Raw genomic sequence first — 144,179 nt, forward strand, 5'->3', positions numbered from 1 at the left:
GGAGGGAACTCAATTTACTACTCATTTATCTGTGAACTGATGGCCTAGTCATTCCAATTGTACTATGGGAAGGAGGTTACCCCGGTGTCTGTACATTCTTTGATCCTCCAGCAAAAGAAGATATCTGTGTCATTCTAGTTTATTATGTGGACTTATCAGAGAGTAGTCTATTCTGATGAGGGTGGAAAATCACAAGGGTACAATCCTGCTTAGCTCCAAGGATGTGAGGGACTCAAGCTAGCCTGGTCCACCTATGTCGGTTATCCTGGCCTTGACAGAAAAGAAGCACCTGTGTAGTGTTCTAGGGATGGCCCTAAGTTCCAGTATGTTCAGACTCCCATGACAAACCATGAACCTTGAACTGATTGGCCGGGGAAGGGGTCCCTACACCTAGTCACCTTGGTTACCGAGAGATTTGAAATAAAGAGTAATGGGAGTGCTGCTAACAGGAGTGCTGTTGACCCCTGGTCAGGTTGCTGGAATGGCCCACCAGAACAGGTTCTGTTTTAACAGGAGTGGTCTGGTGTGCAATAGAGGCATAATGAACCAACCCTATGTATAACAGGTTAAGTCCTTAGCAATTTTCTGGAGATCCACTAGGATCTGGGTGAGCTGGATTGAAGCTCGGAGCTCAGCCCACTGGGCTACAATAGATATAAACGCCTTGGGAAAAATCCTGGATACTAAGGAGGCCAAAGTTAGGGCCCAAAACTGAAGGGCTGGTCCCAGGGATTGAACCATGAAAAAACTACTGTGGTTGCTGCAAACCGCTTTGTGTAAACAAGATATTTGAGAGGATGAGGGAGGCCAAGACTACACTAGGGCAAGATCTGTAGTGATCAAACTGCCAAGTCTCCCTGTGAAGGATTTCTGCACTATGGCACGTTGTGCAGATGGGGTCTGGTACATTATCTCATCCCCTTTGTCTTAATAACAGAGAGAAAACAGGAATAAGGCTGTGGCTAATGTGCGTCCAACTGCGCACTGTTTTGCTAACTCCATACAGAATTAAGCCAAGGGCAGCCTCCAGCATTTGCATGACCACCTGGATCAAGATATCCCGAGAAGGGCTTTCTTTTATCCCTGGTTTCTGCCAGGATGCTGTATAATTTCACCCAAACAACTTTCCCCCTTGGGAAGGATATCCCTTTAGGACAGTTTTGGGATGGGAATCCACCTGCCAGGATCTGAGCCAAAAGGCACGTCTAATGGCTGAGCCTGCTGACATGGCCCTGGAGGCAAAGGATATCCAAAGCAGAGTTAGCCAGAAGGGTGGTAGCTTTTAAGGCTTTTATTATTATTATTATTATTATTTTTAATCTCAGGAGGGATAAACTGAGAAGCTACGAGTCGACAGTATAATGGCCCTAGAAATAAGAGTGGAGGTTGCTGATGCACTGACTACAAGAGCAGAGAACTCCTGGTGTTTCTACCTGCAAGGTCAGCCTTTCTATCTATTGCGTCCCAACAAGGTCTAGGCTGAGAAGAAATCTGAGGACTGTAGTGTGGCTACCTGAGTATCCATCAGGGGGAGCTGTAGCCACTCCGAGGCTTTAGTCATCACGTTAAAAACTTTAAAAAACTTTTCCCACTCAGCCCTAAAAGGGGGTCTTGAAGAAACCAGGGAAAGCACCCCCTGAGAAGAGGTGGCATGCCTATGGCATAATTGCTTAGTCCCGTCTGGCTTTTTAAAAATTATTTTGGTGACCCATTGGGATCATCATTTAAGTCTAGAGCTGTAATGGTCAGCACACTGATAGTCTTTGCTGCTAAATAGCCTGGTGTGTTTCTTTTGTGGTTCTTCCTCATCCGAGGAAAAATTCTCCTTCTTCTCTATGTTCCTCAGTGGAGGAGTGAGGGGAAGGCTGTGCAGAATGCACTCATTAGTCTGAGGCAGGGGGCCTTCCTTGCTGCTTTAGTGGGACAACTAAAAACAGGACACAAGATTGTGGGGTGTCCCTACAATATATACAGCCCTTGCCTGGGGATCCAAGCATGCAGGCACTGGCACCAACCCCTGGGATCCTCTGATTGAGGGAGGGGAGAAGGCAGCTGCCATGAATGCAAGCCATCTAGGAGGCTCCTCTCTTAAGTAGGCCAGTTCTGCACAGAGGACTTGGAGACCACCCACCGGTTGGCTCGGGGGGGGGGGTACATTACCAGCCACAGGCAAGGTGCAAGACTCAAGCAGAGGAGGAGACATCCTTCCTGAAGTGCCTGGAGCAAGAGCCATGCTCTTGCTCCAGAGCATGCCTCCTTATGCGAGGCCTTTACCCCCGCTCTTTTTTGGCTCGGGGGACGGGAGGAAAAGGCTACATTACCAGTTGCAGGCAAGGTGCACGACTCAGGCAGAGGAGGATAAATCCTGAAGTGCCTGAAGCAAGAGCCATTTTTGATGCCTCCTTATGTGAGGCCTTTTTCCCGCTCTTTTTTGGCTCGGGGGACGGGAGGAAAAGGCTATATTACCAGTTGCAGGCAAAGGTGCATGACTCAGGCAGAGTAGGATAAATCCTTCCTGTAGTGCCTGGAGCAAGAGCCATTTTTGATGCCTTCTTATGTGATCAGAGGCCTTTTTGCTGCAGCAATACACTGGCACTTAGAGGCAATCGGCTCTTTCCCCTCTTTCAACTCCGTGAGACCACAACAGTGGCTGTTGGAGGACTGGCCCAAGGAGGGCTGATCCAAAGTGCTCGGCAATGCCAAGAGCAATCCTACGATGAGGTCTTCTGGTAAAACAAGGTGAGGTTCCGGAAAGAAAGCGAAAGTAGCAGAGCTCTGCTGAAAAGCTGCTTCCCAATGCAATGCAGGGAACAAAAAAAGAAAACTGAGGAGGAGGAGGGGCTTATTCCCTCAAGAGGAGACAGGAAGTTGAAGGTGCCCAGTAGTGCCCCTGAACTTGGTCTTGCTTTTAATGGCCTCAGTGTTCTCATCCTCACGGAGGTCGAGGGCAGCCAGGGCCTTGCATAATAGGGGTTGATAACCCTCACTAGCGGAAAAACTTGACTGATGGTCCTGATCTGGGGTCCCTTCCTCCCCCTCCTCGCTCTCTTCAGAAGATAATTCTCCCTCCTCTCTTTCTTCCCCTTCTGTGTTAAGGTTTGCATGTGTCTTAGCACTACTGAAGGGAGGGGCTTTTCTTGCAGCCTTGGTTGGCCAGGGGTTGTAAGAGTTGCTGCAGGATGCCCTGTCCATAGCATCTGAATAGGTAGAACCCCTGGAGGGAGAGGAGGCCCTGGAATTGATAGGGTCTCTACAGGAAGGATCAGCCAGATGAGCTAATTCCTCTCTAAGAGCTCTCCGCATGAGATCTAGCATGCCCCGATCAGCCAGCCCGCCCCCCTGCCGATCAAAGGGGGAGAAGGAGCCTGTACATTACCACCTCTGTCGCCTGTAGCAGAGTCTCCTCTGGAGCCGGCATTACAGGCATCCATCTCCACCGCACCCTCGTTACTCCCGGGGGCCGAACGGGGGGTGGTTGCAGCCTCTTCTGTGGCACGCGTCTTTTTGGCGCCATTTTTCGGCTTCTCCGCAGGCTGCCTTCTGTTCGGTGCCGGCGCCTCAGCGGCAAGCCGATCGTGCCACTTAGCGCAATTGGTGGCTTTTGTGGGCGCTTTTTCCTCCGCGGTGGTTTTCCGGCGAGGCAGGAGCCCCGCTACCTGCTCCTCATCTCCGGACATGAGCTCTTCCCCGGATAGCTCTCCACCCACCGCCATACTACTCAGAGTGTAAGGAAAAGGTGGGAGACAAACGCAGACAGAGGGAAAAGTTTTTTTTTTTTTACGAGGACGAAGGTTAGGAAGGGAGGTAGGATGTTAAGTGAACACACTTGGATTGTAGATGTAGGTTAAGTAGGTAAAAGTAGAAATAGAGGAGAAGGCCTAGCTGTGGAGCTCTAACGCTGCTTCTCCCTCTGAAGGCAGGAGTAGAACTGGAAGTTTGGGGGCGGTCCTAGCACAGGGACAGGAAGTAAAGGTCTGCGAATCCTGCCTCTCCCTGAGCATAGGAACAGAATACCCCGCTGATCAGATGTCCTTGCAGCTCAGAGAGAGAAGGGCCCATTCTCAGGTCACAAAGGGGAATTAGTCTCTGGGGCAGACTTATTCCGGATGCAGGGTGGTGTGGAAGATTACTGCCACTGGTGGTGGGGTAGTCAGAGAGAACTGCAAGAAGGGATATTTCCCCATACTTCTGGAAGTTCTCTGAGGAGTGAGAGAATTCAAAGTCTCTTCACTCCTGTTAGCCAGGCTGGGAACAGGGTCTGTGAAACTGAATCTGCGAAGAGTTCTGAGAAACAGAACTAAGCATGTAAATTAAGAACTGAAGAAACTTAACCTGAGAAAACATCTAAACTAAAGACAACTCGAGTAACTTTTAAGCTAAATCTAAACTACGCTCTCTCTCTCTCTGAAGGAATCTTGTGTGTCTATATGTTTTTGTGTTTTCCCTCAAATCCAGCCTTTCCCTCAAAACTCCACCTTGTGAATACTGTTTAATAAATTTCCCTGTTTTGTTTGTTATATTTAAGAAGCCTCTTGTGTCAAATTTCTCTCTGAGGTAAAATCTGGTGGGGACTGGTGGAGGAGGGAAAAAAATAATCTCCTCACAATACACTCAGGCTAATGCTTTCCCTCAGCATACACAGGCTGAGAGAGTGGGTACTAAAGAGAGTAAAAGAGGGTGCATCATAACTTGCTTTCATTTTTAGCAAAAACAGTAATTATCACATTTTGAAAATATAAATCATGTAATATTTTGGTTTGCTTTAATAATATGTATCACATTAAGAAGTGTGGGAAGCATTTCCTGTTCACACCCTGACTGATGAAGAATTCTGGAGAACTTGAGAAAGCTTGCACATTGATATTTGGTAAGTCCAAATAAAACTTTTGATTTTGAATTTTTTCTGTGGACCAAGACAGCTGCCTAAATTTTTAGTCCAGAATCAATACAACATATCTTCATAATCTATTAATAATGGTTTTAATTTATTCATTTCAACAATATATGGAATTTCAGGGAGTGGGAGAGCATTGGTAAAAGCAACATTGTTAAAATTGTCTGTAACAGAAACGGAGACCCACTGTGCTTCAAGCGGGAGGAACTGAATATCTATAGCAATCTATCCCAACCTTCCAAGGTTAGTCTAGCAGAATGCAAGAAAGAAGCTCTGCCTTTTCTCATCACTATTAACAATGGCTGAGTTATCTAAAGAATTATTCACATTATTGTTTTTTCCTGTCAAACCTATATGTGATTTAGAACTTTTAGGTAGGAACTGATGGTAAGCAAAATGTAATATTATGGAAATTTCTCCCAGAAAACAGGGTCCTTAAGTAATTCAAGGGCAGGTTCAGAAGCCAAATATAAACAAGGCTATGGTGCCTAGCTAGAAAAAAGAGTTTATTTTCAGACGATCCAATTTAGAGGATGTCATCTTGTGAAAGTTGTATGCTGAAAACACTCATTATTGATTTGGCAGTATGAATGTTTCGAATGAATGCATTTTTACAGAGATATATATAAAATAAACAATCAGTGACTCCTTAAGAACATAACTAAAATGTGAAATGAGATGCTCATTTCCTTGATCTATGTGCTCTGCACTCTAATGTTCTTCATGTCTCTTAGCAGTACTGGTCTGTACGTTAAAGCCAAGCTTTCCATGTATCTGAAGTAATCACTCACTTGAAATCCATGAAGTGCTTCTTCCTGTACATTGCACAAAGAAAACGATTATTAGCTAGGGAAAAAGAGATTTCACACATTCAAACTAATATTTTCTAGCTTTTCCCAAAGGCAGCCCGTTTCATTTTGTCCCCCACTGGCACTTGGTCTGGCATGTAACAATGGAAACAGAACGCTCCACATTGCAAGAAAAGTGAGAAACCTGGTGGCACTCTCCTTTCTAGACACCTTTTTCCAATTACACCTTTGCTAACAGAATGATGAGCATTTCAGAATGAATCTGTTTCTTAGGTCTATTAATATACATCCCTGGAAAGCTTTAAGTGAAGCTTTAAATTGTAAATGACAATTTGTCAATGGAAGTTGAAAACTACTCTTTTGCAGTCTTGACAATGTTTCGTGGTATCTCTTGCATGTCACAAAATATTTTTTGGACAAATTAATCCATCTTAAATAATGGTTAGTGTTAGCTGTTTTGACCTATCATTATTTAAATGCATTCAAAATTGGTAATTGTCTATTACATATAGCAGACAAGTTTACCAGGCTAAAAACAAAACAAACACCCCTACATGTTTGTATTCCTTCCACTGCTGGTGCAGTGCAGACTTGAATTTTGTTTTATTTTGCAAAGAAAAAGGAGGAGGATGTTCACAGTATATCCTTAGTTTGGGGAGTCCTTGACAAACGCGATGGTAAGAGTACAATTAAGTCCGTGTACAATTCCTAGAAGCTAAAAGGACTAAACTGAGGCTGTCGTATTTTGGTCACGTCATGAGACGACAAGGAAAAGACAGTCATGCTAGGAAAAGTTGAGGGCAGCAGGAAAAGAGGAAGACCCAACAAGAGATGGATTGACTCAATAAAGGAGCATATGTTATGCCAATAAAGGTTTTTAAATTGAATTGAATAAAGGAAGCCACGACCTTCAATTTGCAGGATCTGAGCAGGGCTGTCGAAGATAGGACATTTTGGAGGACTTTCATTCATAGGGTCGCCATGAGACGGAAGTGACTTGACGGCACTTCACACACACACACACACACACACACACACAATTCCATGTCTTTGTGTGCAGAATCAGTTGCTAATTTCTTTGCAAAAGAAAAACACAGAATTGTTCTACATGTAAATTTGTATCTAGCTTGTGAGAACTGGACTCATCCAGTTGTCTACTAAACCACTTTAGTCTGTATAAAATGCCAAAAAGATGGGGAATCTGTGTTATGGCTTTGATGAGAAAGAGATGTACGTGATTTGCTTACTGAGCATTATGGGAAACTGTTTTGCTGGGAAGTATGTATGCTACTTACCTAATGAAATCTAACAAAGATTACATTATTGTGAATTATTGTACTGCCTATGAAGCTATTAAAAAGTACATTATCTTCGAACAACCAGGACCCCAGTTACCTCACTAAAGAATGTACCGCTTTCTAAATTTATTAATAGGGAGTTGTAAAACTGGAGAGGAGCAGTTTGTTCTTCCTGGGAAGATGGCAGCAAGAACAGGCAAGTAAGGACATCACCATGCAGGTATTTGGATGTCGAACAGTAAGGAAAGATGAAGTAAGGGGGAGCCTAGAAGCCTAGCTCTTAGATCCAGGATATTAGATTTCAGTGTCATCAATCATTACTTAAATTATTTGATATTTTTTTTATGAAGCATAATGGCAAGAGTTAATATTCCTTTTATTTGATTGACTGGCATTCAATTGCCATGATACTGTAGAGAGATCTATATGCAGACGCAAGAATCCATGCATTAAAACAATGCAGATGTATGGTTGTATTACACCTGAGCCCATTAAACTGGCTAATGCAGAAGGGCATGCACATACATATCTGCAGCCACAAATGACCATGCAGGACTAGGGACCTCAACTTTTTAACATTTCTATTTTAATTATATATTACTAGGTATCCAGGCATTGCATAACTTCCATGTAAGGAACTGGGCCTGGTAGTAATTCTTCCTCACTGAAGGCACTTCTGACAGTGGAATGGAAATTTCCTGCTTTCCACCTCCCAGTGCAGTCTACTGACACCTCAGAAATGCTTTTTGGTAAATTGTGGGAGGGCAGGAACAACATAAGGGGGTGAACTAGGAGTCTGCAGTCAGAGAAAATTGGTGAAAATTACCTAGTGGTGGAAAATTAACCACTGGTTCCAACTCAACACTTTTCATTATAAGGCTGCAATTTACTCCAAAGGAAATCCAACAGGAATTGGAACATAAGAAAAGCTCTGCTGGATCAAAGCAGTGGTCCATCTAGACCAGCTTGTTGTGTCAAACAGTGGCTAACCAGTTACTCTAGCGGGTCAACAAGGCATAGAGGCTGAGGTCTTCCCCTGATGTTGCCTCCAGCACTGGTATTTAGGTTTACTGTCTCTGAATGCAGAAGCTCCCTTTAATCACCACGACTAGTAGCCACGGATAGACTTGTCCTCCATGAATCTGTAATTGCCTTCTGAAACCATCTTTGCCAGTGGCAATCATTACATCCTCTGGCAACAAATTCCACATTTCAATCACTTATGAGTAAAGTATTTTCTTCTGTACATTCTGAATCTACTGTCCATCAACTTCATTGAATGCTTCTGAGTTCTAGTATTTTGGGAGAAGAAGAAACATTCTCTTGGTCCACTCTCTCTACCCCCTGCATAATTTTATGACCATCTATAATTTCTCCCCTCCTTAGTCACCTCTTTTCATAACTGAAAAGTCCAAGACTCTTTAGCCTTTCCTCACAGGAGAGCTGCTACAACCCCTTAATCATCTTGGTTGCTCTTTTCTGTACTTTTTCCAGCTCTGCAATATCCTTTTTGAGATACAGTGAGCAGAACTCCACACCAAATGAGGCTGTAGCACTGATCTATACAGGAGTTTTATAATACTGGCTCTCTTAGTTTCAATTCCTTACTAATAATCCCCAGCATAGAGTTTGCCTTTATCACCACTGCAGCACACTGGGCTGACATTTTCATTGAGATATCCAGTCTTTTCTTCTCTCAGTCTCAGCAAGTTCGCACCCCATTAGCATGTACTCAAAACTGGGATTTTTTTTGTTCCAATATGCATCACCTTATACTTACCTGAATTGATCTTCATTTGCCATATTGTTGCCCACTCACTCAATTTTTGGAAATACTTTTAGAGCTCTTTAAAGTAAGCCTCAGCTTTTACCATATTGAATAATTTTGTGTCATCTGCAAACTTGGCCAGTACTCACCTTCCATTTCAATTCTGAACAAATTAAATATTGTTTCTTGGGGGACTCCACTACTCACTTCCCTCCATTGAGAGAACTGTCCCTTTATTCGTATTCCTGTCATTTAACCAAATTTTAATCCATACAAAGACCTGTCCTCTTATTCCATGACTGCTAAGCTTACTCAGTAGTCTTTGGTGAAGTACCTTGTCAGAAGCCTTTTGAAAGTCCAAGTATATCATGTCTACCAGGTCACCATTATCTACATGCTTGTTCACTTTCTCAAACTCCAAAAGTTGGTGAGGCAGAACTTACCATTGCAGAAGCTATGCATATTTTCTTTCAGCTGGCTTTGTTCTGCCATGTGCCTAATAATTCTACCTTTGATTGCAGGTTCCACTAATTTGCCTGGGACAGAATTAGGCTAACTGGCCTGTAACTTCCTGGTTCCCCTCTGGTGTAACATTTGCTACTCTCCAGTCTCTGGTACAGTGGCTGATTTTATTGACAAGTTACATTCTGGTTAGTAAATCAACCATCTCACATATGGAGTTCCCTCAGCCCCTTGGGGGTATGCCATCAGGACCCAGAGACGACTTGGTTTTTAATTTCCCCAATAGGTCTAGAATTTCATCTCTCCTCACCTCAGTTTGGTTCAGTAGGGTGTTCTGGAAGTCTGGTTATTAAACTAAGCTATTTTGACAGAGGACATCAATTAAAACTTTGCTCTTTCCTTACAAACATTTATTTTCCTCATTTGTATAATACAGTCGGTCTTACTATTCCATTTAAATTTGTTCAGTGCAATTTTAATGAGAGTTTTATCATTTTTTGACCTATTATTTGGCCTGTATGTCTTAAGAACCATTAAATTTTGATGGCCTGTCATCAGATGTTAGCATTCATTTTATTAGAAGGAAGCATAGCTCTGGTCTGTTGTCACCTACTATATAATGAGGATTACAGGTCTGTCATGATGTTTTAAAATTAATGTCAAAGATTTTATATTAATGGTATACTTGGCAACATACATTATACAAAACGGCTGTTATGGACAGACAGCAGTTAATAGCATGCTTCAACAATTAATCTGATATTTCTTGCTTTAAAATATTATACAGGTCAGTAGTTTATATTTTTAAAAATCATCTTTGATTCTAAAGTTATGGATGTCAAACAGGCCTTATCAAGTTTAATATTCAGAATGTTCCAAGTCATCCCCTTTGTCCAGGTATAGAAATCCAGTTCAGACTTTCACTCTGCACATTGTTCTAAAAGGTCAAGGACAGATAATAAATCTTACAAAAAACAGCTTTTGGAAAATAGGAGTGAGGAAAAACAGTCTAACCACCTGATTAGATGCTTCTTCGTCTACCAAAACTTCAGTTTTGAATTACCCAATATCTCCTTAGTATAGCAATAGTCTCAGAAATGAAATACGGTCTTGATTTTCCTTCTTTGAGCTGGTGTAGCAGAGTAACTGAAAGACTAAGCAGTAGCTCAAAAACCCTACCCCCACTATTTTGAATCTTGTGTCTGCCATCAGTTCATTACACATTATATGGCTTGAGGTTAGCCACTCACTCTCAGCCTCAGGACTGCATCTACAGCATGGTCATATTGATCTATGTTACTGGATTATTGTAAGGTTTAGCAGCATGAACATTCTAAGGCATTATACAGGGTTGGGGGCCTCTAAGAACAGACTGACATGTAGAGTGGAAGCCAACAGCAACAGAGAGGAAGCAGAAATCCCTTTCCCTTCTTCAAGTTATTGAGCTGTTATGGGAGAGCTCATACAGGACGGTAGGATGAAGCTGCATCCCACCCTATTACCCAAACCCCTAGAGGTTTTTTTGGGAGGTTTGGGGAAGGAGGCTCAAAAGGCAAAGAGGAGAGAACTGTTCCCAGATCTCATTTTGTTCACGATTCATTTAATCTAACCTTGTGAATTTTATAAACTGACCAAATATCTTAATAATAAAAAGCAGTTATCACTTCTGCACAGTAACATAAAACTAAAACTTTATGGTTTTATAAGACAAGTCCCACTGATTTAGATATAAGGTCCATCTACTTCAATTTTTTTGTTTCCAGTAGTGGTCAGACAGATGCCTTTGGGAATTCAGAAGCATGGCATCTTGTTTAATGTTCATCAAGGTTTGCTACTCATCAATAACTGCATGTCCAGAAGAAGCTTTTAGGGTCTATCCTGAGTTCTCAATGGAATGAAATCAGCAAGAATCTATTCTATATTACCAGTGTCCCTTTTTTCTCTAGAGGATAAAATAGTTTCATTTACCATTTGCAAAGAACACAGATGTTTATTTTTAGCTTGATTTTCTTAGTAGCATTATACATTTAAAAATTATTTGCTGCTAGCCTGTTATTGAAAATAAAGGACAGAATTTTTAAAAATTACTTTAAGAAAAACTTGGAGATCCTGGTTCTGTGTATGCTGAAGGATTTCTTGCTGTAGATGTTTGAACACAGATATACACATATATATTTGATAGTCAGGGCCAAGGAAAATGCAAATAGCAATGTAATGGCAGATCTCACTCCAGTCCATATAATTCCAGAAGCACTGCATTAACCACTGCTGGCAGATCTAGAAAAAAGTTCCAAAATATAACCCATTACTGAAGCCTCAATGATCTTTCATAACATAACTGATTTTTGAGAGTCTATTCTAAGATTCATTTTATTATCAGTCATCATCATTAGCAACAAGAAAGGACAGTCTCAACTTGGACAAAGCCCATTTAGTGAAACTACTGATTTTAAGCCTTATTTAGACAGCTCATGTTTAGCTCACTCATGTTTCTGTTACTTCCCTCACTGTTATATACCACAGTCTCCCTCTGCTGTAGGCACATGTGCTTCTATAAGCAACTTCTTGTTATTTTCTACTCCATAGTATCTTCTATCAAAGGGTTAAATAATGGTGACTAGGAAAGGGGACAGAGACTGGCTGGAGAAGCAGGGATCTGAAGGAGGATGGGAAGGAGAGAAGGGGGCCGTGGCCAAAGTGGAATCAATCTTTCATTATTAGACTGTTACATCCCAATGATGGAAAGAAAAGATGTAGCTACTCTATGGTCAAGAAGCTAAGACAGTGACTCCTGGCTATCTCATAATGCCAACCCATGCAGAAGATGTCTTCCATTCTGTGTCTAGGCGCAAGCCCCATGTTTACTCTGATTTGTACCACCAGGGAAGCATGGTTTATATCAGTGCTGTCCTGATTAGCAAAACCTCCCCTTCTGGCCCTAACAGGCATCATTATGCTCCTGTCAGAGGACAGCAATGGAATCCATAGCTATTAGCTCTGATAAAAGTCAATTGGAGAGAAAAAACTACTATGCAGGCTCAAATGTCTCTTCTTAACAGTTTCTTTTAAAAAATTACCATTTATATGTAATTAATGTGTTTTACTTTAAGAGGTGTTTTATGCCTTTGTAATAAATGGTATGTCTTTCCTGACAAAATATTTAGGTATTAAACTGATTTTTGAAAACTCCTATTTTAACAACTGTTGCTTTTGTTACTAAATCAATCTGTTTAATCTCTAGTGTAACCATATTTCATTTACCTGTGCATTATCAATTTTCTGTTAATCAGCCTGGTTAGTATTTGGATGGGAGACTACCAAGGAATACCAGGGTTGTTATGCAGAGGAAAGCACTGGCAAACCACCTCTGTTAGTCTCTTGCCATGAACCCCAAAAGGGGTCACCATAAATTGGCTGCGACTTGAAGGCACTTTACACACACAAGTATTTACAAAACTGAATCAGCCAAAAGCACTGGGTTTTTAATCTCATGGCAAAGGTAAGCTTTAGAATGGATACATTTATAAGCATTAATATTTCTTTTTTACACCAAAGGTTTCCCCCCCCCCCAAACAAATTAGTGATATATATGTGTTTGGTTATGATAACCAAACCATGACAGAGAGAGGATATTTACCTCCTTTTTCCTGCAGTCCCTGCACTCTACAAAAAAGTCACTCCCAGGGATCAGGTGGCCCTCAAGAACAGCATGAGATGTGGTGTGGGAGGCAGCACTGTAGAGAAGGGAATCAATGGAGATCCCTTTCCCCCTCAAGTAGAGCAACAGCTCATGTAAGAGCAAAGGGGATTTCTGCTCATCTCCACTTCTAACTGTAGCCCCCTCCACTGTCCCCATACAATTCCCTATAGTCCCCTGATCCTCAGCAGTTTCTTTTCATGGAGTGCAAGGGGCTGTAGAAAGAAGGGATGGCTGGCAAATATCCCTAATGAACAGTACAATGGCTAAAACAGATATATTAATAAAGACCCCAAAGAATAACATACAACAATAATAATCATGCAAAATACATATTCATTAATCATTCAGTAACAATATATATGCAGCTATGAACAAGTAAAGACAACAATAAGAAGTTTGATCACTTCGAGACCATAATAGGAAAATTTCCAAGAAGTGAACACGCTTGGCAGATGATCACTTCTGGAGTGAAGGAAGGGTGCCAAATTGGTTCTTGAAGGTTATCCGGGCTGTGTAACCGTGGTCTTGGTATTTTCTTTCCTGACGTTTCGCCAGCAGCTGTGGCAGGCATCTTCAGAGGAGTAACACTGAAGGACAGGGTCTCTCAGTGTCAAGTGTGTAGGAAGAGTAATATATAGTCAGAAAGGAGTTGGGTTTGAGCTGAATCATGTTCTGCAAAAAGTAACAAAGGTAATGTGCTAACCATTGTCCTGTAATTATCAAGATAATGTGCTAATGAGGGTGTGGTATGTTAATATGGAACCATTGTATCCTGAAGTGATCTGTTAATGTGTGAAATCCAAAGCTAAACTGCATGGCTATTGTTGACTGTAGTCTTTGTTAGTCTGGAGGTTTTCAAGACAGGAAGCCAAGCCTTATTCATTATTCATTCTTAAACTCTCTAGAGAGTTGACTGTAGTCTTTGTTAGTCTGGAGGTTGACTGTAGTCTTTGTTAGACTGTAGTCTATTGTTGACTGTAGTCTTTGTTAGTCTGGAGGTTTTCAAGACAAGAAGCCAAGCCTTATTCATTCTTAAACTCTCTAGAGAGTTTAAGAATGAATAAGGCTTGGCTTCCTGTCTTGAAAACCTCCAGACTAACAAAGGCTACAGTCAACAATAGCCATGCAGATTAGCTTTGGATTTCACACATTATCAGATCATTTCAGGATACAATGCTTCCATATTAACATACCACACTCTCATTAGTACATTATCTTGATACTTACAGGACAATGATTAGCACATTACTTCTGCAGGACAGAACTCAGCTCAAACCCACCCCTCTCTGACTCTTCCTACACACTTGACACTGAGAGACACTGTCCTTCAGTGTTACTCCTCTGAAGATGCCTGCCACAGCTGCTGGCGAAACGTCAGGAAAGAAAATTCCAAGACCACGGTTACACAGCCCGGATAACCTACAAGAACCAATGAACTCTGACCGTGAAAGCCTTCGACAATATTAAGGGTGCCAAAGTTCAAAATACAGATTAATAAGCAACTGTGATGTAGAACAAGCAGCTTAAAAGCTGTTATTATACACTTATCTTTATGAAAGGAAGATTGTTTATGCACATATCTCCTCACTGCAACAGTATATACTATTCAGGCTAATGATGTCTACTACACAAAACGGCAGAAGAATCCAGACTTCTGTTCCATTCCAACTACTTTCATTCTTCTGTTGCTTGTTTTATATCACTGTTGCTTATCAAAACTCGTTATATTTTAGTAATTTTTAAAAAACTTGAATTTTGTTAAAAGTGTTTTTACAGAAAAGAAAAAAAACACACGCAAACACATACACATAATAAATTAGTACGGAAAGCCATCATAAAAGGAATGCTACAAAGAAGAAATCACCTGTGATGGAGCGAGGCCAGACATATGGAAAGCGGAAAAGACAAGGGGCAACTCAGCCTTCAGCAGCCTCTCGACGTAGTGTGCACTGCAAAAATAGACTGGATGGATGCCAGATGCTGCTGTGTCAACAGGCAAGTGAATCTGACCAAATGAAGCAATAACATGAAGAATATGATGCCTTCTCAGTCTAAATTCAAATACAGAACAACACTGTGCCCTGATTTGTGGAAGCCATGCAGTTATGTAATGCTTATGTACGTTCCCCTTTCCCGTATTTTCCCTATCCTTTCCCTTTATAATAAAAAAAGAAAAAAGTACACACATAATAAACTAGAGGTAAATTAGTGAATATTAGTTAAGGTCCAAAGTTTGGTTTGTGTGAGTAGCAAGCACATCAACAGACTCCTCCTTGCCAGCTGTAGCCCTCCCCCAACCAAATCCCCCACCGTTCCTGAAGGTGACCCTCATGACTGGCTTTTCAGGAGGGGCCACAGGGAGCTACAAATGGAGGTGAGAAAATCCTGTTTTGTGAGTAGAACTCAATTTGTATCCCGGCACATTATTTGGTGCCAACTGTACTTATTTGGGAAAAGACAGTAGAGAAATAAGCTATGCAGAGGAAGAAAATGGCAAACCACCTCTGCCCCCCCCCCCTCTTGCCTAGTACACCGCATGGATGGGATTGGCATGAGTCAGTTGTGACTTGATGGCATGTACTTCTTATTTCAGTGCTGAGTAAATCCTAGATCAGGAGTGAGTTTTTATTATGCATTTATTTGGAATATTTATATGTTGCTTGTCTACTGGTACCCAAGGCCTTTGCAAAGGAGAGAGTTTAAAAACACCCCCCTCCTTTAAATCTGTTAAAATTTTAATGGCAAAAAATTGGGCTGGAACCCCTTTTCATCTCTGAGACATGAATGGAGGATTGGGAAGATGTAACATGGAAAAAAATCTTAACCTCAGTGCTCAGATGGTAACTCACACCACTGAAGTCTTGGTATGCTGACATGTCACAAGTGGGAAATTATACTGGCTCTGTTGTTGATATGTGTAAGTAAACTTTTGTGACACCATTTTCTAATATATAATCAAGTGTAGCTTTGACAAAAGGATGTGATAGGATCTTAAAAATAATTCACACATGAACATTTGTGTCAAATGAATCTTCTTATAGCTAAGGAAGCAACTTGAAATGCTAAACTATTCAGGCCACAGCTAGCACTACAAACCAATTTAATATTTTTTTCTGTACAACATTGCTATTTTGTGCCTTTTAATGATTTTATAATAAAACAAAGCTAATAATATAAAGAATGAGCTAAAACTGAGCCATAATAATAAAAAGGCCATTCAATGGTTCTATCTACACGCAGAATTTAACACTACTAATAAAGTGTGTTTTATTGCTCAATTTAAAATTCAATAATATTACCACTGCCTTCCGTCTGTTTCCACCCCCACCCCCTGCTATCAGATAGCTATTTGAGCAGATGTCAAACCTATATTTTTCCTGAAAGAACTTTTACAGGGCAAATATTCTTGCTCCTGTATTCACACAAATTAATGCATCAGGAGCCATTCCAAAATCTTGGAGACATACTATTATCATCCCAATCTTTAAAAAGGGTCATCGCTCTGACCCAAACTGTTATCGCCCAATCAGCCTTTTGTCTTGCTTAGGCAAATTGTATTCCTCCTACTTGTTAAAGAGGCTGTTGGACTGGGTTGAGAGTAATGACATCCTTGGCTGGGAACAGATTGGCTTTAGAAGGGGTTGGTCTGTCACGGACCACTGTTTAGTGCTCTCCCATCTAGCCGAGAAATATTCCTCCCCCCGAAATGGCACCCTTTATGCGGGTTTTATGGATCTTAAGGGAGCTTTTGATACCATCCCGAAGGAGAGGCTATGGTTAAAACTATCACATTCTACTATGGATAGGAGGTTACTATGGCTTATACAGCAATTTCATACTGACCTCACAGCTCAGGTTCGCTGTGGCAACCAAGGAGAACTAACCGAGCCCTTTGAACTGGTCAAGGGAGTTAGACAAGGTTGCCTCCTTGCTCCTCTCTTGTTTAATCTATACCTGAATGATACGGCAACCAATTTCTCAGAGTTTTGCCACCCCCAAAAGCTTGTAAGTCATCCCACCTCAATTCTACTCTATGCTGATGATGCAGTTCTCCTGTCCCGCACAAGAATTGGTTTGAAAAGGTCTTTGCAAACTTTTTCTGAGTACTGCTCTAGGGAAGATCTTAAAATAAACCATCATAAATCTAAGATTATGATCTTCACTAAGAGGAGAAAAATGCCTCTTTTTCGCTGGGTATTAGATGGCTTTGAGGTTGACCAAGTCAAGGAGTTTGTTTACCTTGGCATTCTGTTTTCCCATAACCTAAATTGGAATGCCCATCAAAGAGCAGTGTCCAACAAAATCAAACCTGGGGTTGGTGCTATTGTCAATTTTTTTCACACCAAAGGTGGCAAATATATTCCAGGGGCTATTCAGGTTTTTAACCTCAAAATTACCCCAATTATCCTCTTTGGCATTGCCATCTGGATTACAGTCATCAATGAATCTATAGATCGTCCACTGCTTCAGTTCTTACGAAAACTCCTAAATGCCCCTCAATGTGTTGCTGGCGTTACTCTTCGTTCCGAGTTTGGCCAAATGTCACTTGAAGCTAGGGCGTGGTTGGCCGCCTTTAAACTACACCTTAAACTGTGCTTTAGCACTGAGGGGTTCCTAGCTTCTCTGAAGCATGACCCTTTTAAATCCTCATGGCAAAAAAATCTTAGATGAGAAATTGGAGTTGTTGGGCTTCTCGCAGGATATGTTATTAGATCTTGGGAAAACTGAAGCTTTTACCAAAATTAAAAAGCGCATTAAAGAGCTCGATTATAACAGCACTACTTTTTGTGCTCGTCGCGTCTGTTCATCCCAGTTCTTCGGAATAACCTCCACTTGGTCTGCCTGCCTATACATATTATCTGACAACTCCTCGTCTCTGTAGAGCTTTTTGCTTGGCTAGATTGAATGCTAACCCTTCTATGGTAATGCAGGGCAGAATTCTGAATATACCATACTCAGACAGGATCTGCCCTTGCTCTTCTGGCTCTATTGACTCATTAGCCCATGCCCTTTTGGAATGCCGCTTTTATGAGGAACTTCGATCGCACTATATTTCTCCCCTTTTAATATACAAATCCAATGCCTCTGTGACTGACATAATGCCTTTTTACTAAGCGATAGGGACCCCAAGGCTACATTGTCAGTGGCAAGATTTGTTTCAATCCTTATATCCCTCCAAAACTAGATATATGCTGCTCAAGATCAATTGATCAAGGAGCTTCTAAGGGATAAAAGGAAAGGAAAGAACTTTTACAGGGCAAATATTCAGTTTAAAAACATTTAAGCGAATGATTATTTTAAGAAAAGGAAAGCTTCTGTATTAACAAAATTAATTTAAAATGTTCAAAGTAATCTTGTGAAGATGAAACATCTTTTGAAGTCTTACAGAACTATGTAGTCGTGGCATCCAAAGGAATGCAGAGACAAGAAGATTGGAGAACTGTTGAAGAAATGTTAATGTTTTCTCTTTGTTTCCCATCATTATTAGAAAGACAGAAGATGCAAACCAGTCATAGCTTACATATCCTCCCTGAAGACTGCCTGTACAAACAAGTTAAGGAAATCCGACGTTTCTCCTTTATTGGTGACTAAAGAAAAGAATGGAAGTCAAAAAGTCAGAGTGTGCAATAAAAATCACCATCTCAATCCAGAAACCCTTTTTTGATATTTAAACACTAGCCTGAAGCAGAGTTTTTGGGAGCTCTCTACTAGTTTGAATGATGTTTTGGGACTGTGTTGATGGACTTTATTTATGCTGGATTTCTGTAGCGGTTTTTATTTTTGTAGCTTAGAACTATGGATTTTAGCTTACTATTTGTTGGTAACCTTGGTGAATGCTTCAGTCATACATGGGATTATGAATATTTTAATAGATATAATAAGTATGTGAAAACATACAGGTTCCCCTATTCATTCCATTGGTGAAAGCAAATGTTTTGTGCAGATTATTCATCTCCTTTCTACACTGGGAAGAAGTCATTGTAGGTGGGAAAGTTCCACATAACTATCTGGACTGGGTATAACAGCTTTAGAGAAATCAATCTTTACAGTAAATAATATGTTATGCTATTCCCACATTCATATCACAAATATGTCCCTTTCTAGTTAATATGCATAGAAACTCTAAGTTCAAGAAAACAAATAGTTATTGACAGTTGCAGTGGCTAAATACCTGGTCAAGAAAAGGATACGTAGTGATGACTTTACAGGTGTTTGTTGTTGCTTCAAAAATTTATCACAATGCATTAATACTTGGCATAGATCATTTTCAGCATTCTCTCTCAGCAGGGTCAAACGTTTGCCATAACTAAAAAAAACCCAACAACTTTAAAGAGAAATAAAATATGGTTTCATTAAAAAAAATCAATTCAGATGTTCACAATCCAGTGGTTTATAATCCAACCGAAAAGCCATTTATGAATCTTTAATCCACACTATATTTAAAGTCAACATATGCTTGGTAATGCATCTGAAGCAATTTCTTTCTAAATTTGCTAACTTTTTCAGGCAAAGTAATACTATTGTTTTATATAAAACAGTGGCCTGATTCCAAAGAGCTACTCTGGCTCATGCTAGAAATTTGCATTAGCCCGAAGGGCTTTTTTTTTTTTTTTTTTACGTTTTTCTTTGAATAGCTTGGAAATCCATGTCACAAATTGCTTTAAAAACTCTCCTCAATTGTCAAATTAGTTTGCCATGTTGCCTGGAGATGCTGCTGTTTTAAGAGAAACAAGTCAAAAGGCCCATTGGAGTCATGGAACTAGCTTCACAGTTCTTTGGATCCTAGACTCTATTTACAAGTCTGAATACAAAATTTTAACAGAACAGTACTGTGCATTTATTTATCTGTATTCGCTGACACTCAAGACAGATTACACAGTGAAAGCCAATACAATGAACAGGATGGGATATAAATTGCTTCTTTGAATAGGATTACTATTGCAGAAATCTGAAACCAAGCAAAAATCTGAGACAAATCATTAGTATTAACATGACACATTAAACAATGCAGAAATAATATAGTACGATATAATACAGTAACAGATAGTACATACTATACACAGTGGTATAATCCACAGTCACTTTCTGTCCTTAAAGCATATTTAGAAAACATTCCTTTATAGTATAGTTCTGTTACCTGTATAAAAATGCCCACCTACATAATTCAGGTTTGCATAGTCTGCAGAATGCAGGACAGGGGCATCTGACTGAGACCTATAGTAGTTACTATAAAAGGTAAAGGTCCCCTGTGCAAGCACCAGGTCATTCCTGACCCATGGGGTGACGTCACATCTCGACGTTTTCTAGGCAGACTTTGTTTACGGTGTGGTTTGCCAGAGCCTTCCCCAGTCATCTTCCATTTACCCACAGCAAGCTGTGTACTCATTTTACTGACCTCAGAAGGATGGAAGGCTGAGTCAACCTTGAGCCAGCTACCTGAAACCAACTTCTGTTGGCATCAGTTTGTACCACTACTTTTTCAGGGAGATTTCTTCCAAGGAAACAACATGAATAGAAGTTTGGAAAAACAATGATATCCAAGATATGCCATAACCTTCCTTGGATATCCAATAGCTTTTTGCATTATCCTCATGCTAAGTGGAAATAAATGGACACATTTTACAAATCCCTACAGCCCACAAGAAACTACAACAGGAATAATAATTCAAGTCACTCAAGCTGTTACTAAAATCAGCTGATAGCACAGGTACATGGTACCACAAAGAAGAAATTAACTCTAAAGCCCAATGCTGAAGTACAATGAAAGGCTAACTTGTTTTCTTTTCAGTAAGAAGTATCTCCTATTTAAAACAATGAACTACAACATTTGGGGATGGAATCCGTTTTATTCTTTCTTCAAGTCACCTCCCTGTGCATGTCTAACTATACAAAGGAAACCCAAGTATCACTCTTAAACCATAAAGAGAACAGACTTTAAGCTCTCCAAGGTGTAAGAGTGATACAGTTCATTACTACAGAAAGTATTTTAAAATGTTACCAAACAGTTTGAGTATGGTTCTTCTAAAGTTGGCTTTTATATGCCGACTTTCTCTACCACTTAAGAAAGAATCAAACTGGCTTCCCTTCCCCTCCCCATAACAGACACCCTGTGAGGTGGGTGAAATGATTCACTGTATTGAACTGATGGACTAAAATAACTGAAGTCATTCTAATAAAATAAAATATATTTTAGACACATACAAGGGAAACATATTGACAGCTCCAACGAAAAAAACATAATTGTTGGAAACAAGGAAGATTACTAGTCCTCCGTACAATTAACGTGAGCTTGTATTGGTAACAGATGCTTTAATCATTTTTTTAATAATTTTTAATTTTCTAAAACATATAAACACACATATCAACAATAATAAAAGTCATCAAGTTAAAAAATTAAAAAGTAAAAATAATTAATTATTGTTAAAATTACAAATATATTAAATATAAAAAATATGACTTCCCCTTCATCTCTGTCTATCTTTATAAATTTGCGTACTCTTTTGACAACAGTTCTAATCCTTATATTACTAAATAACTATGAATATGTAATTATATTTAAAGCAATCATAGAAATTTTATAAAAATATATAATTCATAAGTATCTATAATCTATCATATAATCCATTATCCCAGTGAGTATATATTCAATTATAGAAACATTCTTAAAAATAGTATAAAATGGATTAGATCAGAGAATAACCCTCAGATTTCCCCATTTGCAATTCATTTTCACAATACATTCTCCAAGCCTCCCACTCTCCCATAAATTGTATATTATCTTTTTGGTTAATCAGTGCTGTAAGTTTAGCCATTTCCACCAATTCTAACATTTTTTGTATCCAATCTGTTTTGTCTGGAATATTCGATGATTTCCACTTAGCTGCATAAACCAGTCTTGCAGCCATGGTGGCATACATTAAAAATGTTCTTTGAGTCAAAATAGAGTTCGGTATCATACTAAGCAACATAATCTCTGGTGTTTTAGGTATATTGTTCTGTATTATCAGTCTTATTTCATTGTAGATCACGTCCCAAATTTTTTTTGCTTTGTCGCAGGTTCACCACATATGGTGAAATGAACCTGTTTCTACATTACACTTCCAACATTTTGGAGACATTGTATTGTAAATTGTCGCCATCTTTTTGGGTGTTAAATACCATCTATAAATCATTTTATAAATGTTTTCTCGTAAAGATTGCGCAAGCATCATTTTCATATCTTGAGACCAAAGTCTTTCTCATTTGTCCAGTAATATATCATGGCCCAAAGTTTGGCCCAGATAATCATGGAGGGTTTGATCCGGTCTTGTTCACAATGAATTTCCAATAATAATTTATACATCTTGGAGATTAGATGATCGTTTGTGTCCAATAATGCTTTTTGGGTGATTTATTTTTAGAAAATCCTGTTTTCAAATCTTGTAAATAAACAGAATTAATCCGGTGAAAATGAAACCAGGTCAATAAGTCTTTTACTTCCTCATAATCTTTCAATAAACATTTGTTACCCTCCCATTTCAAAGTTCCTGATACGTAACAAACTGTGCAGGCCTAAGTGGACATAGAGTCAACATTTCTTGTGATGATCTTGTAACTGTATCCTCTTGAGAATGTATGGCATCAAGTTGTCTTTCACGTCCTTCCATCTTCTTCACTTCTTTTTGTTCTTCCATCACTTTTTTAACTGAAGCATCCATTGTCTTCATATCTTCTTTCATTGTTGTAACTTGGACCTTCATATCCTTGATGTCTTCTGTCACAGCATCAAGTTTCTGGTTCATAGCTTGTGTAGATTGGCTTAGAGTAGTAATCATGGAGGTCAGTTGTGCCATTTGAGAGGACATTTGTTCATGTTGTTTTGCAAATGTCTCAGATTGTTTGGCTAACATTTCTTGTATCTTCTTTTCCATGGTTGTATCTTGTAGGGTTTCTTTAAGTTTGGAAAATGCAGGACTATGCAGAGAACCAGATCTCTGACGGGCTCCAGACATTTACAGCATTTACAGGCTCCAGACATTTACAGGCGCGGAGCGCGCAGATGTTTTTATCGGCTCCCTGTAGCTTGTTATTCAAGGTGAAAACAAAAGAGATCAAATGACTCACTTGGATTTCTGGAGATGAGATTTTCCTTTGTGATGTAGATCTTTGATGGTAATAGATAGAGGAGGATTGAGCCTAATGCCAAAGGAGCGTTCGTGGCGATGTTGTTTCCCTCAGTGCCGGCGGGACAGTCATCCAGACCTCCGGGGGACTTAAGAAAGCTCCCTCAGAGAGTTTGGGAGTCAAACCGCTCTTCTCGGCTGAGGGTTGTTCCTGCTTCCCGGATCACTATTTAGGAACCGGGTTGGGGTGCTTAACAGCACCTCAAATCAAACGCTTCTTGGATTTCCCCGGGAGAACCCAAGAAACGTGGCGCTCAGTCCAGCATCTCTACCGGAAGTGCAGATGCTTTAATCATTTTGAAAAGAATCTAAACCCCATTGTTTTGCTAGTGAATAAAAGATCAAAAAAGTAACACATGTTATTAATTTATTTTGGAGGCTCCATCTATTGCAGAATACACTGATATAATTCCTCAAAAGAATGAGTTGCTGGAACTAATGCCTCCCTGCTGCATTCCAAGCATAATTTACAGAGCTTCTCTGGACTTTAAAAGACCAAAAAGGACCTGATTTCTACGTACCAAGGAAACTACCTTTATCCCAAGAATACACTTGTGAATGAACCAAGTACCCTTCTAACTACCGCAACTAGTTTGTCTACGGTAAAAACACTGGGATGGATCCTACTCCTATGATGGTAATTATATTGAAGCAAATATTTTAACATATCTATAAATGAAATATGTCGTGTTGGCAAAAAAACCTGGTATTGTTATCTGGGAGATCATCATCATTTATCTCCAGTCCTTCATTGCAGTTTGGGATGTTTGATTTATAATGGGTCATTCTACTTTAGTGAATGCCATATCTTTAAAATAAGGGTAATGAATACTGCGCTTAATTATGAAAAGGTTGTAACAGATTGTTTAATACTATTCCTGGGTTAGAGCCAAAGGTACTTCTGCTCATTCTGGAATGATAGTCTGCAATTTTCACTTGCAGTTCTTTTGGATTCAGTCAATCATACATTTGTTGCAATCCAGGAAAAGCACTTACATGAAAAAAGATTTAGATATGAATATATAGCCGTCTCAACTGAATTTGCAAATAGCTTTATTCACTAAAGGAAGATTAAAAATATTTTGCAGAGGCAGGTATTGCAGAAGTGACAGTAGAAAAAAAGTAAGGGTACAAATGCAAAATCCCCTGTGGAATGTTGTGGTTCATGTCTATTATCCAAATAATATTTGCTAGATTTGACTAATCTACCTTTTTGATCTGAAATCACTAATAAGCAAAATGAAACATTGTAATCTTATATTCTAATAGCAAAGTTGGCCAAATCTGAGGATACTGAAATTCGGTAATTGGAGCTGTGAACAGGCAAGACAGATTTTTATACAAACCTGATAAATGCCCCAGGATTGCAGAAAAATCTGAAATCTAACCCCCCCAAAAAAATACATTGAGGGCTTTTAAAAAACCACAAATGATAAAAGAAGCACCTGTATCTTTAACAAATGATTCCCTTAGTGGTTTTTGCTAGGCAACCACAGGCTTTCAGGCTGGGTTTCATTGAGTAAAAGACGGGGGAGGGAGCAGGATCTTTTCCAGGGCTGTTTTGGACTTTGAGGGAGGACTCATTGGGGATAGGCCTAGCTAGGGTTGCCAGCTCCAGGTTTGGAAATTCCTGGAGATTTTGGAATGTAGTCTGAGGAGAGCAGTGTTTAGGGAGGGGAGGGGCCTCAGCCAGATATTAGGCCATAGAGCCCACCCTCCAAAGCAGCCATGTTCTCCAGGGGGACAAATCTTTGTGTCTAGAGGGCTGAGATATCTCCACGTCCCACCGGGAAGTTTGCAAACCTAAGCATGGCAGCAACCACTGGGTGAGCTGATACCACTTGACTTGCAGGACTGCTTGCTACTATTCAACAGCAGCCACCCTATGAAAGCCAGTGTGGTGTTAACAGTTAGAGCTTCAGAGTAGGGTCTGGGACACCTTGCTGTGGAAGCTCAATGGGTAATTTTGGACCAGTCACGTACTTCAACCCTTAAAGGGTGGTTGTGAGGATTAAAAAGGAGGAGAGGAGAATAATGTCTGCTGCTTTGGTCCCCATTGTGGTGGGGTATAAATGAACTAAATATATAATGAATATAGTTGAAGCTGGGAGGCAGATAAAGGTAGGTTGGTGAATGGTTGAGAAGGAATGAGGAAGGGAACTTGAAGCGGATACGGGGGGGTTGCCAGGAGGAGGGAAAGACAAAATAGTGCAGGGAGTGGGATATAGGGGAAAGTGATCTCCCACCACACAAGTCTTTGATTTCCCACCACACAAGTCTACCATGTGAGTGGGCCTGGCCCAGTGGCTGGCACTACACAACTGGGCCATAGTTTTTCTAGGTAGAGGCTGTGGGGGGCAAGTATAGCTGAAGACAGATGGTAGATAAAGGTAGGTTGGCTGTTGGGTGGGAAGGAGAGAAGGATGCAAGAAAAAGGGAGAGTCTATGGGGGCTTTTAGGAAAGGGAAAGAGGAAATAGTGGGAGAGGGGGAAATGAGATATCTCCCGCAAGTCCTTGCGGGTTTCCACTTATAATTTTATAATACCCGAGTAAAATATTTTGATGCTGCATACCTGATAGTCATCTTAATGCCAAGCTGCTGTACAGATGTAAGGCTTTTAGTTGTAACATTTGCATCAGCTAAAAACAAAAGAAGAGGATGAATACATTTTGTAATATAATGATGGTTTTAATTGAAACAAAAGTAATATTGTCCCATCTTTTAATCTAAATTTCTAAGCACTTGGTTGTCTTTGAAATACTATCCATCATCTCCATGAAAGAAAAATAAATCAAAAGAAGCAAACAAAGGTTAAAATAAGAGGTCAGCCTATTTTTCAAGCGAAAGCTACCCTTCAGATTGCTCCTTTAGGAACAGAGGATGTCCAGAATAGTTTCAAGGTTACTTTTTAAGGAGCTGGAATACTTTGGGATTCATGACAACCTCTTCCCCAAATGATTTAAACTACAGGACAGCTAATAAAGCTAGTATTTATTTGAATTACTAGAAACTCAACTCTTCTAGGTATGAAGGAGGTGTGAATGTGTGATTCTAATGATGCGCTAAATGTCGCTTAATTCTAGATGCATTATTTCCCACAAAATGGAAGTGAAACCTGGTTTATTAACATATCTTCAGATACAGTAGCTTTCAGGACAAAAGCATCAAAAGATCAATTTTCTGTATCAGAAATCATTTTCTCTCTAACAAAAGGCAGAGCTTCTGAATTGTCAGTCTGGTGAAGAGGTGATACAAGTACAGTAATTAAACAGAATGAATACAATATGCTATACAAAATCTCCTTAGATGCCTAATTCAGTTAGGATTTAAGCAAAGGTCAGAGAATCACGTCACACTTCAAAAAGAAATTAAAATTGCTCAGAACAAGTCTAATTCAATTTTAGAAGAAACCTTACATCGAATGTATTCTAATTTATATTTAATTGTGATTTGATGACTATCAGGATTCCAGTTATATTCTTATTGACAACTTGGGCTGAAGTAGTATGACAATAATTAACCATTAAAAATAATCTTAGTACTTAGCTCTGAGAATTTAGAGATTTAACCAGATTAATAAAGCACTGAAAAATATTCCCGGTACCGATTTTTTACCCAGTTTTTCCACCACCAAAGTGACACACATCTGCCCCCCCCCCAAAAAAAAAAGTCTGCACAAAGAGGTACATGGGAAAACAGTTGTGGAAGAAGTCTGAGGGATACTGGGACATTCCAGAAGCTTGGACATTTCAGTAGCAACATTAGCAGTGTTGCCACTTCCCCATACTGTCTCCCCAATGGCTACCACTCACCACACATACTCCCACAAACTACTTCTAACCTTCCCAAAGGCAGGAGAAGAGAATATGCATCCCTTTATGCACAGTTCAACTGCTCCATTAACTTTTAACTGTAAATCTATGTAATTTTGTGGAATATGCAAGATAATTTTGTACCCTACTAATTAATCAGAACATTGCCACAAGTTTGAACATAGTTGCCACACAGTCTTGTATTGTCTGCATTCTATACCTCTTTCCTAGCACCAGTAAATCCTATACAGTGCAAAATTCTTAAGATGATCTCACTAAACCAATTAGCCTAATTTTTTAAAAATTAGAAATACTGAGCTTGCTTCTTAGATCTTCATCAAATATAGGCTTGGCTTAATTCTTGTTTGGAGGGAACAGAGAAAACTATAGTTTATGGTTCATATATGACATAGTCAACAATGGCTTACTGTAAATCTAGAATGCAAGATACACATGAATTAAATAAATAATATATAAATCTGAAGATGGAGGGCCTGAGAAGGTGGGTGGTAAGGAGAGGATATGGAGGCTGCCAAGAAGAGGGAAAGAGGAAATAATGTGGGGAGAGGAAAAATGAAGTGCCCCTGCACATTTTCAGAGGTTAGCATTTTTGTGTGTTTTTGGTTTAAAAGTTAAGAGTATTCATAAAGGTCATGAGATCTCAAAACAGGAGGAAAAATAAAATGTAATTTCCCAGTACATAAGGTTCCAATCTGTCACTATTCTGCACATTACGAAACATGTACTTCTGTATTTGCATCTTTAGCTACTATTCAGCAGAGAACCAAAACTACACTTACTGAAAGGTTTTTATGAACAAGGGTGAAGCAATTTAAAAACACAAAAGGTCAAATTTTAAACTGCTTGCCATATTGCAAAAACATTTCAGTTTTTACTGCTACTGAAAGGGAAGTGAAAAATAATGGAAAAGATGTGTTCCACATCTAATTAAACAAGACGTGTAGTTAGAACACAGTTCAAAGTGAAGTACATACAACTACTTATTTCTAGTATGACATTAAATTTTCCATCATTTTTAAGGTAGTTTAATAATTCACACTGAAGAGACTATTAACAAATAACTCCTCAGTATTTTGCCAAAAAATTTAAAGGGAAGAAAGGGTAAAGTATGAACAAACAACAGAAGGTACTGACTTTGTTTTACAGACGTCAGTGAACATAATGTAATCTAACAGCAAGAATGCAAATAAAAACATAATAAAAACAAATTGAGAAATGTTCTTTGAATAGCCATGTCTCAAAGAGATTGCAGTATACTTTACTATGGTGTCGTTTTTGCTATGTTTTGTGATAAAATGGGACAATAAATTCAGGCTCTATTCATTCACCAGCTATGGCCCTTTAAGTTTCACATTATAGCCACTTGGCCAAACGTAAGTACAAGAAAAAGGTTCTTCTAAAAATATGGCCAATGCTACTCCAAAAAAGTAACAAGAAAACATGTAAGAATGAGGCTTTGTTCAGAAGAATGGCCCATCTAATCTAGCAACGGCCTCCATGAGTGATGGTGTGATGATCCAAAGATCATTCAGCCAAACCATCCCCCACCCCATTTTTGTATGTGCTTGTGAAACCTGAGCTGAATTTGACAATACAATTAAACAATATACTTGGTGTGGAAGCACAGCACTGTAGAGGATGTTAGCCAGAGCCTTGGAACAGACAGCTATTTACACTGATTATTACCTTCAAGAGATACACTTATAACAATTGTCCACCTCACAGCTTCAGGTGAATCACAGTATAGTTTTAAGATTTGAACAGATAATTAAAGGCAAGAGCATCTTAGTTTCCTGAAGAGCATCCCAGTTCAGACATGGGCTATGCTTTGGATCCAGCTGAAGCAAGAACTCCAGAGAGAAACTCTGAAGATCAGGTGAGAGTTAGGAACAGGGATGATGTCATAGGTAAGCTTAGGTGGTCACTTGCCGACCAATGAGAGCTGCCAGTGGGCTCACTCACAGTGGCGGTTTCTCTGAGTGAAGGAGGGCGTCTGAAGGAATCAGCTGAAGGCAGAGGAGGGATCACCTCCTTTCCATCTCCCCCCTACTCTCTCCCCAGCTTTCCCCTTGCAGTCCACTGTCTGCACACAGCATTTGCCCCCATGGGCTTGGGAGGAGTTGGTGTATTTGTTGCAGGATGTACTAAAACAAAGGACAGGATTGCCCCTTGGGAACCATGAATGGTCCTTTCTCTTCCTATCTTACATGGTACACACTGAAACTGCTAGAACTCAGCTAGAAAGTTATGACGCTACTACCACAACATCTTAAAGATTCTGCTGTGGTAGAAACAGTGCTAGAAGCACAACAAGATCTTCAGTAATACCTCTGGGACTAGCTGGCTCCAAAACTGAAATGGGAAAAGAAGATATTTTTTAAAGCATTTCCATAATAATTGTCAATTCTGAAATAGTTTCTTTGTACATAAGAATGATTCTCAGTTACACGTAGTTCAAACTATGTGTTTTGAATATGTTGTACTCACAGCTTGCCCATACGTTGTCCCATGGACAGAGGCTGGATTTCCAGTAGTCTTCCCTTGGAAGCCCTACATGTATGCGTCATCTTTGCCAACACAGGCAGGCACTAGAGTTAACAGTTGTAACTGATTATAATTAAAAACTGCAACTGCATAAATGCTGATATATTGGCTTATTATTCTCCCTCATCTTTGAAAATGAAAACCCAAAGTAATTTGATCTTTCCAGATTTGCAAATTTTATAATGGATGGAAATCCTGAGGGATTTCAGAACAGCTGGATGAATTTTGTTATTCTAATTTCAACTACCCAAGGGTTTAAAAAGCTACTGTAGTTTAAGATAATCAATTTCTCATTTCCAGAACATGATAACACTGAATATCAATGCAATGTCCTCAAACAATTTTCATATAACACATTGATGCTATTCATTAGGAAGCCAGGCTAGACTATTGTCATACTCCCTGATGATGATCAGAAACCTGGCCAAGGGGTATGCGTGTTTCAGCTGTACTGTGTAGTTTGCTGGCTCATTAAGCACAAATTCATCTCTGCTATCCTTACAAAAAAATTGGGAAATGGAACATCTTAATACTAGACTCCATGTTCCCATGTGGATATACAGTTTGTGCCATACTGTCTCACTACACAATACTTTTAAGATCCTGTAGATATTATATCTAAAGAACTAAATAAATAGCCCATTGAAAAATGTAAAGCTGCATTTCATTTTGGCTTTTAATTTAGTGTAACACACAAAGTGACCCTCTGGGGCAGGCAGGCTATTCACTCAAGTAAAATACATATATAAATAAGTACGCCACTTGTACAAAACTCAAAATCTACTATAACACAGAATATTAATATTAGTATAATTAATAAACAAAAGTAGTAAGGTGGTAGATTTTATACTGATATCCCACCTTTCTTTACAACTGAAAAACCTAAGGCGACCAACACAATATATAACAGTGGAAGAGACCTTGGTATCTTATCCCCATTCTTCGCTCTCCTGATAACTACAGAATGCACTAGCTGATAATAGAACTTAAAAAAATTGGTTGGCAGCCATCATTTATCAATTTATTAACTTAAAACAGAAGAATAATAGACAAAAATTACCTTTATATTCTTTGTCAATAAAGTAACATTCTGATGGTGTTTCAGAGAGATGAAACACAAACTTTTCAATTAATTCTCCCAAATCTGCAATAAATGATTATCACAAAAGTAACATTATACAAAATGTAGAACCACCTCATCAGACAAAATGAACATATTTGGGAACCAAAGTCATTTAAACTGCCACATGTTTATTCACACTTGCAAGGAAAAACAATTCAAAGCATACATTCTGCTTTTGTATTCATAACAACATATTTAACTTAAAGTTTAATTTTAATGGCTTCTTTAACTATTTCAGTGTAAACTGAAAGGGAATCTTCTGTTAGCCCTCAATTCTCCAAGGATTACTCCTGAATTAGTTGGACAGTTCTAATATAAAGAAAATTAGCTGTAATTAGATTGCTCTATCTGTCTACATTGCTCTATGCACACAGGCTGAAGGGAAAGTATGGCCATCAACTTGTAGTAAGGATCAATGAGATTTAGAATGTGTTGTCTCCTTTGGGGATAAAGCAGCAAACCTTCCTAGATCGATCCTATCATCCTTATTCAGAGCCCTAAATGCTCTCCATACAAGCAGCATTATTTAAATGAATAGAACAGCCCTGAAAAGGAGAATAGTTTTTGGGTTGGCTGCCATTAATATGCTGACAACATCTAGCTCTATACTTCCTTATCCAGATCTTCTGGTGATGTGTTAGAGGTCCTGAATCACTTCCTATCTTCTGGGGTTAAATGGTTAAAAATGAATAAAGTAAAACTGACAAGACAGAGGTAATGCTGGATGGGAAGATGGAGAGCCTGAAGGTCTTTGTGCTTCCCATCTTCCAAGGGGTTCATCTGACACTTGCTGACTTGGTTAAGAGCCTAGAAGTTATACTGGATCCACTATTACTGCTGGAGAAGCAAGTTAAGTGAACAAAAAACAGTTTCTTCCAAGTTAAACCTGGAAGATGCCCCCCTATCTTGACTTGAACACACATAAACACATGAAGCAGCCTTATACTGAATCAGACCCTTGGTCCATCAAAGTCAGTACTGTCTACTCAGACAGGCAGTGGCTTTCCAGGGTCTCAGGCAAGGCTCTTTCACATCACCTACCTGCCTAGTCCCTTTAACTGGAGATGCTGGGGATTGAACCTGACACCCTCTGCATGCCAAGCAGATGCTCTACCACTGAGTCACAGTCCCTCGCCACTTGGCCCACCTGGCCACCTCTACCCATCAAAGACAGACTAATGTAATGCCCTTTACATAGGTCTTCCCTCAAAGTCAACTCAGAGACTCCAACTGGTGCAGAATGCTACAGCTTGGTTATTATCAAGAGCTAGGGAAAGCATGCATCTTATTCCCATTCTGCACTCACTCCACTGGCTGTCCATCAGTTACTGAGCTCAATTTAAAGTACTGACTATCACATGCAAAGCCCTTCATATGGCTTTGGACCCTCATATCTGCAGGACTACCAATCGTCTTATGCTCTGCCACAACAACTTCACTCATCTGAGCATGGACTTCTGCAGGTGCCAATCTGCAAATGGACAGGATCAACAACTGCCTATACATGAGACTTCTCTGTTGTGGCCTCCACTTTACATAATGGTTTGCCTGATGAAGTCAGCAAGGCTCCCTCTCTCCTGGAATACTGTAAACTATGAAATCTGAATTATTCAGGAGGTCATTTTTACATAGGCTATATTGTAACAGAATGGTTCAGGAAGATCCTTTAAGAAAGGGGAAAGGCCTGTGGACTATACTACTGGGCATAGTACATTCTATCTATTGATAGCAGGACTGCCTACTATGTAATTTCTGCATCGTTTAACATGTCGTGTTAATACTTATTCTTTGTTTCAATTTTTTGTAGTCCTAATCCTATTATATTGCTTACTGAATTGACTGCATTGACTTAAACAGTGTAATACACCTTGATTCTCAGTAAGAAAAATGGACTGTAAATAATGTGAATAAATATTGATTTTTGATAATGCATCAATAGCGTCTGCATGGAGTAACCCCATCCCAAATGTCCTTTCTTATGGATACTTCCCTGTTCTTTGGTGAAAAGTCAGTAATTAAATTGGTTAAAGAAGCTGGCTCACAAATTCAGGAGATAGCACACTACCTGGGACTGGAGCATTTACCTCTGCAGAAGAAAATGCAGGAGTGGACTAAAATTTACTGACTCTTGTTGCTAGAAATAGTTTAGTAGCTGTCACCAGTTAAAGACACATACATCAATATTCCAAGAAAATTTCTCTCCTCACAAAACATTTTTCTTCTATTAATTGATCATTTCCCCCCAGCTGCAGCTCTAACAGAGGTATGCTGGCAGGTTAAAAATTATATACAGTCAACATTTCACATGAAATGATTGTTCTGAAATAAAGTTATCTCCAGACTTGCTAATATGCTTTTATGAATTTGTTGCTCAGCTTTTTCTATAGCTGCTGGTAGCAAAAGAATTTATCAAGTTTCTGACTTCAGAGTTAACAAAGTGTAAATATCACAGAATTATTTTCATATGTCACAATGGAGCTGCCAGTACAAATAATATGCCTTGCATTTGAGTAATTGATATGGCCTATTAAAAAGAACAATACATTTCTTTTTTGCCATTTACAAGTTCATTAATTTTAAACATCAGGAGTTGCAGTTTTAATATGTATATTTAAGCAAATAGTTTCTGAACAAGTGGTTACATATTTTTTGCATTCAGAATGATACACATGATTTACATTATCTAAGCTGAAGAAGTCTGGCAATACTGCTGTATTCACAAAAATTGATGGTGTGAATGCTAAACTATAACACATTTTAAAAATTGCTAGACAAACAGCAGGCATAAAAATACTACCAGGCTAAAGATACAATAAAATCTAATTTAAAAGCTGTTATGATTCAAGTTACTTATCCTGGAAGTCGTCTACACAAGATGAACAACTCTGGTTAACTTCCAGTTTCCATTTTTAATGTAATTTTTGTTGCTCCCCAAGAACCTAGGTCATCAGATGCTTCACAATTACCCTGGCACAGCATTCCTTGGGGTGGAACTATGTGTTACAAGGGAAACATGGCATTGCCAACGCTGTGCTTCCTACCTAATGCTAATATGGAGGCTGGAGAGGATTTGTAAAAGAAAACTGGCAGTTATAAGAGAAGTCAATCACACGTGCACATGTGTTCGCACATGCGTGTGCACACACACAGAGTTGGGAAGGGAAGATAATGGATAGTTCTAATCCTCCAAAAGGATTAAAGTCGTATCAACATAACTGGCAAATTGGTTTACAGGTCATGGCTTTTCCTACAATAGCCCTCAGATTTATTTAGGGAATTATCAAGATAATATGATGCTAAAGTAATTTCATTTTGGGGGAAATGTACTCACTTGTTCCACTCACAACATATGGTTTTCTTTCTATGATTTCACGAAACTGTATTTGAATATTTTCAATCCATCCAATTTGTTTATCTGGATTCTTTAGATCAGATAAAAGTTTGCTTACATCATCATCTGAAAAAAAGACAAAAAGTATTATAATGAAACTAGCTTTATTTTTGAGAAGCCAGTGTGGTACAGTGATTTGAGTTTCTGACTAGGATCAGGGAGACCAAGGTTCAAATCCCCATTCTGCTACAGAAACCGCATACTGCTACCTTGGGCTGGCCACACAGCCTAACCTACCTCACAGAGCTATCATAAGGATACAATGAAGGAGAGGAGAATGATGGAAACTGCTTTGGGTAGTGCATAAATTAAGTAAATAAATAGTTAAAGCTGGTTTGATTCTCCCTTAAGTGGCAGAGAAAGTCGGCATATAAAAACCAACTCTTCTTCTTCTATCACGTTCCTTAAAAAAAAAAAAACTAAAAAGGAGGGACATTGTGCCATACAGTTATTTTCATTAACATTCAACATAGTTCACATAAGGAGTCACAATAAGTATTGGGATGACTACGGCTGAGAAAAGTGCTGCCACACTTACAGGAACTACTTCAAATTGTATGTGTTCAAGGGGTGTATTGTTTTGCTTAGACTTATCAGAAAAGGCCCATAGATTCATCATTTGGAAACTAAACAGAACAAAGGTAGCTCTAGCTGAAACTGAAGATTGAAGAATCTGGGAATTATTTTGTTTGTTTTTGCATTTTCCACCATTTAGATCAGGGGTGGGGAACCTTTTTTCCTCCAGGGGCCATTTGGATATTTATAACATCATTCGCGGGCCATACAAAATAATCAACTTAAACATTAGCCGACTAAGCCCCAAGCAGTCAGCTGCCCCAGATGACCCCCCCTCGGGCAGGCAAGCAGGCAGGCATCCAACCGGTAGTGCACGCGCCCACCTGGTGACACAGGATGGTCTGTTGCACCAGCCTGGTGTAGCCGTCCAGCCACACGCCAGAGTTGCTTCTGCTCCCCATGGTCAGGACCGGATTCTACAGCCGGCTCCTGCTACCTCTGCCTGCAGGGGTGAAATGAGGACACACTGGCTAAGAACTCCCCCCCCCCCGTGCATTCTGGCCCTGCCCCCTTTAACCCCTTCATTGTCGCCACTTCAGCCCCCAGCCCTCTTGTAGTACAGAGGGAATATGTTTCTCCACGGCTCAGGTGGGAAAGGGTTAACACAGTTTCTTAGGCGGTCCTAGCAGCTCCATAGCTAACGACTCTTCTGCAAGGGGGAAAAAAGGTCCCTTTTCTCAGCAAAAAAACCTCACATCCGCCTTGAATATTCCTGTCCGAGGGAGGGGGCGGATCGCCAGTCTTAGATCCTTCTGAACTAGAGATCTGCCAGGACCCATGAAGGGCCAGACCAAACAATTTCGCGGGCCTTAAACGGCCCCCGGGCCTGACGTTCCCCATCCTTGATTTAGATCAAAAAGGAGTTGCATTGTGTATAGAGTCTTCTTCCAGTATAGGCTCTTAAAAATGCTTATAAAACATACTCTTCAAGAAATGCTTATCTTTCATTTACTGGTTTTGATTTACACAACAGCCTACCTTAACCAACCTGAAATGATATTTTGCAAAGAAATTTCAATTCTTACTGAATATATGGTACCTTCAATTAATGTTATTCTTACAAAAGTCTTGTGAGATGGGTTAGTTGCTGTAGCTCAGTCTAATCTAAGATCACCTGGTGAGCTTCATGATGGAAGAGAGCTCTGAACCGAGCTCACAGAATCATAGAGTTGGAAGGGACCACCAGGGTCATCTAGTCCAATCCCCTGCACAATGCAGGAAATTTACAACTACCCTCCCCCCACACCCCCAGTGACCCCCACTACATGCCCAGAAGATGACCAAGATATGTTCCCTCTCATCATCTGCTTAAGGTTATAGAATCAGCATTGCTGACAGATAACCATCTAACCTCTTCTTGTACCTGTTAAAATGAACACTCTCACCACAACGCCCCACTGGCCACCCAAAGGGAATGAACTCAAAAGTTACAAACAAGTCACTTTTTTCTAGATGAGACTGAGCAATGTACTCTATCCCCTCAATATGCAACAAAACTGAAGATTTCCTGGCTGGCATTTAGGTGTTTTAACAAATAGTGGTTTGTTTCTTACAACATCAGATTTTAAATAATTAATAATCCCGGTTTGTAGGCAAGAAACAAACTATAATTTGTTTAAAAGGCTGTGATTTGGTCATCACAACAAAATGCAGTTAGTCTGAACAGGAAGGCCATTTTTGCATGGCTGCTTCCACGCGGTCACCCCGCTGACTACTTCAGGACTTTGCTTTGATTATGCTTGCATTTTCCGACCATCAGAGGTCGCCTTGCTCTCCTCGCACGTTTCCTGGATGCTGGCTAAACACGCATCCAGAAAACGCAGGCAAAATGGTTGGGGAAAGTGAGGCGACCTCTGATGGGTAGAAAATGCAAGCATAATCAAAGCAAAGCCCCAACGTAGTTGGTGGGGTGACAGCCATGCATAAATCTTTAATGTTAGGGGAAGACTTCCTGGCTTATTTCTGTCACAAGCCAGCCATGGTTTATTTGTGAAATCTGAAAGAAGACAGTCTGTGGGGTTCTAGTGAATCAAACATATCCATGGCTCTTGGAACCCAAAATGGTTTATGTAAACCAATAAAATATTCTTCTTGTACAATCTGACAAGCACTAGAAAATAAAATATGACATACTGACACAGTACCTAGCTAACCTTTGCAAATTAGCAATTAGAAGATATTTGGACGCAAATCAACAAATTGTAGAGAGAAGAGATTTCTAAGCAAGATACATTTCTTAAAGGGTTTAAATAAATATATTTATATTTAAAAATATAAATATAACTTAAATAAATATAATTTAAACCGATTAAACAGATTTTTTTGGAGGCACATAGCAGTTGAATGATAAAATATTACAACAGAAGAAGTTAGCAGAAATTCTTTGTAGATAGGTGTCTAGAAGTGGCTTTGTATAGCTACACAGAGCTTGCAACTGAGGCTTTCTTAAATATAAATGCACTCAATACCATTTAAAGGGCCCTCTTTGAGTTTTTTGCTACCTTACTTGTAAATTTAGCAAAATTCAAAACAAGCAAAAGTTGCACAGGTAAAAATGCCGTTTCATTTCTGGAGTTAAACCTTGCATATTTGCTTCTTTGTCCCTTTAAACAGCCTGTTATTTCTGCTTCATATCAAATTTTTAATATCCCACTTAATATTTAATTTTCTAAATGAAATCATCACTTACAAATGCCGTTAGCCCTTTTTAGTAAACAGAAAATATTTGCTGTTTGGCTTGTTTCATTGCAGAACATGCATTTTAAAATAGTTAGGAGCTTAATAATTTATACCCAAATCATTTTCCTAGCATTGGAATTCATTTGACCAATCCAGGGCAATTGAAGACTGCATTTCAAAGTACAGTTATTCTAATCTATTTAGTATGCCCATTCTAATGCCAAGTAATTACAGCAAGCGACTTCTTCACTTGTCTGGCAGCACAAACCAAATTCGATTCTTTGTCTTATACTCATTTTAACTCTCCCTGGCTGTGAAAAAAAAAGCCTTTATACCAGTCAGATGATCAGCAGTGCTAGAGGGTCTCTGGCTCATCAGGTGATCATACGACTTACATTCACTGTTGCTATATTTTCTAGGCACTTCCACAGGAGAAAGTTTTCAGAACACAGGAAGTTTTGGGTTTAAAGAATCTTGTTTTCTACTGCCACCATAATGTATGTACCCCACTCTTCACTGTACCCTACTCTACAAATTGTTCACATTCAGAACACCAGCTGGCAGGGAACTTCATGCAATCTTATTATTTTTCTGTCAAGTGGTATTATATCCATCGTAAGCCATTCTGAGCTTATAGAAAAACATTCTGTAAATGTCCTAAATAAATAAATTTCCTGAAGCTCATCCATAGTAGACAGATGGAAACATTGCTGTGAACTGCCAAGCAGCTCTTCCAACATAGCACAATTGCTTTGACAAAGTAGGCTCTGGCTCAAGAAAAGCTTGTGCCAAAATAAATTAGTTAAGTATTTAAGGTGCCACAAGACTCTGCCATTTTGGATGTAGCAGATTCACACAGCTACCTCTCTGGAATTTGTCTCTCTCTATTGATTTGGAGCCGCCCCAGCCACCTTGGCTGGGGAGGGTGGAGTAGAAATTTAATTAATTAAATAACTAAATAAAATATCTAAGGCAATCATAATTCTTTGGTGCAACTGCAAACATCTTACTGTTACTCCAGTAAGCTATCTTTTTCCGAACAACAGAAAAAATTAACGGCTTGCTGCATGCAAGGGAGAGGATGATTAACCATGCAATCCTGAAGGGGGTGGTGGAGCCGCATAAGAGCCTGCGTGACTCCTACGCCGGGGTCCATGCCTCTTGTACCATCCAAAGTGGCACTGGAATAGGCCGACTTATGCCAGCTTTGGGGAGCTACACAGCAGCATGGGTCTTGGGTGGCGGCGGCAGAGTTTTACTAGTGTCCAGGGGGCATTCCTGGGGGAGGAGTTGTCTTTAGGCAGCTTCCAAAGCCCTTTCGCCATAAGAATGCGCCACTTTGCAGGCATCCAGTTACAGATGCAAAATAGATGGCGTAAAATACATTCTTAAATTTTTATTTCCAGGCCTGGAAGCCTCTCAAGAGGTGGAATAGTTGCACCATCCCCAGCCATCAACTAACTATCCCCCCTTCTTCCACTATGGCCTGATTTTTCTCAGCCACTGATGGGTGGGAAGGGATCTTCTTAATATGGAGTAAAACTAGAAAATTCTAGGCCCCCACCCTGTTCTGCTAAGATCTGACACAAGACTGATTTATCTTCCACTAGCATAGCAGGTATAGGAGTAAACCAAACAGTCATGTACCTATTTACAGTTAAGGCATATTAAGGTGCTGGTTTTGACCTTTAAAGCCTTACACGGTCTGGGACATTCGTACCTTTGGGACTGCCTCTCCTGGTACACCCCCCAAAGAGCATTGCACTCTACTGATAACAATCTACTGGTGGTCCCCAGTCCAAGAAGTGTGCAACTGTCCTCGACAAGGGCACAGGATTTTTCGGCCCTGGTTCCAGCCTGGTGGAACTCTCTTCCTAGTAACATCGGGGCCCTGAGGGACCTTAAAGAGTTCCGCAGGGCCTGCAAGACAGAGTTGTTCCACCGGGCCAAAACAGGGCAGCCACGGTTTGCTATCTGTGCTGGCCTCCCTTCCTATCTTTCTATGTTTTTGGAACTATGATTATGTGGGAGATACTGACTGCTCCGCTGGTCTTCTAGTAGCTGGTATGCTCTGAACGAGCACCATCTTGTTATATCTGTGGTATTTATTAATTTGTCAGTACTTTTGAATTTTAATGTAGATGTAATGTATTTTTATGGTTTTATTATATATACGGTCGGGGATCGGAGGGCAGGATAGAAATTGAATAAAATAAATAAATAAATAAAATAAAAGAAACCTAACATATCATTTCTGTTTTATTTTTGCAAATTTTACAATGCTTCTCAAGACTTTAAATCTACTTTACACTGTTACTACAAATGAAAACCCTTTATTCTAACAAAAAATGGAATACCTAATGTTCATGTTAGTGAGCATTCCACAGTGCTTAATATCCAGGGTGATGCATTACAGATCCCACTACACATCAAAGGAATTCTCTAAAACAAGTCTGAATTTTCTTTAATTCTCTATAAAACACTAATTTGCTCCCAAAGCTCCTTTTGCTCAGTTTGATTTTTATATAGAATATCCAATTGCTTTTATTATGGAAACCTTAAACTGCTTAGACTAAATTCAAGGAACACTCAGAAAGTTACCGTATTTTCCGGCATATAAGACGACTTTTTAACCCAGGAAAATCTTCTCCAAACTGGGGGGTCGTCTTATATGCCGGGTATCGTCTTTCCTCCCCGGCCTCCGCTTCAGCTTCCGCTGCCTGGGGAGGCTCTCTCCCCGCCTCGCCTCCAGGGAGGGAGGGGAAAGAAGACGAGGCCTTGCTCGAGGGGCAGCAGCAGCAGCCGCCAAGTGCCTGGCCGGCGATGCCGCCGCCGCAGCAGCCCGCCCGGTGAGTGCGTGCCCCCGAGACCGGCAGAGGGGGTGCTAGAGGGGTCGCCCCTCGCCCGCCGATGGGCCGGGATGGGCAGCCGTGCGGCGGGGCGCCGCAAAGGGACGGGGCGGCAGGGGGACGCACGGGCAGCCCTCGCCCCCCCTCTGCTCAACTCCAGCCGGACTTTGGCAAGTGCGCTCGGCGGGGCGCGCGCAGCTCCCACAGGAAGAGTTGGGGTCTGCCCCCCCCCCGCCCCCAAGTTCTGGGCTCCGCTCTGGAGTGCCGTCCCAGCTCCGCGGAGTTCAGGCGCGCCCGCTGACTCCCGCGTAAGCGCGCGGGCCTTGCGTGCGTATCCCCTCCTCCCTTCCCGTCCCTCCCCTCCCGTGTTTTATTTGGGGGGAGGGCTTTGCTTCCCCTCCCCTTGGGGGCCCCGACGAGCCTTTGGCTCCGGCTCGCCTGCCTCCCGAGGCACGTCATCCCTGCGCTCCGGCTCTCCGCGCCCTCTCGCGCTGTCCCCTCCGCCTGGGCTCTGCGCCCCCCCTCTCTCCCCGGCTGCCCCTCGCGCAATGAGCGCCCCCCGGCCCTGGCGCCACCACCCCTCCAAAGACCCGGAGTGGGGCGTGGCCGCCTCTTCGGGCGCTCCCGCCGCTTGCAGAAAGAGCCGAAATCCAGACTGGGCGGAGGTGACGCCAAGAGAAGCCCCCCACCCCCTCTCCGGCCAGGGGGCTGCACGTGCTGGATCAGGACTTCTCTTTCTCCAGGCAGGGCAAGGGCCAGAGGGAAGGGGCCCTTTTCCCCATGCTTTGCTGGGGGGCGGGGGGACACCTTCCTTGGGACATTCCCAAACTCTGTATTTTAATTCTAAAAATGGGGGGTCGTCTTATACGCCCAGTCGCCTTATACGCCGGAAAATACGGTATCTGTAGGTCATATAAACATAGATGGTATTAACTAAGATGTTAAGCCTAATGCTTGACTTTGACTTTAAATCATAAGCAGCAGCACAATAGGCCCAGTTATCTATAATTCTGACAGGTTTTGTACAAACAAAGATCTGTTTTGGGGACAAATATAGTCTATAGAAAGCAAGGACTACATTCAGTAAAAACTTCTTCATCTGAAGTGAAGCTCCTCAAATATTTTTATTTTATTCTCTGAGGAAGTGCCTTCAGTGTTTGAAATGCATATCATGATTGCAGTGCTTGTTTATACAACAAATATCTACTTGAGATTTTGCTTGGTGCAACATTCTGCATTTGCGGCAATACCTTATAATTCCAAAGTTACTGAAAATCAACCCATATTACAAGTCAATCTGGAAACATAAGTCAAGTCATGCAAAACAAAAGCTCAGATGAAATACTTTTTAAAAAAACCTATATTGTCAATATGCCCCCCATCAGCTGCCGAAGAATTCATTAAACCTCATATCTTCCACTCACCCAAGACTTATTTATTTACTTATTAAATCTTCTTGATGAATGCATAAAATAGAACTGGGAAGTAGAACTTTGAGTGCAGCAGCATACTATCAATGAATCCATTAGATAACAGATGAATCCCACACATTTTCTGGAATTTCCAGTTTATCACACTAGTAAACCAACATTTTATACCTTGTCTCACATCAGTTGTTCTAGGAAATCCACCAAGATAACACATCGGACAAGGATATGATGAAAACATTGGCCAGGGATATGGATCATCACCCTAATGGGTATAATCAAGAATACTATTAATACTTTACTGAGAGTTTATCCATTTCATTCAAACATCCAATTAATCTCACAATTTGAGCTTTATGAAATCTACAATGCTCTGTTACCTACATACCTAACATACTAAGCATATGCAGTATATTTTAATGCTATTATTTTCTGTAATTAAAAATAAATACAGACGATACAACACCTAGTTAGTGAAAGAGAAGATCTAACCAGCTTTCTCAGGTAACTACAGGGATACTCTTTTTCTCCACTCACAGGAAAACTATTGTTTTCAGAGGAATACTTTATTTACAATTGTGTATACTGATTTGACTACCCACACTGTAGTGACAATTTCAATTTCATTTTTGTAAGGGTGATAATCCATAGAAAGAATAGCAGGTAAGACTGGAATGCTGGTGAGATCCGAAGGTAACTAGTATTACCAATATCATTCAAATGGTATAAAAACAATAAGAACCAACTATCAACAGAATTGTTCTATAAGGAAATAAAACTAAACCATAACAAACATTTGACATAAACTAAGCACTATAGTACAATACAATTCTTTTACGTAATTCAGAAAGTAAATCCTGTAACAGGTAGCCGAAGTTTCAAAGGAGTCACTAATATAAATTTCAGAAGTTTGTTTTTAATTAAAACATTTGTATCTTGATTTATTTCCTTGGATTCAAGGCAATTCTTGATTATTAGTTCTTAATAGTATCACCACATAGAGGTTGGAAAAAATGTATTAAACATATATACAACCGTATGCACTATTCTTGAAGGCAAGATCCGTTCCGTTGGTCCTCCAAGAACATTTATTCTAACAAGGATATGGTTTCTTTCTACTGATAAGCCATCAATTATAAACTCTCTGCAATAAAATAAAATTGAATTACTTTTGAAAGTAGCTATCAGTCTAGAAGAACAGTGCTCAAGGAAATGGATAATTCATAGGGTAGTTAGCCAGTTAACAGTTATTTCTGACAATTTTATCCGTCCTGGAACCAGCACTAAATATGGAGCTGTGACCAAATGCAGAATGCAGAATCCTTTCTATGCCTCAACTGTCCATAATATAGTATCAGCTGATACCATCATGATATGCTTAGTGAACCAGACATCACTATGTTACCTGGGCAAATATACCACCACTTCTAAGAGATAGGAGATACCAAGAGTGAGTACTAATTGAAATATAGAATCACCAGAAAGATACCAAGGATATAAAAGTGCTCCTATCTCTGTTAGGCTGAAGCTTCTTTGGTGATTAAGATTAGGAAAACAACAGAGAACCCCTTCTTGTTCTCTCTATGTAACCAGGGCGTTTCATACTGAACGTGTTTAGCCATATAACGTACAATGATTTGTGATCTGTAGATTCCTTTTCTAGAAAGGCTGATGTGATGGAACACAACAGTATATTACAACATCCTCCTTTAAAGACTAGAATTCTATTCTTGATGACTGGCAGCAAGCCATCTCCTTCATATGTAGTAATCCCTAGCAAGGAAGGAGAGTTCTAGCTTACACGTTTCTCAACTCAATACACCCATTAAAGATTCACACATGCAAAAGCATGAAATTACTCTGTCCACCACATGGAACTGGGTGATTGGGGGGGAGGGGGGTACACAGAATTATGAATTGTAGCAGTAATAATATTTTGAATTGTTATTACTTACAGAGAATTATCAGAAATTGTGATGGCATTCTCTTTTTGTGCATCTAACAGCACTTCTGATATCTTAAACTGAGATTCTAAAAGCAGAAGTATATCTAGATCACAGCATAGTACATTTAATAACCTGTAGGGCACAACAGATAAAAAAATGCAGAATATTAATTGCTAATTGAAAAAAATGTAATTTGCAACAAATGAATTTGTTTCTAAATTGCTATAAAACAAAAAAAAGTGGGCAATTATTTTTGTCTTTTTGCATTTTAGCATAATCTTAAACAGATACAACTTTCAATAGATTTTTAATTCACTGGGAGAAGATGGACAAAAAAGAATGTGTGTTAGTTTTTATATAAGCTCAATTACATGGATTTATGGGGGTGGGGAACAAACATGCGTTAGAAAATCATAACCATCGTAGCTGCAGGACTGTCTCTCCTGGTATGCCCCCCCAGAGAGCATTACGCTCAGCAAATACCAACTTGCTGGTTGTCCCTGGCACGAGAAATTGTCAGAATTAGCAAGGCTGACATATTAGTATCTGAACTGACAGGTTTTAGATCTTGACCATCTAGATTGGAATGTCCCTGGAAAGTCCCTGACTGATGTCATACTGTAAACCAGCCTGAACCTGATTAAGCCAAAGCTGATGCAAGGTACTGCAAGAGGGCAGTGAGTCAGCACTAACCTGATTGGTGGCTGGTGGGAAGGAACTGTATATATGTGTATATCCCTGTAACTAGTGTGTGGGAGAATATAGTGGATTGAGTTCGTGTTGGAGATTGCTGTGAGTCTGAACACTGTAAATAAATCAAGCACTGTTTTTAGTAGCAAGGATCTCTGGTGGTTTTTCCTGGGACATCTGACTAATCCACTAGCTCCCGCGACAGAAGTGTCCGGCTGTCCTCAAACAGGGCCAGGGCTGTTTTGGCCCTGTTCTTGGCCTGGGGGAACTCTCTCTAATGAGACCAGGGCCCTGTAGGATCTAGCACAGTTCCGCAAGGCCTGTAAGACCGAGATGTTCCGCCAGGCCTATGGTTGAGGGCAGCAACAGTTTCCATTATAGCTAGCCTCCCTTCCTCTCTCTTTTCCTGCCTTCCATCTGTGCTTTAATAGGGGACCCTGACTGCTTTCTCTGGGCTAGCTGCAGCCCTGTGTAACGATAAATGAGCACCTATTTGATTTTAGCTCAGAACTGCTGGTTTTAAATTAAAATTTGATTTTTTCCTGTATATTCTTATTGTTGTTTTATGGTATTTTCATGGATTTTAGCTGCTCTGAGCCCAGCTTTAGCCAGGATAGAGGGTGGGATATAAGCGCATAAATAAATAAATAAATAAATAAATAAATAAATAAATAAATAAATCTCTTTGCATACAACTGAAATTATTTTATGATATGGTGACCTCTTGGACGTGAATGTAATGCTAATCACCAGAACAACCATCACCTAGCAGCAAACCCCCTTTTGCCTGAACACTGCATTAGTGTCCTTTGAAGTTTCTGTGACTTTCAGAGATGGTGGGTAGTTGTTCTGGAAGAAGAGATCTGAAGCCCTCATATATATATGGAACACGCAATTTGTTAACTGAGTTCAGAGACTATGCAAATTAGCCTTTTGTGTCTGGCTTCAGTATTATTGCATGAATGACACTAGTTTCACTTAAATAAATGTAAAGCTAAATACTCAACTAGAGAAGATACTGTAAGAAAAGACATCTTCCACTGAGCTTTTTCAATCAGGTTTCAGCCTTGATTATGAGACAGATGGCAATAGTTGCACTAGTGCATGGTGTAAAGACTTTCTTTCAGAGAGGAAGTCATGGAAACCTACTTGCAGTCTTCTTCAAGGTTGGGTGTTCTCAGGAGTGGCCTTTAGTATTTATATTTAATATAATTGAGACCTTTAAATGAGATCATCCAAACCTATGGAGTGGCTTGTCATGAATATACCCATGAAGTCTATAATAGAAGAGTGCAAAGCACCCAGCCACACAGCAGTTAATGAGAGCAGAGCTCCAACAACCAACAGGAGCTGAGCATTGTGTGAGACAACTTAAAACCTTTAATTCCAAATTCCTACTTAAACAACAGGAAAACACTTCAGAAACTATTAGCTGATCGGGACCCAGAAATTACAGAAAGCGTAGCGAAATTCCTGATGACAGCAATCAACCAATCCTCAGAAAGAGGATCTCAACACTAAATAATAAACTGTATTTAAACTAGCTTTTAACATTCACATTTTAATTTCACCTTTTGTATATTCCTTTAAACATATTATGCCAATATACGTATTTGTATTTGAGCATTGTGTGTATTGCTAACAGTGTAACTTGAGGACCAACAAATGTGGTTGACTGGCATGTACACTTTGTAAGTTTTAATACCTCATCTCCATGGTAAATATTATAATTACATCAGTTGGTATTGCAACAAATAAACCACATTCTTGTTCTATTTTTAAAAACCTTCCTATCTCTCTTTCAAGTTTACTTCAGCCCTCAATTATCAGCCAAAGGCTTGGGTGGGGGTTATATCCAAAACAAATTCTATCCCAGAACAACATACCTGTTAGTATCCCCAGCGCAATGGGGAAGCAGGAAAGTGACAGACCTGTGGTAGGTTTTAGTGAGGTGAAATTATAAAAGGATTCCCACCAGGAACATAACATCACCCAACTCTACATTTATTTGTCTAAGCTTCCAGATGCTGCTGACTCTTACCCTGAACTAAAATCTGTATTAGTGATAATTAGTGATAACTCTGTAATATGCCTTGAGACTCTTGAATGGACAAGAAATGAAGTAAAATTAAAATTAAATTAGATGAATAAGGGTAAACCAACTGAAATCTACATCCAGAGGTGATCTCGGTAAGGAAACCATGTGGTGTTCTTATGGAGTTGGATTCACTGTTTCTTAAATGTTTGAGCATGCTTTTTGAATGGCAGAGTTGCACGCTCCAGATCGTAACCTCCAGGTTGGATTACTATTGGATACCTCTGGACATAATCCAGAAACTGCAATTTGTGCAGAAAGCTGCAGCTCAGCTGTTAGCTGGGGCAAAGAGATTTGCCCCTATTACCCCTGCTTTACATTAAATTAGCTGCCAATTATTTTGGGGCACAATTCAAGATGCTGCTTTTAACTTTTAAAACCCTTTACGATCTGGGCCCCCACTGCTGAAGACTGCTTCTATATAGGTCCACCCACCAACTTTACTTAGCTCAACAATTCATGCTGAAGGCACCCTGCTATTAGGAGGTACAATTATTGTCTAGATCTGTGGCATTCTCAGTGAGTGCCCTCAGCTTATAGAACAGTCTGCCTGACGACATGCACAGGGCACCCTCTCTAGTTCACTTCTGCATAGGCTTGTTTCTGACAGCAAGAATAATAGAATTTATTATGGTTGTGGTTAGCTGTAATCATCTAAACTTGGTTTTGCTGGTATTCTATAGACCAGGAGTGTCAAACATGCGGCCTGCGGGCCATTTCCGGACCGTGGAGGCCTTTTCTCCGGCCCCCGAGGCAGCCAGCCCCAGTCCCCCGCCCCTTTCTGGGCTTCCTGGCGCGTTCCGACCTTGCGAGGCCAGCCAGGAATGGAAGATCATGTTGTCCCCCTGCCGGGGAGGCAACACGATCTTCCCTCCCTCCCCAGCCCAGTCCCAGGTAGAGCTTTACTGGGGGTGGGGGGAGAATGGAAGGTGGCATTGTCTCCCCGCCTCTTTCTTTCTCTCCCTTGTTCTCTTCCTTTCGGACTCTCTCTTTCTCCCTCCCTCTCTCTCTCTGTTTCTTTCTCTCCTTCTCTTTCACTCTCCATCTTTTTTCTGTCTCTCCCTTTCTTCCTCAGTCTCTTTGTTTCTTTTTCTCCCTCCCCCTCTCTCTGGTTCTCTCTTTCTTTCTCTTTCTCCCTCTCTCTCTTTAGCTTTCTTTTTCTCCCTCTCCTTCTCTCCTTTTATTTCTCTCCCTCCCTCCCTCCCTCTTTCTTTCCTGCTCCCTTTCTCTTTCTCCCACTCTGTCTCCCACTCTCTCTCTCTTTCTTCCATTCTCTCTTTCCTTTCTCTTGTAGACAGAAGTTGCTGTTTGTTCTTGCGGACTGACCCCTCCCTCAGTCCAGATCTGGGCTGGCGAGTCCGTTGTGGGCTCACCAGCCGAAGCAGCCACCCCACCCCTCCCCAGTTTAAAATTAAAAAAAATGCCAGGGATCAGAGCTACAAACTTTATAGAAGACACAGGCAAAGCCAATTAATGATTTTTTTTACTTTATTTTTTTCCCTTAAAATACAAGCATGCTTAAAACGATAACACTCTTACAGTATTTCCTTTTATTTAACAGTATTGTTTTAAACATGTTTACATTTTAAGTAAAAAACAATATCATTAATTGGCTTTGCTTATTTTGTTTTCTATAAAGTTTGTATCTACGGTACCTGGCATTAAATTTTACACATGGCCCGGCCCAGCCAAGTGACATTTATGTCATATCCAGCCCTTGCAACAAATGAGTTCGACACCCCTGCTATAGACTTTATTTTTGTTTGTAAGCAGCTTTGGTGTCAGGTCTTGGCCTGGTCCCGTTTCCCAGAGTGTTTTCCCAGAGGGTTATGCTTGTTCAGCACCTGATGCTTGTTGTGTCTTTGCCCGTGAGAACTTTATCAGAGTTGCCTGGCAACGTCAGGCGAGTATCTTGGACTATGCTTTTAAACCCTACAGCTCCCCTTGAGGGACAGTGCCAGCTTGCCCAGCCTTTGAGCTGTCATGCCTTTAGTCTGTATCTGCTAGTCTTCCCAATAATTTTACTTTAGACTTCGAGCTGTCTGAGTGAATCCTTGGGAAAGAACCAGAGATGGGCTTATGATCCTGACATTTGGATGCTCTAAATGGAGGGCTAATTTTTTTTTTTGAATAAATACGCTCATTTATCAGATCTTCCAAATGTTTTAAAAAGTAAACAGCAGCCACAGCTCTCCCTCCCACCATATCTGCACTGAGACCACAACATAGAGGAAGAATTTAACTCTTCCCCTCACAGTCAAAACCCACTTCCCAGTCTGTTGTTAACACTGGAAGATGGGAGAAGGGAAGAAAAAAACAGAAAGGCAAAGACAGATTGCTTCTCTCTCTCCCCTGTGCTAAAAACAGTCAAAGATCAGCAAAACTGCATTCCAGGGGAATCAGCCGAGCTGAATAGGCAATTCCTGGAAAAAGCCAAATAATAATTGCAAAATATTGTCGAAGGCTTTCACGGTCAGAGTTCATTGGTTCTTGTAGGTTATCCGGGCTGTGTAACCGTGGTCTTGGAATTTTCTTTCCTGACGTTTCGCCAGCAACTGTGGCAGGCATCTTCAGAGTAGTAACACTGAAGGACAGTGTCTCTCAGTGTCAAGGGTGTAGGAAGAGTAATATATAGTCAGAAAGGGGTTGGGTTTGAGCTGAGTATTGTCCTGCAAAAGTATTGTCCTGTAAGTATCAAGATAATGTGCTAATGAGGGTATGGTATGTTAATATGGAACCATTGTGAAGTGATCTGTTAATGTGTGTAATCCAAAACTAATCTGTATGGCTATTGTTGAATGTTGTCTTTGTCTGGAGGTTTTTCAGGGCAGGAAGCCAAGCCTTATTCATTCTTAAACTCTCCTCTTTTCTGTTAAAGTTGTGCTGATGTTTATGAATTTCAATGGCTTCTCTGTGCAATCTGACAAAATAGTTGGTAGAATTGTCCAGTCTTTCAGTGTCTTGGAATAAGACCCTGTGTCCTGTTTGTGTCAGTCCATGTTCAGCCACTGCTGATTTCTCAGGTTGGCCCAGTCTGCAGTATCTTTCATGTTCTTTTATCCTTGTTTGTATGCTGCGTTTTGTGGTCCCGATGTAAACTTCTCCTTGCAGCTGTGGAGAAGTTTACATCGGGACCACAAAACGCAGCATACAAACAAGGATAAAAGTACATGAAAGATACTGCAGACTTGGCCAACCTGAGAAATCAGCAGTGGCTGAACATGGACTGACACAAACAGGACACAGAGTCTTATTCCAAGACACTGAAAGACTGGACAATTCTACCAACTATTTTGTCAGATTGCACAGAGAAGCCATTGAAATTCATAAACATCAGCACAACTTTAACAGAAAAGAGGAGAGTTTAAGAATGAATAAGGCTTGGCTTCCTGCCCTGAAAAACCTCCAGACAAAGACAACATTCAACAATAGCCATACAGATTAGTTTTGGATTACACACATTAACAGATCACTTCAGGATACAATGGTTCCATATTAACATACCATACCCTCATTAGCACATTATCTTGATACTTACAGGACAATACTTTTGCAGGACAATACTCAGCTCAAACCCAACCCCTTTCTGACTATATATTACTCTTCCTACACCCTTGACACTGAGAGACACTGTCCTTCAGTGTTACTACTCTGAAGATGCCTGCCACAGTTGCTGGCGAAACGTCAGGAAAGAAAATTCCAAGACCACGGTTACACAGCCCGAATAATTGCAGAGTTTGCAATATTTCTCTATGGAGAGGGAGCGACCACTTCCAGACTCAATAAAATCAGACCCCCTTACCCAATCTTCACCAAACTTTGGGGGTCATGCAACGAGAGTCCCTTCAAGCTACGGTGTGAATTTGGGGGCTCTACCTCCAAAAATGTCCCCCAAGAGCTTAAAAAAACCCCATACATGGGCCCAAATTCTTCCAGTAAACCCGGAAATAAGCTGAATTCCCATATTTACTGGTATGGGTTTATTTTGGGTTTACCAAAAAAATCCGGCCCAATAAACCCGAAATTTACCAGATTTTTTTCCCCCCACAGCCCTAGAGTACCCACAAGCTGCCATTTCCCTGTTCCTTCTGAGAACTCTCATAGAAGAGCACAAGGAAGGAAGCCCCACTTGCAATTATCAGTCAATAATTGACTAGGTGCAATTTCCCCCTCCCCCAATAACTTCTTAAGGGAGTTGTTCAGTTATGAGCCCTGAACTGTTGTTCAGTTATGAGCCGTGACCCACTGGCAGCACATGCCAGGCCGCATCAGTTCTAACTATTAGCCAAAATGTCTTACATTGGACCAAATCCTTTTGAGATAATACAAAGAGCAATCAGAACAGTAGAACTCTCTCACCATTACAGAAGAAACTGGTCAATAATCCAGAACATTTACTGCAAACGCAAGGACAAAGGGTACTGAGAACCTCTGAATAGGAGCATTTGAAAGGTAATTCACTGTGACCTCTGTCCTTTACAAATAGGTATTAATAAAATAATCCTCTACTACTTCTTATGCCTAGACAGTCAGTGTGGCGTAGTGGTTAAGAGCATTGGACTCTAATCTGGAGAACCGGGTTTGATTCCCACTCCTCCACATGAAGCCTGCTGGGTGACCTTGGGCCAGTCACAGTTCTTTCAGAACTCTCTCAGCCCTCGCAAAGGCAGGCAACGGCAAACCACCTCTGAGTGTCTCTTGCCTTGAAAACCCTACAGGATCGCCATAAATCAGCTGTGACTTGACAATATTTTCCACCACCACCACTTCCTATGCAAGAAAATGGCTGTCACCTCCACATATCATTTTGCTGATATTAGTTAGCTACATGATGGCATCTGAGGAATTTTACCTAGTTACTTCTTGGGGGGGGGGGGGTGCTGTAGGAGCAATTTAACATAATATGGAAGTATAGACCCTATTTTACTTTTGACATGTACTCTGATAAATCTATTGCATTCAAGACTGTAATAATTATTTTTAGTCCTAACAGCTTATTAGTGAGCATTTATGTTTTATTCATAAAATTACTCTCCACAATTTAGACAAGAGCTCATTTGTCATTATATTTCAAGGAAAAACATAGAAAAATTAATAATATCAATAGTGAGAAATTTAATATGTTCACAAAGATTTATAGAACAAAAGAGAGCCTCGTATTTTTATTACTTATGATCACATCATTCTAAAACAATTTTAGTCTGAAAAGCTTACAATAAATCACTTATGAATAATCATTTTGGAAAAACAGCATTAAGGTACATTCAGACATTAGTGATATCAAAGTATTTTTTTTTCCATCTAGAAATACCCTTTTATGCATGTACATTTAGAGAAAACAAAACAATCATTGGAACCAAACATTTTAACCCATTAACCCAACCACATTTCCAATCAAATTATTCATATTTAATTACTTTGCAAAAATGGCACGAAATGAACACATTACAGAAGCTTATCATCTGCGTAATGTTAGAGATGGCCAATTGTTATATTTTATAACATATTCTGGCAGTAGAAGTCTTAAATTGCCCTTTTTTACTCACATCCACTGGCCACTACCTGCTTCCAAGAATATGTTGGCCTTCTATACTGTGTATTTTATATCAATTATTAATTTTACATTCTAATAGCAAAGTCAGCCAGATCTTTGGATACTTAAATCCAGTGACTGGAGCTGTGAACAGGCAAGATAGATCTTTCTACAAACCTGAAAAGGGCGCAGAAACATCTGAAATCTAAAAAAAAATTCATTGCGGTTTTTGTTTTTTTAACAAAAAAAACCCCAAATGATAAAAGGAACACCTATAAGCTTTAAGCAAGATTTCCACAGTGGCTGTTGCTAGGCAACCACAGCACTCCAGGCTTAATTCTCTCAGTAGAAGGGGGGGGCAGGGACCATTCCAGGCCTATTTTGGCCTTTGAGGGAGGACTCATTGGGGCCAGGCCTGACTAGGGTTGCCAGCTCCAGGTTGGGGAATTCCTGGAGATTTTGGAATGTAGTCTGAGGAGAGCAGTGTTTGGGGAGGGGAGGGGCCTCAGCCAGATATCAGGCCATAGAGCCCACCCTCCAAAGCAGCCATGTTCTCCAGGGGGACAAATCTTTGTGTCTAGAAGACTGAGATATCTCCACGTCCCACCGGGAAGTTGGCAAACCTAAGCATGGCAGCAACCACTGGGTGAGCTGATACCACTCGACTTGCAGGACTGCTTGCTACTATTCAACAGCAGTCTATCCTCCAAGGCAACCATGTTCTCCAGGGGCACAGATCTCTTTGTCTGGAGTTCAGTTGTAATTCCAGGGGATCTCCAGGTCCCACCTAGAGTTTGTCAAGTGTAGGCCTGGCAGCAATCTCTGGGTTACTTGATACCAGCTGACTTGCATGACTCAACTAGGCCTGGCTGCTTGCTACTCTTCAACGGCAGCCACCCTATGAAGGCCAGTGTGGTGAAGCAGTTAGAGCTTCAGAGTAGGGTCTGTGACACAGGTTCAAATCCCCATCTTGCTGTGGAAGCTCCCTGGGTAATTTTGGACCAGTCACATACTTTCAGCCTAACCTACCTCACACAATAGTTGTGTTGAGTTCAAAACTATAAATATCAAAATGCTTAACGGGAAATTATGATAACTATATTAGGTACTAAGACTACTGGAATAGAATAATTTTAATCCAGATAATCTGTTTTCAAAGTAGAGAATTCAATTTAAATCCCCTGTGCACTAAGAGAAAGCCTTGCAGCACCTAAGGCACAAGCTAAAATTAAACACAGATTTGTCAGTATTGTTCACAATTGTTATGGTTTATTAAAAAAATTGGGTAGACGTTTTATCAAAAAGCTCACAGCCCATGGCTATAGATTCATAAATTGAGGGATAGAAAACCAGTGTTCTGCATGGGTGCAAAGGAGCTTGTCATGAAATATATTAGGATTTGTTTAGAAATAAGACATGCACATGACTGGTTTAGAAAAATTAAGCAGATATGACAAAATGGATCAAACTGGATTTTTTTGAAGATTAACCCCAAATTGACCCAAATCATAGGCACTTAATTTTTAAAACCAGCCATGTGTATGTATGTCTTATTCAGAAGCAATTCTGAATACATTTCATGACATTCACTTCCTTGCATCCATACATAAGATTGCAGTCTTGAGAGCCAGCATGGCATAGTAGTTAAGAGCGGTGGTTTGGAGTGGTGGACTCTAATCTGGTGAACCAGGTCGGTTTCCCCACTTCTATACATGAAGCCAGCTGGGTGACCTTGGGCTAGTCACAGCTCTTTTCGAGCTCTCAGCCACACCTACCTCACAGGGTGTCTGTTGTGGGGAAGGGAAAGGAAGGTGGAAGCTGGTTTGATTCTTCCTTAAGTGGTAGTGAAAGTTGGCATATAAAAACCAACTCTTCTTCTTTTTCATCATTTTGGTTTTTTTACAGCACTCAATTTATAAATTAATCAGTTGCACTTACCTGTAACTGTTGTTCATCGAGGTTCTCATGCAGACACACATTTGGGACTGCGCCTGTGCGCAGGCCTACCACCGGACAGACTTTTAGCTTCTAGCCACCAGGAGGTGCTCTCCTCCAGAGCCGGAGACATCTTTCCCACCCAAACATCCCGTGTTCTGGGGAGGTGCCTCCCCTTTCCCTCAGTTCCTGACCACCGCCGTCCCAACCTGATTACCGGCTAGGAGCCAAGCAGGATAGGAGGGAGGGAATGTGTGTCTGCACGAAGACCTTGACGAACAACAGTTACAGGTAAGTGCAACTGATTCTTCATCTTCGGTTTCATGCAGCCCCACAATTGGGATTATAGCGAGCAGTTACCTTGTAGGAGGTGGGTGGCAACTCTACTGGAACAATGACTGCAGTTCTGCACGGCCAACCTCTGACTCCCTTCGCAACTGCAGGTCCAATGCATAATGATGGATGAAGGTGTCTCCGCTGGACCATGTCACTGCTCAACATATCTCCAACAATGGGACCCTCCTGTGGAACGCAGCTGAAGCTCCTCTGGCGCGCATCAAATGGGCTTTCACCTCTAGAGGGCAAGGTCTACCTGCTGACTTATAAGCAGACCTAATTGCCAACACCACCCACCTTGCGATTGTTTGGGGAGATGCGGCCTTACCCTTCTTGGGGCCCCCGTAACAAACAATCTCTTATCCCTTCTAAAGGGTTTTGTTCTATCAATGTAGTAAAGTAGGGCCCTCTTAACATCTAATGAGTGTAGTGCCCTCTCTGCTTCCGAAGTAGGCTCGGGGAAGAACACAGGCAATGTGACATCCTGTGCCAAGTGAAAACTAGACACTACCTTAGGTAGGAACCTCAAACAAGGGTGCAAAACCACCTTCTCCTTGAAAAACTTCAGATATGGGGAATCAGTTCTGAGGGTTGCCAACTTGCTCACCCTCCTGGTGGAAGTGACAGCCACTAGGAATGCGACCTTCTGGGAATGCGACTGCAACTCACAACTAGAGAAAGGCTCAAATGGGTTGCCCAATAGTTGGGACAAAACCAGTGACAGGGACCACTGTGGGACTAACCTGGGTTTCGGGAGGGGTTCACATTATTCAGCCCTTGAGAAAATGCTTAGTTACCAGATTGGAAAATAGGGTCGAGCCCTCTAAGGGGTCATGAAATGATGAAATAGCAGCCAATTTGACCTTGAGCGATGTCACTGCTACGCCCTCCTGGGCCAACTGAAGGAGGTAGTCCAAGACCACTGAGAGAGGACAGGAGAAGGGGGACAACCACCTGGGTTCTAGCCATCTCATAAACCTATCCCACTTGTTTCTGTAAGAATATCTGGTCGAGGGCTTCCTAGCCTGTAGGATGACTTTCTTGACCTCCTCTGACAAACCTAAATCTGTGGCCTGATGCGCCACACTGGCAGGTGCAAGCGCCCTATGTCCTGATGGAGGACACCTTCCCAAGCCCAGGTGCTTCGAAGGGCGGGTTCGAAGTAGACAGCTGGGGCTGAAGTGGGGCGCATCTGCCCGTTGGGACGAGCTGGCAAGCCTGGAAGAAGTCGATCCAGCCCTGTAGCTGTTCTGGTGCCAGATAAGACTAAGGGAACTCCGGGGGTTGTTGCCAGGGAGGGAGATCCTGCGTCTTGAACGGGCTCGGGTTGAAATTGGCAAGGTGCGACTCCAGCTCCTCCTCCGAAAAGGGAGGGGGGCCCGATCCCATGGAGGGAGTTCTGGTCAGGCTCTGAGGCCTCACGGAACCGACCAGTAGAACCGATGTCGGAACGGAAGGGTCAAGGTTCTGCTTGAGCTTCTTGGAGGGCGTGCTCTCGGAATGAGTTCTAGATTCCACCTGGCGCTTGTGGATCTTAGAGCCTGTCGAGCCCTGTGGTGTTCCCTTAGATAGGGGTACGGATTGGGCTGTGCCACGGTCCAATGAATTAGGGCCCTGAGCTGGTGCCGCTGCTGGTGCCGCAGAGGAAACCGGGGTCAGAGCAGCACCCATCGTCGATTCCTGGGGCATCGAAGCGGACAGAGCCCTCTTCCAAAGATCGACTTTAGATGGGCCTCTCTATCATCTCTGGCCTTCTTAGTGAACTTCTGGCATACTTTACAGGCTGAGATGTTGTGGACCTCCCCCAAACATAGGACACAGCTATCGTGCTTGTCCGACTGGGGCATCTTAGTCTTGCAGCCAGTGCACTTCTTAAAGAGGGGCTTTGGCATGGCGAAAGAATAGAGTAGCTGAGGTTGTGCAAGATAAACTACCCACACACTCACACAAACGAACGAAGCTCCTGAAAACACGTCTGATCATGGCAGCGGCAAAAAAGGAACTAAGGGAAAGGGGAGGCACCTCCCCAGAGCACGGGACGTTTGGGCAGGAAAGACGTATTTGGCTCTAGAGGAGAGCGCCTCCTGGTGGCTAGAAGCTAAAAGTCTGTCCGGTGGTAGGCCTGCATGCAGGTGCAGTCCCAAATTTGGGGCTGCACGAAACCGAAGATGAACCATAGTTATGTGGCTAGAGCTTTTCCATAAGCTGTCTACCCAGCTAGTTACAGACAGTAACACCATTACACTTTCAACTGAAAAACATGTCCTAGACTGTTTTCTTTAGTTTAATTTGTGTTAATAAAAATGGCAACATTTTTCCCTTTTAAAAGGACATGCACAGAGGCTAATGTCAACTACTTAAGCATATTTGCTTTGGAACATGATGGACTATTTTCTTTGGGAAATGGTATGTATTTTCAGGAGCATACACTGCTGCCTAGAACCTGAGTAATGACATTTGCACCTTCTGGCTCAATCCTGATCAAGAGTTACAGAAGAGACTCTCCAACATTTCATTTTGCCGCTACTTACTCTTCTTTGAAGTTTTATACTTGGCACGTCCAGTTAATGAATTTCAGGCATCAGGTTTTGGAAGAGATCTCTGTTTGCCTGAAAACCTGGATGGCCAATGCAAGAACACAACACTAAGCTAGATGGATCAACTGTCAGCTGTATATGTTCAGGACTGCACCCTTACCAAATAATACTGCCACCTATAAATACCTTGTAATAGAAATTAGGGAAGGGTAGAAAAAACATGTTATGTTGAGAGTTATGTCTTTAAAACTAAAGTGAGTTTGGCTACAAACAGAGATGCCTAGGGTAAGACTGAAGAACATTTTGTGGTTGAACAGGAGGATTGCCCTTTATTATGTTGTAATAACTTTCATCTGATGTGTACTGATGAACAGTAGGTATCAGATAAAACAGAATATTATACCTTAACAGAATCTTACCTCAGTCCAAACATATGTGACTGCTCATAATTGAATAATGAATGAACTTTAGCATCTGTATCCACAATAATAAGTCTGTCGACGATATCCTAGAAAAATAAGTAAATATTTATCATTTTCCTGTATTTCACTAATTTGTTACCAGCAATGTGAATATTCACTCTATTTATATACTAATTTTATATGAACATATTCAAAGCCTTTTATTATAAATTTTACAATTTAAAAGCCAAGTGACGACAACCAATATAATTTTTTTTATTTTATAGCAACAGTCATAAAATCATCAGTTAAAAACATGTTAAGAACCACCAGTTAAAGCTATTAAACGCCCCCCATCAGAATGAAAGCCCAAGTCAGAACAGAGAAAGAAGTCATAAGAACAATGAGAGAACCCTTAGAAGCCAACATCAAAAGTGTGACAGAAATAAACAATATTTGGAGAGATATACAGCATCATTACTCAACAACCTTCCTTAAGGTGGTGTTTTTTTAATTATTTATTCAATAAAATAAACAACAGCAAAATAAAAAATAAAAACCATACAGCGATCTTCATAATTTAAAATACAATATATATGTGTAAACTTAAAAAAAAAATTTTAACCGAATTTCTATATCACAGCTTATTTCAATATCCTCATTCATACTACCACACCAAATACATGGTTTAGTCATCTATAAAACAGTTAAGGTGGTGTTTTAATGTTTATGACACACCTAACCAGAAAGAGAAAGCACATTAAAGATATGGATTTGGTTATTAAATTTCCTTGCAAATAGTTATGAAACTGACAAGAAATAATATAGTAAATGGTTCTTGTGTTAAAAAAAAGCAACCCCCCCCCAAGGTTTTTTCCCATTTAACAGTCAGCTACTCTGATCCAAAGCAATTTGTTCGATGCATACAAACTTCATAAAAATAAATCATCAGCTACTTTTGTGTATTTAATACCCAGTACATTTATTTTTATGTGAGCATTTAAGTGAGGGAAAACAATACAGTGAATCAATTCTCAATAAAGCTATTCTCTTCTTAATTGGGAGTCTGCTTATTTCCTGAAACAAGAGGATTTATGTTGCTTCAGTAACGCAGGAGACTAGGGATCTGCAACGTACTAAAACACTTTACAGTTGGACTTACATCCCAATACTTTGACATCACAAAATGGCTCAAAATCAACTCTGTTTGCAAATGCTGCAGCTGTGCCAAGCTACAGGCTGGATAGCAGCATAGAGCAACACCCCCACACACACAAACACACCTTATGGGGGTGGTGGTGAATGGACAGAATCAGATCAAGAACTGATATCCTTGGAGTTTATCCTACCACCAAATTTTTACATTTTTCATATTCCATTTTAGAAGCAAATGCATTTGACATGACATAGGAGTCACTCCCTGCAAGAACCATGTTAAACGTTTGAAAGTCACAATCTTTGTGCAGTTCACTGAGTCAAAAGACATATCTCGTGGGACTCTCTTCTTTCTTTTTTTTCCTTTTAGTCTCTCACAATTTGCTAGGCAGACATGCAAACAGTGAAGGTCTATATGACTAATTCAGACATTTTCTGTTCTAACATGTGTGTGATATATCCTAACTCTACAAGAGGGAAAGAGAGAAATTGTTTTAGTAATCCTCATTACTGATCTAAATCTAGAGGTGGATGGGAAAACCACCCAGATATAAACACAATGAATTCTTCTAAGCTTTCCAGTGGCATTTAATACAATTGATAATCAAATTCATCTGGGATGTTGGTTCAATGCAGAGTGCATGCAAAAGGTCTTGGAAATGCCTGCCAGTGGCCCTGCAGAGGCATCATTAGTCAGAGCATACAACCCTGGGCTAGATGGACCAATGTTCTGATGTGGTCTAAGGCATCATTAAAACAATCCAGATCTATGTTTAACATTTATTTTTTTTGCTTATACAATAATGTATAATTATTGTTTTATTTAAAAATTAATACTGCTAACAAAATTGTACAAATTTTTCCTTCAATATTTTAAACCTGGGGATGAGGAATAGTACATGTTACATATGTAGACCCTGAACTATGAAAACTGTTTATTTCTCCCAGAGGGCGCACAATAAAATGTACCGGGGAGGGTCAGGAGAAACAGGAATTGGGTTTCTGTTACCGAAAGTCCATTTGGCCTACATGTGAAACACAGGATATGAATGCTAGACATAAAAACCTGATCAGGGGTAGGGAGAAGTGGGCTATGTACAAGTTAACTTAATTGGAAGACTTTGGGGTATCTGGATTGGAAAGAGGTGTTTACCAAAGCAGGCAGAAAGGTTTAAAAGGTGGGATCTTCCTTTGTTCTTTGTTCAAATACTTTGCCTGGATGCTGTGATCTATGGCGAGACCCAAACTCCTCTGAAAAGGGGGCGGTAGGGGAGTCTGGGATCTGTTTGCTCCATCTAACATAACTATCTTGTATTGTAACATCGCTAGACTCATGGTTTTGTATCCTGTTCCTTAGATCTGTATCCAATAGGCATGACAGCTATTTTCCATGTATGTGCTCTATTTAATCTCTAGTAATAAAGTTTCTTTCCTGTTTAAGAAAGCAGGCTGTGCTTCAAATCCTACCCACACACCGAGACCGCTCTTACATGCTAAGAACATGCATGCATGGGGCAGGGGAGAGATGACTGAAGTAATGGGAAAGCTCTACCTTTTGTACTTGCTCAGAGGCAGCCTCACTAGGGCTCCCCAAGGCACTGTTATGTGATAGACTGGGTTTTATACCTTGGGGTGATGGCACAAAGAGAAACATGCTTTTACATGCAGGCAAACACGCAACATGCATGTGAGGACACACAAACCCAGGGTGGGTTGTGACAGTACCATATAGCCCCATTTCATCAGATCTTGGAAGCTAAGCTGGGTCAGCACTTGGACGGAGGACTACAAAGAATACTCTGCAGAGGAAGGCAATGGCAAGCCTCCTCTGCTTCTCACTTGCATTGAAAGCCCCTTGCTGGGATAGCCATTAAGACAGTCAGTTGCAGCATGACAGCACATATATACATATATTTTAAATTTGGTGAAATGAAACAGGGGTAAATAGAAGCTCCTTTATCTTATTTTTACACCTAAAAAATGTAAAGGTAGTGAAAGCACTGGGTCATTACTGACCCATAGGGTGACGTCACATCACAACGTTTACTAGGCAGACTATGTTTACAGGGTGGTTTGCAAGTGCCTTCCCCAGGCATCCACACTTTACCCCCAGCAAGCTGGGTACTCATTTTACAGACCTCGAAGGGATGGAAGGCTGAGTCAACCTTGAGCCAGCTACCTGAAACCGACTTTCATTGAGATCGAACTCAGGTCGTGAGCAGAGCTTTGACTGCAGTACTGCAGTTTACAACTCAGTGCCACAGGGCTCTTTTTTAAAAAAACTCATACACACACTACTTTATTCTTATAGCAAGACAGAGGGTGTTTCCGCATGGTTTATTTGACCCGAGTTCCATGCTGCTGGGAAGTGGCTTTTTTTCCTGCATCCCCACAGCATTGTGGTACATGCAAACGCCTCCCCCCCCCCCACAAGGGTTTCTCCAGCTTCTATCCAATCTTTGCTCTGAAGTTTTGGGAAAGATTGCAGCAAAACCGGGGTGGCTGCCATGTGGATGGAAAAGTTTGGATTCTCCTGGTTCTGCCCACACAGCAGTCATTTCTTCTCCTTACTGTAGGGGTATAGATATATTGCAAACACAAAGAATGGGCTAGTAATTAATTCCTCTGATAAGCTTGCATGCAAAAATCTGATAGGAACACAGGAGTACTGGTAAGAAAGTCATGAGGGAGTCATTTTGAAAAACAAATACACTGTAAAATAAGAGTAAATATATCTTTCTTTTGTTTCCTCTGCTGTAGCTTTTCTTCTTTTGACTATCTGTTACCCAGACCAAGAGGAAAATAGAAGACTGTTCCACACATTTATTTTTTAAAAACCCAGAACTATCCTGCCAAATTTTGAATCAGTTAAGGAATATAGGATCGGACTAGTGACAAACCAGAGATGCATGCTATATGTCAGTCATAATATTTCCCTGGAACTGCAGACTTAAAGCATTAGTTATATATGTTGCCTTGATATATCATTAGTACAATGCAATTTACCTTGCTGGAAATTGTCAAAAACATCAAGATGTGTTTGTCACCACACAGTCACAAGAGAGATCAAGGAGAAGAGACTCTTTTGCCTCTTATCTTTTCTGTCTGCTATTTCTTTGAAATGTATAATATGAGGACACACAAGCAACTGATAAAGTGACTTGCAAATATCCCAGGTTCGTGGGAAGCAGGACATCTTATAACCCAGACATCAAACAAATTGTTCTACTTTAAGGATTCTCATTGTCTATTTTGTAAATAAATATGGCAATTGCTTTCCAACTCAAGTCGTGATTGTTACTCTTGCTTTCTCTGGTATATCAAACATGAAAGAAAACAAAAACACTTTACAGTTAAAGTAAAAAAAATATTTCTGTTGAAATGACTAAAACCACAATGGCTAGGAGACAGCCAATGGGCCACTTCATCTCAGTTTTTGTACCCCCAGTACCACACCTTTCATGTAATGATTCAGAATCATAGTAGTTTGCTTTTTTTCTTTTTAAAAAAAAGCAAAGTACTGAAACAAATGAAATATGATTAAGAGTAGGTTCCATTTCAAATGTGCAGAAAACCCATCCCCAACTGTCACTTTCGGGCACCAAGCTCTTAATCCAAGTCACCAGCTTTGGGTAGTGAAAGGTGGCATTTAGGCTACTTACAGCCCCCATCGTAAGAATGGTGCCAAGTTGTTAACCTAAACACAACCAGATGGCAACTGGGTCACACTGCACTAAAAAGACAGTTTGGTCAAAAGAAGAAACCACAGAAAGACCAAGCCAGGGTTTCATAGCACAATGGTTTTAGGAACCCACGGGGTCTTTAAAAAAATAACAGCTACAAAAAATATCGGTTGGATCACAGGGCCCATCTTAAGAATGCAAACAGAACTTTTGCTGGACAGAAGAGCTGAATTTACTCTGTATTTCAAATGCTAGAAATGCAAGCAACCTTCAAGAAAGAAAGGACACATTTCCAGTCGTTATATTATCTCCAGAAATGGCATAACCAAAACACACTGATTATTACTTTATCTTGAATCTAACATGGAGGCCAATAGGAGAAAAGAACCCCAATAAGAATAAAATAAAAAATGGGTGTAGTTTGGTATTGGTTATAATAAAAACATACAATATTTATACACATGCGGAAGTTCATTACAATCATATCTATTGCGTATACTTAAAATAAGAGATTTGTAAGAACACATAGGAAAGCAGTATGGGCAAATTATTTAAATTTTAAAATTTTCTTCTATGATTGCTGAAAAAAGTGTGCATATACTGCCCTCATGTTGCCTGCAATAAAAATGCTGAAAAATGTATTCAAAATGTATCACAGACTAAGAAGAAAAAAAGCAAACTACCTTGGAGCAAATTATTCATTGCAAAATCATCACTGTACAGATGAGAAGGAAAAAAAGATACTTACTATAATACCTGTGGGAACTTCACGAAGAGAATATTCTGGTTTGTTAGGAATCACTTGCTGGCCTATCAGTTCATAAGCAGCTGGGTAGGATAACAAGTTGATCAGAGCTAGAAAAAACTAAGGCAAGAAGCGGGGTGATATGCAGCAACCACAATGTCTATATGCGCTTAGTTGAAAAAGCTAAGTTACAATAAGATGTTCAAGAATGTGTCATATGCAACACACAAGGCATCTTGCTCTTACTGGCCAACATGAGTCAGTGAGACCATTTTCTTTTTTGAGTTATATGGAACAGAAAGAACGTCACAAACCTCTAACAGACCAAGGCTGATTACAAGTGTTAAAAATCATTTGTAGCATGCCTACTGCACAAAAGGAGATTTAGCACAAACATATGGGATGAAAACAGATTACAATTTATTGTTTTAGACCAATGTGGCTAACTACAACCTCTTTCAATTTACTGAAATTAACCAAAACCTAGCAAGCTTGACTATCAGAAGGCAGGGATTTGATGATAATGCATCTAGCAAGGCAGTACCCAAATTGACTGACAGATGGTAAATGAGAGAGAATGAAATCAGAAGCTACGGCCTTTAGCACCTGTCATGTTGAATACCCTCCTCCTTTTAAATCTGAAAAGCAGAGATGCGCAATTCACAATTCAAGAGCAAGAACTGCCCCATCATCCAAGTAGGGTCTTTTAGAGCTATAGCATGATCCCAATAACAACTGGTAGACCTTAGCCCTTGTTTACTCACACTGCAGTCTCTGTTATGCCAATTAGAGAAGTCTCCTTTTATTGGGGGAAATTAGCCAGGAGACTGGTAGAGCTTTGTGAGAGGTTGGTGTGGGGGTCTTTAAACCTATTTTTACGTGGATGAGCCCATCAGTGAAAAAGGTTCCCGATAAAGAAAATGTTCCTGATACAGAAACGTTTATAATTTTTAAGGGTTTTATTTAAAATGATCAAATTCGTATACACATTCACAGGAAAACACACAAATACAGAGCTAGGGAAATAAAGGTAGGAAAGGGTAGACTCAAGGATTAGAGGTTCCCATGTGAAAGTATATTTACCAATCCGGGGAGTGAGGTCCAGATAGAGGCAGCTGTGTGGAGCGAGTAATGACCAGCGCTTCTCGCAAGGAAAGCGAAGGCAGATTGTACGCGCAAGTATAGGACTCATGTTTTTTGACCCAAGGAAAAATGCTAGCAATTTGCCATGGCAAACGGTGAGATATTTATACCCCAAAGAGAAGTTGGTGGTATGGTTTCACGGCACCTGGCAATGTCTGGTAATAGCCTGTCATTGCCAGTGGACAAAAGGTCTGCTTGCTCTTGATGAATTTAGGAATTGGAGAGAGAAAAGAAGCAGAAGATGAGGTAGATCAGAAACAATGCCTAGGCTAAGTACTTCCCAGAGCAAGGTCTGGGAAAGTATCGGCCAGAGTGAGTCAGAGGGCTTGGCTAGCAACTTGATGAGTTTTTATTTGTGTCCACCCCAATTATCTGACTGGTGTTCTGTGTCTGATGAGATTACAGAGGTGTGCCTTATCTGCTGCAGGAAAGAGCTAAACAAATGCTGAAGAAGTCTGTCTTTTGTCCTTTTATTCCCAAGTTACACCAGATGTCCTCCCAAGGGGAAACAGGCAAACCACTCTGAACTTGCCCAGTTGGCTCTGTAGCTTGGCACACAAGATGGATGCCAGGGGACACCTTTTGTCTCTGGCTTTACAGCAGTGTTCCATCCCTGTACACTTGCTCCAGTGTACCTGGGTAACCTAGGGCTGTCAGGATGCCACAACATCACAGCCTGCCACACATCTAGCCATGTCACCATCTCTTGCCTTCCATCATTCTCTGCTTTAGGACAAGCAATGCCATTCACAGCATAGCCTGTTCACAGAATAAATAACCGAAGTGAACCCTCATTTCATCCTGAAGAAAGTACTTTTAAAAAACTCCTATGCGTGATGTATAGCCTAGTCCAATAAAAATCAGTGAAGAAAGTTATGACTGTAATCACATAAGGATGGAAAAAGGATTTAGAATAAAATGCAGGAAATAATGTGATGCTTCACAAAGCAATGGCAATTTTCGATATACTGCACGAGCAGCCACTTTACCATTTATTTTCCAAATATGCTCATTTAATTTCCTCCCCCCAAAAGTCTTATTTGCTAAAATAGTGATTATTTGTAAGTAACTTGGACCATGACTTTTATTTGGGTACAATTTTATTCTGGGTAATTGTCTTTATTTTAGATGTTAGTAATTGTATTCGCTGTAATGGCCCCTGGCTGAGATAATAAAACTGACTGATAGAAACATTCACTGAAGTTGAAAGTACCCTGATGTGATTACACATAACTTTTCTAGAACTGATTCAAACATTCTGCATCTTTTTGTTAATTCTACACAATTCAGCACCATGTTTTCATTTGATTTGAAGAGTCATCAGGCTTACCTGGAAAGATTTTTACCTGGGAAAAGCCCTACTACAATCTGAAGTGAATCACAGATTGGAGTCAATCTTATATAATTACCTTATAGTTTTTCTAACAGTCAACTACATTCAAACACATAAATTTAAAATGGCAAACTATACACTACTTGAACAAATAATTATCAAATACTGTTCCTTCATTTAAGTATCATGGGTTGGATTCTAAGAACCCCGAAAAAAAGAAACTCATGGAACTGCCTTGTTCATGCACTCCTTAGTAACAAGCACTTTCATAAATCCTTGCTCCCTGCAAACCATTGCACTCCACAAAATGCTGTTCCTGTAGGTTAAGATTTTTTCTAGTTTCACCTATAGTTCCCTATATCACAACTCAATCTGTTCCCTCTTACTGCGAGAGCTCCTTTCATTCTTGGATCACAGAAATTAACCTAGGAGTAACGCAACCGTGAAACATAAACTCCACAGAATCATCTCTTACCTTCTGACAGCTTCGTTCAATGGGATCTACTGGTGTTGATCTGGGATGAGTAATTCTAATATCATCTCTTCCACATTCTAGAATAGCCCATAACTCAGTAACAAATGCTTTTATAAATCCTAAGAAGATAATTTAATTTATTGAAAAAGACTCTATCATAGTCTGTGAAAAATATGCAGCATGGTATACTGGACAAAAGCTAAATTTTCTGTCACTCACTAAATGCATTTAGACATTACATACAAACACACACAAGAAACAACTTTGAAAGTTACCTCATTACTCTTTCCCCCCTTATTAAAAAAGGTATATGCCACACACACACACATACACAAAGCTTAGCACGAGACCAAAGAAAGAACAAAACAATGATCAGTAGCAGAGGACATCTAGCACAGACACAATCAAATTGTTACTAAGTTTTGTTCAAATATTGATTGCTTATAATAAGACAAACTCAAGAAGAGAAAATTACCAGAATTCTGTAGAGCTATAGCTCCTGATGCAGTCGCTGCCACTTGTGAAACAATTACCCCATAGCCAAACTTTTCACATCCACTGACCTGGCAAAAATAAATATAACCCACATTAAGTTTAAAGGTCACAAACACATGACTGCTGCAGTAGGAACATAGCTTACAGAAGAAAATAAACCTGTTAGTCTTTATATACACCCCAATTTGTTATATACAACAAACAATTAATTCTGTAATCAAATGTATCATTAGATCCTAACTAGTGTTCTGATGTTATCATATAGCTCCAGCAGAGATGGATTATGGCACCATCAATTAAGATTGTTCAGGCAAAGCAAATGGGGGGGGGGGGGGAGGATGAGCCAACATTTCAGGCGATTATATTCTAATTATTCTTTAAAATGCTTAGTAGTACCTGGAAGTTTTTTGAAAATCTGCCAAACATGAATGTCACACACTCAGTGATTGCTCCTGTGTTCTGTAGCAGCAAAAGCCCTTTTGGTGTGGCAGCAAAATTTAGCAAGTCATCTAACAAAGTCTCTTCCAATACAGCACTGAAAAATATAACCATAAAAAAGTGAAACACTCCCTCCCAAGTAAACTAAACTCTTCTTCATTCACCAAAATAATTGGTGAAAGCTGTTACTTTTTTCACAAATGGCTGTTTTGCAATACAAAAGACACGTGGTGCTTTACCAGTATATGATTTGTTATGAAAATGTTTTCACTTCAGCATTGCCTATACCACCCAATCTACCATCTGTCTGCAATTAATTCGTTTAGGAAAGCATCTGTATATATCGCGAGTTCAGCGGATTTAATCAGATGCTCCAAGAAACTTCACCAGACGGTTGCTTCTACAAAAGTGCTTGTTTATTCACAGTGCAGTTCTAAAAGCTCTATATACATTTTAGCATAGCCCCTGGCTTAGTCAGTATATCCAGCCCAACACTAAACCCTAGAGGCTGTGCTCCTTATATACATATCTCATGCCTAGTTAATTGCCTGGCCACCTGTAGGTATTGCATCATACTACCGGTTCCATCCAGTTCTCTCCAGTCCACTCTGCTGGGGCAAGTCATTACTACACCTTACATCAGCAAGATTAAGTGGATCTATTCTCTTACTGACAGCTCCTTCTCAGCTGTCCTGTCAAAATAATACAGCATGCTTGTATATTCTTGACAGTATATCTATACACTGGAGCCATCTCCCTGGAAGATCTAGAGTTCTTTTCCTGGATCTAACATGATGGGCTGTTAACTCTGCTAGGAACACTTTTTTCAAACACAGAGGCTACAAAATATCCCAAACTTTCATACTGACACAAAGGAAGTGAAGCTGATTCTTCAGAACAATATGCTTTCCCAAATACAAGAAAGGTTATAACAGCAGAGTTCTTGATTAATGCCTACAGATACTAGAACTAGGAGGGAACTCAGCAAAGCACATAGCTAACTACAACTGAGATGCAAAATCTAAGTGTCAGGTATAGGCAAATTTTGCTAAGGAAGGCAATGATTCATACACATGAACTAGTTTATCATTAGCAGCAGGAAAGCCCTAGCTGCATTCAAGAATTCAGTCCATGGATCATGCCCACTGATTAGATTTATGTTTATCATACTTATAGCCTGATGTTGCACCTTTTTACCCAGAAGTCAGTCCTAAAAATTCAAGGGAATTTGCTTCTAAGTCAGCACAGAATGTTAGCAAAGTCCTTAAAACAATGCTGGCTCCTTATAATGATGACTCTTTACAAACCTTGATCTACAAATCAGGATCCAACCTTGAAAATACAGGATCTGTCCCCCCCCACCCTCCTTCCCCTTCTCTTGTTGGCCTTAACCAGTTTCAATGTTCCATCTGATTAATGTGATTGATGCTAACCAGGTTCTCTCTCAATCAAGATCTACAAATCCACACTAAACTGTGTTGAAGATATGTACCCTAGTAAGAACTGGTTAGATCTTTTACCTTTGGGTCTTATGCTTTGTTGGCTTTTAACTGATACTGGGTTTTATTGAAATTTTGGATTTTTACAGTGAACTTTGTCATAATTATACTATATGTGATGCTTTAGCTGTGAGCCATTGAGTGCTTAATCATGGAAATGCAGCATAGAAAGTAACAATGAGCATATTAAAATAGCAAGATAAAAATATGGACAGTAAATATAATTCTAAACATTTTTTAAAAAATCAGACAACTATATTACTGTACTACAATTGTAAGCAGACGGGTTGCCAATCTGCTGGACTGGTTATGGCAACCCCTACAGATGCGTGCCACCACTGTTCCAGAAGTGTGCCAAGCCCCAAACGCAATGGGGAAGGCTCCTGCACCATCCAGTGAAACTGACGAGGAACCACGGGCAGAGAAGCCTCTCGGGGAGAACCTTAGGGAATCCATTTTCTCTGACCCAGTCTCCAGCAAGCTGTCATTTTGCGAGAGATGTCCAGGCACACACGCAGTCCTTTTCCCTCCTCCTTCATATCCTTCATATGCTCTCCCGGCTATGCAAAGTGACGCGCCCCGGATCCACCCATACGTGACTTTGTTCCAGCTCGTTAATCCCACCTGCAGATGACTCCCGGTCCTCCCGGAATTGCACAAATCAATAGGAATAGTTTGTTTCAATTGCCCTGTTGCCCCACCCCAGCAGCCGACCATTAATCTTTTTTGTCACCTTTTGTCTCACACGGAAGGGGTAATCCAATCAACCCGCCCCCAGGAAAAAGGTATAACTGGGGTCTCCTGTAATCCATACCTTACCTTAGGTCTTCCCCTTTCATACTTGCCATCACTCTGTCAGAGTAGGCAGCGATGCCTGAACACGCAGAGGACCGCCCCCCACCCCTTTTTATTCCTCTCCGCTGCATGGAACCTTGGATGTCCCCCCCTACAGGACCAGGTGCAGTATTACCCATCTTCAAAGGGCTTGCCACATTGGCAAGCTTCTCTATACTACTCTCTTTATTTCCTGGTGTGTACATGTATTGAGTGTCTGTGTACATACTATTAATAAATAAATCCTTGAAACTAAAACCATTGACTCCACTTTATTCTTTGAATCACGGTTTGGACTCCCGTAGACACAGGTTAGATCCTGCAGGTTATGCCCATTGCCGGTTATTAAATGCTAATTCCCCCATATAAATATCCATAACCGAGCATTTCGGCTAACACTATATGATTAATTCTGGTAAGCCAGTAAAGTCTAAATCTTCTACTTAGCAAAAATAAATGATTCAGTGTAGTTTAGAGCCAGATAAAGGGCAGACAACATTACAGCAACAAGATAACTAGCTAGGAGAAAACCTAACTGTATTCGATGAGATAGAAAAGTTCAAATTGGAGAAAGAGTCTTCTACCTCACTATTGTGAAGAGATATTGATCTATCATTATAACAATTGTTACCATTCTATATAGTAGCCCAGACTAGCCCTTGGAAGTTAAGTATTACTTGAATGGGAGACCACCAAGGAAGACTGGGGCTGCTATACAGAGAAAAGCAATGGCAAAACCACCTCTGCTCATCTCTTGCCTTGAAAACCCCATGAGGCAAAACTTCATGGGGTCTCTATGAGTCAGTTGTGACTTGAAAGCACACTTTACTTACTTACCATTCAGTACTGTCAAAGAAACTGATCTGCACATTCTAATGAGAAGCTGGCTTCAAATTAGCCACTTGTAAATTGAAAGGGTTTTTTTTAGTTGTTAATGTGCCACAAGTGACTCAATTAGTATGTTGCAGGCATGAAAACTGGTAAAAGGTTACATGGTCTAGTAACATGTGTAGACATTTGAAAGGTACATATACAGTGAGGGGGAAAAGTATTTGATCCCCTGCTGAATTTGCCCATTTGCCCTCTGACGAAGAAACGACCAGTCCATAATTTTAATGGTAGGTTTATTGTAGCTGTGAGAGACAGAATAACAACAGGAAAACCCCCGGAAACCCAGAAGACAAAAGTCAGAGATTGATGTGCATTATAATGAGTGAAATAAGTATTTGATCCCTTTGCAGAAGATGACTTAATACTTGGTGGCAAAACCCTTGTTGGCAATTACACAGATCAGACGTTTCTTGTAGGTGGCCACCAGGTTTGCACACATCTCAGGAGGTCTTTTGTCCCACTCCTCTTTGCAGATCCTCTCCAAGTCAGTAAGATTTCGAGGCTGATGTGTAGCTACTCGAACCTTCAGCTCCCTCCACAAATTTTCGATGGGATTAAGGTCTGGAGACTGGCTAGGCCACTCCAGGACCTTAATGTGCTTCTTCTTGAGCCACTCCTTTGTTGCCTTGGCCGTGTGTTTTGGGTCATTGTCATGCTGGAATACCCATCCTTGACCCATTTTCATTGCCCTGGCTGAGGGAAGGAGGTGCTCACCCAAGATTTGACGATACATGGTCCCGTCCATCGTCCCTTCAATGCGGTGAAGGTGTCCTGTCCCCTTAGCAGAAAAACACCCCCAAAGCATAATATGTCCCCCTCCATGTTTGACGGTGGGGATGGTGTTCTTGGGGTCGTAGGCAGCATTCCTCCTCCTCCAAACATGGCAAGTCGAGTTGATGCCAAAGAGCTCGATTTTGGTCTCATTTGACCACAACACTTTCACCCAGTTCTCCTCTGGGTCATTCAGACAAACTGCAGACGGAACTGTACATGTGCTGTCTTGAGCAAGGGGACCTTGCAGGCTCTGCAAGATCTCAGTCCTTCACGGCGTAGTGTGTTACCAACTGTTTTCATGGTGACTATGGTCCCAGCTGCCCTGAGATCATTGACAAGTTTCCCCCATGTAGTTCTGGGCTGCTTCATCACCGTTCTCATGATCATTGCAACTCCACGAGATGAGATCTTGCATGGAGCCCCAGACCGAGGGAGGTTGACAGTTAGGGTTAGGGTTGTCACCTTCTCACCAAGCTGCTTGGCAATAGTCTTGTAGCCCAGTCCAGCCTTGTGCATGTCTACAATCTTGTCCCTGACATCCTTGGACAGCTCTTTGGTCTTGGTCATAGTGGCTAGTTTGGAATCTGATGGATTGATTGCTTCTGTCGACAGCAGAACCCTAGCCCTAACCCTAACCTGGCTGGTTGATAGGGGATCAAATACTTATTTCACTCATTATAATGCACATCAATCTCTGACTTTTGTCTTCTGGGTTTCTGGGGGTTTTCCTGTTGTTATTCTGTCTCTCACAGCTACAATAAACCTACCATTAAAATTATGGACTGGTCATTTCTTCGTCAGAGGGCAAACGGGCAAATTCAGCAGGGGATCAAATACTTTTTTCCCTCACTATATACTTCTCCATTATGTTTTAATAAAATCACTCAAAATGTACCGTCTACAGGTCACAGTTTATTAAACTGTCCCTTGGCTCCATAGTACAGAGAGTAAGATTGTCTCATACTCCTACTTCCTGGTGCAGACCACTGCAATCCATCCCTGAAATTCTGCTCCCAGGGATAATGGTGGCAAAGCAGTAGGAGGGACATATCAGCAAAAATATAATATTAACCCACTGCCAACAACGGTGCCATTTTCCTAGTATAACTGCTGTTGCCATGAAAGAGCTCCTTTAGATTCTGTACCTATTTGAAAAACCTATTGCCATACAACTCTACTTTTTCTTTTGTTATTACTTCAAAGCGTATTTTTAAAGTAGCCACTGTTCTGTAGCTTGACAGTATTCATATATTCCTTCACTTCATGTTGTAAATCGTCAGTGGACACTGATAAAAACACACACAAAAACTGTTATGGAGAACATTTTTAATACCTTTGCGGGAGGGACAATACCAGTTTTATTTAATATTCATATACACTAGACATTGTGATGTACATGTTAATGTTCCAATATGTCTTGGGCAGAGCAGTGACAGCATACAAAAATTGTACTGCCTACTTATTTTAATGCCACATCGTTATTTCTGAAGAATTATGCCAGTTACCAACCCAAAAGGCCAAACCCTAGCCATGTGTTTGAAAAGAAAGGGCATGGATCTTTTGAGCAACCCAGTAACAATATTATCATTATTTACACAGCACCATCCATGTGCATAGTGCATAGTGCTTTACAGAACAAAAACAGGTCCTTGTCTAGAACAGTGTATGATGCCAGATCTTAAAGGAGACAGATAAACAGGGAAAGAATATGTGTTGATTCTAGGAGCACATACTTGGGATTAGTTTCAGTATGGAAGATGTATAAGGGGTTATGTCAGAGGCTTCAAAGAAAAGGTCAGTTTTAAAATTAATAAGTTCTTGAAATACTCCACATAACTAATAATAATCAAGACACTTCAACTAAATAAATTTTTCAATTTTAAAATATCTTCTAACTCCATGTATGTGAATTTACATACCTGAATGTAAAATAGTACTTACAAGCTCTGCAATTCTTGATTTACAGATGAAATACACACTGTCCCAGCTATAGGAGTAGAAATTCTCTCTGAAAGTAAACTATTCTGAAAAAGATGAAAGTAAATAAAAACGGAATAAAATCTAGGCTACCAAAACATTAGTATCTGACCACTAAAAATATAGCATGCTTCTGTTATTTAAGTATGTCATCAAACAGATCCCTTTCAGAGGCATGGCAAAGGGAAAAAATACTATTCTCTGAAAGTGAGTCCTGATGCAACTCAGACAACCATTTTAAACAGTGTGATCCAAATGCTCCTCTGGACATTTTATTAATCTTCATTAAAAATTAATCTTCATTAAACATCTACTTACAAAATCATGCAAAGTTCAATGTCTACTGAGGGCATATCTACATTTTCTATCAGCAAATTCACGCTAGTATTCTACAGTTTGCAAGGATTAACTTGTTCATACTGCTGGAGCCCAAGGCTAATCAAAGTTCCTTCCACTATATACAGCAGGGGTGGGGAACATCAGGCCTGGGGGCCATTTAAGGCTCGCAAAATCATTTGGTCTGGCCCTTAGTGGGTCCTGGCAGATCTCTAGCTCAGAAGGATCTAAGACTGGCCCCCTACAGCAGACAGGAATAGCCTCTATTCAAGGCAGATGTGAGTTTGTTTTGCCAAGAGAAGGAACCTTCCCCCCCCCTTGCAGAAGAGTCGTTAGCTATGGAGCTGCTAGGACCGCCCAAGAAACTGTGTTAACCCTTTCCCACCCAGGCCATGGAGAAAAGTATTCCCTCTGTAGTACAAGAGGGCTGGGGGCGGAAGGGGCAACAATGGAGGGGTTAAAGGGAATAGGGCCAGAATGCATGGGGGGAGTTCTTAGCCAGTGTGTCCTCATTTCATCCCTGCAGGCAGAGGTAACAGGAGCCGGCTGTAGAATCCGACCCCGACCATGTGGAGCAGGAGCAACTCTGGCATGCGGCTGGACGGCTACGCCCAGCTGGTGCAGCAGACCATCCTGTGCCACCAGGTGGGCGAGTGTGCCACTAGTTGGATGGCTGCCTGCTTGCCCACGCGCGGGGGGGTCATTTGGGGCAGCTGCCTGCTTGGGGCTTTGTCAGCTAATTTTTAAGTTGATAATTTTGTATGGCCCACGAATGATGTTATAAATATCCAAATGGCCCTTGGCAGAAAAAAGGTTCCCCACCCGATAGGCAGCAGAAAGGACATCTATAACTTTTACATAATGCAGGAAGATTCAGTCTTGTGTTAAAAAATGTTAGTGCATGTTTTAAGGTATCACCTTCATTATATAAAACATTACTATTTTCATGATTAAAAATGCCAATCAGGAATAAAAATACGTTTTTGTATATTTACATATTTAAGCATAAGGATATGATTACCTTTTTCCAAGTCTCTACTATAGATTCATGTAAATAGTAAGGTAGCAGCACCTCTAAACCTTCACAGGTACTATACATCTGATGGCACACAAAGATGAAAGCACCTTTGAGGACTGGCAACATCTCAGACCCAGACAAAACGGAAATATCTTCATCCAGAAGCTTCTTTGTAAATTGAACTATTGTATGTGCACCCTTCTGGCTACAAACAATGCAAAAAAATAGTTCATTGACTCAGTAAAAACTGCTATAAGATGAAACATTTTCACCTAGTCACTGTAACAGTAAATGTATCCTCCATTCATACAAGATGTCTGAAAATCATTCAGGAAAAAGACTTAGTGCCTGCAGCGTCTTCCCATGACTTTAGGAACAAATTTATCAAAAAAACCCAATTTTTTCCCCATCCAATAGCTTGTTTTATTTAACAAACCACCTGGCAAAACCATCTACAGCTTACAATGCAGCCTACCCACAGGGTGTCATTTTTAACATAAGCCACACCAGGAATATTTTGTCTGCAGAACTACAAATCAAATGTCAATGCAATGTCTCATACAAGTATTAATACAATCGTAGTAGCATGCAGGATATGATGTAATATAAGTTATAACTTTCAGTAATCAAACATGTACGTATGACTTTTTACAAGCCACAGCACTGGATTTCATTCAATAGCGTGTGTGTAAAGTGCCATGAAGTCACAGCCAACTTATGGCAACCCTGTAGGGTTTCCTAGGCAAGAAGCTTTTTGCCATTGCCAGCTTCCGTGTAGTGACCCTGGTATTCCTTGGTGGTCTCCCGTATAAATACTGAGCAGGGCCAACCCTGCTTAGCCTCCAAGATCTGACAAGATCAGGATTAGCTTGGCCCATCTAGGTCAGATTAGAGATGGGAAGACCTGGAAAAAAATGGAAAAAACCAGGGTTTTTTCCCAAAAAAAATTGAAAGCTGCATGGGAAATCATAATGGACAAGTAACCACATATTACTGCAATAGGATGTGCATCTCATGGACTAAGCTTACTTCTTAGAGACTTCATGAAACTGGACACCCTTCAAAGGATTTATAGAAGAGCTAAAGAAGTTATCAAATATGTAAAAGCTACTCATGTTGTCACCAGTCTTCAAGAAGAAGAAAAAAATGCACAGAATAAAATAGTGACACTGAAGCTCTGTAGTAAAACACGTTGGGGTTGAGTGGTGATCTCCTTTGAAAGTTTACTAAAAAACAAAGAAGCTCTTCAAGCAACAGTAATAACTGAGGATCTTAACATTCCCAGAAATATAAGGAATACTGTGCTTGATGAGGACGTGTTTTGGGTTCAGTTGCAGAACTCCCTACAGATTTTAACACCAATTTTTTCAGCAATCCGTTCATCTGAATCAGACACTGCACTTTTGTCAGAAATTCCTAACCACATGGCTATGATAAAAACATCTGCTTTTGAAAACCTAAGTGCATCTCCACTGCTTTTGAAAACCTAAGTGCATCTGCTGAAAAAAGGAAAGTGAAAGATTTTATTAAGAAACGGGAAGAATTTTGTGGCCATCCAATACATGCTGCTGCAAATCTACTGGAACCAAGATTCAAAGGCAGTTGAGAATACAGCTGCTGCATTTGACTGGATTACGAAACAAGCTGTGCACTTAGGACTTGATGTTGGAAAAGTACTTTCAAATATTGCAGAATATAGAACATCTTCAGGGATTTGGGGCAGGAATGCATTCTGGGATTCTGCAAAACATCTCCCTCCTGCAACATGGTGGCAAGGTCTCTGCACCACACAACCTCTGACACCTCTTGAATCTCGCTTACTGCAGATTCCTGCATCTTCTGCTGCATGTGAAAGAATCTGGTCTATGTTTGGTAATATTCATACCAAATCAAGAAACAAACTGACCTGTGAAAGGGTAGAAAAGCTTGTTTCAATCCGTGCAAACCTGAAGTTTTTAGAAGTCCATGACAAAAATGACAAAGAGGAAGAGGAGGAAGAAGCGGAAAATGATAGCAGTAGTTCAGAAAATGAGATAGAATAAACTGCATGTATATGTTGTGTCTTCTGTTTCTTTTTTTTTTTAAAGCGCCACTCAAAGGGTAGAGCTTCTATGGAGCTTAAATATTGAGGTGGACCCTTAACTTTATTTGCTGTTGGTGCTAAGGGGCAAATCTGATTATTTTTTGTTGATGGTTTCTTGCTTTTTTGTTGCTTTTGTGGGAAAGGGGGGTGGTTACCTGTTTTATTGCAAGCATAATACTTTTATATACACTGAGTTTCACGCAGTTTGTAAAACTACTCTACATTGAACTTTTTTTCAATTTTTATTTAAGGTTACTTCTCCTTCCCCTTTCCTTGGAGCCGCTTGCCCGTGAGTCCACAATGGGAAAAACAGTTTTTTCTCATGGCTTCAAATTTCCGGAAATCTTACAACTCTAGGTCAGATCACCCAATCATACTAATTGCTAAACAGGTAACCATTTGTAGGAGTCTGGACCAGGAACTGTCATATCTGACCTTAAAAATCTGTGACCTTCTGATCTGTCTGTCTTGAGCTGAGCTTAAAGTGGAAGTTTCTAGTGTGCTGTCAAAAAGATCTTACCTCGCAGGATGCTGAATGTGTAGCATGACAAGCACATAAGGTCTACTGCATACATAACGTAAAGAATGATTTAGATGGGCTGCTGTATGCTAACGAGGGGCTGTTCTCACAGAAGTCTTTGTTCAAAAATCAAAGTTTTTCTAAGGTTACACAGTAATAAAAGATACCATTCGGGAAAGACAGCATGAAAAAGGAATGTTTAGAAAAGATGATGGAAATCACAGGGATTGTACTTTTTTTCCCAATAGGTCCTAGAGAATTTTCACCAAGGACATGGAATCAGATATATGAGATTTAATCTGTCTCTCTCAAACAGTCCATCTTTTCATCCTTGCTCTTCACCATGTCAGGCTACTAATTTACATCCTCTGTAGTTTAGGAGAACTATGATCAGCATGAGGGTGACACCCACTACAACATTCCCATTATCTAAGCTTCCCAGAAGCAACTCTTTATGTCCTAAATCAGTGCCTGGTAGTTGTGGTCAAATAGCTAAGGGAAAACAAACTGAAATTCAACCTAGATAAGATGGATAGGCTGTACTACTGAAAGGTACTCTATGTGAAGCTGCCCTTAAAGACATCTGGGTAGCTTCATTTAGTGCAGAATGTGGTTGCCCATCTTAACACGGGTGAATCATGTTGAACACTTCACATCTGAAATAACTTCACTATTTACTTCTAAAGCCCTTCATAGCCTGAGATCCAAGTTTCTGAAGAACCACATCTTACTATATTTGTGCCCCAATTACATCCTCCAAGCAGTTCCTGCTTCTTTTTTTGTGGAACGGCCTACCAAAAGGAATTATGAGGACAGTGATATTGCCAATTTTTTAGGATGATTTGCAAGACTGTCCTGAAATGATTATAACTGATTATAACTGAAAATGTTATAATTTTAATCATGTCATTTTATTGATTGTTTACTTAAGCATGGTTACTGACTGATGGTAGGGTTTGTAAGCCAACTGTCACACTGATTCAGAGTAAGGTGAAATAAAAAAGGGTTGAATGAAATAAAGAAATAAAACAAGCCACAATCTTAAAATCACTTATTGAACATAGAGTAACCCCAGAGCTCCAGAAATACAGCCAATAAGAAAAGATTTTAAGGTATCACACCGATGACCAGTTGAAACATCGTATGGATATAGTTTTAGTCCATCTGAATAGGCAATAGCGTTCAAGCTATTTACTCATGAAGTCCAATAATGGCATCCATATACAAGATTAACTATTGCCACAGCAAACCATCATCATACCTTGCTATTTCATAAAATTGTTTTATTTATTTCAGGGTAAATTCTTACCTTCTATTGTCTGTGGCAGAGGGCATTTCACCTCCATAAAGAAGAAGTGAAAGACCATCATCTACAGCAGCAACCCTTGCCAAAATATCAGCTATATGTATTAGAGTAGTTTCTCGGCAGTTCAGATGCATCTGAAACAAGTCCAATGATCAATGTGTTACAGGATCTCTTCTACAGCTCATGTATAACTAAAGTGTAAAACAACAAAATCAGGAATTCTTACATTATAATCCAGAATATTTGAAATATCCAGAAGTTGGGATGTTTCTGTCAATGAGTTTCTTAGACAACTGTAAAAGTTCCACTAACTAAATGACCCTGATATTATTTATCAAATAGTATATTTCAGGATTAATACTACTCTCTGAGGATTTAGGCCTTTTTAAAATCACATACAAAATAAAAACAGAAAGAAGTGAGATTGACTTCAAACACAATATATTTAGGTCTGGGGTGTGACCATAAGTGTCAAATCACTGTCCTTTCTCCTCCTCACTGAAGAGAAGTCTATTCCTGTGCAAAATCATCCTTACACTCCCTCCCTCCATGTTGCTTCCCAAAATTCAGGTTTCATTTCTAATACTTGCTTTTGCAACTTGATTACAGTTTAACAATATACTTCATTCTACTCTGCAGTGTACATGTATTTTAAAATTGAATTTATTTAAAACACTGTGTTATTTAATTGTACCTGGAAATTAAAATAAAATCTTGATTATGGGAAGATGCTTGCCTGCTTATGAAAGTGATAACCCTAATTCTCAAAGGGTCTGTACACTTTTTTCCATTACAGTCAAACACCTTAACTCAAAAACAGAGATGTAGGAATGTATGCAGGCTCTTAGGTCTGGATTCTTTGCTGGAACAAGACCACATGTTTAGACCAGGTGTTGGTATAAATCCAGAAACAAGACATCCAATACAATTCTCATTTAAACAGTAGCCCTATTTATCTGGCCATGCAGAGAACTTCCTCAGCCCACTAGTCATGAGCGAGAACCTTGCTATGTGTAACTTCAGATGGATTATTCCCACACTAGCTTTATTTACATTAATTTGGAGGAGGAGCAACATACTTCTTTTTCATTCAATAAATAATGTATTGGTTGAAGAAGTGCCTCTATCACTGTATCCGTATACAGACATTCAGTTGCACACTCTTTGCGATCACAAAGAATTCTTAGCACATCAGTAATGAGGCCAGCTGGGGAATAATTGCCTGGGAAACAAAATGAGAGTTGTTTTAAAATATTTGCAAACACTTCGATTGATGCAACTAGAGAAAAGAAAACCAACTAACAAAAATTACTTTTCTTTTTATCAGCACTAATACTTTAAATTACAGCCAGACATCAACAACTAATCAACACTTATATTGCATAGTGTGCCACAATACATAAAATTAATAATGGTAAATGTTACCTGTATGAACAGTAAGAGCCTTTGGGCAATTGGGGGAACAGCAGATAAGTTGAATAAACATTATAACAAGGTCTGTAACAGACATCAGATCTACGAAAATCAGAGTAAGAGAAAAAAATGCTTACAAATTAGCCACAATGCATGAACAATATTTAGGAATAAATTCAAAGATAAACTGATGCCGCTTCCCTTAAAGTTTCTGCAACTTCACAGATTAAAGCAATTCATTCAATTACTTAACCACGGATTTAAATAATTAGGCCATTGCTGGGAGACCTGTTCCAAATATGCACTGAAAATACTTCACAAAATACTTCAATCCAAGGTTTATTGTTTTTTTTAATCATATGGCACAGAGAACAGATAAAGAACTTCCAGATAAGATGCGTATGTATCTGCATAAACAAAATCTGTATGAGTTTTGATAAGCTTGTCCTTCATCGTTGCCCAAGAAAAGTTTTTAAAAACACATCTTTTCCCCCCCTTCAAAACTAGGAACACTTCAGGGAATCTGGTTTTGATCAGCAAAACTGAATGGAACTTGAATGGTTAAATCACTGCCTATGCCCCAATCCACATCAAAGATGTATGTAAGGGCACAAGTTACTCATTACAGACTGATGGAAATCTACCATCTTCATCATGACTGCTTTGGCTCTACCATCTTCATCATGACTGCTTTGGCTCTGTCTCTCTCCCACATAGCAATCCCTTCCTTTTCCTAAAATGAGAGGCATGTACAATAACAGAATCAAGCTGGAAAAAATCTTTGGAAAACAGCCCTAATGTAAACAGTTTTCTATCTTTTGCAATCTAACCTTACCTTTTCTGTTTCTCAGTTGAACTGGAAACAGTTTCCTGCCTTGTTTATATATCAACAGTCTGCCTAAGAGGCTCACGGAATGAACAAAATGTATATACTGCAATTCTCTTCCGCTGTAGAAATTCTTCTGTTTATTACCTTAAAATCAAGACAATATATGTCAATAAAAATGCTGCCCTTGTATATTAGTGAGGAAATGTTTACTACTATAAAATGAACAGCAAAATATCAGTAAAGGAAACTCTGAGCTAATATAAAATGTGACCAATATCAAGAAAGAAAATCCACACAGTTAAAAAGATAGAGGTATTTTAATCAGAACACAGCCTTTTCCTTTCTTTGTCATAAAACAGATAGCACATTACTACACATTTTATTAAAACATGCACAGAAAAGAGTTTTCTAATAAAGTAAGTAAATATTAGCACACAGAAAAATTACTTACTAGTATGCAACTCAGAGAAAGAATGACACCTGCAAGTCCCATGAACTACTGATTCACAAGCTTCTAAGTAGTAAACACACTGCTCAATAGACGCAGCAATCTGAGGAATAAAATAACATGAAGCTCCATAGCAAATCCCAGACATTGTACAAATTCTCTTTAGGACAAGGAACTCAGCTTCACCATCCGCAGCAATCTGTATTTTACTTGGCTGCACTTCACTAGGATAAAATTTTTATGGCCTTACGTTTATATAAAGTAAAATACAAATCTCTGCAGAATGTGACATTAACAATGTGAAGGCTAACTTTCCAAAGGGCTTCAATGGTTCTCAAAAATCCAATTAGTAGCATACAATTGGGGATCCACAAGGATTTCTGGGGAGCATCTAATTTCCCTCACCCCCGCTATGTCTTCTTTCTCTTTACTGAAAGCCCCCGTAGACTCTCCCCATATTCTGCATCCTTCTCTCTTTTCCACCCACAAGCCAATGTACTTTTATCTGCCCCTCTGTCTTCAGCTCTCCCCGCTTCCTCCCTCTGGCAGCTTCTACCCAGGACAACTATGGCCGTGTTGCACACTATAAGCCACCAGGCCAGGCCCAGTTGTGCATTGTGGGCTGCTGGACCCACATGATTGGTGGACCTCTGGGAGGCACCTTATTTTATCTTGTATCACCCCCCCCCAAAAAAAAAAAAACCACACCAACCCTATTTCCTTTTCCTCTCCTTCTGGCAACCTCAGCATCCTCACCTTTCTCTGCTTCCTTCACTCCTTCTCACCAACAACCAATCTACATTTGGCTACACTGAGAATTAGATATTCTGATGATGATGATGATATTAACCTGAGCTGTTTTAGTCTCTACACCCTTTATTCCTTAATTGGCAAGGAAATCCTCAGCTCTAAACTTCATTTGCCAAAGTATCAAACTACCTCAATACTGTAGGTTATCCGGGCTGTGTGACCGTGGCCTTGGTATTTTCTTTCCTGACGTTTCGCCAGCAGCTGTGGCAGGCATCTTCAGAGGAGTAACGCTGAAGGACAGTGGCTCTCAGTGTCAAAGTGTGTTGGAAGAGTAATATATTTAGTCAGGAGGGGGTTGGGTTTGAGCTGAGTCATTGTCCTGCAAAAGTATCAAAGGTTATGTGCTGATCACCTTTGATACTTTTGCAGGACAATGACTCAGCTCAAACCCAACCCCGTCCTGACTATATATATTACTCTTCCAACACACTTTGACATTGAGAGCCACTGTCCTTCAGTGTTACTCCTCTGAAGATGCCTGCCACAGCTGCTGGCGAAAAGTCAGGAAAGAAAATACCAAGACTACGGTCACACAGCCCGGATAACCTACAAGAACTGATGAACTCTGACCGTGAAAGCCTTCGACAATACCTCAACATTGTTTCTATGTATCTCACCAAGACAGCAAGGTCAAATGATTTGACCATTAAAGAAAGACAAGAAAGACAGCACCACACTTGATCTTTTCAACAGAAACGGAAGAGGTGGGTGAAGAGCCCCAGGATAATCTCAGGAATGCAGAACTTCCATACACACTTATGTTGGTTCACACAGGAGCACCGACTACCACCCCATGGGGATACATACAGGCTGAATTGCCAGAATCAACTAAACTGTAACTCTGCCAGCTTGGGAAAAGTATAGCCAGTTGTATTAGAATTTTATTTCCTCACTTGTTTGGTTCCCTCTTACCTACCTGTGTCATCTCTTGATTGGCCACTCTCCTTTCCCCTTCAGCCCCTGTATGTGCTATTTACAATGTCCATGAAAGTATGACAAAGCTTATGTTTTTCATTACTAAGGGAAAACAGAGGCTTCTCTGGGACTCTTTCAATTAATTTTAACCATAACATTTTATTTTAACAGGAAAAGAGAGAGAACAACTAAGGTGAAAAGGGAATGCTAGTCAGCCAGATAATGCTCCCATGTTAAGCCCCTGGAAGAGTTTCTCTTCCCTCTTCCATGACAACATCCAAAACCTTTTTTTTAAAAACAAGACTTACCAAAGATTTGTATTTCTTTTCAAGTAGCTTTAACACCACTGTTCTGCTATAATAGGCGTGCTAAAATTACAACACAAATTAGGACAATTAGAACGCTTGTTTTTAACTATAAGCAAAAACAAAAATCCTCTCTATTCTTTTAAAACAAATTATATTTTAGATTACATTGAAACATGCCGTTTTCTTTGACAATGCCAAAACAGTATTTTAATGAAAATCTTATTTTAGAGGTAATCAAATAATACACTAAGAAGTTAAACTATAGTAGGAAGCCCTCACCTTAGACACTAACAGAGCATTCCTGAGGTTGGGAGCCAAAAGTGCTTAGGAGGCCCACAGGGCCTACTGCCAGCACAAGAGGCACTTACGCCGGCACAAGAGGCCTGGATGCTGGTGTAAGTGGAGTTAGGCTGGCATCGGCATCTTGTGGCCTCTCATCACGGCCATGGCAGTGGAGAGGAGAGGTATCAAGGTTCTGCATGGTTACTGTCTGGGGGAGGGACCCCCCATCTCCCTCTGAATGCCTCCCGTCTTGCAGCGAGCGACTTTCAGCAGCAGGTCCTGACCACCCCGTTATCGCCTGGAAGCCTGGCCAGCACTGATTCCCAGGGCAGCTGCAGCCCGGGCCTGAGCACTCAGGACAAGGCCACCTAGCAGACATGATCCCAGCACTGGATGCTCCCATGAAAACCTTGCAGGGCTGGCTGGGACCCCGGAGTGCAGCCCCCTGGAGAGCCAAGCCACCGCCCAGGAGGAGCTAATGGAGCTTTCCCTGGACGTCAGCTGTTCCTGCGAGTCACGCCGGGATGGGGCAGAAAGTGCAGTTGTGGGCTGAAGGCCGGGAAGGGATGAGGGGAGTCGGGCACTGGGCCACAGTGGTAGTGATGGGTCGCCTCTCTCTATAGGTGCATGACCCTCAGTGCCCCTGTCATCCAGCGTCTGAGCGACCAGCCCCCGAGGAGTGGCAAGCCGAGACCGGTACCACGGTCCAGGAGACGATGGACATCCCAGGGTCTCGTGGCCAGCCTGGCAGCCGGCGGCAAGCACCTGTGAGCTCAGGAAAGTCATCGGGAGAGGAGGAGAGTGACGGGGCCGGCCACCCCCTCCATGAGCTGCCTAATGATCCCCCATGGGTGGCCCCCACCCTGGGGGAGAAGCGGGGGAGGCGAGGCTGTCCCCCAGGCTTCACACATGCAGCCCCGGCTGGCACAACCCATCCCCCCACCTTCTCCTCCATATGGGCGGCCATTGAGAGGGAGCACCTGGAGGCCAGATGGGAGTGGTGAGAGGCAAGTGACTGGGCTAATCGGTAGATGGAGACCTTGGCTGCCTAGGGCACTGCCACTCGTCGATGATGCTGGAGCTGAGCTGCACCATTGTGGAGTGGCAGGCAGGATTACTGGGGGCCTTGGAAAACCTACCCCGAGCCATGGCCCCACCTCCTCCTTGCCCCCCCCCAGCTGCAGACGGGGCCATCCCCCAGATGCCCAGGGCAACAATAGGCACTTGAGTTCTGCCACCTGGAGGGGTGGCGCTGGCGGCCATCACACCATCCTGGCAGTGTTGTCAACGGAGGGTCTGATGCTTGGGTACAACTTGGCGGGCAGGTACCCGTGTAGGTGAGGCCTTCCGATACTTTGCCCCATTTCTCTATGACCACGGACCCTGTTTACTCACTCTCCGGGCCCCTTCTGGAGATCTCCCGACCTTTCTCTCCAGCCCTCTTCTCCCTCCCTCCCAGTTCCCGCCCTTCCCTCTGCACTCTCCCCTAAGGGACCAATCCCAACCCGCGGCCTGCCCCTCCCAACCCCAGTCCGTGCCCTGCCCCGCTGCCACAACACCCCTCCCCCGGAAGTGGCTCTGCAGCTTGTGATGGCCCTGGCTGGGCTTGGGCTGTGCCACGGTGGCCCAGCACCGCCACCATCCCACACCTCTCCCTCTCCCTTCTATTTTCCATGGCCACGCACGCTACCGCCGCGCCCCTTAGGAGGCCTCCTGGCTGTGCCATTGCTGAGCCTCTCCCCATGGTGGCACAGAGCCTGCGGCTTCAGGAATGCGCTAAAGATTAGGAAGCTTCAGACAAGTTCTAGGAACAAAGGCATGGTTAATGCCCTTTCCCAATGGCTCTTTCCCAATTAAATCAAGCGAACTTATAAGAGCTTAACTTTGAAAATATCAGTCACATAGTTTCTTAAGTTAAAAGCAAAACAACATCCTTACATTCACTTGAAAGCACAGCAAGTTCTCCAAGAGAGTTCTACAGCACTAGTTCCTGACTGTTTGATTATTTCCTATGGGAGAACTCCAGGTTTCTCAAAACTTGGTTTCACTTAAAAATAACTTTAAAAAACAACCCTCAGTAGGATTTTTAGCTTGGTCAGTACTGATACTGAAAACTTTCAGTGGGTTTTATCACTTGCTTAAGGAACATTTCGCAGGATCAAGTCTAGTGCAATAAATGTAGTTACCTACTACTTGATTTATGCCCTTGGTAACCATGCTTTAGCATGTGCATTGGAAGCTCTCTACAGCACTCACACAATGTTAGTTTCAGAAAGACAGTGTGTGGTATTGCAGGATTTTCATTTTCTTTTACTATTGGATGCATGCTTCCCAGAATGCAAAGGCAGCATTAGAACACAGCCTCATTCTCAAAACAAAACAGTGGCAGGATGGAAATCACCAACCCACGAATCCACCCAGAAAAGCTAATCTATTTTAATAATTGATTAATAATCTGGGAGTTTGTATTATATTATGATGTTTTAATTGGTATTTATATGGATGCTTGTGATTTTATTGTTGTTCCTCGCCCTGAGTCTGGTTTCAGCCGGGGAGGGCAGGCTAGAAATAATAATCACCATCATCATCTTCTCAACAGTGTATGGGACTGGACAAGGTATCTTGCTAATGTTGTGGCATCAAGAAGACAGAACTATAGCACTGAGAATAGAATCCTGGGGTTTTGTTTAACTAATAACATCATAATATGTGCTACCAGAGCATGGTAGCCCAACAAGAAATGGAGGGTATTTGTATACCCCTAACTCCATACATGAGGGATGTACACACAATCTGCAATCTTTTTCACAACTGATCAGATATTGCTACTTTCAGTTTTTATTCTAGATTGCGTTGCACTGCAGTAACAAGTTCAATATGTACCTCTTGAAAACAGAGGCTTTAAAAGAATTGTTAATTCAAGGCATTATCAGTAAGGGCCTTGAAGGGTCACCATGAATCAGCCCTAAGCATAACAAAAGTAATCAGATGCAATCAGCAAAACATTTCAGTTTTCTTACCATCCATTTTTTAAACCAAACAGCTTTGAGATCAACCAGAGCCAAGAAGTACACTGGATCCAATGATTTTAGAGAAACTGTGCAGTTTGGTTCACATGTTACTGACAGAAGTGAAAGAGTTCTCTCCATTATTTCTTCCATGTACCTAAATTGGTTTCAAATAAACAGCTATTGATTCAAAAACCAATATTTATATTGATTACATCAACATTTTACACTTGTTCATAATACCACTTATCATCCTATATCATCCAGATAAATACACTCTAAAGGAAGAATCAAATGCATTTAATTTTGTTCATGCTGAAGCAGTGTTCTAGTATGGCTTAAGAACTCCAGAAACTAAATGTGCTCTTCTTTTCTAAACGCCACTGAAATGAAGTCATCTTCAAAAGAAAATTTAGAAATTAACAATGTGCAGAATAACTTTATGAAAGAATGAAAACACGACAGTTCAATTGCCAGAAGAATTTAGACAGGTAGAATGCAATTGTTCATGCTTAAAAGTAACCAAGACCCAGTCAAAGGGGAAATGACCTAAATGACCGAACACAAGCTAGCAGAGAAATATTACATGAAGAAACCTCACTTCCAAAACCCAAGCTACAGGCAATTGCTGGCATATATTACGTGACACATAAAGGGCAGTTAGTTTAGGGAGCTAAATTAAGTATCTTAGTCTTATTACATCTACCTTACAGTGCAATCCTGGGGTGGGGATAGTTGCACCACGGCTGGGAACAGCACAGCCACAGAGCAGCTGAGCCACCTTCAGAGCAGCCAGCAAGACGAAAAGAAATGCTGCATGCAGTTCCATGGGCTGCACCACCATTTTTGCCAGCGTAAGTTCACGCCGGCAAAAGTGGACAGGAAGGGCTCAGGAACCTGACTAATGCCAGCCCTGCCCCCAGGAATGCACCCTTTGACGCTGGCACGAGCCTGTGCTGAAGGTGCGCTGCCGCTCCACTCCCCAGTGCTGACATAAGTGGCCCAGCGCTGGCGTAAATGCCCCTTACACCGAGGCAAGTGGCATTTACATAGGCACCAGGGTCATGATGCCTCCTAAGCGCTCCCCCACCCACCCACTTAGGATTGCACTGGTAGTCTTGAACAGATTGACTTCTGAGAGCCAGCACTGGAAGCAGCAGCTAAAACTGCTTAAGGCACTTAAAAGGCAGCCACCATTCTTTAATTTCCAGGGCAACCCTATGCAGAATTTCTTCAGACTGGAGTCACTTTGCAGAGGACTGTACAGTTAGTAACTTAACAAATTATTAGTATTAATAATTTATCACAAAGAAGCAGTGAATGTCAAAGGAGAATAAAGAAGATAGCAGAAAGGAAACATACTTTTCTGGTTGACGAATCCAAAATGATGGGACTTCCCTCTGGTACTCATTTAGCAAACGGATCTGTAAATAAAAATGTAATTATTTGTTTTTTAAATGGGCTTATTTAAAAAAATCATTTTGACTCAGAAAAAGAACCATGGAAAAGGTGATATGTACCTTTTTAAGTAAACGAATTATATCCGGGTTACTTATATCAACACCCATTGAAATAGAAGGAACATTATTATCTTCAGAAAGAAAGAACAGCTCTAAGTATTTTGCTGTAAAGAGAAAAATAACAACTTCAGTACCAATGCAACTGTACATTTCATTAATTTAAAGACAAATTTAATTAATGGTAAGTTTGTGTGACTTAATGAACTTGCCTAAACTTGTGTAGAGTTCTTTTGTCATATTTAGTGGACAGGAAGAAAACGTCCTGGCATAGAATTTCAACACTTTGTCCTGTAAAAGTAAAAAATAAAGCTAGATTTATGTAAATTTATTTTTAGGATATCAACCAAATTCTGTCCTCTGCAGATTTACTCCAACCTAAACCCACTGAAATCTGCATAGCACTGTTAATTATCTGTGTCAAAGGTACAGACCATTACAGATGTAGTGGCAGATCCATAAATTAACACTGGTCACTATATAGTTAGCGTCACCTTTTGTGGCCTTGCACTATATACCCCAACTTTCAGAAGTGATGTGGGTGGCAACTAGAAATGAGACACAACTACAAAGAATATCTTATTTCTTTTACTCTTGTTGCTGCTGTATTGTTGCTTCATAATTTCGGTAATTACCTAATACACATTTGTCATGGATTTTTATGTGGTTTTGCTGAAATTGTATGGTGCTTTATATAATTTATTGTATCTAATTCTGGGCTGAAAATAACCTTTAGAACTATTCACCGTGAGTGAAGGGCAAAAACTCTGTTCAATAAATAAATGCAACTGTAATTTCTAGTGTAAATTCTAGTGTTCAGTGCCTGAAGCTTATTGTGCCAACATGATAGGAAAATGTTGCATGTTTAAACGTTTCTTCACCTAGACACTGTCAAGAAGTTGAGGTCCCTCAATCTCTTGGATTGCAGGGGTTCTTTTGGTTCAGGCCTAGAGGCCTATGAATTCTGTGTTATTGAGATTTTAGACCAGCAAAATAAGTTTCCTTTTGAAAACTGCTTTTGTGGAGAGAACAAGATAGGCAACCAGCTGCTTCTCGTTAAACCTTTCTCTCCCCTTTTTGGAATGCAAGGCCGTGCATTGCCATAGTAACTAATCGTTCAGCCATCATGACGATGTCCAGGTGCAGGTAGTCCTACAAGCTTCCTCACCTGAACACATCAATTAAGTAGTCAGCATTTCTGACCAAGCGATTAATTACCAGCTAATTGCTTTCGTTTTCTCAATTGGCTTCTATGAGCTCATCCCTTTGAGAAAACGGATATAAGGACAGACCAGTCCTGAGCAAATTATGTATGCTTTGGGGTACAGCAGGAGAGCTGTGCTGGCGGCATCACAACCCATTTGATTTTGGCCCTGGAGGGGGAAACTCTGGTCAAGATGACCTGCTTGGAGAAACCTTTGGACAATCGGTTCTCGTAGGTTATCCGGGCTGTGTAACCGTGGTCTTGGTATTTTCTTTCCTGACGTTTCAGGAAAGAAACAGAGACAGTGACAGAGACACTGTCCTTCAGTGTTACTCCTCTGAAGATGCCGGCCACAGCTGCTGGCGAAACGTCAGGAAAGAAAATACCAAGACCGCGGTTACACAGCCCGGATAACCTACGAGAACCAATGAACTCTGACCGTGAAAGCCTTCGACAATACTTTGGACAATCTTTTGAAACTCTTGAATGCTGGAAGCATCTTTGGAAGTTGGTAACTATAAAAAGAAACCTTTGCCAATCCTTTTGAATCAAAAAGGCTTTTTGAATGTATTAGTTAGCTATGCTAAATGGTTATTATTTTCTTGCTTACAACTTCATGACTTTTTCTTTCCTGTAAACCAGCATAAATCTTATAAATAAATTGTTAGCCTTTGAATGGATTGTGTCTTTTGATGTTGGGATTCCAAGCCTAAATTCTAAGTGCCTTGTGTGAGTGTAAAAACCACCTACCAAAAACCTAAGACATTTTTTGCAGTGTAATCTTTTCCCCAGCAAGGCCTCTACCTTGCAGGGTAAGCGTTGCACTTAACTTTTGAAGTGAGTTGGGAGGGGATTGCCCTTATCCTTTCCCTGGAGCTCAACCTTTAGTAAAGGGCTGGTGGCAGGTACTCCTTGGACTTGGGGCGAAAGCTTGGAGTTCAAGGTTTTGTCTTTTTGGGAAACTTTTGACCAAACCAAAGCAGCCTCCAACTGGTGGAGACTGGTTGGAGCTCTTTGACAGACAAACCCTATGTTTATTTTTTGACTAGAAAAAAAAGACATGTTTATTTGCCTTCAAAAAGCACAAGCATGGCTATGATAAGTTGTACAGATCCACAGCTGAATGGCAAAACCAGAACGTCATCATATATTTGGCCCATCAGGATCTGGGTTTGCCTTGAAGGAAAAGCACATACACCCAGTAGAAGTAAGAAGGAACTTTCCTTGACAGATCAGCCTGGGGGGCAAGACCATTTGTTTGTTTGTTTGTTTGACTGATTTTTATACCACCCTTTCCTAACCAAAGTCCGGCTCAGGGAGCTAACAACATTTAAAATATTCAGTTATATAAACTCTATAGGCTAACATTAAAATCTTGACCAAATATAAATAAACACTATAGAGGGTTGTTAAGAGTGTTGTATTTCTGTCAAATGCTTTGGACATCTGAAATTTGGTGCAGAAATTGCTAAATCAATGTTACCCAATTTGAATTCTTGGAAAGGACAACTTGAACTAACTAACTAACAGCAATTCTGAGTGGGGGGTAGTTATGGTGGGCTCAGGGATGGCGCAGCCACAACCCTCCTGAGCAGCTTGCTGCCAGACGCAGCATGCCAAAAATGTTAAAGAAAACCCTGTGAGTTCCATGGGACTACGCCATCCTTTTGGCAGGTGTAACTTGGAGCCTACAAAACGGGGTGTTCCTGGCTTAGGGAGGTAACGAAATGGCTTAGGGAGGTAACTAAAGTCAGCTCCATCCCCAGGAATGCCCTTTTTGGCGCCGGCGCAAGCCCTCATGCCAGGAAAACACTGCCCTGGAGGCAGTGATGGCACTTGAGCCTTGCACTATCACGATGCTTCCCGGAGCCTGTGTAAGTTGACCTATGCGTTAATGCCCACTTAGTCGGTGCAAGTGGCCCCAATGCCGGCACTGGGATCACACCTGCTCCAAAAGCCGTTCGTGCCCTCCCCTTCAGGATTGCTCTGCCCATGAATAGTCAAATGATCTTCAACTGGTTAAAAAAAATTTCCTTCTTTAATAACATCAAGCACTTACAAAGATATGTTTTAGTAAACAGGGCTTTGCTACGAAAGCAATAGACTTGCACTGAACTAAATTATTCACAAAGTTACTTAGAAAAAATATCAGGGACTGTGTTCTATACTACTGTGTGTTGCTTGTTAAAACTAGGATCCTACTATGGGATTTGGCATCATATACAGAGTGATCCTATGAAGAGTTACTCCAGTCAAAGTTCATTAATTTCAGTGGGCTTAGACTGGCGTAAGTTTGCACAGGACTGCACTGTTAATGTGTCATGTTAACACTTATGATTTGTTTCAGTTCTGTTTTTAGAGTTCTGGTTGGTTCTACAACCCCAATTCCATTGCATTGTTTATGGAATGTCCCACCCATCGACTGTATTGACTCACCCTGTGTAATCAGCCTCAAGGCCAAGTGAGAAAGAAGAACTATCAATAACATACATACATAAACAGAATGAAACACCACTTTCTTTTATATACACATATATTTACACTGCATTAATTGAAAAGTCAATGCATATACAATCATTCACTTTAAACGGTATATCCTATCCAGTTTTTAAAAGACACAATACTGGACAGATATTTATTGTGTAAAAATTATTCTAGGTGAGTATTGTGCTGAACATGTATTTTTGACTAGAAAACAAATGAACTTGAACTTGAAAAACCTTTAATGGCATAAGTAATATTACAATTATTACAAAGGTACATAAAATATGCAGTCATTAAGATAAAAACATAGGCCAGTAAATTCCAAAAGTAGAAATTACAAACTTTGGGCTTTTTGAACTTTCATCACCTCCACTAGAAAATTGGCAACATCTAAGGTAACCTCCGGATCGGAATCATTTAATAAAAATTGACGTTTTGCTTGGGTAGATAGGTGATATTTGGAAAGAAGCCAATTTTTTAACCATTTCCCACGGGGTGTTTCATATAAGGGGCAGACCAACAGAATATGATCAATTGAGTCCAGGGAATAGGTATCACAGGGACAAGTCCTATCCTGGATTGGTATTTGTTGATACCTTCCATATAGCATCCTTGAAGGAAAGGCATTAACCCTAGCAAGAGAGAAGGCTCTGCGGAGGGGTGGGATGTCCAGCGTATGAAAATAATGGGGAATATTGTTGGTTAAATTCTTGAGGCCCAACATTGCTGGAGAGCAGACCAAGGGTTGAGTGGGGAGTAACGTCTGACGCTCCATATCCAAGAAACGCTGTTTAACAATTTTAAAAATGTGGGCCTCACTAGTTAAAGCCAGGTCTTCCACAGAGATTCCAGATGATCTTATTTTAGACAGAATTAAACAATCCCAGGAGGTATTATGAAGTTCTTTTAGCAGCAGAGACATCAGAGAACCACGCTCTGTTCTAAAAAACAGTTTAAGCCAATAACGAATGGTTAGCAGCCATGCCTTGGTTTCACACAAGCTTTGACCAAGTTCAGAGATAATAGCATAATAAGAGACACAGCGAGGGAGACCAAGCATTTTTCTAAAGTTAGCTTGAATGGATTCTAAGTCCCGATTGAACGCATTTGCCCAGATAGGTACACCGTACAGGATCTGGGGTAAGATTTTGGAGTTGAATACCTTAACTGCGGCGGGGACATACTGGTTACCCTTATAAAGAAAGAAGGACATCAGTTGGTTTGAAGAGATTCTCCCAAGTTTGGTAATCCTGGATCTATGAACAGCCCATTTAAGGTTATAATTAAAAGTAATGCCGAGATATTTAAAACTCTTCACCTGTTGGATTTTGGCCTGACCAATACGCCAGCTGGTGGGTGACCATTTTTTTGAAAAAACCACGACATTGGTCTTAGAGTAATTAATTTTAAGAAGATTTAGATGACAGTATTCCTCAAACGCACTTAAGTAGCGTTTGAGTCCGATTTTAGAGTAGGATAAAATAGCGGTGTCATCGGCATATAAAAGAATAGGAACGGCTTTGCCTCCCAATTTAGGAGGGTGTCCATTAATAGGCTCTAAAGAACAAGGCAGGTCTGACAGAAACAGATTAAAAAGAAGGGGAGCAAGTATACAACCTTGTTTCACACCCTTATTAAATGGGATCTTATCAGTAAGGCCATCATTTGAAAAATATTTTACTTGGCATGTTGTGGATGAGTGAAGTTTTTTTAAAAGGAATAAAAGGCGAGGGTCAATTCCTATACTAGACAGCTTAGACCAGAGTTTATCTCTGATAATGGAGTTGAAGGCAGATTTTAGGTCAATAAAAGCGACAAAGAGTTTCTTGCAACCCATTTTCATGTACTTTTCTGCAATTGTGGCCAGAACCAGGCAGTGGTCCAAGGTTGATTTGTTTTTGGAAAAGCCAATTTGCTCTGGGCCTATTATTGCGTTTTCCTTTACCCAGCTAAGGAGTCGCTGTTCTAGATGTTTCGCGTACAGTTTACCCAAGACTGGAAGAAGACTGATGGGACGAAAGTTATCAGGCAGAGTTGGATCACCTTTTTTAAAAATAGGAATTATTATTGAATTTAGCCAGGAGTTTGGCAATATGCCATACAGGTCAATAGATGTGAATAGTTTGGCAAGGAGTGGAGCCCACCAATCAGGAGATGCCTTAAACAATTCGGCCGGGAGACCATCAGGACCTGGGGTTTTGCCTGGCTTCAGATTACCTATTAATTCAAGAATTTCCTCGACATCTACAGCTGGCCATCTAGGGTAAGTTAAAGGCATAGATTCATCAGAACTAAACACATGGTTAGTGTGAGAATTGAAAAACTTGGAAAAATGTTCTACCCAAACATGGGGAGGGATACTGACATCGGGAAGAGAGTTGTAGGAAGCTGGGGTTGCAATAGCCTTCCAGAAGGTTTTACTGTTTCTAGACTTAAGAGATGAAAGCAAATGTGACCATCTATGTTGAAAGAAGAATTTCTTCTTTTTAGTAACTAGGTTTAAGTACAACCTTTTGTATGTAAAGCAATCTTCGTAGCTGACACAGGGATTCTTCATACTAGCTTTCCTAAACAGGGTTCTTAGGGATCTTTTATGTGCTAGGCATTCTTTGTCGAACCATGATGCAGACTTGATAGAATTAGTCTGAAGTGGTTCGGCCAATGCAAAGCAGTGCTTTTCAATTTGGGAGAAAGGACTAGAAAACAAATACAATGAAGCAAGCATGAGCCATATTATTTGAAAAGACACACATACATTCTACCACTCACAAAAAAGGAATATTTTTCACATTTTATATCTTGACAACACCCTATTGCTTGACATGAATTCAGCGGCAAGTAGAAACTTTCCAGGTTGATGTGCTGGGGGCAAAAGAAGGTCACCTGGGGAACCAGAAGATTTGTTATATCCTTATTTCAGTGCTTACACTCTTTTAAAATATATATATGAATGCACTACTTATCCACAGAGAAATGTGTTCTTGTAGAAGAAAATTAACATTCATATATAACTGTCGTTTCTTTAAAACGACATTCATAAATACTGTATGAATGTCGCTTTAAAGAAAATATACATACACACACAATACACAGGACTACTTCACCTTTTAAAAAATAAATCTGACAATTATATGAAATGTTTCATAAGATCATTAAATGTATTTTTGACTGACACAGTGTGTCAATTCAAATCAAATGATACATTAGGGAAAGCAAAATTTAAAAACTGGTATTTGGCTTACACTGAAATTGGGATCACGATCCAAGAGGGCTGCTGCAAGGTGTTTATGTAAGTTAGTCCAGCTCTCACAGTTTAATATATCAGATGGAGGTGCAGAACACAGGGTCTGCATTGCATCCTGACGCACCTGTAACATCCAAGAAGAGATGTATATAAGAAGAAGATCCTTATACTTCCTTACTTCCTAACCAGCACTCAATAAATTTACTCTTTGCTGCTTACCACATCTCTCCTCTTTCACTCATCTTCCATTTCTGTCCTTCTAACAGCAACAGCAATACCCATTTGGCAATCACTCTCTCCTTCCTGTACCATCTCTCTTTCTCTCCTGATGGATGCGTTATTCATCGCAACTCTTCACTGCCACACTCACATACAAGATTACATGCTAATCGGGCCTTCTAGCCCCCCCTTTCCTACTTCTGCCCTGAAGAACTGCTGCCTGAGGTTGGGAGACCATCTGGCATGACAGATGATGTGCAACAGGATCGTTGGTTGGAAGGGTAAACTGGAAACCTCCAGGCACATACAGGGCTGTATGGACCCCTGCATGGCAACATACAAACGCCTAATATGCACAAAGGCAATCAGGAAAACAATATTAAGTTATATAACAGGTTAAAATGCTACAATAACATCCATACTGAGTGATATTACTTATTCAGTTCTTTATTATTGCAGTCTGTGTCCAGTAGGTACATAAGGAAACATTAAATACAGAAAGAATAAAACGGATATATAAATGATCTTGATAGACACAGGGTAGACATAATAGACACCAGTTAAAAATTGCACATATCTGTCAGCAATTTAACACTTTGACATTCTCCTGATCAAATACTAGAGATTAAGTAATTGATATTACTTATTGGTAGCAAATAGAAAAAGCAGTTTATCAATTCCCACATTTATCACAAAGTAGAAGCTGAAAGATGTAAACCTCATGTAATAGGTCATAAGATTAAGATATTTGTGACATATTTACATCAATGGAGCCACTATGAAACAGCCCTCACCATGTTCAGTTCAAATGTAGCTATTTGCCTAATGCAAAGTTTTCCGAGTGTCAAACCAATATTGGCTGTGCGTCCCAGAATACTGCCATCAAGCGCTTGCACCACCACACACAAATTAGTCTAGGGGTGCCAACTCCAGGCTGGGAAATTCCTGGAGATTTTGGGGGTGGAGCCTGTGGAGAGTGTGGTGAGGTGAGGGGAGAGACCTCAGCAGGGTATAAAGCAACAGAGAAACCACTCTCCAAAACAGCCATTTTCTCTAGAGGCACTCACTGATCTCTGTCATTTGGCGATCAGTTGTACTTCCAGGAGATCTCCAGGCCCCACCCGCAGGTTGGTCACCCTAATTCAGTCCCTGGAGCAGTCCTTTTAAAAATGCCTTTTCCCCCAGTAATAACTTTATAAGCGACCAGATAAACACACAAATCTTTATGCAGCATGTTTGAAAATATAAAAAAGAATGTGGTGGTTACTTTAGAAGGCTTGAAAAAGGACTAGGCAAAGCATAGCATTTGGGTCTATCATCACATAATACGTGTTAGCTAAATGGGACCTCCTTGTTCCGAGGAGTATCTTCTCAGCACTGGATGCTGAGACAAGTCGTAGGGGACTGTTATCACCAGGCCATGCAGCTCTGCTCAATGCTCTGAGATACCAGATGGTCACTGCTGGAAACAGAATGCTGCTCTAGTTTCTGGTCTAAATCTAATTGTCACAATTCTGTCACTAGGAATTGGATTTTTTTTCTTTTCAGATTAACTTCCATCTGATGCCATATTCAAAAGGTATTCCATTTAGATCATATCCAAAAAGAAAACAGTGCCCCTACTTTTTTAAAAAAAAGATTTTTACTCCAAAAAAATAAAACAAATGGCCAAACTTTTTGTTTTGTTTTAAAGCAGCTGCATCTGGTCTATAGATCTATTTTGACTGACTCCTGCTGTATGAAATGGGAGAACAGAATCAACTATATCCAACATTTTCCTCCCCTCTTTTAGACTCACCTCTTTTGGTTGTGCAGGATCTAGCCGTTCCACAAGTAGCTGCAATTGCTCTTGATTCATGAATGTATAACTCTGTAACGCATTGTAGAATGCTCATTAAATAAAGTATTACAAACAGACACAATTAATAGTTTTAATAATTAGCCAATAATGGTATAAAATTTATTTTAAGAGGTTCTTATTATCTTACTGAAATATTAAAGGGGTATTTTTAATTAGCAAACTTAACAACCTGAGAGCAGAAAAAAACCTGCCACTCTTGATTTGATTATAAAATGCTAAATAAAAAGGACTGTCATAATATTTGGTAGATTGAAGGGGGGAAGAGTATTCTGAAAATTAAAACACATCATGGTGGTGCTATTGATAAAACATATGAAAAGATTTAAGTACATATTTAAGGAGCTAGAATATTTGCATAAGATTTAATAATTAAATATAATTTCTATCCAAAACTATGCATATAGCACACACAAGCTCTCCCACTGACTGAAATATTGGGAGTATTCCTATGTACACGATGGACATTGTGTGACTGCTACACATAAATTGTGAAATAATTGTGTGTGTTCCTTTCTATGCTTCTAAGCCGCCCTTAGAATTATATGTTTTCTGACTTCAGTGGGGAAAATACAAATCCATAGAACAGGCCTCTAGCCCTTAATGTAAATGGAATGTATTGTATTAATTGATTTTGCAATAACAACTTTTTAAAATGACCTTGATGAGCCTGGCAGTACAAGCCAGATAAGACAATTTCTCACAGGTTTCATACACTCCATGAATCTCATAATATTATGTAGGAGCTTTATAAATAACTTTTTTCCTGAGGGGAACACGAGCTGATTCCAAGCTGAACACCAGAGGCTGGCTGTGTGCGAGCAACGAACTAGATGTGACACTGGCAGCTCCGTGTATTTAAAACACAGAATTGCCTCACTTTTAAAAAGCAAAGAGTTGTGGGAGATAAGAACCATCCAGCCCTGCCCCTACCAGTTCCTCCTCCCAGGTACCTTTCTCCCAGACAGGCTTCCAGTACTGAAAGTGCTTGAGGAAAGAGGCTATACAGAGGTAACCCATGAGATGCCTTTCACCTGAATGCCCTCATTGCAGATCCTTCGCCCCCTTCTTTCTATGTGACAGAGACACTTCTGTTTAAACATGAAATTATTACTGTCCTGTAGGGTTGCCAGCTCAAAGTTGGGAAATTCCTGGAGATCTGAGGGTGGATCCTGGAGATGGCAGGATTTAGAAAGGGGAAGGACCTCAGTGGGGTATAACACTATAGAATAGGCTGCCTTTTCTTCCAGGGGAACTGATCCCTGTAATCTGGATATCTGTTTTAATATACTGCCTCCCAAACATTTATCCACTTTATACTGTTTTAATTTAATATACTGCCTCCCAAACATTTATCCACTTTATACTGTAACTATCTCCTCAATTTACACCAACTGAATGATAAGATTGCTTATTAAAAGGCAGTCAAATGTCTCCCCAGAACTATATGAGAAACACAAGTCACTTGTAAAGCAGAGAGGTGAAAGCCACCATGTTTTTCTCTTGAGCTCTCTGTCTTGTCTCTCAGCGCTGGGGTGCTGCTTTTTACACTGATAAATATTTTATATTCATAATATTCATATATTCTCTCCTTTGTCCCTACAACTTGAAAACCTTTTTGCACCCAACACCATCCGATTTTGTCTTCAGCAACACATCTTGTTTTCCATTTTTAACTGCAGATTCGAACATTGCCATCATGCCTCAGAAGAGCTTCTTTCCCCCATCCCTGCCCTTTTTGTTTTGTATTGATCATCCAGCCCGATGAAGGGTTCTTGAAAACTCAAAAGCTTGCACACTGTTGTGTGAAATCAGCTTGATCCTAATAAAAAGAGTGATGTAACTGTTGGTTTTGGGCTCTAAAAAAGAAACAGCCTGGCATACAGCTTTGGAAAGACAGAATTATGATAAAGGTGCTCAGGGCTGCTTCACCTCTTTTAGCCTTCCAGCCTTAGAGAGAGACTAGTACTAAACAGAAAACAGCCATCATTAGCTCTGCATCACAGAAACCCAGCACAATCTCAACAAAAAGGCATGTGAAGAGAAAGGGAAGTACTGCAGCAGTGGGCCACAACAGAAAGAGCTCAGGTGATTATCAGAAGACTGACAGCTGTCCCCTTGAAATGTTATGCTAAAGACTATGATGTACATACGAACAGTCACATATAAACACACATACCCAGAAAGCAGAATTTCTTGAACAGAGCCTTTAATAGTACCTGATTAAAGGAAGAATCACTATCAGAACAGTTGTCAGTATGGTAACTGCTGTGCTGCTCTGTCTTCACTTTCCTCTGCATCTCTTTAGAGCGCATTTGATCTTCTTCAAACTTATTAATCAGAGATTCAACAACAACCATCATGACATTCTTCAGAGAATGCATCATTTCTCTGTACCTTTAGAGTCAAGGGAATGTTAAAAATAAATAGTAGAGAGGTTCAGAACCCTCAATAAATCCTATTACTGGGCCTCATAAACAAATAGCACCCTCATGTGCCTAGATATTGTATGATTAGAAGGAATAATCTCTGTGCTCTCCAATAAATTAGTACATTTCATGAGAAAAACAACATCTGTGAAGTTCGCTCAAAACAGATATGCTGCTTCTAATTGTAAATAAATGGCTTATTTAAAAAAAAAAAAAACACCAGCCCATTCATTAATTTATAACAGCAATTAAGCACTGATTAAGTAATGATGTTTTCCATGACAAAATTTCTAATTTCCTTACAGAACAAAGCTGTCCACATATCACTGAAATTACTGTCAAAACATTCCTAAGATTGATCTCATCATTAGAGATTCACTGAAATTCCTACAAGGGCTCATTCTTGTCTGTGATGCTTTTGCACTCATATAGTATGCTCCATTGTCTACCCCCCTTTCAGGAATGGGTTATAACTGGGAATAGCAAACCAATTCGTTAAATTAAACCATGGTTTTGCATGATATTTCAACTGAGCCTATAAGAAACTGTTCATGAACAAATTATTAAGCAGTAAAACTAGCAGATTTATGTCAATAATCTTTTAGAACAGTGTTACCAGGAACTATAAAATCGAAATTAAGAAGGCAAGAACAGTTGAGCAAGATGACTTGGCAAATAGTCAATTTTGTAAAATGGGTTATATATATATTTACATCTACTCACTCTTTTGACTCTCGGGTCTTTTTAGTAACATGCTGCACAAGCGTATCATAGCCAGATCCTTCACCCTGATTCTGTGCAGATGTACATTTCTCCGTTTCTTCTTCTATTACAGAGCCCAGGGTGCTACTTATATATTGTCTAAGATATTTCACAAATTCATAACTGCAACAAACATTCAGAAATCAAAACGTAACTTGTTTCACACTGCTGCATTTCAAATCATCTTTATCATCAACATATAACTTCTCCCATCAAGCTACCATTATAATCTTCAATAAATTCCAGAGGCAGCGCAGATGATTACTAAAGAAGATCTGGGACAATAACTAGGTATTTATCTCCCACTGACCTTCAATAGAATTTGCTACTTATCTGTTAAAGGAAATTGGGAAATCCCTTTCCTAAAGGCAAAATAAATTAATAAAATCCACAATGTGTGCCATCTAATTGCTGTACAAAACGTACACACACACAAAAGCAAAACTAGAAGATATGCCAGATGTCTTATTTCCCTGCACAAAAGAAACCTGTATGGGCCTGAGTGGTTTCTTGTGTCATACTAAAGTAAATTGCACTTTGCTTACTGACATGGGCTGAGCAATAACTCCTTCAGACCAGTAGCTAGCCAGAACCACGCTTTATGCTGACTTATAATGTACAGGAAAGCAAAGATTAGGGGACTCCAAACATTTTTGGAAGGTGGTGATTTCTTTTAAGTTCATCTGCTGAAATGTCAAAGCTTAATTTTAATCAACTGACTCACCCTATCTATGCATATCAGCAAAATGAAGCCAAATAGCAACCAGAAAAATTACTGCCAGTCTTCAATTTTTTTAAATTTTTCCCATAATTCTACATTTTTATGAGAGTGATAAGCATAATTAATATCACTAAAACAGTGGTTGTTTCTAAATACATTCTAAATACATATATGCTCACAAATAAGCTAGCAACATACTGTTACAGTCTACCCTCCTACATATGCAGATAGCCCAATTCCTTCACTAATGACATTAAACAAAACAAACAAAAACTTACTTATGAAAGTTTTCATCAGTTTCCTCTAAATGCAGCAAAATCTCTTCTGAACACTCAACTGACGGTGCTCCTGTAATTTTCTCTCGGACACTTTGCAGTAACTGTCTGAGCATAGATTGCAAAAGAGCTTCATCTTCACTAGAAAAATGAGACATCTAGAAAGGAAGGAAGGAAGGAAGAAGAACGAAACTAATAATAATACTGGACACTTCCAAGTTCTAATTTACCTGGCTATTAAATATTCGCAAGCAGGGACCTGCAAGGAACTTCTAGGGCTGGGAGGGCAACTACATTGGGAGCCGCTCTGGGCCTGGGGGAGGGGGCGCAATGGTGGGGGCAGGGAGCAGGGCCTGGGAGGCAGCAACAATAGGAATCATGCCAGGCCTGAGTGGAGGTGGTGCCAACAGAAGTGGGGCAGGGAGCGCCAGCACTCTGCTCACCTCACCTTCTGCCTACTGTGACCATTCTTATAGTTGGGGCCTCCTCCTGGGCCAGACTCCTTGCTTATGTCTAGCTGGGGGGATGCTGTCTGGAGCACAGGGCCTGTCTACAGCAGCTGGGAGGGGGGCTTTCAGGGCCCATTTTCCCTTGCCTGCTCTCACATCAGCTCATTCCAGCTTTCTTGCCAGGGTTCCTTCTGACCCATCCACCTTGCCCCATCACAACTGGTTCCCTTGCTGGGGCCCACATCAGACTTTTGTGACCCAGAGTAGCAGTTGCTGCAGAGTGTCACCTGTTTCATCAGTGTGCCAGCCTCTTCAGACTCAGCAAGCATCATCGACAACCACAGGAGGCATCCGGCTTTGGCAGCAGCTGGAGGAGGCTGCCTGACACCAACAATGCTGCGGCTGTTGCCATGGGACACACTGAAGCATACAATGACAGGGGCGGAGGTACCTTTGCCCCCACACAGCAGCACTGCCATTGGCTCTCCGCCCACATTGCTAACATCTCAGAGGTTGGTGAAGAGTGGGAGCAATGGTGGGGCTCTGCGCAGGCACTGAGAGTCAGTTTGCAGAGGGGACTAACTCCCCCACCAATCAATTTTTGGCAAGTTTTTAGATTTTTCTGCAACCTGGGGGGTCCTTCAAGTTTGAAGAAAAACCTCCTTTCTCTCTACCTGGCCCTGATTCAAGGATTTAACTATCTGCAGATGGAGCCAAACTGATAATTAGCTATACAGATGAATCAGCACAAATAAGATCACTACAAAATTATAACCTTACTTTTAGGAGGAAACAAGAACATTAACTGTACTCTCTCAGTTCTATCTTTCTCAAAATTTATGTGAAATGTTTCACACAAAAAGTTTGCAGATTCTGGATGAAAAGACATCAGAAGTCTAGTCTGGGGAGCACCCAGTAGCAACAGAACCAGTACTGAAACTCTAAATATGATTTATTATAATTATCCAAATCAAGAACAGTGATGCTTGACTGTCATTCTGGATTATTTGTTTGAAAGCTTCCTTTATTTTCTTTATTCAGAACCTTCAGCAGTGGGGAAGAGGGAGGAAACTCCTGCATCCCTCTCCTTTCTCTAAGACAGCAATGACCATAAAATCTAAGCTGTTGCTTATACTTAACATTTATTTGTTTAGAGGGGTTAGAGGTCTGGCTGTCTGAATCAGCATCAAAGAGCCTACTGCTGTGGTTTTGCTTGATAAACTTGCCAGGGAATCAAAGATGAAGCACCAGGGCTTTAATTGTCTTTTAAAATCCTAGAATATATCTCCTGCCTTGGGAACATGGCACCAGTGAATGCAAGAGGAAGGCACTGAAAAATAGCAGCAGCTTGATTTTGAACAGAGATGATTTTTTAACTGAAGAAAGCTGGATTACAAACAGCCTGGAGATCTACACTAATGCTTTTGGGGGATCTAGTGAAGTATCAGCAGTTCTGCTGCTTGTTGCCACAATCTATTTCTTTCCACTATGCTCAGCTTGTATATAAACAAATATTACAAGTCTTCCATACTTGCTCATCCACAGAAACTAAACCATTCTGGAATCTTCTCACTAAACTAGGGAACGGATAGTGCTTCAGAGAGGTATACATTTTCTGCAGAGAAGAGGAAAACAAAAAACCCCAAAACAAACCCTCAACCTTGTGAAACCTTTCCTAACCCACTGGAGGACCCTGCAACCCACAAAATAATAGCACACACTGCTGCTATATTCAGGAGTGATGAGATTCACAGCTAGAACTTTTATTTGTACCTCATTGAACTATATAAAGCATCATCATTCAGCATGTTCTATCCACACTGAGAATTACTAGCATTACTTCTGACTTCTTGTATATTTACATATAGAAGAACAGAGAAACTTATATCGTGTACGGAGATCCCTTATAAAAATACAAAAGTTTTCATATATCTGGCAGTTCTCACAGAGTGAAAAACAAAGGGCCTTCTTAAGCCATTTAATAGGCATCTCTGTACAGGACAGAATAGAAAAAAAAGGGAAATGACTGGCAGAAAACCATACAAGGGAAACTTAATAACTAGCAGAAATTTGGGCTAATGTAGTACCAAAGGTTACATGCCTTTGTGTCAACCAGGCAAAATATTTAATCATACAGAAACCATAATGTTCCCAATAATATATAAATGCACCATTATGTGGTTTATGTTGCTGACGCTGAAAACAGAAGGGACAAGGGGCAGATACTACGCTTAATTGTTTTCAGTTTCATACCTAAGGGCATTAAGATCAACTGAATTGCATTCACATTAACCAGTTATAGTGTGATTCTTTACGCTCACATTAAATTACGTTTTAGTGAGTCCAGGGAATACAACACTGGGCACATCCATCTTCTTCTTTTTTTTTATAATAATTTTATTGGTTTTTATAATACAAATTTTCCATGATAGTAAACAACAATAAAGGCAATATGAAATTCAAAATTCTAACTCTATGTTGTTATGGTTTCTTAAATTCATAACAAACAAAAAAACAATTAAAGGAAAATTTATGACTTCCCCATCGCCTCTCTCCGCCTCTTAATAAAGTATTCATCCCATCGTAATTGGTCTGATCTTAACTATCATAAATTCATTTAACTTTCATAAAACATCTTCTATTAATATAAATGATTATAACTCTTAATATTAATTGTGTCCTCTAGATCAGATTAATAAGTATTCTTCCATTTTCCCCAGTTTTAATTCATATTCACAATATTTCATCCAATCCTCCCATTCCCCTAAAAATCGAACATTGTCTTTTTCATTTAAAATGGCTGTAAGTTTTGCCATTTCCACCAATTCAAACATTTTCCCAATCCAGTCTTTTTTCTCGGGAATTTCTGCCCTTTTCCATTTTGCTGCATAAAGCAGTCTCGCAGCTGTTGTAGCATAGATCAAAAAAGTTCTTTGTATTAGCAAATCGTCAGGTATCATACTTAATAGCATCATTTCTGGTGTTGGCACATCCATCTTCTTTTGTCTTGCTGCACTATGTTCCATCATGTTTATGTACATTAATTATAAAAGACCATTCTGAAATGAAAAGTTTAATTCCATATAGTTCTAAGGTAACATACCTCCAAAGTTGCCACTTTTTTCCCCTGATAGGATTCCTGTACTTTTTACATACAGAAATATTATACGGAGTAGAACTGTAACAAGTGAGGATCTTCCCAAACAATGGACTCACAGCTGCTGCACAACTGTCAGATGCACAGAAGCCCTGCAAGGTGGACAGAAGCGTCAGGTATAGCTGGTACTCCTAAGTGCACATGCATACATAAGCACAGTATGTCTGCAAAATAGTTTAGTAGTCCTGCATCCACATACAAAGATGCTTCAGAAGCATCCCACACCATACATACATAATGTAAAAATAAACGTACACCCAACTACACCTCTGAAGTTAAATATTCTACGAGAATGCTTTGCACCCTGGCCTCAATCATTCTCATCAAATACTAAACCCCTTGGACAGATTTTGTTTGCGAAGCTTTTAGAACTCAGCTATGGGGAGCCAGAGACAGAGTAAGCTGGATGGCAACAAGGGCGCATTGGCCATTAAGGGCACCGGGAACAGCCCCAGTCTTCCCATTCTTCACCATGGTGAGGGACAGGGCCACTAGCCTCACCTCAGTGTCTCTGGTGTCAGCCCCCTCCCCAGCCCCATCAAAGGGCAGAGCCCCCATCAATCTACTCTGGGGCTGCTACTGCAGGATCATGGCCTCCCAGCCCAACCTCACTGGGGCCAGGGAGGGCACAGGGCAACTCTGTTGGCCTCCAAAATATTGTCGAAGGCTTTCACGGTCAGAGTTCATTGGTTCTTGTAGGTTATCCGGGCTGTGTAACCGTGGTCTTGGAATTTTCTTTCCTGACGTTTCGCCAGCAACTGTGGCAGGCATCTTCAGAGTAGTAACACTGAAGGACAGTGTCTCTCAGTGTCAAGGGTGTAGGAAGAGTAATATATATATATATTAGGAAGAGTAATATATATATATTACTCTTCCTACACCCTTGACACTGAGAGACACTGTCCTTCAGTGTTACTACTCTGAAGATGCCTGCCACAGTTGCTGGCGAAACGTCAGGAAAGAAAATTCCAAGACCACGGTTACACAGCCCGGATAACCTACAAGAACCATCTGTTGGCCTCGCCTCTTCCAGCAGGGGATGGAGCAACCTTGCCATGGTGAGGGGCAGGATGGGACCACCCTGCGTAGGGTTGCCAACTCCCAGTTGTGAAAATCCTGGAGATTTGGGGATACGGCCTCAATGGGATATAACTGCATAAAGGCCACCCTCCATAGCAGCCGTTTTCTCCAGGGGAACTCATCTCTCCAGTCTGCAGATAAACTATAGTTTCAGGAGATCTCCAGGCCCTTCCTGGAGGATGGCAACCTTAGCCCTGCCTGGACTCACCTCGCCTAGCAATGGACAGGCCCACCCTGCCGGAGAAGGTGCTTTCTTTCTGGTTTGTAGGGGTAGTCCGGGGTCCTTTTCCAGAGCTGTTTCTCCCCCGCCACCCACCCCTGCAGAAAAACCAGGAGCAAGCCAACTATCCCGGCAGCCATCTCCCCCACTGTGTGCCTGATGTGCAACCAGGTTGTAGGCACGTTTACTCCGAAGTAAGTTCCACCGCGCTCAACAGGCAGTTTCACACATGCCAAATAATGCACTTTCAAGGCCACTTTTGCAACTGGATTTTACTGTGTGAAATAGCAAAATCCCCTTGCAAACTATCATTAAAGTGCATTGAAAGTGCACTGTTTGGAGGCAACAATCCATTACTTCCAATAAATAAGGGGCTAATGGCTCTTGGAAAGTTTTGTAATAAGATGCTGTGAACCCATCCGCCGCCCCCCCCCCGTTATTTGTTGAGTTTGCTTTTCCCTATTGCCTCCTTAACATGCCAAATAATGCACTTTCAATCCACTTTGCATCTGGATTTTACTGTGTGAAATAGCAAAATCCCCTTGCAAACTATCATTAAAGTGCATTGAAAGTGCGCTGTTTGGAGGCAACAATCCATTACTTCCAATAAATAAGGGGCTAATGGCTCTTGGAAAGTTTTGTAATAAGATGCTGTGAACCCATCCGCCGCCCCCCGCCCCCCCGGTTATTTGTTGAGTTTGCTTTTCCCTATTGCCTCCTTAACATGCCAAATAATGCACTTTCAATCCACTTTGCATCTGGATTTTACTGTGTGAAATAGCAAAATCCCCTTGCAAACTATCATTAAAGTGCATTGAAAGTGCGCTGTTTGGAGGCAACAATCCATTACTTCCAATAAATAAGGGGCTAATGGCTCTTGGAAAGTTTTGTAATAAGATGCTGTGAACCCATCCGCCCCCCCGGTTATTTGTTGAGTTTGCTTTTCCCTATTGCCTCCTTAACATGCCAAATAATGCACTTTCAATCCACTTTGCATCTGGATTTTACTGTGTGAAATAGCAAAATCCCCTTGCAAACTATCATTAAAGTGCATTGAAAGTGCGCTGTTTGGAGGCAACAATCCATTACTTCCAATAAATAAGGGGCTAATGGCTCTTGGAAAGTTTTGTAATAAGATGCTGTGAACCCATCCGCCCCCCCGGTTATTTGTTGAGTATGCTTTTCCCTATTGCCTCCTTAACATGCCAAATAATGCACTTTCATTTTACTGTGTGAAATAGCAAAAAAAAAACCTTGCAAGCCATCATGAAAGTGCATGGAGAGTGCAGTGTTTGGCAGGTGCGAAAGCGCCCAGAGTTTGACCCAATGAACGCAGCATGCACACTTACTCCGAAGGGAGCTCCACCGAGGTCAGCCGGCCCCGCTTCCACGCCAACCTGCAAAGGGCCTAGGTGTCCATCCCAAGCAGCTTACCTGGGGGCTTTGTGCCCGGACACACCGAAGCAAGGGGGGGTGGGGACAGGGGGGGGCGGATCAGAGCGCTTTCCAGAAGACGCTTTCGGAGCACCTCCGGCCCACGGGGAGCGCGAAAACAACCCGCGAGGGGTCCCCCAACCAGAGCCGCTTTCCAGCACCCCCCCGCCCGGCGTCCCCTTGCCCGGCCGGGCCCTTAGCAACCGACTCGCTCGCGCAGACTCCCTAGCAACCGCCGCCACGGAAGTGCGTCACGCGGCGCTCGCTGGGAAAGCGGACGGAGGCGGGCAGCCCCGGAAGGAGGAGTTCCCGGAAGCGGCGTGTGGATGTGTGATGTGGCGCGTTGGCTGTGACAAGGGGGTGGGAAAGGGCCAGAGCCCAGGAGCACCTGAAAGACTAACAAAACTATTTTCTGGCAGGGTGTGAGCTTTCGTGAGCCACAGCTCGCTTCTTCAGATATCTGTGGCTCACGAAAGCTCATCCCCTGCCAGAAAATATTTTTGTTAGTCTTTAAGGTGCTCCTGGGCTCTGGCCCTTTTTCTACAACTGCAGACAGACTAACACGGCTGCCCACTGTGGATTATTTGCAGAAACTGTACTTGTACAGCCTGCCAGTAAATATATTCACACCCTGCCAGAAAATATTCTTGTTAGTCTTTAAGGTGCTCCTGGACTCTTGCCCTTTTCTACTACTTTGTTAGTCTTTAAGGTGCTACTGGACTCTGGCTCTTTTCTACTACTTTGTTAGTCTTTAAGGTGCTACTGGACTCTGGCCCTTTTCTACTACTTTGTTAGTCTTTAAGGTGCTACTGGACTCTGGCCCTTTTCTACTACTGCAGACAGACCAACACGGCGACCCACTGTGAATTATCTTTCCTAGAGAATACATATATACTGTTTCATGAATCACATCATAAAACCTATTTGATTATTTAGTTGATACAATAGCAAGTATTAATATGATATTAATATTAACTTGAGAATTAATGTTAAATATTAAAAAAGGGCAAGAGTCCAGGAGCACCTTAAGGATGAACAAAAAAAATTTCTGGTAGGGTATGAGCTTTCGTGAGCCACAGCTCACTTCTTCAGATATCTGTGGCTCACGAAAGCTCATCCCCTGCCAGAAAATATTTTTGTTAGTCTTTAAGGGGCTACTGGGCTCTTGCCCTTTTCTACTACTGCAGACAGACTAGCACGGCTGCCCACTGGATTATCTTTCCTAGAGAATACATTTATACTGTTTCATGAATCACATCATAAAACCTATTTGATTATTTAGTTGATACAATAGCAAGTATTAATATGATATTAATATTAACTTGAGAATTAATATTAAATATTTAAAAGGGCAAGAGTCCAGGAGCACCTTAAAGACTAACAGAAATATTTTCTGGCAGGGTAGGAGCTTTTGTGAGCCGTGATATTAATATTAACTTGAGTATTAATGTTAAATATTAAAAAAGGGCCAGAGACCAGGAGCACCTTAAAGACTAACAAAAATATTTTCTGGCAGGGTATGAGCTTTCGTGAGCCACAGCTCACTTCTTCAGATATCTGTGGCTCACAAAAGCTCATCCCCTGCCAGAAAATATTTTTGTTAGTCTTTAAGGTGCTACTGGGCTCTTGCCCTATTCTACTACTGCAGACAGACTAACACGGCTACCCACTGTGGATTATCATTCCTAGAGAATACATATATACTGTTTCATGAATCGCATCATAAAACCTATTTGATTATTTAGTTGATATTTTTGTTAGTCTTTAAGGTGCTACTGGACTCTTGCCCTTTTCTACTACTGCAGACAGACCAACACGGCGACCCACTGTGAATTATCTTTCCTAGAGAATACATATATACTGGTTCATGAATCACATCATAAAACCTATTTGATTATTTAGTTGATACAATAGCAAGTATTAATATGATATTAATATTAACTTGAGTATTAATATTAAATATTAAGGGCAAGAGTCCAGTAGCCCCTTAAAGACTAACAAAAATATTTTCTGGCAGGGTATAAGCTCATCCCCTGCCAGAAAATATTTTTGTTAGTCTTTAAGGGGCTACTGGACTCTTGCCCTTTTCTACTGCTGCAGACAGACTAACACAGCTACCCACTGTGAATTATCTTCATGGAGGGTGGGAAAATAAGTGTAATTTTACTCATAGTTGGGGGAGGCTGCTTCCATTTTAAACAGGAGAATTCTTGTGAGGTTTGCTTTTTTATGAGCAGTCATAAGTTTGCACATGTATGGTGGCACTTAAAAATGTATTCGTATGATTCCGGCCAATTATGCATGGGAGGTTTTGCCTTGAATTTGCTGCTCTCTAGATGCACATTTTCCCCATCCGAATTCTCCAAACTCAACAATAAGCCCCCGAGCAGAGTTTTGAGCATTCAGATGGGGAAAATGTGCATCTAGAAAGCGGTAAATCCAAGGCAAAACCTCCCGGGCATAAATGGCCTCTGTGTGATGTACTAAAACACGAATGCCCATTGAGGAAACTGGGAGATGCCTGAAGGCCCATTAGGTATAATGGGAGGCATCAATACCAATTGATTTGCATGGGCTTCAGCGCAGAAAAGATGGAGTGAAATTGCAGAATGGATTTAGAGAAATCTGCTCTGGGCTTGGAATGAAAGGCAGATTTATTATTTACTCAGAAGTAATTCCTCTTTGTTCATGGGACTTACCGTATTTTCCGGCGTATAAGACAACTGGGCGTATAAGACGACCCCCAACTTTTCCAGTTAAAATATAGAGTTTGGGATATACTCGCCGTATAAGACTACCCCTCTTCCAACGCACTCCAAATAAAAATTAAAAATAACCTCCTGCTTTGCTTCCCCCTCCCCGGAAGGACGGGGGGTGGGAGGGGACGGGAAGGGCTCTCCCCTCACGGCTGCTTGGACCGGGATGGGGGGGAGAGGCACAAAGACAGGCGCGGCAGCCGTCATGGGGACGGAGGAGGGGGGTTCCTGCGGCGCCCATGCAGGGAGGGGGGATTCTCCTTCCTTTCCCTCCCTAGCTTCTGGAGCAGGGGTCCTCAAAGGGGTTTTTTCCAGCCCGGGAACCGAAAAAGCCAGTCCCCCCTTGCCCCCCTCCCCAGAGCTTTTCTGGGCTTCCTGGCCGCGTGTGCCCAGCCGGAAGCCTCCCTCCCGCCCCAGTCGCCCCCTTCCCTGCTCCCTCTCCAGCCCCAAACCCCCTTTTCTGGGCGAGCGAGGCATCTTGCCGCCTCGCATTCCACCCAGTCGCCTCCTTTGCCCTCTCCCTCCCACCCTCCCCAGCCAAACCCCCCTTTCCTGGGCGCACGAGACGTCTTGCCGCCTCGCTCACCGCCCAGTCGCCCCCTTTGCCCTCTCCCTCCCAGGCCCGAAATCCCCTTTCCTGGGCCCGGTCGCCCCCTTTTCTTCCGCAGCACGCCCCACCGGGAGACTTCTCCCATTGCCTAGCTTTGTGGCCTGGCTGGGCCTGGCCTCCTCGAGCTCCATGCAGAGGCGCCTGGTCCTTCGGGGCCCTCCACGATGCAGCCCAACGTGGCCCTGACGTTCCTGTTTTGGCTGCAGTCGGGCAGCGTTCTCACGGCTCGGGGCTCTCTCTCCTCCCGGGGGTATCCTTGTGGCCTGGAAGTAATTGTAAGGGCCCCTTGGGGGGGGGTGCTGGGCATATCTCCAGGGAGAAGAAAAAGACTTGTAGCCATTGATTAATGGGAGGTTTTGCCTTGGATTTGCCGCTCTCCAGATGCACATTTTCCCCATCCGAATTCTCAGAACTCAAAAGTAAGCTCCCCCCACGCCCAGGCAGAGTTTGGAGAATTTGGATGGGGAAAATGTACATCTGGAGAGCGGCAAATCCAAGGCAAAACCTCCCGTGCATAAATGGCCTTGGTTTTTACATGCCGACTTTCTCTACCACTAAAGGGAGACTCAAATTGCCTTACAATCCCCTTCCCATACCCTCCCACAACAGATGCCCTGTGAGGCAGGTGGGGCTGAGAGAGCTCTAACAGAGCTGTAACTTGCCCAAGGTCAGCCAGCTGGCTTCGTGTGTAGGGGTGGGGAAACCAACCTCCGCTTCTCACGTGGAGGAGTGGGGAATCAAACCCGGTTCTCTAGATCAGAGTCCCTGCTCCAAACCGCCACTCTTAACCACTACATTTGTAAGGCACAGGCACTTGCCGCAGACTCCAGCCTCTTTACTCCCCATTAACTCGCCTCTGTGCGTGCGTGCAGAGAGGGCAAGGGAGGCTGGGGCAGGGGCGAGGCTGCATGCTCGGGAGGAGGATGATTTTCAGGAGAGCCCCCTCGTGCCGCTTCCTCCTCCTCCTCTCCCGCACACGCGGGGAATTTGTTCATATTTTTTTCAAAATATAGTCTGGCCCCCAACAGTGTTTGAGGGACAGTGAACTGGCCCCCTGTTAACAAAGTTTGAGGACCCCTGTTCTGGAGCCTTCAGGAGAAGCGCTTCGTGGCTTAATGGCCCCTTCCCCCCCCCCACGCTCTTGGGATCTTGCACGTGGCAAATGGAGGAGAGGGAGAGAAAGCAGAACGCCCCTCTTTGCCATTCAAAGAGGCTTAGTGGCGGGGGACGGTCTGCTGATCGCCAGGCTGGAGCATGGCGCGGCTGCAGTTGCGACACCGGAGCGGGTAGGAAGGAGCCAGGAGGCGGAGAAGGACGCTGGGAGAGCAGCCGCCCCAGCCCCGGCCAGCCAGCCGCCTGCCTTGCGCTGCCGCCGGAGCGCTGCCGAGCGCTTCCCTCTGTGCGCCCCGGTGCGCCTGGCTCCGACTCCCAGCCGGGCAGCTAGCTCCCTTGCTGTGCTCGCCTCCCCTCCCTCCTCCGGCGGACATGGACATTCTCCAGTCCGGCTCGGAATTCAGCACCCGCCCTTATATACCCGGCGTATAAGACGACCCCCGACTTTTGAGGAGATTTTCCTGGGTTAAAAAGTCGTCTTATACGCCAGAAAATACGGTACGTCCAGATAAAGTTGTCTTGGGTGGCAGTGTTAAGCTACTCCTGTATACATTGTGTGGCCTTTGCTATTGAACTAGAGCAGTGTTTTTCACACTCTTTTGCTCTGGTGACCCATAGCTCTGAATTTATTTTTATAGTGACCCACTTTAAACACAGAGCATGTACACGTCAATAAAACTGCAAATACCTGGGAGCCATGTTCACAGGCTTGGCGCAAACCTTTGGTTGTGCCCCCCCCCCACTTCCTGCTGGTTGCCAGGCACAACAGGCACAGTCTAGAAGCCCCAAACCAAGTTGCATTTTAGGGAATCTGCCACAACTGTTTTGTTTTTTCACTAAGGAATATAACAAGCTTCCGAAGACACAAGGCTTTCCATATTTAAAACCATTGTTAAATATTATTATAATTTCCTCCACTGTGCCACTTCTGTGGTGTTCATCACAGGCAAGAGAAGGGAATATAGAACTTCCTGGTTATATACCCTGCTTTTCCTAAATCTGAATATGTTATGATTACAGAGCATTTTGGCATGTAAATTCCATTTGTCATAACCAGTCCCTGCTTTTCGTTTGCAAAAAAAAAGAAAAAGAAAAAATCAAGTTGCTTGCCTAAACAGATAATGTAGCCCATGTCTGTATATGCCACAACAAAAGCAGTATTTATTTAAATATTTGCTGTTGCTAATAGGGCTAAATTTAAGTAGGGGAGACTCGTGTAATCATTAGCTCCCTTCCTGTTTGATTACTTGTTAAAACAAGAGCAACATAGTTGACTATGTAGGGATAAGGATATCAATATATATATTATATATAAATAAATATGTTATATTATCAAGCTCAGTATACTTCCTAACATCTTTCTTTTTTTCTTTTTTTTTTTCTTTTTTTGCTGTCATATTTTATAAACAAAATATGAGGAGGGAGTTATTTTGCTTCTTATAGTGACCCCTGATGGGGTTTTCAAGGCAAGAAACGTTCAGAGGTAAACTTTCTCCCCAACCATTTACACATTTATTTTATTTATTTAATCCATATGTACCCCACCTTTCTCCCCAGCGGGGACCCAAAACGGCTTACACCTTTTCCTCTCCTCCATCTTACCCTCATAACAACCCTGTGAGATAGGTTTGGCTGAGAGAGTGTGACTGGTCACCCAGAAAGCTTTTATGGCACGAGTACGGACTTGAAACCAGGTTTCCCAGATACTAGTCCAACACTCTTAACCACTATACCACACTGGCTCTCATGGAAGATGCTGAGAGTACATTTTCAACTATTGGTAGCATAACGTAGGACAAAGAACCAGAAAAACAGACCTATAGCTAAAGTAACCATAACTTTCCAAATTTGGCTTTTAAATAAAATGAAAACAGACTAGTGCAGAATAAAGGAATTAAGCATATAATATAGTATGCAGTGGAGCTGCATTTGAAGACATCTCAGAAGTTTCCATTGGTACACACTGAGATGCTGAAACTCCTGCCTGGCATCAGCTGCTTGGAATATGTAACTTCAGTGCTACATCAGCTGCACTCATTACCTATTTGCTTACAGACCCAATTCATAGTGCTGCTTATTACCTTTAAAGCTCTTCACAGCCTGGAGATCTCATACTTATCAAATCACATCTCCCAGTATATTCCTATGTACCATTAAAGCTATTCAGACAGCCTCCTCCTATTGGTACCCTCTACTAGGATGGATTGTCTGTACTGCAACAGTTAGGCCATTGATTTTTCTATGGTAGGTTCATTCCTTTAGAATGGCCTACCTGTGTTTGACTTCACTTAGTAAGCCTTATTTCAGAATGCATTTTTATTCCAGAGGAAATTGCTTGCTTAAGAAGATCAATTGGGTCCTAAGATGCTCACAAAAAGACGTTAATAAATAAATGACACTTTATTACATAAGCAAATGCATTTTGTAAGCAGCACAGCTGCATTCTTGACTGCCACTATTGATTTGGAGCACCTAAAGCAAATCAGCCCATTCCTCGTGTGCCTTTCAGGAATTTTAGCTGTTCTTAGCCCTGGGGATAGGGTAGCCCATCTCCAAGGGACTTGGAGATATCTCAGAATTACAGCTGATCTCCAGACTACTGGGATGAGTGCCCCTGGAGGAAATGAGAGCTTTGGAGGGCAGACCCTATGACATTATACCCTGCTGAAGTCCCTCCCCAGGTGTACTCCCAAATCGCCACAAATTTCCCAACCTAGAGTTGGCAACCCTATCTGAAGGAGACCATTTTTTTATTATAGAGGCTAGACATTTGTAACTCCTTTAGAGTGTTGGTATAGCAATTGCCGACAAAGGCTGTACATGTGATGAGGATGTTACATCCTTTCTCTTTACTGTTTGCACAGTTATCTTTAGCCAACTGGACATCAGATATATTAAAAACAAATACAGTCATCAAGAAGGTAGATGCCTCTGATTTTAAATGTGCTATTATTTTAGTTAAGAGGCTCCTTGCCCCCTTCATGCTATGTAATTATATGCTGTTTGTGCTTCCCTTTCATTTCTTTACTACATCATGGAATAATTATATTGGTTTTGTATTTCACTCATTATTTCATGGTTTATGTATCTTAGCATGCTTTTGGATATTAGATTGCATGTAACTCAGTTATTAGATTGCACATAACCCAATTTAATATTGTCACTAATTTTGATCACTTTAACAGATGCCTGTATTGTATGTGGAGTTATAAACAAAATATGAGGGGGGAGTTATTTTGCTTCTTTAATATTTACTGAAGGAAGAACAGAACATAGAAAATATTCTGATTACAAAGAAATTTATTAACCACATGTCACAAAAGAACTAGAGATGAAGCCGTACTTGAACTACATATCCCATAGAGGGTTTCTTAAAAGTTGAATTTGAAAGAGATGATGATAATTTTATGGGTATATCATTAGTCTTGAGAGTTATAGTAGTCTTCATAAAGTTACAGAGGAATACTTTGTGAGTGTTGTGCAAAAACTGGACACGACAGAAGTTATTTTCATTGATAGGCAGATAACAAGTAGTGATGACTGAATGTTTTGTTCTTTGGTCTTTGTTGCACAGTGCATAAATGTACCACCTAAATGTGCATGTTGAATTACTTTGTATATTGCTGTATGGGATTCACAGTTGTGCATTTGTAGCTGCTTACTGTATTTTTCGCTCCATAGGATGCACCTGACCATAAGACGCACCTAGTTTTTAGAGGAGGAAAACAAGAAAAAATCTTGTTTTCCTCCTCTAAAAACTTGTCTTATGGAGTGAATGCCGGCTGGGTGTGGGTACGGCTGTCCCAACGCGCGCGCGCCCAGTTGGCTCTGTGCAGCTTAACCATTTTTTTCCCCCTATTGGACTCCAACATGGGAATTTGTTCAGGCTGGGAGAAAAATATTCAAAGGAATGCAACACAGCATGGAAGGGAGGTTTGTTCTACTTGCTTTAATGTTTTCTTTTCTTAAAAAGCCATCAGCACAATCTCCTGCCAGTGAAGATCCCATTGAAGGAAGGGAAAGGTCACTCACATGCTAATTCATACCTGTGTGTGCCCACTGTGCACATGATAATTTAAAGTTCCTATAGGAAGGGGATGTACTCTCTAACTGCTTAACATTTGGGAGAGAAGATCCCCTGGCTGCAAAGTGCAAACTCTGACAATCCCATCCCAACTGACAAAGAATTGCACCCAAAAATCTACTATGAATGATATATACTCCCACTCCAACTTTTTTCTATACACTTGTACAATTTAACTCATTCCTGCAATATGGCAATGATCTCTCTCTCTCCCCCCTCCCTCTTTTAATACTTTGTTCTAACACAACCTGCATTTCTTATCACCGTGGAACCAATCATTTCCAGTAATTATGATGCATGATAATTGATGTCAGTGACAGGAATAAGACATACCTACTGCCTGGTATTCACTTGTGCCTGTCGGTTACTTCAATTAAACCATTTCAATATTGCCCTCATTTTATTCATTCTTTCCTTTATAGCTTGCATAATGAGAAATAAAAACTTGGGAAATATAGTCATGTTGAATATTCAGAATAGTTTTCAATTTACCTTTTTAGAACCAGAGACATTTCTTACAATATTTTGTCAAAGTTATACCTATGTACAAGTCATAAATATATATTTCTGTAACCCTCCTATCATTCCATACGGTATTATAGGCCGTTTAAGCTCATTCTTGTAACCATCAGTACTTAAATCAGTACTATAATCTCAGTCTTCTGCTCATTGGTCTTGTACCTGGAAATCTGATCAATTCCTTTTATAATTGCTTCAATCACTTGCCAGCAGCAGGGCACAGAAGTTAGGGTGGGGTGGAAAGAGAAGGGGAATTCTTCTCTGGTTCTAATTTACCATTCAAGCCAGAGAAGAATTTGGCAGCTGAGGCTCCTTCACTTTGAAGACAGGCTTTCCAACCTGACGTTTATAGCCAAAGGAGTGCAGACTTCAGAAACATCTCTAGTGAGAATGGAATGTTGGTCTGGATTTGGATCCAGGTCACATCCTCTACTGGTGTTCCTTTTTGTTTTCACAGACCTTCTTACTTGCACCTTCTTACTTGCCTAGACACAGGGATGAAATATAGTAGTTTAAATTGCTGTGCGTCTAACCATTTGGGCCAGTCTGACTGAAGACCTTTAGCTGTGGGCCTGAAGAGATGATCGTTCATAAAGCAAATATTGAATGCAACTCTCACTTAGATTTTTGTGTCTCCATGACTCTAAGCCTCAGATCCTCATCCATAAAACTGGAGTCAGTAACAATGCATCTCTCAAGGTTGTTGGCAAGAAAAATGTACACATTGTAAAGTACTAAAGATGATCAGAGTACTATATAAAATATTGATAGCTAGACACCTCAGCTATGACGGTGGTTTGTTGAAAGACCTTAAGAGCAAAGTCAGCATGCTGTGGGATGAATTGTCTCTTTTATCCCAGCCATTGTCCCCTTCCTTCTACCTTTCCAAAATTTTAAATCATTTTTATTATTCTGGTGAGTACGATGATATACACAGCATCTTTCTAAAGCAGACTTCTTTATATCCTCAATAAATTTTCTGATTTTGCCATTCCCTATAGATGTCTTTGAAAGTTCACATCCCCCTTTTCCATTTTTCTTTAAATATGGTGCATGACATACCTTTAGTTGTGGTAATTTGGAGGGGAGGGGTAAACCTCAGCTAGTCTTCTAAATCAAAGGTTGCCTAGCATGATGCCTCTTTCAGATGGTAATTCAAACATCTAATAGCAAACAGTTTGACAACATCATCAATTCATTAAAGATGCTCATTGTTAATTTGCAGAACATTATTTGAAGATGGATAGTTTATGGGACCAGTTAGTGAGCTGAATAATTTCACAGAATTATCTTTCACCTGCCTCCCTGACAAAGCAAATAGGGATTATTTCTCAGTCTCTGCCTCTTTTATCTGCACTTCTGAAGTAATGCCCAATTCCTGTTTCCTTTTCTCCCTGTAGTCTCCCAGTAGTCTCAGTGGGGGTTACCGCATTATGTATTCCCAGCAATGTATTAAAACTCTTAATACATTGCTGGGAATACATAATGCGATAACCCCCCCTGTTTCATTTTGCTGCTTACAAATAGAATCCTCTCCTTTCTTGTTTGTAACATGGCTTTTGAGGAAAGCATCCAGGTATTTCCAACATCTTTGCAATGAGGCCATTTCTAACCATCATCTCTTGGACCTGCCAGTGGCACTGACCTAAGGCCACTATAAGCCCATTGGCTCCTGGCTGTCTGTTAAGTCCGCGTGGGGAGGACACACGAGGTCGGAGATGGAGTTCAAACAGCAACTGTGTTTATTGTGAACAGGAACAGAACTAAAGAATACAGTGCAAACAGCCCTGCTTATATGCCCCCCTGGCCGCCCGCGGCCACTCCCCCCTGATCCGTGATAGGGGGAAACAACCCCGGATCACCAATGGCACGTGCCGGCTTAGGGCCAATGGCACATGCCAGTTTGGCCCAATGGCACGTGCAGGGCTTAGAATCCCTCATTCAGGACTCAAGCTCCTAAGCTCCCCCTGCATATCACCTAACTATATACATACATAACACCCCTCCCCCCTAAGTCTGAACACTAAAAGAGCACACAAAGTCTTTGAGGTGGCTTGGTCGTGTTCGTACCCGTTGCGACTGGCGCGGCACAGGAACCGGCGTCACTGGCACAGGAGCTGCTGCTTGAGCGGCGGGTGGCTCGGTCGCGCTTGCGGCAGGAAAGGCGTCGTCTGGCTGTTCCTCGAAGGTGCCGGCTGGTGGTCGCTCCTTGGCCTGTTCGGTCTCCGCTGCTTCCACTGGCTCCGGAGCTCTGGAGGACGCAGGGGCTTCCGAGGCGGTGGCGAGGTCGGGTGCGTCGGCCAGGTGGCGGCGCAGCTGGTCAATGTACCGCCTTAAGACACGACCCTCTGGGGTGGCGACCTGGTATGATACTGGGCCTGTGGCTTCTTGGACCGTGGCCGGAATCCAGGCTGGTCCTGCCCCGTAATTGCAGGTGTAGACGACCATCGGGGTGGCAGTCGTGTTCCTGTGGATCAGGCACTCTGGCGCCAGGTCTGGGTGTAACCGGTCGAGTGTGGTCTTTGTCCGGCGGCCCATGAGGAGCTCGGCGGGGCTCTTGCCAGTTACAGAGTTGGGAGTGACGTGCTGTGTCAGGAGAAAGTTCGACAGCTTCGCATTCCAGTCTCCCTCGATGAGGCGGCCCAACGCGTCCTTGGTTGTGCGCACCATGCGCTCGGCCTGGCCGTTGGTGGCAGGGTGGAATGGCGTGGAGGTCACATGACGAATCAAGTTGTTCGCCATGAACTCTTGAAATTCCGCCGACGTGAATTGTGCCCCATTCTCCGAGACCACCGTGTCCTGCAACCCGTGCATTGCGAAGAGCTGCCGCAGCACCCAAACGACTACCTGGGCGGTCATGGAGGAGACGGCTACTACCTCCAGCCATTTCGAGAAGGAGTCCACTACGACTAGGAATGTCTTGCCCTGAAATGGTCCCGTGAAGTCGATGTGGATGCGGGACCAGGGCATGCACATTGACTCCCAGCGCTGGGTAGGTGCGTGTGGAATCTCAGGTTGGGACTCCTGGCAGGGTTGTCAGCGCTTGACCCATTCCTCCCTGGCGGCGTCAATGCCTGGCCACCACACGTAGCTCCTCGCCAGCGCCTTCATGCGCACGATGCCTGGGTGGCAGGAGTATAGAGCCTCCAGGACCCTTGTGCAGAGCTTGGCTGGGACTGCGACCCGGTTCCCCCACAGCAGGCAGCCCTTGTGCAGGGACAGCTCGTGTTGCCAGGTTGCCAGATGTTGCCAGATGGCGTGAACTCCCCATCCGGCCAGGTTGCCGGCCACCCCTTCTGCACCCAGTTCAGAACCCGGGCAAGGGTCCAGTCCCTGGCCGTGTGGGCAGCGACATCCGCAGCATGCAGGGGTGGTTCCGGCAGGGTCTCAATCAGGAGCACGTCGTGGGCCGGGGAGGGATTGGGGCCGGGACCCTCGAGCGGCAGGCGGCTAAGGGTGACCACGTTCGCGATGCTCTTCCCAGGTTGATGCAAGAGCCTGAAATCATAGGCGTTCAGGAAGATCGACCAGCGGAGCATGTGAGGGAAGAGGATCTGCAGAGTCTGCCGGTCCAGAACGAAGAGGCCCAGGAGCAGCTTGTGGTAGGTGACGATCTCGTAAATGTAATCGTGAAATTTCTTCACGCCAGCCACAACGGCAAGGGCCTCACGATCTATCTGGGTGTAGTTGTGCTCCGCCGCAAAGCGAGTCCGGGAGTAGAAAGTGATCGGGGCCTCCCGACTGTCCGGCATCCGGTGGTTGGGAACAGCTCCGATGCCGTAGGGAGAGGCATCGCAGGTTGACACCACCGGCAGCGCTCGTCGAAGTGGACGAGCAGGCTCAATGAGGAGAGAAGGCCCTTGGCGGCCTCAAACACCTGCTGCTGCGTCTTGCCCCAGGACCATGGGGAGGCCTTGTCAAGCAGGCGGTGAAGGAACCAAAGTGTGGAAGCAATGTACTGATCTCTGGTCTCAGTGCTGCTCCACTTGGTATTTTCTTGCCTTCTTTTGACCTGGACTGCCTTTGGATAACAACAGACTGCCTTGCCAGTGACCCTGACCTTGGACTGCCTAACTGACAACTCTGCTGCCTCGACCCTGATAAGTACCAGCCCCGGCCTGACTTCTGGAATTGTTTTATTGGACTTTGCATCCCCCACTGTCTTCACTGCTTAGTGCATCCTGCCGGCTGCAGAAGCCTCTGGCTTCAGTTTCCTCCTTGGCTTCTGGCCACCCACTCCCTCACTCCCTCTGCACCGTGCTGCAATAGCAGTCCAGCTCGCCTGCCCGGCCAGTACAGATTGCTTCCACCTTCATGGTGCTACTCTAAAGGGAGGGGCTTGTGGAAAACTCCAGCATGGAACAGGCCCTGGCAGACCTGACTGAGCAGAACCGGACCCTGCAGACCCAACTCATCCAATTGACAGGGATGGTCTCCCAATTACAGGCGCAGGTGGCAGCAGGAGCCACCCCACCACCACCCGCTAGCAAGTGCCCCCTTCATGTTCTAGAGAAGTTTGATGGGAGGCGGGAGGATTTCTCTACCTTCCTGGCCCAATGCTGCCTGTACATGAGCACCCAGGTCCAGGACTTCACAACAGACCAGCTCAAAGTGAGCTTTGTGATCAGCCTTCTGAAGGACCAAGCTGCCCGGTGGGCCAGGCCCCTCCTGTTGCAGGATTCTCCACTACTTTGGAACTACTCTCAGTTTGAGCAGCATCTGAAGACCGCCTTTACCGAGGCAGATAAGGAGGGGAACGCCAACCAACTGATTCGGAAGCTACAGCAGGGGCTACGATCCATGGTGGACTACACAGCAGACTTTCAGCTTCTGGCCCAGGACCTGCAATGGAATGATGCTTTTCTCCGTGATCAGTACCTGGAGGGGCTCAATGATGAGGTCCTGGACAAAGTGGCCTGAGTAGACAGTCCTACTACCTTGGCCACCCTGATTGACCTGTGTCTACGAATAGATGGTTGTCTGGAGGATCATCGGCAGACACGCAGGGGTACCAAGGTCAACTATGGAGGGGTTGGGAAAACCCTGGCATCAGCTCCAGCTCCAGCACCAAGGCTGCTCCCAGACATGCGGGAACCCATGCAACTCGGGGTGATGTGGCCCCACCTGACCCAGAAAGAAAAGGCATGCTGCCGGGCTGCCAGCTTATGCTTATATTGTGGTGGAACGGGTCACTATGCACGCACCTGCCCAGAGAAACCCCAGGGCCCCGGTGAACATGAGCCTCTTAGCCTGGGGAGACTCTTCCACTGAGGCTCCAACCTGCCCGGGATCCAGCACCTGCGACTAAGGGATGAGGTTTTCCGGTACCTCCAACAATGCTCCACATGTTGCCAGGCCAAGTACCTGCCAGGGAAACCAGCAGGACTCTTACAACGTCTTCCCACTCAACCCCGTCCATGGCATACGGTCTCTCTGGATTTCATAATGGACCTCCTGGAATCTCAGAAATGCACCACCATTCTGGTGGTGGTGGACTCGTTCACCAAGATGGGGCACTTCATCTCATGTGTGGGCCTCCCAACTGCTCAGGAGACAACCCGACTGTATCTCCAGCCTGTGTTCCTGCTACATGGAATCCCCGAGCACCTGATCTCCGACAGGGGAGTGCAGTTTACTTCCCGCTTCTGGAAGGCATTACATAAACACCTGGGCACCCAACTGCACTTCTCGTCCACACACCATCCACAAACCGATGGACAGACCGAGCGGGTGAATGCCATCTTAGAGCAACAACTCTGATGCTTCACCAGCTATCAGCAGGATGACTGGGTACAGTTCCTTCCCCTCATGGAATTCGCGTATAACAACACGGACCATGTCTCCACAGGCCAATCCCTGTTCCTTGCCAATTTCAGTTATCATCCCCGCTTCTGGCAGGTGGCCCCCATGGCATCCACCGTACCCGCCGCTGATGACTTGATCCAAGAACTCCAGGCTCAACACGTCTTGTTGCGGGAGACTCTTGACCAGGCCAAAGCCGCCTATAAGGTCCAGGTGGACCAACACCGACGACCTGGCGAGCCTCTTGGGTGTGGCTGTCAACTCGGCATCTTCCCAATCTCCAGCCGTCCCGCAAACTTGACTATAGGTACACCGGCCCCTATCGTATCACTCGCCAAATCAACCCCGTGGCATATCAACTAGATCTGCCTCAATCACTCAAGGTGCACCCGGTCTTCCACCGGTCCCTCCTGGTACCAGCCCATGACTCCCAACGGGCACTGCCGCCACCGCCCATACTAGTAGACGGGCAAGAGGAGTTCGAGGTAAAGCAGATCCTGGATTCAAGGTATCGGAGAGGAACTCTACAATATTTGGTGGATTGGAAGGGATACGGCCCCGAAGAACAATCCTGGGAACCAGCCGACCAGGTCCATGCCCCGGACCTTGTGCAGCACTTCCACCGCCAGTATCCCCAGAAGCCGGGTCCAGTCACCCCGATGGGGGAGGGGGCCCTTGGGTGGGATAGTGTCATGTACTCACCTGCTTCTGAGAGCTCAGATGATGAACTAGAACAAGTAGCAGTTGTGAATTTCCTGCATTGTGCAGGGGGTTGGACTTGATGGTCTCTCCAGTCCAAATCCAATATTATCCACACCAGACTTTTGGTGATTTCCATCTCATGTACTAAGGCTTTGTTCTGGGGTTTTAGTTGTCTCTGATTCAGTTCTTACAATTACCTTTTGGTCTATGTATTCTGAGAGCCAATATATGAATTGCCACATGTCTCTTGAGGCTGAAATAGGATTATAGGAATGGAGTCAGAATGTCCACCCTTAAAACACTGGTAATCCTAGGCCTTGACTGAATGCCAGATAGCACCTAGGAAATGTAATGTTTTGAAGCGTCATTACATTTGCAAGTTTGTGAGGAACTACAGTGTCATTTAAACTGATAAATTTGTAGAATCATCGTTTCTATGGTTTTCCTTCTAAAGTTTCTAAATTGACATGGAAATTCTGCAGTACATCTGCTTTTAATGGTTGGTGAGAGGAGCACATCTCTGAGGGAAACACAATGTTTCAGTTCCTCAGCTATATGCACAGTAAGAGTTTTTAACTGAGTATTGTGAAGCAGTGATTCATAGTTTTCGTGTAACATTGCCCTTCTAATTATTTGTGTTGCTGGTTATCAGGAACTTTGCTGTAATATTAAGCAGATATTTGGTCAGTGGGCTTTAAGTGTTTTGAATAGAAGAAACAGACATTAGCTGTGGTTTCAAACAGTGCATCTGAGGAGTATTTGCTATGTTCCCAATTCTTGTCGTGTTTCTGTACCAAACCATTTTAGTCAAAACTAGAACAATGTGCCTTAAAGCATTGCTTGTATTAATTAGAAAGTGCCATTCAACCACAGGAGCTCAAAACTGATTCCAGCCACCTCAAAAGCAAGCATAAGTCTAATATGGATAGTGTTGGACTTCATTTCCAAAACCCTATTAGTGGTAGAAGGAGGTGGGGATGCTTGAAGAAACAACCAATGTATTAGGGAAGAACCTAGTTCACACTGTGTAGATGCCAAGAAGTGATCCTTGCATTGTGACCAATTGCTGTCATTGAGTCTCACTCAGCTCTTCTCTACTGTTCTCTTGCAGCTCTGCAGTGGCAGCCTTTAACTTAGGGTGAATAAGTGAAATGAGAAACATGATGCTCAATATAAATTTGCATGGGAGGATGCTGTGAACTACACTAAAAATGAATGACATTTCGACTGCTTGATGGTATGCCAATAAAGGTATTGAAATTTGAATTTGAAAAGATTAAAGAATAAGTTCAGGCTTAATCATAAGACAGAAATAAGCAGGTGCAATAAAAATAACAAAACTAGTGACCTCACATACACTTACATACATGATGACAGGCAAGTTATGCCATCTTCAAATCAGCCTAAGTACCAAAGCGGCAGGTAAGAGATGCAGTAAGATGGCACCTGGCCCATTGATGTTATTGTTGGGTCATGCTTGGAAAAAGTTGTGCCAGATGGTTGTAGAATAACTTTATAGGAAACTGGACCATTGGCCCTCTGACCAGTATAAGCCAATCAGGAACATGATCTAAAAGATGATTCTTGAAGAACAGCAAGACTTCCCCTCCCATCTGACATCGCTGAGAGCAGTTAAGTCAGATTGGTTTGAAATGCAAAGGTGCAATTGCAAGCTTTTCATCTTGGCCTGGGAACAGCAGAAGGGTTGTAAGCATTTCATATGGAACTCCCCCCCCCCCGTTACTCTTTACACTTTACATCAGGAAATAGGCTATTGATTTAAATTTCTGACAGGGCCAAATGTTGATGTGTAAATGATCAGGTTGATTGATACAGAGGTGACCATCTCGTGACATTTCCCTAGTTTTTCTCAAATCTGCTTTGCTCTGAAGCATTGGGGAAGATCACAGTAAAGCCTGGATGGTTGCTGTGGGGGTGGGGACATTGGGATTTTTCAGCCCACATGGCAGCCATTTTCCCTGACACTAGGGATGTACAAAAACAAAATTGGTAAATTTTGGGTTTGGGTTTATTGGGCGCGAATTTTTTTGGTAAACCCAAAATAAGCCGAATACCCTTACCGGTGAATGGGTATTTCAGCTTTATTTCCAGGTGTCCCCAAAACATTTGGGTTCATTATAATCTATCGGGATTTTTTTCAAAGCTCCTGTGGCAGCGTTTTTGGAGGCAGAGTCACCAAATTTGCAGTATAGCTGCAGGGATTCTACTTAGGTGGACACCGAAGTTTGGTAAAGTTTGGGACAGGGGTTCAATTTTGGTGATGTTTGGGACAAGGGTCGCCCCCATCCTCCAGGCATTTGCGAGCCGCGCTGTCAATCGTTTTTCAGGTTTAGAAGGTCAGCATTGCCAAGGACTGGCAGAAAGAGCCAATTGGCAGGCTGGCACCTAATACTCTGGGAGATCCATTCATATCTGGGTCGCTTTGCATGATGTCCATGCAAGTTAGCTTCCAAACTGAGGAAAATGGCTTAAATGCAAGAAAAATAGGGCACGGAAAACATTTCTTTTGGTGGCAAATGACTTCCTGTAAACTGTCCTTTAATATAGTCATCAAAAATCTGATTTCAAGAAATGGTCACTGTGTGGGGAAACGAGGCCACTGCTCAGGGCGACCTTTAGTTTGAGAGCAGGTTTTCATGGGGGTGGGGGGTGATATCAGAGCCATCCAAAGTCATGACCAAGGTGGCTTTTCTGAAGGAGATTGCTCATCTGCACAGGTGAGGAAGTCTTCTTCAGAAGCCGGATCAGCAGCTGTTGAAGCTGTTGCTTTTTAGTTGGAGGGTACATCCCTCCAAACCAGACTGGGTGAGCCCCGTCTTTTAAAATGACCCTTCTGTCATCCAGATTAATCCACTGAAGGATGATGGATAGTTTGGTCTAACCAAGTTGGTTCCAATGATATGACTCCTACCTCAAAAGGGCCCCAACGATAGAACCCTAACAAAACCAGAAAGATAGAAAAATGGGAGAAAGCACAGAGCCACGCATCTGAGCAAAGGCAAATAGCCATGTAGGGCTGTCGATTCGGTTCGTCCTGAACTGAAAAACAGCCGAATTTCCCCTGATTCTGGGGTTTTTAGTTCGGATGGAACCGAACTCAAAAAAGGTAGGAAAACAGGGTGTTCGGTGAATAAATTCGGCAAATTCGGGGTTTGGCGCAGCAGCATAACTGTCAGTTAGTAAGCAGCATTCTCCCTCGGCCAATCGGTGGCCACGCTGCGTCTTCTTCTGGCCAGTCAGTTGCAATTGAGTGCATGAGCCCAGCTGCTGCGCGGCCTGGCTGGGGAGAGAAAGAGAGTATCTGTTTGTGTGAGAGAGAAATCCCCGTGGGGGGATGCTTGTGCACGTTCGCTCCTTTCCGTGGCTGCAGGGGGCGCATTTTTGGGGGTACAGCCCCCAAACTTTCAGCGTAGCTTCAGAGGAGCCTTCTTGCAAGAATCCCCAAGTTTTGTAAAGATTGGATCAGGGGGGCTGAGATATGGGCCCCAACAGGGGTCCCCCCTTAATGTGCATTTTTATTCCATTTACAGCACACATTTGCTCCTTTCCGTGGCTGCAGGGGGCGCATTTTTGGGGGTACAGCCCCCAAACTTTCAGCGTAGCTTCAGAGGAGCCTTCTTGCAAGAATCCCCAAGTTTTGTAAAAATTGGATCAGCGGGGGCTGAGATATGCCCCCCTTTTCCCTATTGGGATGAATGGGATCAGCCGATCCTATGTGCATCTCGACAGCGGCAAATCCAAGGCAAAACCTCCCGTGCTTAAATGGAACCGTATTGGATTACCCAGTCCTCCAAGTCTCTCCAGATGGAACAGAAGACATCCACAGTAAGACCCCTTTTGGGGCTTTAATCTATAATTTTTTCTCCTGTGTGTGTGTGGGGGGGGAAGCAGAGTCTGTGTGTGTGTGGGGAGGGAGCAGTTTCTGTGGGGGGGGAAAGCCAAAGGGGGCTTTAGCCCATTCTGTCTGGGGGGGGTGCCCCCTCGAGTCTCTCTCTACCTGGTTTGAGGGGGGGGGCTTCAGTTGTGTGTCCTCAGGTTTTCCCTCATTCATAAGATCGGTTAGGTCTATTTTGATGCTTGCTCAAAAATTGTTTTCAAATTGTGACTTAAAGAATGCATTTGCCTGATCCCGAGTCCGATGCAAAAGGAGAAATTCCACCCCCTCCTGCTCCTGATGCTTAGCTAGCATGCCTCTGTCCCTTTCCATGGTTTGCAAACTCCCAGGCGTCAGGTTTTGCTTTGCATGGTTGCAAACGTGTTGCTTTGCATGATTGTGTTGCTTTGCAATGTTTGCAAACTTCTTTTGTCCCTTTCCATGGTTTGCAAACTCCCAGGCGTCAGGTGTTGCTTTGCATGGTTGCAAACGTGATGGTTTGCATGGTTGTGTTGCTTTGCATGGTTTGCAAACTTCTTCGCACCTGCCCCGCCCTTGCTCCCCGCAGCTCAGCTGTTTGTCGGGGCTGGGAGCTTCAAGTGGGCGGCAAGCTCTGCATATTAAGGAGGGGGACCCCTTTCGGGGCCCATATCTCAGCCCCCGCTGATCCAATCTTTACAAAACCTGGGGGTTATTGCAAGAAGGGTCCTTTGAAGCTACGCTGAAAGTTTGGGACCTCTACCCCCAAAAATGCCCCCCCGGAGCCGCGGAAAGGTGCGGTTGTGATTTTAATGGCTTTATTCGGCCGAATTTTTCCTCAAACTCCGGACCTCATGCCGAATTGCACGGACCCGAAGAAGGGGAGTTCAGACTTCGGCATTTCCCGAATAAAAACGGGCTAAATTTTGCCAAATCCAAATTTTACCGATTTTTTTTTTCAACAGCCCTATGGCCATGCATCTGAGCAAAGACAAATAATCTATTCAGCTTCAGGTACATTCCCAGGTTTTGGTATTCGGTTGAAACAAAACCTGAATATTGCCCAAACAGCTAATTTCAGGTTTATTTTTAGTTCGGGTTTGTCAATATGCACAGTCCTAGCTCTCTGCAGCAGTCATTTTCTTCCCTAGTCCTGGGGAGCTTTTTATTTTTTAAAAATCAGCATTAGAATAGCAGTATATCAATATACCCTTATAACAATAGGTGTAGCAGGTTTTCTGAATTCTCAGCTTTCTTTTTTGAAGTCTCTAACCCCTTTTCTTGCATAAATATAAGAAAAAGGGCATACAATTGCAACTGAAGGAGCTAGAGACTTTTACAAAAATGAAAGCTGGAAATTCAAAGAACCTGTAACACCTATAGTTACAGTGGTATATCAATATAATATTATTCTCATGTCATTTTTTTTCATTTCAAAGCGCTGGTGGCCCAGGAGAGGGAGATAGTTGCTGCTGGGGGACTGGGACAGGGAAACTGCCATGCGGAAGTGCTGTTGCTGCTGCCCTTCATCTACAGCTGCATCAGCACTGGGGAAACCTCAAAATCCCATCCCCCATGTGGAAGACACCCAAGTCTGAGCTGGAAGTTTGTCACATCAACTACTATCTAACCCCTTAAGCCACCAGGAACTGAACCTGGGACCTTCTACATGCAAAACAGATGTTCTACCACTGAGCCCCAATCCCTCAGTGAGTGAACCATTGCCAGGTAGCCATTACTGATGCACACTCCAAATGTATTAGCTTGCTTGAATAGGCACCATTTAAATTAAATTAAATTAAATGCACCATTTAAAAGCAGGGAGTCACCAAATTTGCAGTGTATGCACAGAACACTTTTGACCCAATGTTGAAAAGTTTGCAATGTCATGCTCTGCTACCATGTTTAGGAGCAGTCACTTGTAACCACATCGATGGATGACAAAGGGCTACACAGCATGCAGTGCAGGACCCAAGAATGACTAGGTTTTGCAAGTTGTGCTAGAAGGACTATGGATTGCTCCTTGGCTTGCTAATAAACGATACTCTGTTGCTTTCTACTTGTCCAGTCTAGCTTCATCTGCAGTCGGTGCAGTTTTTAGCATATACATACTAGGAACAAGAGGTTTGGGCCTTTTCTGTAAATTGACCAGTTATACTAATCTGAAGTACAGTGGAGTCTTTGCTCCGTTTTTCACCTTATTCTTTGTTTCATATTGAAGGTGTTCTCAGTTGATATAGGTATTTAGAGCTGCGTTTTAGATGGAAAATAAATACTGTGTGCCACATCAAAGAGCACTTCCCTCCTACGTGTTCCTATAGGGTAGTTTGTGTGCAATAAAACATTGCCTAGTGATTTATTGCCACTTCCATCATAATCTCATTGTGAATTTCGATCATCAGTCAACCAACCATTTGTGTATACACTTTCAAATTAACTGGATTGATTGCTTGGTTAAAGTCGCAGTGGGAAATCATGTAAGATGCTGCTTCGGAATTCAGTTAGATGCAATTGCCTATAAAATAAACTGTTGCCCTTCAGGATCTGTCTCTGCATGTACAGAAGGACTGAGTAGTAGGTTTTCCTATAGTGTAGTAGCTACAGCTGTTTGAAAGTTTGTACTAGAGTGGCATGTGTTAGCCGAATTGCTCCTTTATATGGGGAAATTAGCTGAGCAATCGGTAACTATGTATTTTTATAGCGGTCTCGCACTCAACTATACCAGAATCCGTTTAATGAGACGTCTGAATAAAGACAGAGACTAGGATTTCCAAATTAAACAATGTTCATGTATTCAAGCATTCAAATGGTGCAGTACAAGCATACAAGAGACTAGTAAATTAAAGAGAGTAGTTCAGAGACATTTGCCAATGTGGCAGGTTATCGTTGATCCAATATTTACCGTATTCTAGATGAGGTGTTGTCCAATCTCATTTAGACTAATAACAGATTGAAAAGGAAGACCGAGATGGGGGTAGGGGTTCCCGTAGACTTGACCAGCAAGGCGGGAGGGAGCGTGGTAAGGCTTGCGAAACCAAACCAACAGAGTAACTGCAAAGGTGCCAGGAAAGACCTAAGGTGACTAGAATGGGCCAGGGGCATCCCAGTTATACTATTTTCTGGGGGCGGGAAGAGGGGTTTTACCCCTCCCAGGTTCCCAGGTGACAAAAGGTGACAAAAGGATTAAGCTGTGTCTACCGGGGCAGGGTAGTGAGAATTTGGAAATCTATTCTAATGCCAATGGCTTTCACAACCCGAGATGGTCTGGAATCTCTCTGCTGATGTGATCTGCATTCAGGAACAATGGGTGTGATCTATGCAAATGTCCTGGGGGTCGCTGCAGCTGGACAGGGGGGATGACTCTTCTTGATATCAGGATCACTGCTAACGACCCATTGAGCAACGGAGGAAGTTGGGAGGGGGAGCAGCTCGCATTGAGTACGTGGCTGTCAGCTCTCTGCAAAATGGCTGCTGCTAGAACATAGGTTTACAGGAACATGGCTCCTCTCAGGTTCACAAGAGACTGCCTTTTGCGTCAGGTTCTCAGTGGCTGGTTGCCCGGGCTGGCGTAAGCGGCTGTGTCCGCGTTCAAATGAACCGTGCTGCGACCACCCAGTAGCGTTTGGGGCAGGCACGCGGCTGGAAAGCAGTCAGTGCGCTTGCATACCGGGTTGCCAGGTCCAGTCCTGGAGATTTAGCAGGCCCGTATGCTATCACATGTATGGCTATACTAACTTGTCCACTTGTAGAACTGTAAGACAGTCAGAAGACAAATTTAAATGAACCTATAAGAGCACACTAATGCCTGCTAGGGGGGTGCATTCAGATATGCCAAAAAAAGAGAGAGAGGCACTATTTCAATGGAGCTGAAAAGGCAAATCTGAAAAAAAAAATTCCATAAGGACTGAACAGATCTGTAAGTCTCTCCATGTTTTGGAGATATCTCTGAGAATCTCTAGTATATGCAAAGACTAGAGAAATCTCTAAGAATCCTTAGTTCATGCAAGGATTGAGTCTATGAGCCTTTCCATATATTGGAGAGTCCTCTGGGAACCTTTAGTCCATGCAAGGACTAAAGAGATCTATGAGATCCCCTGGCCCAAAGGCTGGGCAGATCTGAGAGCCTCCAGCCCACGCAAGGGATGGAGAGATTTGTGTGAGACCCCCTAGCCCAAAGGCTAGGGAGATCTGTGAGAACCCCCAGGCTAGGGAGCTCTTCCTCTCCTACTTTACTGCACTCATATTTACATGTCTCCAATATTAATTAAATAATAGGATTGCAAAAAATCTTGCTACTTTTCCACCTCTGAAGCAGTCAAAATTGATCAAGGTTAAGTATTCAAAAAAGGACCAAGGTTGCTGTTATCCTTGAACCATCAGGTTGAGGTCCCTGATGCGGCTGCCGGCAGATTAAGCAGTTGGTCCAGGAAAACACCACCAGAACTCCTTGCTACTAGAAAAGCAGTGCTCGTTTATTTTACAGTGCACAGATATAATACAAATCCTTACACACTCCTCCTCCGCTTATAGCATCCCAACACATGGGCTCTAGTTTCATTCAGTTATATACACAATGCCGTCTCAGGCACCAATCACAGTAGTTTGCCTAGTCATACAGACGTTTCAATACATTGCATCAGTCTTCTGGCCATAACCAGTTCTGGCCAGCTCCCTCAGGCTCTCCAGGGAGTTTCCAGACCTGTTGCATCATTACAGATCCACTTGATCTAAATGCTGTCTGTCAAACTAATCTGACAGCCTTGCAACTCCAACAGCCCCCTGGAGCACTTCCATATAAGGACTTCCTCCTCCAGCCAAGGAAGTGTGTGGCTGACTGTGGAAGTCTGTGGCTGACTGTGGAAGTTTGTGGCTGACTTGATACCATCCACTATTAGCATTGACAATTACTATTGTCTTTAACAGTCTAGTATCAACATCAAATTATCATAAATTGTAACCTTAGTATCATATACTTATAGAGATTCTAATCTTGGGATCATTCATCTTTATACAAAATACATAGCATTTCTATAAGTATGCTTTACCATGTTTCTTCTCTTAAAACACACAATAAGAAACTTAAGAAAGGATTAAGTTACATACCTTAACATAACACTGTTCATTTACTAACTTTGTTTATGTATTGAGTTTATTTAACTATATTTAATACTTATGGTTTATGAATCTAATACCATTTCAGTATTCTCAATGAGGCATCTTTTAGACATCTTTTCACTGGACATAACCTTGAGACTAAAAAAGACATTATTTCAAGATTGGAAAATGTCACAGATGTATACTAGCTAGAGAGGCATTCCTGAATGTTAAATTCGAAGGCATTATAACACTTGGAATGTACTCAAGGTCTCTTCATGTACTCAAGGTCTCTTCATGTTTCCCTATGCTTACCATAGGGAAAGGTCTTTTTGCCTGACTATGCCTTCTCCAGCCTTACTAGAAGAAGACAAACCTCTAAATAGATTTCAATAAGAAATAGGAAAATCCAAAAAATAGGAAAATTCTACAGATTCTATACATTTCTATATGCTCTATATGGCCTATAGGTGAAAGGCCATAACATTAATTTTTAAATCACTTCCCTTGTCTCCAGCGCTTGAGCTTCCTCTTCGTGTTTGTGCGTGTGGCTCTGCCTCCCATGGCAGCCATCTTCTGGTTGGCTCTATTTACTGTGATAACCATTTTGTGGTTGTTCCTACCAGCCTGTGTCAGAATACCAAAGGTGCCTACAGTCTCAAAAAGGTTGGTGGCCCTGGAATATGGGTAACAATGGAATCAAATATGGATCAACAAAGCACTCTGTTTCCAGGTGTGCAGAGAGCTATGCAGACAGAAAGAGTGATACAGTACAGATACCAGTCTTCCCCGGCTAGCCATCTAAATAAGGGTCAAATGCATTGAAGATCTTGTGAAGTATGAGTCGGTTGCACATGGATATTTCAGGATAGAATATATTAACTTGAACCATAAAATCAGAGGCATATATTCATAAACATCAAACCATATTCTGAATTTTATGAATAGCAAGCAACTCAAGGTTGTTGGTGTTGTTGTTTTATTCTGTAGGCTGATGTGATTATAATCCTTACAACAGACTCAGCTGAACTTGAAAACAGATTGTGATGGCCTGTGGTTATAAACAATACAATTGAAAACCATGACCAAAAATACATTCACATTAAATCTTTGGAAGCCATATACCGCTGAAGTTTGTAAGAATTAGGGTGTGTGGGGGGGAATCATAGTATTGTACAGGAATACATAGTAAAATCTCTGTTGCATCGCCCTGTTGGGACATAATTGTTAATTTTAATATTTATTCATTTCTTAAAAAAAACACCCTGAAACAAAAATCACCAGCTCCTTTTGCATATTTAGATAATTGCTGATATAGACCAAATTTTCTCCAGTGTATTTTTGAAGGAAGAATTTGTTTCAGTTTTGAAGTAATGACTTGCTACAATGCTGTTAAAATGTGTTCAGAATTGATTTTAAATGGGTTTTCAACATGGAAAATAGGCTATAACATAACACTTAGTATCACTTGCTTTCTCCACACCAGGATGGAGGACAGAAGAATTACTTCCAATGTTTTGTGTTCAATATAACATTTAAAGCCTTTTTCATAGCAGGAATGTCAATAATTTTTATTCATTTCCTGAATCTATGTGATAATACCTTTGCAATTCAAGTTCAAGAACTATTTCTACAATCTTTAGTTCTAAAGAAGCAGAGAATAAAATTTTTTTAGTACTGGTATGGTGCCTTTCAAAAGCATCAAAAGCACTTTACAACAACCCTGCAATGTGTGGGTTTATTATCGTCCTGTATTGTATAGTATGTGCAGATGGGAAGGTGCTGAGGGTGAGAGACGCAGACCATCAAGTGAATTCACAAGTTTCCTGAGATGTGAGAAAGAACTTTCATCTCTGTAGAGTGCCACTACTATGTTACAGTTCAACAGAAGATATCAGAGATTGTATATCAAAAATAATAATTAGTGACAACTCAAGATGCTCTTTAGGACTTTTACTTCTGGATATAAGGAATGCAATCTGAGGATGGAGGAATGGATGGTGGTTCCTTTGTCATGGTTCCTTTGTCACATGTGTATATGTGTTTGATAATGAAGTATTTTTTTAAATGTTCAACTTGTATGAAAAAAGGCCATTGAAATAATAATTGTTTACTGAATCTGACAGGGTGCTTATTCTCCCCCCCCCCCCCCCAGTTAAATGTATGAATGAGCTGCCTGATCTAAAATTATAGCTTTGCACACTGAAAGTACTGTTATTACACTCCTTCTTGAAGTGATAAAAATAAAGTTGGCAATCCAGTTAGATCATATTCTTTAACCAAGGAAGGGATAATAATCTTAGAAGCAGTAAATGACTGTTTATAGTTGGTCTTTCTAATTTATAGCTTGGTCTAAAAATAGAAATGTATTTGAGTCTCAAGAGTATAGTATCAAGAGAGGAAATCCATGTTTGTAGTATCTGTTAAAATGTGTTACCACCCTTTCATCCTGCAAGGATCCTAAGGGTGGCTTACAAGCATAAGTATAATCAATAAAACAATAAAGTAATAATAGAATAAGAAATGATGGCAGAAATCAGCAGCATAAAAACCAGTTGCTACATTAAAGAAAATGACAGTCTGTAATACAATACACAATAAACAGAAATTCAGCCCCCCCAAAAAAACCTTCCTGAACATGGCAATTTTAGCTGTTAGCGAAACGGAACTTAGTATGGATAAAGGTGGACCCCTGTTGCCTTCCCAAAGCTACAGTATTGCTATTGAAAATCCCATCTCTCTTGTAAGTCTCCTCCATGCTTCCTGCAGTGAGGGCCCACACGGAAGGACATCTTATGATGCTCTCAGTGTCTGGAAAGGCTGATGCTCTGGATATGGATCATTTAGGACCATTTAGGTGTATGTGAGAGTGAGTGGGTGTGACTGGGGTTAATTGCTGCCCCCGCCCTGTGCTGTTGGCTGTTGAGGAGTGAGAGCTGTATATTAAGAAGGCTCCTCTCGCCAGAAGCATGAGCCAAAGGGTGAGAGCACGAGGGTTCTTACCATGGGGCTCTTAGCCTGGGGGTCTGGCCTGTGGGCCCTGTAAGCAGCTGTCAAGTTTCTACATTTTTTATGTGTTGAGTGTTTTTGCTTCTTCAGGCAGGGAGCCTTGAGAGGCAGATTGTCAGGGGAACTATCAGAGTAGTGCAGGAAAGAAACTGAACAACTTCAGCAATGGATCACAGCAGTGTGGCTAGTGAGGGAGCTGAGGCAGTAACATGAAAGGTCTGTGGCATGTTTGTATTCTTACCTGAGGGTAACAATAATTACACTTGCAGCAAGGGTAAGTTGGCAGCCCAGATGGAGGAGAAGATACAGGGACTTGTGGCACACTTGTCCACACTCCATTTTATAAAGGAAGGTGAAGAGTTCATGGACAGAACACATGAAGCACTCTTTAGGGGGCAACAGGAGGAGGAGAGAAAGGAATCTCAATGAATGGAGGTGCAACCTACACAGGAGGAGGGTACATGGAAGAATGTGACCCAAAGGAGCAGGAAAATCAGGAGTCATTCTGATCTCTGTTGCTCGGCAATTGGTTCCAGGATCTCCCCATAGATACTGATTCTGGACCACTGGAACAAGGGCTACCCCCTCCCCCAAGATTGAAAGAAATTTCTCAGGCTCCTGCAAATCGGAGGACTTGAGCTTCCACTCCCAAATTTAGGAAGAAGCATGTTCTGGTAATTGGGGATTCCCTACTGAGAGGGGTAGAGTCCAAAGTGTGCCAACCAGACTTGTCGTTTTGAGAGGTCTGCTGTCTACTAGGTGCACACATCCAGGATGTGACAGAAAGGGTAGGAACACTTATCAAGCCCACAGATTATACCCTTTCTTGCTCATTCATGTGGGAACAAATGATATTGCCCGACACAGCCCAGAACGTATTAAAAGAGTCTATGTGGCTCTGGGTAAGAAGGTGAAGGACCTGGGGGTGCAGGTTGTGTTTTCAGCAGTTCTGCCTGTCGAAGGTGGTGGCTTAGGAAGGTAAATAAAAATACTACAAATTAATGATGGATGCGTAGATGGTGATGTCAAGAAAGGTTTGGATTTCTGGACCATGGCTTACGCTTTTGAGAAGAAGCTCTTCTATCAGGAGATGGTTTGCATCTCACAAGGGTAGGAAAAAATGTGCTTGGTGAAAGCCTCGCAAACTTGATCAGGAGGACTTTAAACTAAATCCTATGGGGGAGTGAGACAAAAACTTAAAGCCTAGTATGATGACAATAACTGGAGATGAGAACAATAAAGATTTGCAGGGAGTGGCATGTATGCGAGGAAACATAAACTTGCGGGTAAATACAGAAACGAAATCTTCTGGGCACATAAACCATGGATTCCGATGTCTGTACACTAATGTGCAGAGTATGGGAAACAAGCAGGAAGAACTCGAAGCCCTAATACAGGAAGGGGATTTTGACCTAATAGGCATTGCTGAAACTTGGTGGGATGTCACTCATGATTGGAATATTAAGATTGAGGGGTACAACTTGTTTAAAAGGGATAGAAAGATAAGCAAGGGGGGAGGAAAAGCATTATATGTCAAGGATGTGTATACATGTGAAGAAATACATGAATCTGAGCATGAAAGTCCAGTCGAGAGTCTATGGGTAAAAATGAAAGGAGTAAGAATTAATCATGATATTATGGTGGGGGTCTGCTATCGACAACCAAACCAGTCAGAGGATTTAGATGAGACACTCCTAGACCAGATTACAAAGTTCTCAAAGAAATGGGACATGGTGGTCATGGGAGATTTTAATTACCTGCTGAAAGTCCAACTCTGCTAAAAATGCAAGGTCCAATAAATTCCTGACTTGTCTTGCTGACAACTTCATATTCCAGAAAATGGGCAAGGAAATAAGGGGATCTGCTATCTTAGACTAGATTCTCACCAACAGGGAAGAACTGGTTGATGAGGTTAAAGTAATAGGCACCCTGACAATGTAATCTTGGAATTTACAATCTTGGGGAAAGGGGAAACTGTACATAGACATATCGGTTGGACTTTAGGAGAACAAATTTTAACAAACTTAAACTTACGCTGGGTAGAATCCCATGGTCAGAAATACTTAAGGAGAAGGAAGTTCAAGAAGGGTGGGGGTTTCTTAAAAAAGAAATACTGAAGGCGCAATCACAAACCATTCCTATGAGAAGGAAAAATGGGAGGAGCCTAAGGAGGTCAGGGTGGCTCCATAAACAGCTTTTTAAAGAGTTGAGAAATAAAAAAGACTCATTTAGGAAGTGGAAGGAGGGCCTTATAACCAAAGAGGAATATGAACAAATAACTAGTGCTTGTAGGGGGAGTGTTAGGAAAGCTAAAGCTCAGTATGAACTTAGTTCTAGCGAGAGATGCTAAACACAACAAAATAGGGTTCTTTTCCTATATACCGAGTAAGAATAAAAACAAGGACATGATAAGCCCACTGTGGGGACTGGAAAGTGAAATTGTAACAGGAGATGAAGAGAAGGCAGAACTGCTCATTTCCTACTTTTCCTCAGTCCTTTCTTGCGAGGGAGATGGTGCTCAACATGGCATAAACAGAACACATGATGAGGGAAGGGAGTTGCAGTCTAGGATTGGGGTAGTGCTTCTAGCTTCTTTAAATAAAACAAAGTCCTCAGGGCTGGATGAATTACATCCAAGGGTACTTAAAGAACTTGCAGATGTAATTTCTGAGTCTCTGTCCATTATTTTTAAAAATTCTTGGAGAGCAGGTGAGGTGCCAGAAGATTGGAGACGGGCAAATGTTGTCCCCATCTTCAAGAAGGGGGAAAAGGAGGCTCCAGGTAGCTACTGACCCATCAGTTTGATGTCTATACTGGGAAAAGTTCTTGAACAAATCATCAAACAGTCAATCCTTGAGCATTTGGAAAGGATGGAACTGATTACTAAGAGCCAACATGGGTTTCTCAAGAACAAGTCATGTTAGACTAATCTTATCTCCTTTTTTGAGAAAGTTACTACCTTACTGGATCAGGGGAATGCAGTAGACATAGTTTATCTAGATTTCAGTAAGGCCTTTGATAAAGTTCCCCATAATATTCTTCTTGACAAATTGGGAAAATGTGATTTCAATCCTATTACTGTTACGTGGATCTGTAATTGGTTGACAGATCGCACCCAAAGAGTGCTTGTTAATGGTTCCTCATCCACTTGGAGAGGTGTGACTAGTGGAGTGCCTCGGATCTGTCCTGGGCCCTGTGTTGTTCAATATCTTTATAAATGATTTGGATGAAGGAATAGAGAGGAGGCTTATTAAATTTGCAGATGATAGTTGTGACGGATAAGGGGTTAATCTGCAGCAAGAGCTGACAGACGAAGAGTGGGCGGAGCCAGAGGGCTGACACCCTTGAATTCAGAGAGACAGAAAGCATTCGAAGCTTGGGACCCAGCCTGGATAGGAGGCTGTGAAGAGAGTTGAAGCTTGGAACCAGCCAGAGAGGGCTGTGTTAGATTCAGAGCTGGCTGAAGAGATGAAGAAGAAGCCAGACTGTACTCTGTGAACCTGAAGGGTTCTGTGAAAGCCAAAGCTATTGACACACACAACCTGTGGTAGTAACAGGAGTGAGAACTGGGTTAGAGAGAACCCATTCTCAAGTGACAAGTTCTCTTTAATAAGCTTCCCTGTTTTGTCTGTTTAAGTTGAAAAGCCTCTTGTCTCCTATTTCTCACTAAGGTAAATACAGGTGTGGGACTGGAGGAGAAAGAAATAATCTCATAAATATACTCAGGCCAACGCTTTTCCCCTCAGCATATACGGCCGGGCTGAGTGAGTGGGATATTGAAGTGGTGGAGAGGGGTGTGCGTAAATTGGGAGGGGTAGCAAATACAGTAGAAGACAGAGCCAGGATACAGAATGATCTTGACAGGCTGGAGAATTGGGCTAAAACCAATAAAATGCATTTCAACAGAGATAAATGTAAAGTTCTGCATTTAGGAAGGAAAAATCAAATGCCTAATTATAGGATGGGGGAGACTTGTCTTAGCAGTAGTGTGTGCAAAAAGGATCTTGGGGTCTTAGTAGACCAAACACTGAACATGAGTCAGCAGTGTGATGCAGCAGCTAAAAAGACAATTGTGATATTGGGCTGCATCAACAGACGTATAGTGTCCAGATCACGCGAAGTGATGGTATCACTTTGCTCTGGTTAGACCTCACCTAGAATATTGTGTTCAGTTTTGGGCACCCCAATTTAAGAAAGATGTAGACAAGCTGGAATGTGTGCAGAGGAGGGCAACAAAGATGGTGAGGGGTCTGGAGACCAAGTCCTACGAGAAAAGGTTGAAGGAGCTGGGTATATCAAATCAAATCACACCTTTATTTGGTATAAAAAAGTACATAATGAGGTTAAAAGGAGATTTATAAACTTTTGACGAAGATCTTCCTTACAACATTAAAAGTAAAACTTTAATATAAATCCCAGGAAGCTAGCAACCCCTGCAGTAACCTGGGGATAAATATCACTTAAAAGAAATTGAACTAGCTCCTTATCAGTGCCACCAGGGCAATCTGTCAGTTGGGGTTCGATGACCTGTTCCCATAAAAGTGAGCCATGCTTGCAATGTAGTAGTATATGGGCCATGGTTTGAACCTGTCCAGAGGCACAAGAACACAGCCTTTTCTCATAGGGGACTCTGACATATCTGCCCGTGGTCCAGGCCGTGGGGAGAAAATTTAGCTTGCATAAAGAGAAGTCTCAAGAAAGGGTAGGTCAGAGTGCAAAAGTAGCTGGGTAGCAAGCCGGGGCTGGATAGATACCAAGAGCTAAGGGTGAGCAAGAATTAGTAGCTCTAGCAAGGAGCTTTCGTTTTTCAATATCAGTAATCCTTAGTTCTAGAGTTCTAAAGGCTTGTGCCTCATTTAGGGGGAGTAGCGCCTCGAGAGATACCCCCATGGATTTGATGTTCTCACTGATATTCTTGCTCCAGGGTGAAACAAAGTGATCCGATAGCATATGCCACGTCAGACTCAAAGGGGTGGCTCTAAAATGAAGCCTCAACCAGAACTTAAAAATAAGTAGCCAGGCCCTAGTTTCTAGTAGACCTAGCCCTGTCTGTAAACAAAGAATGGGGTAAGGGACACAGTTGGGAATTCCCAATATTCGCCGCAGAAAAATAGAGTGGGCTGACTCTAACTTCTGGTTGTGAGTTACCTCCCAAATAGGAATTCCGTAGAATAACAAGGGGAGCAGCTTCGCTTTATAAATTCTAAGAGCAGCTGGCACATATTGGCCACCCCTGGAATAAATTTTTTGGGTGACTTTACCGGATCGATGTCTCATTGCATTAGTAGCCTGGTTTACCTGGCTATTCCATTTTAAATTGCTCTGGAAGTTGACACCAAGGTACTTGAACACTTTAACCTGCTCAATATTGTTTCCATTCAGCACCCAAGACCTGATCTTACGGGACTTAGAGAACCCCATAATTTTACATTTGTCAAAGTTAATAAATAAAGAGTTTTCATCCCAAAAAACTGCAAAAGCCTGCAGAAGGCGATTTAGGCCTACTCTGTTGCAGGATAAAAGTACTGCATCATCTGCATAAAGAAGTATGGGGATAGCTTGGGCATTCAAAATAGGAGGATGGCCTTCAACTTTCGCCAAATAAGGGACAAGATCAGCTAGATACAAATTAAAAAGATGGGGGGGGGGGGCAAAACACAGCCCTGTTTGACTTCCTTGTTAGAATTTATATGGGGAGTTAGCTGGCCGGATCTATTATACCGGATTTGGCAGCTGGTAGAGGAGTACAGGTTTCGAACAAGAAGAAGTAAACGTGGCTCAATTCCCATACTCGCCAGTTTGCGCCAAAGGTGCTCTCTGGGGACTGATGAACTTGATCCAGTGGTACCAGCTCTTCAAAGTCTGGAAAATATTCTGATAGTTTCCACCAAATTTGCCAGCATGGTGCCATAGCTTGATCTGTTGTAAATAAGTGACTAACACAGTTGAAGGGGCCAAACTGATGAACTTGATCCAGTGGTACCAGCTCTTCAAAGTCTGGAAAATATTCTGATAGTTTCCACCAAATTTGCCAGCATGGTGCCATAGCTTGATCTGTTGTAAATAAGTGACTAACACAGTTGAAGGGGCCAACCTTTATTGCCCCCTGCTGCCCCCTTGCCTCTTAGTGCCCCCCTAGGTAATCCCACCACGCCCCCCAAGGGGGTGGTACTTCCCACTTTGGGAACCACTGGTCTAGACATTAGGAAGAATTTTCTAATAGTTAGAGCAGTTCTTCAGTGGAACAGGCTTCCTCTGGAAGTGGTAAGTGCTCCTCCCCTGGAGGTTTTTAAGCAGAGGCTAGATGTGTGTGGTGGAGGTGGTTGTGAATTTCTTGCATTGTGCGGGGGGTTGGACTAGATGGCCATGGTGGACCCTTCCAATTCTATGATTCTATGATTAAAGGTCCAAGCTCTAAAAACAGCTGGCAGCCACTGTGGCATATCCGTTACAGTTTCAGGCTGCACTAAGGGAGACCCAGATTCAGTTCCCCACTCCATCATGAAGCTTGCTGGGTAACCTTCAATCTCCGCCTAATCTACCACACAGGGTCATTGTGGGAATAAAAAGGGAAAGGGAAATCGTGTTCTGTCCTGAGCTCTTTGAAGGAAGTGGGATAAAACTGTACTAAATAGACAGTTTGGATGGTGCAAATTAGGAAAATAACATCCTCCTATCAGCTTGCTGCAGCAAACCTCCTAAGAGACACATTCTGGACCAGGCACAGTTCCAAAAACTCTTCCAAGTCAGCCTTACATTTAATGCATTTCAGTTGTCTGGATGCCACTAAGGCATGAATAAACTCTGCTAAAATCCTGCTGACTAGCTGGCATACCAGCCAAAGCTAGTTAAAGGCATTCCTGGCCCCACAGCCTCATTTCACCATCTAGACGTTAAGATTGATCCAGTAGCATCCCCAAGCTGCAAACCAGAGTTTCAAAGGAAGTGCAGCCTCTAGCAAAAGCATTACATCTACTTCCTAGATTGGTCCAATGAGTACCCATTTCTTATATGCATCAAATATTTAGATCCATTCAGTTCACTAATTGTTTCACATTTCAGTAAACTATCATATTCTTTGTGCCAGGCAATTTGAAGTTGCCCTGAGCTTTAATGCATGAGCCAAAATACAGTATGAGGAGACACGTTGTGGACATCTTAAGAGCCCGTCAGTGAAAAACTTCCTTAAGAAGTCATTGGAGTGGCGGTTGTGGTAGGGACTCAGGTCTACAGATCCAGTGGAATTCAGTGTGCCAAAAAGTATGCATTCAGCACAACACTATATCTCCACAGCCAGCTGTGGGGAACATCTGTTCAGAGTGATCAGATTTCACGAAACAATGCAGCATCTGTCTTTTAAAACCTTGATAATATTGCAGTCAGGAAAACAGCTTGTTAAAGTTTCTGCCTTTCTTACAATGCTCTGACAATGTTCACAGCCCTCTTCTATGCACAGTATGATTACGCTACAAATGCCACCTTCCAAATGATTGCAATAAATGATTTGTGATAGTAGTATTGACACAAGGCTACTCTTTGCTTGTGAAAGGTGGTGTTACTCATTTAATGTATCTTGTCTTCAAGCAGGGCACCTTTTGGGGTGCCCTCCCACGTCCTGAGAGGGGAACCTTATACACGAGTACCAGCACTGTTTTTAAAATAAATAAAAACCCACTGTCTTCAAGTATTAATACAGAGTTATAACTAGTTGTGTCCTGTGTTCATTCCATTTCAACTTCATCGAGGGCAGTGTCTTTCAATGTAAACCTTTTAATATAAGCATTCTGGGTAAAGACCACCAGATAGATTTAAGCATATCCCTTCTGTCCAAATACATACTTAGGGTAATGTAGAAGATTTCAGTGGAACTATACTAAATCCATGTAAATGCTAACTTGGGAAGAAAGGCAGCAACATTTTTAATTGCACATTTTGTCCTTGCAGACTGTTTAGGGACAATGTTCAGTAAAATAAGTACTAGTATTTACAATTGATAAACTTAATTAATCTTTGGATTAATGAAAGCCACAAAATTGTTGTGGAAGTATTTTACATAATATGTTTCAAACCCTGCAAATGTCTAACAAATATCTTTTAAAGGAAAGAAAAAAAATCCTGCCATGATTAAGCATTTTGCAGTTGGAAAGTTCTAAACCTCTTGCACTGGAATCTTTAGAATTAAAATAATTGCTTAGCCTTTGCTAGATAATTCTAGCAACTAGCGACAGGGCATTTTCTGGGACAGCACCTTGCCTTTGAAATGCCCTCCATCTTGAGACTCACCTAGCAGCTACTTTACATTATTTTAGGCACCAGGCCAAACCTTGGGGGGAGGCAGACTTTTAATTAGGGATTTTTATCTTTCCAGCTGTTTAAATGATCTACTTTTGGTCTGAGATCTTTTTTATGGCTAGTTTCATGCTGTTTATGTCCACTGACTTGTTTTAGTGGCTTGTGTTTATCATTATTATTGTTTGATTCCTTCACTACACCTATTTTCCAAAATCACAAGAAATTCATTCCTCGGTTTCTTTCTCTTGTGTACAGAAGGGGGAGCCAAATGCAAAAAAATCTTAGCTACGTTGTTTATTTGCAGTCTTTATGTGACTCATTTCCATATTTATTGAAGTTTTAAAAAATACTACTTTCTAGGAAGTTTACTAAAGTCTATGGGTTAAACAGAATTAGTCAGTACGTCAAAAGTATTTTGGAAGGGGCATAGGACAACTAAAGGAAGCATTTATTATTCTTTCTAATTTCTGACTAGCAGGCAGTACACCAAAATATGGTGAATCAGAATATTCCCAGACGTACTATGCAAAGAAGCTGAAAAATACAGAGTGTGTCATTGTAGTCAAGTCATGGCAGTAAGGAGTTGTGAAATATCCATTCCTATTATATCTTGGCTATTTAGAACAAATTATTGGAAATTAGGTTTGTACTCATATAAAATCACTCTGCTTCAGACAAACTAGAGAGAATGAATCCAATCAAATATATTTCAACTTCATCCTTAAGAAGCCCTGTCCTATGTCTCTCTCTACATTCCCTGAGACCAGCATTAGGCCTTTGCCAATGTATCCTCCTTTACGGATGTTAGACCTGATGCTAGCGAGCATATACTATGTCATTTACGGTCATTCAGAAGAGGTGTGGTCTTCTTGATATAGCTGCATAATCCTCCTGAATTGCAATTGAAAGCGTGTGCTTTGGGTTGGCTTTGTTATTAAGTACCTCATTCCCTCAACTGATAAATAGAAGAGCACCTTAGCATGTTCACATATTTCACGAAATTGAGTACCATTTAGGTCAAACTAGATATTATGGTGGCAAACCCTTCTATTTACATGTGAGCCTGTCCCATCATGTAGAAAGTGGGCTCAGGTTGGGAACATGATTTAAAAAGCAAAATGTGTGCAAAGGGTCACCTATGACTGGCAGTACTTCAGTATAGAGATAGCCTAGAAAACTCAGCTTCATCTCTGATTCTCTGGGGAAGGGCTGTAGCTCAGTGGTAGAACATCTGCTTGGCATGCCGAAGGTCCCCGGTTCAATCCCCAGCATCTCCAGTCAAAGGGACCAGGCAAGTAGGTGGTGTGAAAGACCTGTTCCTGAGACCCTGGAGAGCCGCTGCCGGTCCGAGTAGACAATACTGACTTCAATGGACCAAGGGTCTGATTCAGTACAAGGCAGATTCATGTGTTCATGTGTATTCATATTTCTTAAAAACTAACCTGTTTTTCTACTTCACTGCATTACTACTTAGAAATTCAAAGCATGTCACAAAAATGTTTGATCAATATTGTTTTCAGATTTAAGGAAAGGCTTGCCATGTAGATTCCCTGCCATGTAAC

At 41.8% G+C, this 144,179-nt stretch overlaps 1 protein-coding gene across 1 annotated transcript; it reads right to left on the reverse strand.

Annotated features, from left to right (window-relative positions):
* Positions 1-5,324: 5,324 nt before the first annotated feature.
* On the reverse strand, positions 5,325-100,582 carry TBC1D32 (TBC1 domain family member 32). The gene is made up of 33 exons (XM_056856625.1): positions 100,426-100,582; positions 99,388-99,549; positions 98,455-98,632; positions 96,176-96,247; positions 94,157-94,282; positions 87,439-87,517; positions 87,230-87,333; positions 87,072-87,133; positions 85,722-85,866; positions 82,420-82,479; positions 80,390-80,489; positions 79,945-80,082; positions 79,122-79,211; positions 78,776-78,918; positions 77,700-77,830; positions 73,791-73,992; positions 72,398-72,480; positions 66,417-66,555; positions 66,001-66,088; positions 65,526-65,644; positions 62,578-62,694; positions 57,010-57,098; positions 43,474-43,596; positions 42,554-42,662; positions 41,690-41,783; positions 33,928-34,053; positions 30,534-30,617; positions 25,669-25,735; positions 19,123-19,238; positions 18,318-18,472; positions 14,796-14,936; positions 11,320-11,508; positions 5,325-5,709 (listed from the first exon to the last, which is right to left on the reverse strand). Exons 1-33 carry the CDS (start codon positions 100,578-100,580, stop codon positions 5,590-5,592), a joined length of 3,906 nt encoding a protein of 1,301 aa, XP_056712603.1. The 5' UTR covers positions 100,581-100,582; the 3' UTR covers positions 5,325-5,589.
* Between the last annotated feature and the right edge of the window lie 43,597 nt (positions 100,583-144,179).

This window comes from Euleptes europaea, chromosome 10 (assembly GCF_029931775.1).
Source record: "Euleptes europaea isolate rEulEur1 chromosome 10, rEulEur1.hap1, whole genome shotgun sequence".
Taxonomy (NCBI): Eukaryota; Metazoa; Chordata; class Lepidosauria; order Squamata; family Sphaerodactylidae; genus Euleptes; species Euleptes europaea.

Coding starts and splice junctions, on each gene's coding strand:
- TBC1D32 (XM_056856625.1), bottom strand. CDS start 100,580: ATGTCTCATTTTTCTAGTGAAGATGAAGCTCTTTTGCAATCTATGCTC. Junction 85,867..87,071: donor TGGATTCGTCAACCAGAAAA/GTATGTTTCCTT, acceptor AAACCAATTTAG/GTACATGGAAGAAATAATGG. Junction 57,099..62,577: donor AAGTTCCCACAGGTATTATA/GTAAGTATCTTT, acceptor TTATTTTTCTAG/GATATCGTCGACAGACTTAT.